At 39.7% G+C, this 144,179-nt stretch overlaps 1 protein-coding gene and 1 long non-coding RNA gene across 3 annotated transcripts in view; both read left to right on the forward strand.

Moving 5' to 3' along the window:
- The first annotated feature begins 19,313 nt into the window (after positions 1-19,313).
- Positions 19,314-84,136, forward strand: cplx1 (complexin 1). Of its 2 annotated transcripts, none has more exons than XM_084953737.1 (4): positions 19,314-19,685; positions 20,456-20,574; positions 74,229-74,404; positions 80,429-84,136. In XM_084953737.1, exons 2-4 carry the CDS (start codon positions 20,544-20,546, stop codon positions 80,621-80,623), a joined length of 402 nt encoding a protein of 133 aa, XP_084809863.1. In that variant the 5' UTR covers positions 19,314-19,685; positions 20,456-20,543; the 3' UTR covers positions 80,624-84,136. The 2 variants fall into 2 exon arrangements, with proteins under 2 accessions (XP_084809863.1, XP_084809870.1); XM_084953744.1 differs by lacking the exon at positions 19,314-19,685 and adding an exon at positions 20,043-20,226.
- A 50,929-nt stretch (positions 84,137-135,065) lies between these two features.
- Positions 135,066-144,179, forward strand: part of LOC146392815 (uncharacterized) — a 21,174-nt gene continuing 12,060 nt past the window's right edge. The window contains exon 1 of the long non-coding RNA XR_014802772.1: positions 135,066-135,293. This is a non-coding gene — a long non-coding RNA (uncharacterized LOC146392815). The remainder of the gene's footprint in view (positions 135,294-144,179) is intronic.

Below are 144,179 nucleotides of genomic sequence, written 5' to 3' on the forward strand. Positions count from 1 at the left end.
CTTCTGATTGGTAGACAACCTGCTCTAACACCTGAGCCACATCCTCTCCATAGAGCCACTGAAGTCTGCTCCAATCACTACTCTCTCCCCTCTGGGAACGCTCTCCATTATTTCAGCCAGCTCACTGCAGAGCTGGTCTTTCTCTTCTGACATCCAACCTGTGGGGTATGCAGACTGACAACATTCAACATCACATTTCATGATCCTGTCTGTCACTCTGTACACATCCACAACACTGTTCACATCCTCTTCCTTCAAGATTACCCCAACACACCTCCACAGTCTTGCCTTTGTTCTCTCCCCATTTATTTGGGGAGGATTGGACCGGCATTAGGACACGCTGGCTTGTATTCGTAGTGCTGGTTTTTGCCATTCTTTTGCTCCTGTTGAATTTTCCGAGGGGAAAAAAAGTAAGAAAGTAACATTTAACCACAAATCATGTTGGAGAAATTAACTTTGATTTGGTATTTTGTTCATTACTGCTATTCAAACCTTGCTTGCATGCTTAGTCTATACACTCTAATAGTCTATAATACTTTGGTATGGTATTTAAATAAAACCTATGGCCTTTTTACTTTTATATATAGCTTTGCCTTCTTGTATACATGTGTGAAAATGAGAAATTAACTTAATGCTTCTTTGCTCTATAAAGTCTAACAGTTCCAAAGGAGCAGACTCTGGGCCCAGGCCTCTTTTGGCAAACTAACAGAATGAGATTTATTTTCTATTTTAATCAGCTCGTGCCATTTTCTGTCATAATACAAACACAGCTCCTAGCCAGAGGGTGGTTCAGATAGAAATATTTCAAACATCACCCTATATATATATACATATATGTAAGATTATTTGCCCTGAAGACCTTTTATTGACTCTGAGCCCTTACCTGGGACCAGTCTACCTTGAGAGAAAGATTGCAGACTGAAAATACAAAAGAGGCAATGCACATCTCGTTAGGCCTGGTAATGACTCTGGATCCACCTCAGAATGTGCAGGGCATGGTTAGCTGAATAATATTTGCACTTTCTGGCTAAACCTTCTTCCATCATGACTCAGACCTGCATGGTGGGGTGCATTATTAACACTGAGAATTGATACTAAAGACACTCAGTTTACCCCTCCTCTTCAGCCTTTAAGCAAACAGGGTGTGGAAACTCCCTGCAGAAATGAATCTTTTGCGGCCTGCGATGACTAGTCATTGATATAACAAAAGAACCTATTCACAGACTCCCACAAGAGTATTAGATTTTACCCAAACTGTTGCACTTCAAGACAAAAAGCCAAGTATGCATGCTTCATACACTTTGAAAAAACATTCCCCTTTTGCCACACTTCAAGGTAAAATAAATGGCTATCACATTGCTCTCATCTCTGTGGATGTTTGAAGGTAAAATGATATAGAGGGAAATGAGGAAGAAGAGGGGAGTAAGTGTATTTTTCCCAGTGGTCCAGAGAAAGATCAATATAATCATGCAACTATGATTGTGTTACCACACTTTTCTTCTTGCAGACCTGGTATCAAAATCATTTGTGAAATATGCTCAACAGAAGTGAAAAAATACTTGTTTACTTCTAATAAAGAAGTTGGAGAAGAAGAACCAGAGAGTAGTTTGAAAAACCAGAGCTGTAGAAAACATATTTCTCTCTAAAAGCTGAGGAACATGATCACAGTGGTGTGCACAGAGTTTTGGTGGGGGTGGACTACCCATGATGCTTCTCCCACTGGGTCTCCAAGTGCCCTTTTCTAACCTCTGAAACCACACAAACAGACCAGTGGAGTTTCCATCACTCCAAAGGCATGCTGTGCAGCCAAAATTGTTTAAAATCAGCAGAAGCCCAAAACTTTTCAAAAGAAAGTAGAAAATAGTTTTTCACTGGAACTTGGAAAAAATAGTATATTGAGTCTAGACATTTAATAGTCTCATGTTAAATATACTGTTACTGTATACCACTGTTACAACTGTGGAAGAAGATTATTTCTCTTTCTTTAACAAAGGAGGAAAAAATGCTAACTAACTATTCTGTCAAGTTTTAACTGAAGTCCATTAAAAAAAATTGAACTGACCCCTAATGTGACCACATGACTAATCGACATAAACCAAACTTCATATTCCTTTTTAAAAGTTTCATAGGTCCATTGTGTGTCCATTAAATCATACAATGGCTCAAGAGCAGGACCAAAAAAATCCCCCAAATACAGGTTTTCAGTCTTTATTCTGAACAGGGAAGTGGCAGCAGTGGGAGCATGGATCGGAACACAGTTGTTATTTTCCAGGTCTGAGGAGATTCACTGGAAGAGAGAGGAGACAGAGGTTAATCCACATGGTCCAGATTTTTCCACAAAGGTATTTATGAGATAAATTGAGAGAAGGGAATGAGCGCACTGGTTTGTTCTTGGGAGGATGGCTGTCGCTGGAGGGTGAGCAGTCAGGTGAGAGGAGAGTATCCACAGGTGGCCTTGAGAAAACAGTCAGTTTACAGGAAAGAGTAGGTAATGGAGATGAGGCCTGGGTTCTTCAGCAAATGAGGGCTACCCATTTAGGAGGCAGACAATCTGGCAGAGACTGAATGCAAAAGCTGGCCCTTACATACTGTGGCGGATGAGGATGATGATGAACAGATGGTCTGGCTGTCGAGTGGGAAACTTCAGAACTCCACTCCAAAGGGAGTTCAGGCTTAGAGGACAGAAATTCAAAACAAACCAGTGCAGACTGTGACACTTGTAGCTCTTTGGGTGGAACAGGAAGGTGTTCCCAAGGCAGCCAAGAGATATAATCTCTCAAGCATATCCTGAGTATCACCCAGTGTCTCTTCTTAGTTAGGACATGTCCAGAACACCCCACTTAGGAGGGGAGGCTGATTCCCAAACCACCTCAACTTGCTCTCTTCAGTGTGGAGGAGTAACACACACCTGGTAGCCAGCCCTCTGCCCATCCAGGCTCAGGCTGTAGCTGTAGTGCTGTGGAGAACCTGGCTGACTGACCCCCAGTTGCCAAATCTGGTTACAGACACTGAGAATACACTGAGAACTAACTGAATAATCAGGTGCAACCAAAATCTGAAAGGTCAGCAAACATATAAATAGGTAAGTAGCTAGTGAGGAAAAGAAGTAAAAAGAAAGAGAGAGAGAGAGAGAGAGAGAGAGAGAGAGGTAGGAAAGAGTAGATGACAGGGGAAAGGACAGCACTTAGAAACACAGGGGATAAACAAAAGGAAAACTATGGGAACAGCCTTTACCAAGACAGTATTAGAGTGCTTAATTAACTTCATTGCTACATCCTCTTACCAAAACGATGCTTAATTAGAGTTTGGGAAGTACTGCTAAATCTCTGAAACAGTTTTTTATTATGGCCATAAGTGATTTATAAGTGGGAAAATAGTCAATCTTCCATAGTCACTGCTCAAAATGGAGCAAATTGTACTAGCAGAACCCTGAAAGCCTGGACTCGTACATAAGTGCATTCTGAGGCTGTACCCTCTGATTTTAGCTGTCAGTTTTCCTCTCTTTAGAAATACATCACATCTGCTGTCCTTTCACATGTGAATTATAGACACCATCCAGTCGCTGAACCAATTTAGGAGCATAACCACAATTCATTTCAGCAGCTCATTTTCTTTCACAGAACATTATTACCCGTGATTCATTTCCTAATCATCAAGAGCTGAAATGCTGGGACCAAACAGGAAAAAAAGATAATGATTGGAAAAAATGAGTAAATACATAAGTAGGCACGCATCTGTCTGCAAATGATTGTCTGATACTTTAATATCCCCCGTAAAATCTGAATCAGTCTAAAAATATAATATAGATATATAATAAAAAAATATATATATGCAAGCGTAAAGAATTTGATTGATGTAAAAATAATAAAGTAGACATGAGGAGAGATGGATGTGGGTGAAAAAAGAATGTAGCAGATGATGTTGAGTAATAGGAAATTTCAGTATCACTCTGCTCCTTTGCTCAAGATGATGACCTCCTCTAACAAGGTTCAGAGGAAGATAAATTTGTTAATAAAGTATAAAAATATGCCAATTTGTACCCAAAGACTAAAGCAAAACCCTGGAAAACACTGCAGGAATATATTCCAAGATATATAATAGTCTGGGGGTTGCTGCGGTTCTGACTGAAGCATGAGTGACACACAATCCAGCCCTCTGGGTGTTTTCAATTATGTCCTTATCAGTGCATGTGGCATCTCCATAGGAATAAATGCTGAGGATTTCCTGCTTGACACCAGAGCTGAGAGAAGAGAGAGAGAGATTTACTGATTAATCATCTGCACTCTGTGGTAGCTGTTAAAATATTCAGCTTTTCACTTTTTGTCAGAAAGTGAGTCTGTAGCTGGTACATGGACTTTGAAATCTAATGAAATTTCAAACATAGCTTCTTTTGCCAAAACAGAGTTTGGGGTTTGAAGCATATCAAATTGTATACTTGTATACTACTTTGTTACATGTCTTCAACTGATTCTTAATTCAAAAGTGTAATTAGCCAATCCCATGTTAGCGGTTCGATGCATGTAGGCATTTAGACATAGTGAAGACAGCCTTCTCAAGCTCAAGCAGAGCAGCAGAATGGGGATGGATGGTTGTTGGTGCCAGGCTGGTCTTACAAGTTCAGAACCAGCTGGGATTTTCCAACACAACCAACTCTAGGCTTTACAAAGAATATTCAGACAAAGAGAAAATATCCAGTGAGCAGCAGTTGAAAATGCTCTGTTTATGCTGGACATCAAAGGAGAATGGCCCAGCTGCTCTGAGTTAATTGGAAATCAAAGGTAACTCAAATAATCACTTGTTACAACAAAGGTAACAATTGCCAAAGAATTCAATTCAATTCAATTCTACTGACATGGCAAAACAACACATCAAAACAACAGTTGCCTCAAGTCACTTTATATTGTAAGGCAAAGACCCTACAATAGCTAATTATGATTATACCTTCCAACACTGAACCTTGAAGCAGCACACCAGGTGCCACTACTGTCAACTAACAACAGGCTACAATCTGCATGGGCCGACTGAAAATTGGACAAGATTGGAAAAATTGGAAAAATGTTTTCCGGTCTGACAAGCCTTTGGGCATAAACAGCGTGAAAGCATGTATCCATCCTGCCTTGTATCAATGATTCAGGCTGCTGTTGGTGGTGTAATGGTGGCAGCTATTTATTTTGATACACTTTCAGTTCTTTAACACCAACCAACCATCATTTCCATGCCACAGCCTACCTGAGCATCGTTGCTAACCATGCCCATTCCTTTATAACCACAGTGTACCCATCGTCTGGGGTGGATTGCCCTGTTTGTTGAACATGACAGTAAGTTTACTGCACTCAGATGGCCTCCACAGTAATGAGATCCCAATCCCTTTGGGATTTGGAGAGCTGAGGCAACTGTGTGACTCTACCATGTCAATATGGACCAAAATCCACGAGGAATGTTTCCAGCAACTTGCTGAATCCATGTTACAAAAACCAGAGACAATTATGAAGGCAAAAAAATAATAACGTAAATATGAGTGCATAGTTTAGTTAAAAACTGAAAACACTTGTGGGTGGATAGCATACGTACCTATATGAATGTGGTACATTTTTTTACAGCTTTTACAGACACTCAACTACAAAAGAAAGAAGAAGAAAAATTACATGTGACTGCAGAAACTCTTCCTTCTTCAGAGAGCTTCCTTCATCAACGGGCTGAAGCAGAAAAATCAAGAATTTAACAGTCCGTGACAAAATGCCAAGAAATCTTGATTGAAACCACTGGAAAGACAACCCTTTTATGTGCAATTGCGGCTCTGCACAATTATCCAAAATCTATGTTTCTTCTTGCGCAACAAAATTTTGACTAATGTTCTGTATGATATATGGATGCAATACATGCTCAGTATTGCAGGCATCTGCTATAAAGCTTTTCAGTCTACTGGATCTAATAAAAAGTCAGGAAGTCATACCTCAGTCCAGGGGCTCAAGGAGGATTTGGACAGTGGAGGAACCCTAAGATCTGATGTAGAATTGCAATGGGGACCAAAAATTACCCTCAAAATACACATTAAGGAGTTCCTTTGATATTGAGACATATAGTTCACACAGCAAGTCGAACATTTGCATTTGCATTTGCAACATTTGAAGATAAGAACTTTATTTTGATTGACATCTGCAAGCATGAATGTGTTACAGGAATGAAAATGTGTTGAATATAGGAAGCAGGATCATTAGGTAACTTTAGTTTCTGATTTTTTTAAGCGAACATTTGAGTGCTTTAACCTGTATGAGACTTCGGAAAGCACCACACAAAATATGAATCACTATGCATGAAACTGGAAGTTTCCACTCTGTTGCCACAATTGTTCTCAAAACAATCCCACAAAAAAGTCATTTGATCCCAGTGAAATGACTGGGTATGTATCAACTCACTGCAAAAGAGCTGTGAGTGTATTTGTCTCTGTGTGTGTGTACCTCCCTCTGGCTGTAGTGAGCTGTCAGAGGAAAGGTGATTGAGTACAAACTTCTACAGCGTAGATTCTAACTCAGATTTCAGTTGTTGTACTTGCTGCAGTTGACTTATACACTCCCGTGTCAGGCTGGTTTACTGCTGCAGTCCTCTTGTGCATGAGCAACAAAAACATACTCGGTGGTAAAGAAAACCAAATAATGCTGTCAGAGCAACAATAGTTTTAAAGTTTTCCATCCCCGTCTCTTTCATTTACATTCGATCAGGATATCAAAGGACCACTCGGTCGCCTAGACTGTAAATCCATTTTTTGACACTTTTTAATTTACAAGGTTTAAACCTTCATCTGCTTTTTCCTCCCCAGTCAATATCAGACTTTCATGCTGCTCAAGTAAAGAGCAGCATTAATAACATCATCCTGGATTAGTCCACTAGAATAAGGCCTTTGGGTGGTATTCAGAGGCACAGCTCAAGCATTTATTTTAGTATGACTAAAGTGCAAAACTCCACAGTAGTACTTAATTGTGAGCAATTTAATCATGCAAGTGCAGCCACTGTGAATGAATATTAATAAAACATTAATTTCTCCTGGTCTATCAACAATAAAAAGAAACAACACCACAGGGGAAAGACAGAGCAGGGAGTCTGTAAACTGAATATTGGCTTCGCTGACAGATTCCAACTCGCAGATATATGTAATTTAAGAGTTTTGACTTTGATATTTAGAAGCAGAGAAATTGAAATAAAATTTAAAAACGGAAAATTATTCAAACTATTTGACTGAAATCTCTTCCCACACTTGCATTGTGGGGAAGCCTTAAGGGAAATTAGTGTTCTTTATTAATTTCAGGGCTAATGGATCTTTGATGCACTGCCCTGATGATCTCATCTTCATAGTCCATCCATCCATCCATCCATCCATGTCTAACCAGAAAAGACTATAAAATAACCACCTTAATTTAACTACAGTCCTACAGTCCCTGTAGAAGATATAATTTCTGCATAACCACTCTACTGTGAGTAAGACTGGATGCCATTGTGGGATTATGTACAATAACAAATAGACTGTTCTCACTGTGAAAACATTTTATTGTATTTATACAAATACTTTTATTTTTAATGTCACAAGCTGTAAAACACTAACAGTAAAAACAGGCTGGATTTCTGCCATGATAACTGGAAAAACAACTAATTTTAAATCATTGCTGAAAATTAAGAAATCACAGCTTTGTGTAACACCCACTCAAAAGTAAGCTGGTAATTCATAAACTAGCTAATTATAGTGTATTTATTTATTTTAAAATAAATACACTATAATTAGCTAGTTTGTGTAACACCCACTCAAAAGTAAGCTGGTAATTCATAAACTAGCTAATTATAGTGTACAACACTGATTTGTTAATTCTGACAGACTGATAATGTGATCCCGTACTCATCACTCCAACTGATACCTGAAACAACTCACAAATAATCAAGTGTGTGCAATTTACCATAAAACACACTGATCAGCTGTATTTGGGAATTTTTTTTAATTGTGATTGTTCGAGCATGCGCAGTCACACTGTGCAGCTCGTGCTACAATAATATATAACTGCTTCATCACTCCTTTAAAGATGTAAAGATTCTTCCTTTAGTGTCAGTTATGATCTCAGCGTCAAAGGTTCCTCTGACCTTAGCAAAGTAAACATTTTAACCCAAATCTGATGTTTCGCTAATGAGCAATCAGGCGCCATCTTATCTTATAGTACAGAATGACCATATTAGAGCTCTTTGCTCTCAGAGTGCAGGCTTACTTGTTGCTCCTAGTGTATTTAAATGTAGAATGGGAGGGAGAGCCTTCAGCTTTCAGGCCCCTCTTCTGTGGAACCAGCTTCCAGTTTGGATTCAGGAGATATACACTATCTCTACTTTTAAGATTAGGATTAAAACTTTTCTTTTTGATAAAGCATATAGTTAGGGTTGGATCAGGTGAGCCTGAATCCTCCCTTAGCTTTGTTGCAAATGGTCTATAGGCTGCTGGGGGATTCCCATAATGTACTGAGTATTTCTGAGTGTTTATACACCTCTTTGAGTTTGATCATAGTTATTATTCATCTCTGTCTCTCTTCCACAGCATGTTTGTTGTCCTTCTTTCTCCTCTCAACCCCAACCAATGGCTGCCCCTCCCTGAGCCTTCTTCTGAGGGTTCTTCCTACTAAAAGGGAGGTTTTTTTTGCCACTATCACCAAGAGCTTGCTCAGAGGGAGTCGTCTGATTGTTTGGGTTTTCTTTGTATTATTGTAGGATTTTTACCTTACAGCATAAAATGTCTTGAGGCACCTGTTGTTGTGATTTAGTGCCATGTAAATAAAATCAAACAGAATCAAATTGAACTGAACTAACCTAATTAAATAACTTATAAAGCAGGTTTATTTTTCAACAGTAATTTGAAAACATTTTATGAAGGAACAGATAAATGATGTTGTTTTCCAATAAACTGTATTATTTACAGAGTATTTTGTTGTTTGATATGATATGATATAGACATAGAAAGTTATTTTTGGTGCCAATCACTGTATTTGATGAGGCTTCTCTGTTCTGGGGAGACTTGAAAGGTCACGCCCAGTGGAGTCTGTTGGATAATGGTGACCAGTGTTTCATTTGCCTCTCAGCAGAGACATACTTATGTTGAAAGTAGCTGTAGAAGGGAGTAAATGAAACTCTGTGTGAGATTAGCACTTGGAACATGTTCATCTCTCTTGTCCTTGATATCAAGCACCTTCTATTATAAAAATGATAAAACTTTACATTACTCACCGGCATCTCCTGAACAAGGCAAACCTGGTTTCATCATAATTTCCATAACAAGCCATGATGAATAGAATGACATGTCGACCTAAGATAATTTACACATTATAAAGCCGTTTTCAAATCAAACATGGTCTACTGTATGTTATCTTTATGAAGGATAATACTATATATGCAAGATTACATAAAACAACTAATAATCCTCATTTCAAAGCAGATTGCCTGATTTCTCTGCTTGTGAGTACATTTAGTGAGGACAAACAAGAAGCAAGCCGACATTACAAGTAACAAGCGTTTGCCCTCATACTCCAGTCTACAGGTCACACAACTCGTCCTCTGGGGAAATTTGTGAGCTGAGCACATATCAGCAGCCACACAGGGGAAATAATGCAATGCGTCAGTGGTGTCTTGCTGGCTTCCCATGTTGATCTGCAGGCCACCTTCCTGCTTAAACGCATAAATGAAGTTTGGCAGGTCAGTGGGTATCCTCTGGTTTCAGCCACACTTTCTGTGTGTGTGCACGTATGTGTGAGTGTGTCACTAGTAGATATACAGTGAGAGGGGAAAAGAAAGGAGGATCTAGTGTCTAAGAGTGGGCCTGAGCTGCATTAACAAGACGTCAGGGGAGTACAGCATGTGTGCAAGAGAGGAGAGTGTACATGTGAGTGTGTGTTGTGCCTTTTTGTACTCCTTGTGCACCGAGGAAAAGTGAACTTATCATGTTGTTGCTCCTTTGACAGAGTTCCCAAGGTTATTACATCAGGTTAGGTTTAAAGCACAGAGTAGAACTCGGGTCTGGAATAACAGCTAGATTTGGACTATCCGTCACTTTAATCTAATCAAAAACTCTGCAGATTTGGAAGGTATCAATGGTAAAACTCTTCTTCTCCATGGATGAAGACAGAATATTTAGTATATACTGCACAATACCTCTGACATTGAAGGGATGTCCACACAGGAAATTGCTCATCACTGGTAATGGCTGGCTGCTAGTGGACATTCAAGGCTCTGGTTGTCTAGGTAACCCTTTAATGCATTTTCCACCCTGTCACATGTCAGTCAAAGCAATCCCTTGTTTCAGTCTCTCACTTTGAAGTTGAGAAAGGTTTAATCTCAGGACCTGCTCTTTTTAAGATAAGATAAGATAAGATAACTCTTTATTGTCATTGCACAGTCATACATAGTATACAATAGTACAATGAAATTGGAAAACTGTCCTACGTCGGCACTACATATAACACAACACGACCCGATACGACACATCACAACGCAACACAAACAACACAACACAGTATAATAACTTAGTAATAAAAAAGAAGAATAAGTGTATTCGTATTGCACACTGTTATTATTGCACATTAATTGTTATTGCACCTTGTTATAAATATAAATATTATTATTGTTACTGCTTTTACCGTTGTTACCTCCCCCCCCAAAAAAAGTCCAGGGAGGTAGCCAGTCAGGTCAGCTATTTGCATTGATCAGGGCTATTGCCCTGTTGTAAAAGCTGTCCTTGAGTCTATTTGTTCGGGACCTCAGCAGCCTGAACCTCCTGCCAGATGGCAGCAGCTTAAACACCCGGTGTCCTGGGTGTGTGCAGTCCCGTAGGATGCTGCGTGCCCTCTTGAGACAGCGAGTGCTGTACAGGTCCTTCAGGGAGGGAAGAGGATGTCCAATGATTTTTTGGGCCATATTGATGACCCTCTGGAGTGCCTTTCTGTGTGCTGTGGTGCAGCTGGAGAACCACACACCGATGCAATATGTCAGCACACTTTCAATGGAGCAGCAGTAGAAGACGGTCAGCAGCTCCTTCTTCAGGTCCATTTTTCTGAGGATTCTCAGAAAGTGGAGACGCTGTTGGGCCTTCTTTAAAACCGCAGAGGTGTTAGAGCTCCATTGGAGGTCTGTGTCTATGTGCACACCCAGAAACTTGAAACTGGAGACCCTTTCCACGCACTCCCCGTTGATGCTGACAGGCTGCAGCTCAGACTTCCTCCTTCTGAAGTCAACTACCAGTTCTTTTGTCTTGGTGGTATTGAGGTCCAGGTTGTTATCTACACACCAATCTGACAGCCTCTGAACTTCAGCTCTGTACGCCGTCTCATCTCCCCCTGAGATGAGCCCCACCACGGTGGTATCATCTGCAAACTTGATGACTATGTTGTCTGGGTGGGAACTAACACAGTCATGTGTGTACAGAGTGTACAGTAGGGGACTCAGTACACAGCCTTGTGGAGAGCTGGTGTTGAGGCTGAGGGCTGAGGAAAGATGAGGCCCCACTCTAACTCTCTGTACACGGTCTGAGAGGAAGTCTCTGATCCAGCGGCAGGTGGTAGAAGGAAGTCCAATTTCCAGCAGTTTAACTATTAGTCTGTCCGGGAGTATCGTATTGAAAGCAGAGCTAAAGTCAACAAAGAGCAGCCTGGCGTAACGGCCCTGCACTTCCAGGTGAGAGATGGTGGTGTGGAGCATTGTAGCAATGGCATCTTCAGTTGATCTATTAGCTCTGTATGCGAACTGGAGCGGGTCGAGTGTGGGTGGCAGGCAGGACATGATGTGACATTGGACCAGTTTCTTGAAGCACTTCATTATAACAGGTGTTAGAGCAACTGGTCGGTAGTCGTGAGGCTGCTAATGTTAGTACGCTTTGGCAGTGGGACAATTGTGGCTGACTTTAGGCACGGCGGGATGCAGGACTGGGACAGTGAAGTGTTGAAGATCTTAGTGAAGACCCCAGCCAGCTGGTCTGCACACGCTTTTAGGACCCTTGCGGTTACCCCATCTGGTCCGGCGGCCTTCCTGGGGTTCACTGCCCTCAGTGTGCGCCTCACCTCATATTCCTGCACTATGAGGCTTGGGCTGCTGCTGCTGTCCGATGTTTTTGCTGCTGCTGCCTCTGGTCCCTTCACCTCAAAGCGTGCGAAGAAGTGGTTCAGCTCCTCCGCAAGCACCGCGTTACCCTCAGTCAACGTGGTATTTTGTGTCATCATGTCCTTGAGTTTCTACAGTTTCTAGCTGTGTTCTGTGTGGACAGATGTGAACAGTCTATTTAACTCTGCAATTTTTAAAGGTACTCATTACTTATCTTCTTTTTCCTCCCGTCCATCATCTTTTTTTTTCTTGACTGATCCTTTTAAGGATTGCCAAACTGCATCATCCACCTCCAGCACACCATATCCCTAGCATCCCCCTCTATCACACAAACCCTCTGCATGTCCTCCTTCACTACATCCATGAATCTTCTCACTGAGCTGTACCCGGTAGCTCATATTCCACATCTTTTGTCAAATATATCCACTATCCCTCCTCTGTCCAAATTCCCTCAGCCTTGCCTCTCTTTGTCTCCAAACTGCTCAGCCTGAGCTGTCCCTCTGAGGTACTTGTTTCTTATTCTGTCCATTCTGGTCACTCCCAATGAAAATCTTAAATTCCTCAGCTCGCCCTCCTGACTTTTTGGCAGCACCAGTGGCTCCAAATATAAAAACACTGGTATCATCAAATGAAAAGGGTTTTAGTCAGGGTGTAAAACTTCCAAATACTTGGGCTTTGAAAAATAATAAACCAAAAGGTACATACGCCCTAATAATCTGATTAATTACTTCAAGTAAAAAAAAAAAAAGTTAAAATACATATGCTGCAAAAAACAGCATTCTAGCAGTGACCATTTCAACGATTTATTAAAGTAGCTGTTTTCTAAAACACACATGCTTTTTCAGTTATCTTACTGCAAACAGGATAATACTTATTTGCAAAATGGACATAATGTCATAATAAATAATGTTTTAATAAAAAGGACTTAAAAATTGTGACTCAACCCCAAAACAGCATTCACTGGGGTCATAAATCCAATCAGCTATGAGGGCTTTGTTTTTGTGCACTTATATATAATCTGACTTCTTTTTGCAACGAGAGGAGTCGCCCCCTGCTGATCTATAGAAAGAATGCAGGATTTTGGCCCGAAGGCCATCTGTTATAGCCAACCAAAACACATTATCTACTCTCACTGGATACATTACTACTAGGTTTGAGCCCCAGAAGTAAAAACAAATATCGGAATGCCTTTAAAAATGTAAAAATATTAAATATTAACTTTCACATTAAAAATATAAAACTTCACATGCCTTTTGATTTGACCTTAATTTTCGTTTAATAGATTGCTCAAGGATTTACAGCTCTATAATTGATCAGTACAGTTGATCAAGTGGCTGAATAATGATCAAACAAATCCCCATCAGCTCTGTGTTAACAAATCACTTCACGTGAATTACGACTGCACTGGATGGAAGGCTCAGATGGAGGTTTATAGGTGGACACATGCTTTGACTCGAAGGCATCCTAGAGGGCAGCCTGTGTCAAGTGCAGAACTCGAATTTGATAGTTACTGTATATTTTTGGTGTCTGGGTGTATTTATTTTATTTGTATCTCTTATTCACTTTATTTGTGCAACATATTTACTGTTTCCAAAGATCTGTATGCCATTTTATGCCTTACAAACTCATTTTTACATTTGCTCTTTCACTATAAATATCAATCCAAGCTTTAGTCTTGCTGTGCTATGGTGGAAAGACATGTTCCCTAAAAACATATACAGAGAAACTGGATAAAAAAAGAAAAAAAAAACAGTAAATAGAAAATAGAGAGTCTGCATGAAACTAGCACTCAGTGCAAAATGAAAAGGAGAGTTCACTTTGAAGTTTAAGGACTTCCAGAAATCCTGTAAGGTGACGTTAGCAATACATGCAGAATCTAGCCTTGCTATTCTTCCCAGTGGCTCTTTGATGGCGTATGTCAAGAAGGAGCCAAAGGGATTAGGAAAGGTTCAGCAGTGGTGAATTATGCTCTTCCTGCAAGGAATCATTTTTTAGAAACTCTACACCTCACATCTAAGTTTAAGTTCACCTCCTGACCAAATGAGTTCAAAACTACAAAAATGTATTCATAATTTCTCTGTATATATACAACACCTGTTATAAAACTAAAAGACAAGGTTTACATACTCTTTCCTTTATGCTGAAGCCTCTCCAAGGACAGCCAAATGCATTCTATGTGATGCTTTAACCCAAGGAAAAGCTTTGGACACAATATTCCTTCCAGTTTGCTGTTATATCTTTTCACTGGCAGTGACTTCTGTGAAAATCAAGCTTCATGTATATGCAGTTAAACACATAACCTAGAAAATTGGTAGAATTTTCACCCATCTGAGTACAGTATTCGTGAAAACTGAGAAAGCCTAATTACCTGAGTTTGGCAGACTGCTCAACCTTTTGTTACTGAGAATCCTCAAATAAGCCTAATTCCAGGAAACATGTCAAGTCCCTGCAATACAGCTGAATGGTGAAGGGCCACATATTGGCATGATTTTACATTTACATTACACAATCATGCAAACCAAAGAGCAAGTTTGAATGCTGAATGGGATGCTAAATGAGGAACATCTGAAAGCATGTAAGACGTGGAAGTTTTAGTGTCAGAGCTTTGCATAAATTTGCAGAGCACATCATCTATCAAGATAAAATTTAATACTGTATTATGTTGGGAGATACGCCTAGCAGGTTAAACCTCCCTGAAAGCAAGATCCTGATAAGAAAAAATGTTATGAACTGGGAACAAAAAGGGCTCAAGTGGCATTATGGACTGAAGCAAGCTCAATATAAATCATATAACGTCTGCCAGGCTTCAAGCTTGCTCGGTAGACAGAGGTAGGGTTACATCTAACGTGTACTGAACACAATGTTAAAATTTCATATACAAATGTTCTAAATGTATAAAATGATACATGTGACTTCTTATTACAAGTTGGGGAAACAGGTGGATACAGATGGGCGACGAATTAAAGCGAATTGCACACATGCCGAAGACCTTCAGTGAGAGAATCTGTTGGGTTTTTGTATTGATATGGGGGTATGTTGTCAGCACAGTTTTGGTACAGTCACCGCCATTACATTTCTCTGAGAGAGAAATTGTGGTCACAAATAAAATACAAGAACATAATCAGGACATAATAAAGAATAATGTGCATCTCAGGATGTCTTAAAATTATTTAAACAAAACCTCAGATGAACTACAAAATACATCATATGCGCCATGTAATTATGATTTTGTAAAAAATACGACAAAATGCAGAAACATTGTTTGAAAAAATCAAATACATCCTTACTGCTTCAAAACGAAAAGCATAAATAGTAGCCAGGTGCTGTTAATCAAATACACTTGATTAACTGATCATCAGTGAGTGTGAGCACCACTATGAAAGCAGACGTTTTGCAGTTTTCTTATCGGGAGCATTCAGGTGTGTGTTAACATGATGACAGGGAGGAAAGACATCTGCAATGGGCTTAAAGAAGCAATTGCTGCCGCCTGTCAGTATGAGAAGTGTTGTAAGGCCATTTCCAAATAATCTGCAGTTCATTCTTCAGCATGAAGGATCACTGACAAGTGAGAAACATTCAGGACGGCTGCCAGTCTTCTAAGGAATAGATGTCCCTGCGAATCTATCCTAAGGTCAGACTGTGCAATGCTCAGAGAAACTGCAAAAAAACAAAGAGCTACATCTCAGTTCTACAGGCCTCGGTCAGCATGTCAAATGCTAAAGACACAGCAATCAATAAAAAAAATAGCTGAAGGTAGATTTCTCTCTTTAAACAGAGCTTAAACTAATTTTATGGGTGAAATTTAGGGTCTGACATGAGTTAAGAGAAGGAAAGGAAAAAAAAAAATTAAAATTGATTTTAAGAGAGAGAAAATATATGCTTGTGTCATCAGTGACTGACATTCATATTGTGAACAAAATGATGTGCAAATCAGTGGAGGCTCATTATTTTCCCATCAAACAGAGCAATAAGAAAAGCTGAATATAATTCAGTAGAATGAAGCTGAATGAAAGAGTCCCATTCACTACACAGGTGGATATATAGTTATAAAATCAAAGCAACAAAAACAATACAACAATGATCATTTAATCATCTTTATTCTCAAGACAAATACACCAGGCTTTATTAACTGGTGTATGTTTGCCTTCACACTAGAGTAGACCTTAAATCCGGTGAAGATCTGATTTTAGTTGCATCTATTTTTAAAAAAGCTTTGAGAGGTCAGAGCGGTGTGGTTGTGACTTTCTTCACATTAACATGATCCTTTTTTGAACCCCTGGTTTTATGTTGCAGGGTTCTTTCCAAAATCTTCCTGAAATGCACAAAGAAACAGGCTGTAAAATAGCAAAATTACTAATCAACTGATGGATGCTGAAAAACAGCTAAAGGAGAAAACAAGATAAGTCCAAGTAAAGTTCAAGAAAGGCACCCAAAATATTAGAAAACAAGGAGGTTTCAAATGAAAGAGCGGGTAAAACGCTGACCTGAAAACACACAAGAGAAACACAAACATTCAAGACACACAAAATAAAGTTTCTGGATATAAATCAGGCAAAAAATATGCAGAGCACTTCATGCAAATGGACCCAGGGAAAAAGTAAACGCTAATGAACACAAGACAGGTGATTTAAAAAAATAAAAAGAGAAATACCCAGCATTTTGAGTTTGTTTTGTATTTTTGATTCTTTCTTTGTATTATAATGATTATTTAAGCTCTATACAGCTTAGTCTTCAGTTTAGTTCTTTAGTTCAGTTCTTCTACTGTCCCTGAGTTTGGGATTTTTTTGTTCATATTGGGTTCCTTTTGTATCTTTGTCTCGTCCCTTTGTCTCCAGTGAGAATCTGTCATGTCCTCTGTTTTTATGTGGCTTTCCCCAGTCATGTCTCTGTTTGCCCCCTCTCTCTCTCGCTGTGTATATCGCTCACCCTTCCTGTGTCTAAGTCATGCCTTTGTGTTTCGTCTCCTGACCTGTTTCCTAGTGTTTCCTCCTTGTCTCCTCAGCCTGTCATGTCTTCCACTGTTTGCTGTCCCCATCCTAGTGTCAGCTCACATATACGTGTCACTTCCTATTTTATTTTGACAGTACCTCATCTCATATGTGTTATATTCAGTTTTGCTCCCCCTGTTTGTGTCTAATTTGTTCCAGCTTCGTTTCCCTGCTGTCTCCACTCTCCTAAACACCTGCATTGTGTGTCCCAGTCTCCCCTTGCTTTTCGTCAGATCGTCAGTTCTCCCTCCATGTTTCCCTGCCACGATCCAAGTTCTTAGTGTTAGTTTACTGTTAGTAAGGGTCTTATTCTTGCCTTCGTTTTGTATTTTTGTGCAGCCTTAATAAACGGCTAGCTTCTGCTAACTTGAGTCCAAGCATCTGCATTTGGGTCCCCGCTTCGAATACATGATCTGCATCTGCAGATCGTGACATAAAAGCTATGAAAATACCTAAAATCAGTGCACCTATCCAATAAAACAGCACTCTCAGGGTAGAAAATAAAAATGGTCCGATTACTTTCCTGGGTGCTCCTGCAATTTAAACCATTGGTAAATAGCAAGAGACGACTTTACAAAAAAATGTCAAAATCAAGGCTCCTGAGGCCAAGAGAGCTTGTCTACCATTTCTATGTGTAAAATTCTAATAGAACTTAGATTATTTTTCAGAAGATGAATTGCTCTCAAGATAGAATAGGCTCCACACCCCTGTGACCTGGATAAGAAGAAGAGAATGGATGGATGGAACTGCTATCAAAGTCCTTAAATTCCTTACAGCATTATAAAATCTGTAAACTATGCCTCCACATATTCTCAAAGGTCCCCCAGACCTGCAGGAGACATGCGTTTACTTTTCACTTGCTGTGAAAAGTAAACATCATCAAATCAGCATAGTCTTCTTCTTCCTCCTCCTCCTCCTCCTCCTCCTCCGTGTAGCGGTCTCCACAGCAGATAATCAGTCTCAAGGTTGCCCTGGTCATGCCATCCTCCTCTGCTGCACCAACCCTTCATCACTACATCCATAAATCTTTAAACTGGTGATTAAAGTTTCAATCAGCATTTGATTTCCAATAAAGATGAAATATAAACTTTTGTTTCCATGCAGATGAAAAAAAAGCAAAAAAGCATCAATCTTTCTATTTAGTAGACCAGATGTTGGTGAAAGTCTTTCCTGAATGAGAAATTCAATATAAAACAAACTCTACAACACTGTCATGGTCTTTGTAATTATCCCTGGTAATTTTTGCTTACCTCATTCTTTGCTGAGTGTTTTCCTTTTTCGTGTTGCGTCCCCCGTGTCTGTGTGTCTCTGCTCTTTGCATGACTTGGTCTTTCTTTCATTTTACTTCAAAGCCTAATTCTTTGTGAGGCACTCCCTTTCTTTCCCACCTGCACACTTATGCCTTATGTTGTTTATGTTCATTTAGTTTGTGTGTCCTCTCTGAGTCTCTTTCACGTCAGTTTTTACTCTTTTTGTTATCAATTTTATTGACGCTGTGCAACCGACACCTTCCTTTTTCATGCATGTCTGCGATTTATTTTCCTGCCAAGTACATCCCACACTTACACAAACTAGTGTTTATGTAATCAAAGTCAAATTAAAGGTAAGAGTAGAAAATCTCTTTGTGTGCAGGGTAGTATTACAGTGACACACACCACTCTCTTGGACATAAAGGAACTGTTTCTGTTTTGTCTTTTGTTTTTTTTTGCATATCCTTAAATACTGGAGCACCCCCACCCGCCGCGATCCACAGCATGAATGAATGTAAAACAGCAGAGGTGCCTTCCTCCCCCTTTGGTCCGTGTCCCTTACAGAGTCTGTGCACGACACTGACGCTGTTTAAAGAGAGAAGTGGATATAATTTAAAAGGAAGGAACGAACAGTTGGATACAGAGAATTCCGACATAGTGGTAGCGAGAAATCTGGAACATGATGTGATTCCCCCCCCCCCCCCCCCCCACACACACACACGGGGACACCTGAATGCAAACCAAATGTGGGTCACCTCAAACAAAACGACACCTCCAAACCAAGAAGCGAGAAATGTTGTGTCTCTTAACACCCCCAGCCTATAGCTGATATTCTGCACCACCGTTTTAAGCACACACCGAGTCCCCCTTCTCGTTTCAGAGATGGGAGGGCGGGCTGTAGGACCGAGCAGCCAGCCAGCGTCAGGGCTGAATAATTGATCTCTCTCTATCGGTCAGGGGGACGTTAGTGGGACGTTTCTCTCTCCATCCCTCCATGTGATTCATTCGCTGCTTCCCATCACAGTGTTAACGGCAGCTGCTTCACCCTCCGCAAACCGCCACCCCCTCCACTCCTCCTCCTTCTCTCTACGTGTGAGTGAGTGAGTGAGTGAGTGCATGAAGACGAAGCGGCAAGCAGGAGGAAGCACCAAGGACGTCCTTTTTTCAGCCCCGGGAGACGGAGATGCAAGGAACGAGCAGTTAGATTAGCCCGTGCTGCTGTTGCCTGCTGCAGGATAAGTTCGTTCCGGAGGGTACTGCAGCTGAAGCTCTGCTCCTCGATCCGTGCTCGGTGTGTGAGTGTGCCAGGAGAATTTCATTCAGGCGCCGGACGGAGGTAAATCGACGCTTGATGCGGCTGCTTCAACACAAGCCAACGGTTTAGGGAGCTATCCACTCGCCGTGGTGCTGAAACCAGGCTCGTAGCTACTAGGAAGTGCATGTGTGCCTCTCCTTTCACACAATCCCAGCACATGCATGCATCAAAAGGGGGTCATTTTGAACATATGTTCCAACTGCAATTTCAGCTGTAGACATGCGTACATAGCTCGATATTCCTGCTTCATTAACGTGCGAGTAGCTTTTTCTTTTTTCTAATGCTGAAGCGGGATGGCTGAGTCCACGTCCCTCCAATGAAGGATGGAAAGTTTTACCACATGATCAGGAAAAATACACAGGAGTGGTTTAGTCCGGGATTCACATGCGTGACAGCAGACCGTCCTGCCAGACTGAGGGTCTTTCACGGTGCACTTTCTCAGAAGTGCTCTGACTGCAGGCAAAGCTCAGCCGCACACGGTTTGAACGACCGTCAGCTGTCCTGGAAAATATTTTAAAGCAAAACGTTCGCAGATAAACCGCGAGCAGTAGTTTGTGAGCTGGTCAGTAGTTGTGACATGTTTGGCGCTTTTGTGTTGAACCATTGACCTCGGTGCCCTTCAGTTGGCGCATCGAAGAAATGTGTTTTACACGCAAAAGCACCTCTTGCAAACATTTCAGAAATCACCGTTTCATATTTCAGCTTAACAAATGTAGTATAAAGAGCGTCGACTGTAGTCTTAACTGAATACACGTCTCCGTGCTTAACGTGCTTGTCGTTTTAATTTGCAGATCTGGCAACAAAGGACTTCTCATCTTCCGCAACTATTGAATGTAACATCGCTCGGATAAGGAAGGCAGGGAATTAAAAGCCATCGTCATGAATTTCGTTATGAAACAAGCGCTGGGAGGTAAGTTCTTCCCTTTTTATCCGCTGTAACGACGGATGTGATGAGTGTGAGTCCGCCGATGTTTCTGCTTCTTGTAGAGGTTTAATTACTCTCCAAAGTGATTCTTTTTGTATCCAACACCCTCCTTTTCCACGCAAACATTATTGGATTGTCACATCTCAAGAATTTCTCTCTTTTTCTTTCCTGTTTTGCGCTTTGGTGTTTTTTTGCGCATTTCTTCCACATCTGTTCGTGGCTCTTTGCGCGCGTGGCGCAGTTGACCCCTGTGGCGCATACTTCAGTGAGCTCATGATTTCTAACGCGGATTAAACCAGTGCGGCCAAAGGGGCATTTTATGTTCGAAGAAGTTCAAACTTTTCACCAAGACGAGTTAAAAACGTTTTTATCGTTTTTCAGTCTTACCCATCAAAAACACAGAGATGCCTTTTGACCGGGACTCTGCAGCGACTCCTTATCACGAGATGCTGAATGCACATTTTCCACCTGAGGGAGAAAAGATAATCAAGGCACAATCTAATCTTAAATAATTTCATTCCCGCGTGCAGGCACGGGGGTGATTTTCTAATGGCTTGTGCTGCAGTGACTCCCTGAACATGTGAATACTAAAACAGAGTAATGGATTTTGAAGGAGTATGAACTTGTTATGAATGTGCAGACAGTGCAGTGGAAGGTGAAATGACGGAGATGGGTTTCACAAAGCAGCGGATGGTTCGTGATGATTCGTCGGACAGTTCAAAGAATGAAAGTGGTCCACCTTCCCCCTGAACAGCAAAGGTACCAAGAGGCTGTTTGACTTTTCAAGCACATGTAAGCTGCGTTTGCGGAGGTCGCTTTGTGATCAGAGCAGTTAATCTCTCCAACTGCGTGTCTGTTTTCGACGTTAAGCAAAAAAAAAAAAAAAAAAAAAAAAAAATCGTAAAACTCGATGACGATGTGAATTATTTTATCGAGGGAGGATCCAACATATTTTAATATGAATCACAGTAAATTTCTTTGAAACGTAATGTAGTACATAATGTATGGCGGGGAATGTATTTTCTGATTGTCTTTATTCATGAATATATAACAGAATGGTGACATTTTAGCTGGATGCTGGATTTAAAATGATGCTTCTGGTATCTGGTGTCATTTTGTGAACTTGTCATTTTGCCAGTTGGACATTTTTTTATTTAATTTTATTTTTTGTCAGTGGTTCATTAATATGATGACTATGCTACAATGGCTTCTTCTTCTTCTTCTTCTTCCATGCACTCTTTAGCCTTTACATTCCTATAGGAGACAAAAACCTGCCTACTCCACTTTTCTACAAGGAGGTCTCTCCAAATAAGTGCATTCATTATATAGAACATTAAAAACATTTGGATGGAAACTACTAATTAATCATTTACAGAGTAATCAAGTGAAACGCACAAATCTAGCTTCATTTATTTATTTTAAACATCACAATTCTTTGACGAGCAGGTATTTGTTATTAAAATGTTAAATTTGGGGATTGAATTTCATTTCTTGTTAAATGTCTTTTTAAGGCCATACAGTTTTACAGCTGGATACCCCCACATGTTTGAATTGTGATTCTTTTTTACCCCACTGTAAGACTCGGAAATCCCACCCTGGCAACCCTCCACTGCCCACCATATGGACAGCTACACATGCATGTTTTTAACAAGTTAAAAGATTTGGAGAGCTAGTCGCTGGTCAAATGCAGTGAAACTGTGAAATGCAATGCTAGTGTATTACAGTAAGACAAAGCAAGCATGCTAATATTACTTTTCCCACAGCAAAAAGATCAGCTCATTGTCTGTCTCGCAGACTTTTGTTTCATGAAGCTCTAAAAAAACAAACTAAAAGCCAGTTTGAAAATTACTGTTACTGGACCTCCTGCTTGCCACCTTTTCCCTGATTCTTCTTCCGCTATGATCTCCAGATCCTTAGCTAACATCTTCTTAGAGGTAGCTGAAGATCACAGTTGGGTTGCAGTTTGACGTAGTGCCCTAAAGGCTGTTGTAACCAATCATCCCAAGTTACATCATGCAAAAACAGGAGCAGCATAATGCTCCCTGTTACTAGTCAGGGTAGCATCAAAGCAATCTGGAAGCATTTACTGAATAATCAAGTGAAATGCAAGGTGAAATGGGTGCGTAATCTTCTTTTAAACCTTGAGTGCACAGCTTTTGTCTCCCACTTCTGGCAACGATCATCATCAGAGGCACAATGACAAGTACAGATGACATTGACTTTTAAAAAAATATACTTTAATCGCTCCTCTGAACAGCAAATTTCTTTTAATCTCAAATACCTGAAACTTTTTTGGGGATCTTCCTACTTGCTGTTGCTTCTCTCTTCAGCGATGTAAAAGCAACCATCACTGATGTAAAACACACAGCTACTTTTGTTCCAGTCTATACGATCCTAGACAAATTTGTTAAGAAATTGTTATGATTCAGGCAAAGAAAAACCCATAGAATACTTATAATTCAATGGCACTCATGATTAATATGACATCGAAAAGTCTACACATGTAAAATATTTATTATTTGTACTTACGAAGCTTCCTGTTTTGTGTTTTTGACAGGTTCCGTAGCAATGTGTTCATCATGTGTTCAAACATTTGGCTGTTAAGTTAGTGGGTGTCCTGGGAGCTGCAGGTGCCCACTGCCAGGCTGGTACAAAGCTCCCCGTCAATAAAAACGAGTCAAATCTGCTGAACCGCACATAAAAGAAACTGCACACATGAGGAAAATAAGGCAGGCTGTGCCAAGGTCTTCACCTTAAGCAGAGTATTTCTTTCCATCTCGGGGAGCAAGTTTTTTGTTTCCTTCTTAAGAAGTAATGAGTTTTTAGTGTGCAGTGGATTAGCTGTGAGCTATTATCTCACTTCTCGTTCTCTCTGCGCACTCTTAGGAGAAACTCACACTCCATCTGCTCCCATCTAGGCACCGATCTGTGCTCTGTCTGTTTCATACGCTGAAGAGAAAGGTCGCCTTGCAAGGTGTACTCATCTGCCATCCGCGACCCTTTCATCCTTTGAAATGCAAGTCATAGATTAGGAGGTCTCAAAAATGTTTTCATGTCAAGGATCCATGCAGAGAAGACTTTGAAAAAGATGTGAGAACAAATACGCTGGTTTGTGTTTGTGTGTTTACTCTGTCAATCAAAGTTTGTGTGTACTGATAGAGTAATGATGCTAACCAGTGGTAACTACATACTCCATCCTCAACCCCTCATCCTCCATTTTGGTGTATTTTGACATATAACTCTGTACAACACTGAGCTGTGAGGCAGGAGACACCCAGAGAGGCAAAAACAGTAGAAGTTATCACAAAACATCCTCACTGTTGCACCTATATCCACTTCTACCCAAGTCCCCTGCTACCATAGAGAGTATAAAAGATGTGATGTCACTCACTGGTGAGTAAAGTCCTGTTATGAAGCCTTAAGCTGTGTTTTTTCACCTTCACCATCTTGGTTGCTTGAAACTGGACACGGCAAGGGAGTGGTGGATTTGTGTCATGCTGGGGAGCGCCGGTGTGTTTGTTAAAGCGGACCCAAAAGCAGACACTGGAGGCAAGGAGCTGGTTTGCAAACAGAAGGCGAAACTATGAAACACCAAGCATAACTATGAAAAACTATGACAAAGGACTTAAATACACACATGAGGTGATCAGGGGAAGTGGAGACACATGAGGAAACAGCTGACTAGGATGAACATAATGATGCACAGGAAATGTAAACTAAAACACAATGACATGAAAACTGGACTTTCAAAAAAAACAGGAAAACATGACAAGACACAGGCATGACAGCATTAACTAGGCAGACCAGAAACATGACACATAAGACACAATAAACAACAATGGGAACTTTAACACATGGGAAGACGACCCAAAGGAGATCTACTAAACAATGAATAATAACTACAACTAAGGAACCTAGGACCTAATGCCAAAAGGATTAACTATAAACAATGAATATCAAAATACAAGAAAACACAAGGCGCTGGGTCATACGACCCAGGACTGTGACAATCTGACTGTGAATTTAAGAACACTGCACCCTGATCGGTTAAAGACTTGTGATTCAGAAGTTGTCGACTACCCTGGATGATTCTCCATTCTGACTGTTAGACTGACTAAAACTTACAAAATGAACTTCACACTTTAATCAAAATAACCTGAAACTAACATCAGAGTCCTTAAAATCATCCGGAAAATATTTACTGAGGTCAGAGAGTGAGGGAGGTGCTCCACAACACCCTAAACCAGCGGTCCCCAACCCCCGGGCCATGGACCGGTTCCGGTCCGTGAGTCATTTGGTACCGGGCCGCGAGAGTGAGACTCGGGTGTGAAATGTATGGTTTTCAGGGTTTTTATCGGTTTTTAGCGTTATTTTGTTATCGTTTTTTTTTCGTTAACTCGGTTTTCCTGGGTCTTTTCACGTGTGTTATGAATACATCTTCTTTTTTTCGGTACCGGTACTAGTTTTATTTTGTTGTATTTATCCGCGACACCTTAAAGGCCGGTCCGTGAAAATATTGTCGGGCACAAGCCGGTCCGTGGCGCAAAAAAGGTTGGGGACCACTGCCCTAAACTAGTCAGATCAGTTTCCCAAATGTGAATTTAATCATTTATTATTCATTTATTTCTTGATTATTAACTGGATGGTGAAACTTAGTATGTCAGCTAGCTCGGAGAACATGACTAAATAATCCTGCCATGCCCAGTGGCTGGGTGTTAGCTTTCTGTGGTAGCGTAACAGTTCATTCCTCTGACTAGTCAATATGCCACCTAAGTGCACCATAGTGCTACAGTGGCTCTTTCTGGTGTGGTCTATATTGAACAGATCAAGGTAGCATAATTAACTGCCTTCTGCTGTTTCTAGTCACTTTTCACAAATATATAATTTTAAACTCACCTAAGACAGCTAATCCAGCTATGAAATGATTAATAGTCATTCATGTGCTTTCTTTCATTTGGCCTCCTTAGGCTAAATTCAAGATTGTGCATATCAGTTTTTAAGTGTCAAAAATAATTGCTTTTGTTAACTTTGCAGGATTTGTTTTAAGTGTTGTTTTAAGTGTTTATATGAGGGATTTTATGCTTATTAAAATATTTTAGACTAATGCTGAGAGTAACCACAGTCAGATGTGTATAGCAGAACAAACAGTGTTTGCAAAAACCAAATTAAATCTGCTAAAATAGATTCTTAATTTGTGCTTCACAGACAATCTGGCAACTCACGTGATTTGTGACAAACACACTAAACATATGGATTTGTATTTTCACAGTGAAGGTCCAGCGTCATGCTAATTACAGAGAAACAGTAAAAAGGGTGAGGACACAATGAGTGTGACGAAGAGTTTGACTGTGTGAGTGTGTACAGTCTGTGCTCGATTGACATCACATCACCCTATCATTAGCCGTCATGTACCAGTGTGGGTGAAGCAAATTCATCATTATTATTATTAAAACATGTAATCCCGAACAAAGCTGAACCCAGAGTCAAACTTTTATCGAGCCAGAATAAAAACAGCGTGAGAAAGAAGTGAAAAAGAGAAAGAAGGTTATGAAAGTGAGACCTTCTTCCTAAGCACGCAATCCTTCTGTGTGTTTGGCTTTGTTTACATCAGGTTTAGCTCTCTAACCTTCACTTCTCCAAGGACATATTTCAAAACGGTTCCTGCTTCAAACAGTTATGTGTGGTGGAAATATGACACAAAATAAAAGGTTTCTTATACACATATTACAATGTACAACTTGTATGCAGACTAAACATTTTATTGGGATAAATACCACCCTGAACTTCCTGGATCTGTGTTTTAGAACTGCTTGATACAGCTCATTAGTGTCACATAGGGAGAAAAAAATCAGGACAAATGAGGAATTGATTTGATCTCCATTGCCGTTAAAGCAATGTGTGCATGAAGAGCTCTTATCTCAAAAACGGGAATCCATGCCAGGGGGCAGAGGGAAGGATTTATTCCAAATGACATCATCAAAAGTGCTCGTAAAGAGAAGTCAGCTCTCTCACTCTCACCTCTTTCTCGCAATAAGGCTGCAGTTCCATCTCCTTCCTCCTCCCCCCTTCTCTTCTGGCCTCCTCCTGCCCTCAGCCTTGGAAGTAAATGAGGTGTAGGAGGAGATGAAAAGTGACAAATTGATCTTTAAAACTTGGTGTTTTATCATCAGCCGCTGACGGCAGATGTTGTAAAGTCACGCTGCACTGTGGACTGGCAGAAGCTGTAATCTCTCTTTAATTGGAGTTGTTTTCTGTCCTCAGCAGCCTCTGAGTCTCTCTCTCTCTCTCGCCTTCCAGCCTGACCTCAACACAGAAATGACAATAGCAGCTGATTTCTTTTTTTTTTGAAGGAAGTTAAAATGACTGGTGCACATGCATGTGTACATAAGTGCATGTAAAATGTCTGACCTTTGTAGAAAGGCAACAGAAGTGGTGGAGAAACTCATTGCAGCAGGAAGTTTGGACCAGTCAGCCTCATATGAGAAACTATAAGCCACTGAGTTTGCAGCTATGGATGCTGTTCAAATGTGATGAGATGGATGGTTCCCCCAATCCTTTTTTATTGAAGGTGACTTTTTTCAGTTTTTCATTCACTAGCGGCTTGCTAGCTTTCAAAGCTCATCATTCTCCGATTTCTGTTTTTTTTTTTCCTTCTTTGCCATGGCATCATCTGATTAGCTGAAGTCGTGGTAAAAGGTCATAGAAAAATGATTTATACAATTTTATGATTTTTAAAATTTGTATTTATTGGAAGTTTCAAATCATACTTAAAGGTACATTTTGTAATTACCCTTTCACCACCAGGGGGCAGCGCTTTACCTCTGAGTGTGTTGATGTTGTTTGATGTGTGCTGCTGTTTCACTTTTGATATTTTTTGTTTTTGCACGGCTGCCACTGAAAGGTATTCATGTGCCTGGTTAAATTAAAGTTACGCTAACTCAGTGTACCATCTTGTGGTGCAGGGTGGTATTACGCCATCACTGACACAAACTGGAACAGAACGTTCACCTCCAAAGTAAAGGTTGTGGCTTATTTCTCCAACCAACATGCTTCAAAATGTGCAACTTTTACTTTGAAGGTAAACAGTCTCTGTTTTCTGTACTCTGTACTCAATTTCACCACTACTAGCAACCAACCAAGGTTTTGGTTGCATCACTGTATCCCTCTTTGAGACCAAACCTTTACTCCACCTCGTGTCACTACCTCTCTCACTTCCACATCACCCCCTCCACCCACCCTCCCAGATCAGCTCCCTAAGCCTTTCTTATTTTACTGCATCACTCATTTTATCCCTTCTTTGCTCTCCCATCCTTCAATTTAACTTTCCATCTATTTCTTTCCTGCCATCCTCCTTCACCGATTACAGTAAATCTGAAGGGCGAGGCAAAGAAACCTCAATCAGGCAGCCACAGGGGAAAGAAGGATATGTTTGTCTGAATATGTGTGTAGGTGTGTGTGCATGTGTGTGTTTCTTAGTGTGTTTTTTGTGCGTGGTGACAGAGGGATAGAGAGGGAGTGAGCTAGAGGGAGAGAGTGACAAAGTCTGTGACAAACAGAGAGACTAGGGTGGACCTTAGTAGTTGGCTTTAGCTGGCATTAGATGATAAGGTAGGTGTGTGTGTGTGTGTGTGTGTGTGTGTGTGTGTGTGTGTGTGTGTGTGTGTGTGTGTGTGTGTGTGTTCTGGGGGGGTTTTTTTTGGCTTTCCAAGTAAGACTGCAACAGAAATGACAAACACACAAACACGCACAAACAACATGAAACTGGCAAACAACAGATGCATGAAGACGGACACACACAACCAAGAGAAAAACATCACATTCAAAGTTAGTGACATGATAAACAAACCGAGGATCATACATACAGACACACACACACACACGCACACGCACACACACGCACGCACTCTGGGGTCATAATCAGTGGGATGCGACAGGCCTCGTGCCCCCAGCTATAAACCACAGGAGGGCAAACAGCACCACAACAATGCAGATACAGCAGCCTGCAGCTTCACATATCCACTTGGCAAACATGTAAACATTCTCTAGACAAACTTCTGTGTCAACAGATAATAACACTAGATAACACTGTTGCATATAATGCTATTATGCCATGCATTTGGGGGGAATGCCAATACCAATATACACATTCGAGGGACGTAAAAGAACGCCCACAATACTGTCAGTTTTCAGCTCCAGCTCTTCTCTGTGACACGTTTCTTATCTCATAGGTTACTTGTGATTTACCAGCAGTATGTGATTTAAAAGAGAAAATGAATTTTACGTGTACATTTTGTGTACAATTGCTGTCAAACATAGCGACTACTTCTGAATATGACTTGTGCTTTCAGTGTCCAGAGTACAAGTGCGTATGGACTGAAGGTAGTCCTCAAGAGTAGTTCAGCTGTGGTAACAAAGGTCAGAGACATGAACCAAGAGCGCACAGTATCAGGTACGGACAGGAAGAATATTCTAACATTCAGGCATCTAGTGATTTCCAAATGGGTTTCCATAAAAACTGGAAGACAAACAGACCTATCCTAATTTTCTATTTGCTTTTAACATCTGAGTCTCAGTGTTTATCAGAATTTCCGACTGATCATAGTTATGTCATATCTCATTGCATCCCTCTGATTCTCAGCGGTTTACCTAAAAGTAATGTTTGGTACTCATAAACACATCTGTATATTTGTACTGACTACTTCTACTGCGACTTCACCAGGCCTGCTGAGAAAAAGAGAAAAATGTGCAAATTATTTTATGGCCAAGCTAAACTTTTATGACTATGTGGAATATTACAGTCAGTATAAGCACTAAACATCTGACGAGTGGAGGGACACATAAGCCAATCTGACGGTTTCGTCATAAGCTCATCTGTAGTCGTCACACATAAAAAGCTTTGAACCACTGCTGAAAATAACAGCATCGCTACATTTGGTCGCTCAAATACTCACATAAAGTGCGTATGTTAAGCTAACGTGGGTGCCATGTTTGTGTGAAAATACAGTCCACATAGAGTTGTGCAAAAAAAAAAAAAGCATTAATTTGAAGTGTCATGACTAATAGTGACAGTGTTACTGTGGCTGTGCGATTACATAGGTGATAAAACATAATTATCCTAAAGGATTAATTAGGATTAGCTGGAGAACCCTGGAGCATATATGTCTGTATGAAGATATATATCAGCGGGTGACCTTACTCACCCGCTGATGCTGTTTGCTCGTTCAGACAGCGCCATGAGTTTCTGTATTGCACATAATTACTTTTGTGCTTTCAAATCACACTTTTCTTAGCACTAATGTGGATTTCCTTTCCCTCAAAGAATCCTCAAACAAACCTACATTTGTAAATTAATGGCTTTGCCGTGCCCTCTACTCCATGCTTTTACTCTTTGCTTGTCCTCATAGAGTTCTGCCTTTCGTCTTCCACCCCACTCATCCTCACGCTCTGTCCACTCTCACTAATGAGCCTTAGAGCTACAGGCATGACCTCCATCCTCTTACTGTCCTTAAACAGAGCAGCCTTTGCACTGGTAATAGAGAGTCAGTTTTAAAACTGTAAAGGCACAATTTTCTTTTTTTTAGTTATTCTTTCATTTAAACTATTGAAAAACAGCACAGGAAACTGAAGTGCGATCGTAAAGCAGCTGAAGTCCTGCCGGCATGCTCGTGTTATTGCAACAAGCTATTTTGGTCCCTCAGGCCTGTAATGAAAAAAAAAATCATCCGTTTTAAAACATAACTTATTTTATTTAGAAGAGTTGACTATTAAGCCACAAGCTTAGATAACACAACATGTAATTTCAACATGACACACTTCCTGCTGGATTTCATGTAAAACCTCCGTGCCCGAGTGTGCAGTCTCCGTGAACAATTCAGATGAGTTTCTTCACACTTAAATGGCTTTCAGCTGACTTGGCATATAAAGAATAATGTTTTATGGTGGATATTAACCAATTTTAAGTGAATTCAAAGAAATGAGGCAAGAAGGAAGGCAATGTAATGCTGATAAATTGAGCTGCGGTAATGATATCTGCCATTTTTAGACACCTCCGCTGCAGCAGTTTTTATCATGCGTGGTGCAGAGACGTTTTTTTTTAAGAGTGCACATTTCTGAATACACAATTCAGCTCCTTTGAACCACAATGTGACCAACTGCTGTATTCTGGCAGGCTTTATAAATGCATGTTTTATTTATTTATTGTTTTACATATCCCCTTGAAGATGAATTGAATAACTGGAAGAAAATGCATGGATCAGTGGATCAATCTTTACATGAGAAAAATAAATCCCAAATTGCTCATTGTGTCTGGAAACATTTTAAACTGAGTAATTCTGATATATCTTAATCAGATTCCATCAAAATTAGCTAACTTAAAAACATCAACAGTAACATGGTTCTGAACTACATTATTGTGTAATGGGATTTAAATGTAATATACTAGAAGGCGAAAAGGATACATTACCACCTTCAAATGAAATGTAATATATTTCTATCAGGATCTGACAGATGTTAGACAAAGGCTAGATGCTAACTGCATATGTGTGTACTCGGCTCTAAAGTTATACTTAAGAAACACTTTCAAAACCACCATGAAAAAGGAAGAATGTCCACACAAAAGATGATTTTTTTTCCCTCCACCTGGCTGAACTGAAAGAGCCAATTTAAAAAAATGCCTGCCTGAAGATGATTGATGTATGGATGTTTTACTTGTCATCATGGTCCAGCAAGTCACCCTGAAGGCCTTCATGTCACACTGTGTTTTTGTCTGGGCGATGATCACAGAGCAAGTGACAGGGACTAACCTGGGGGAATTTTCTGAAACTCAAGTTACAGCCCAGTGGTTTCAAAATGGTGTGCAGAGCGACACTGGTGTGCCGTGATACAAGTCCAGGCGTGGCATGGGATTTAATGACATCAGATACACAAAAAGTGAATTTATTGTGTCAGCTTTGTGTGCACTTATGTCTGTCTGTTGTGATGAGTCACTATCTCACAAGTTATGTGAGTGAAGAAGAACAATAATCGCATTCTTCTGTAGGCAAAACCACAACTAACTAACAATTCAGATGACCACTTAAAAAACATCACAAAGGCTACCAGCCAGTGTTACAGCTGCAGCTGGACCAGAAATGTAAGCAGCCCTTTCCTGTCATCTGTCAGGGGAAGTTGGCCAAAGCACTTACTCATGTGGTATGATTGTTGGCGTTTTCTCTGTTTTCTTTTTATTATTGTAGGGTCTACCTTACAATATAAAGTCCTTGAATTGAATTGAACTGAATTAAATTCTGATTTGGGCACTGGCCATTCTTTTTAACAAATCATCTATCATAGGTTTTGAAGCAAATTGAGGTGTATACACACAAGGATACTGTTATCATTTAAAAAGGAAAATTATCTTCCCTTAACCTTGAATAATTCTGAGTCTAACTGGGGCACACAAATAGTCGCGAATCAGAGAAAATGCCATATTCTCGCACTGTATTACTATCTTTAAGTGAACAAAAAACAAACATCTGAGCCAAAGCAGCTTATCGTGATACATAATAAAATCTCCACTTATTGGCAAAAAGTGTTAAAAGAGAAAAGCAGCAGTTGACTTGGTGTTTAAGTCAATACAAGTTTGTGAAAATCTGACATCAGAGGCTTTCAGTGATGCAAAGACAAAAACAAGGTTTTAGTGTGAATCAAAGCACAAGTTTCTCAGGTTACGGGAGCTACAACCTACCAGATGCTCTTTGCAAAGTGTTATATAGTTATATTCCTTATATAGTAACAACAATAGACTGACATTCAGAAATCTGTGGGGGTTTTCTGCCCTGCAACAACTTGCCGTGAGTGGGCAGCCCATCAACTGCAAAGGGAGTCCCCATGTGACCAACACGTCTGTCAATCTAAACTTTTCACTTTCAGCAGGGAAATTCCCTTAGGCTTCTATTGTGAGTGAAGACATGAAAGAAATAAGCAGAATACAGGCACAAACGCACACCTATTCTGGACACCAAAACAAACATTCTTGTTTAAATGTGGTTAAATGAGGTGAAGATGATCTACAGATCAGGAATATCAATAAGCATCACATAAGAAAAGTGTTTTTGTGCTGGTTTTCTTTAGATTTTTAGACTCATTTCCCCCACATTAATACTGTAGCAGTGTATAAGCAACTTACTGTGTGTATCTGCATGTAGATCAGTGATGTTATCACACACGTAATTAGTGAAAATCTTTCTGCTCTCTTTCTAACATGTCTCATCAGCCTCAGAAATAAAGTTCACTGATAGATGCATCCATTTAGTCTTTGTGCTCAGCTGAATATACATTTATCCTTGGTTTGATTATTGCCCTTCACCTTCTTGTTTGAAGAGGTGAGCAAATCCATGTCTCTCGCTAATTAACTGAGTGAATCCATATTTACTAAATAATGCAAATGGCATTACTAGGACTGCCATCGGCATGACAAATAAGCAAAAACACGCACAGTTTCACCATGTGGCAGTTCCGCTCAGTGAGCCGTGCAGACAAATGAGCCTTTCTGAACCTAAACATACAAACACCACAGTTCTCTTGCTTCTCGGTGCTAATTACAACTCCAAATGGATATTTTTTTGTGCGTGTGTGTGTGTGTGATCTTGGCGAGGAGTTCAGGGAATCAAAACACTCCTACCTGCCTCGCCAGAGAGCTGAGAGACACTGTTCTGTGTGAGAGCCACTGATGCTTATTACTGATTCACGCTTTGACCTAGAAAGCAGTTAATAGTGTACGCCGAGCCGGCATGGCACTTAACTATATGCTAGTGAGAGGGATGACTGGATAGCACGCATTAATGTTATGGAGCTCCTACGTGATTGAGTTTGTGCGTGCAGTGTTATACAGTATATCAGCATTATCTGGTAGGAACGGTGCCAACATCTGCAGTTGACTCACCTCTTATTTTTTATGGACAGGTTTGTGGCTCTCGAGTGCTTTCAAATGTAATGTAAAATATAACTGTATAGAAATATTAATGTTGTACTTTTGACAGCTTCTGTACATGTACATAACGGCTTCACTGCTTAATGTACAGGGTGGGCCATTTATATGGATACACCGTAATAACATGGGAATAGTTGGTGATATTAAAGTCCTGTTTGTGGCACATTAGTATATGTGAGGGGGCAAACTCCTCAAGATGGGTGGTGACCATGGTGGCCATTTAGAAGTCGGCCATCTTGGATACAACTTTTGTTTTTTTCAATAGGAAGAGGGCCATGTGACACATCAAACTTATTGGTAATGTCACAAGAAAAACAATGGTGTGCTTGGTTTCAACGTAACTTTATTCTTTCATGAGTTATTTACAAGTTTCTCTTTGTTCACTTTGTTGAGATGTTGAAGAGGTTAACACGTCGAAGAAGTTAACACGTGAGGAGAGGATCGAAATTGTGTTGCTATCTGGTGAACGCAGTAACCGGGTCATTGCAGCAGATTTCAATGCAAGACACCCTACAAGACCACCCATCTCCCATGCTACAGTCAGCAAACTGCTTGCTAAGTTTCGTTAAACTGGTTCAGTGTTGGATTTGCCAAAATGTGGACGCAAGAAACCTGTCACTAATGAAGAAACATCAGTGGCTGTCCTAGCTTCATTCAGCAAGAGCCCACAGCGTAGCACTCGCCGCATGTCACTGGAGAGTGGCATTAGTCGAACATCCCTTCGGCGGATATTAGCTACTCACAAATGGCACCCTTACAAACTCCAGCTACTGCAGCATCTCAACGAGGATGACCCAGATCGGCACACAGAATCTGCAGAATGGGCAAAACAAAAATTGGACCCTCAGTTCACGCAGAAGAGTTTGTTAAGTGATGAGGCAAACTTTTATGTGAATGGTGAAGGTAACAAACAAAACCACCGCTATTGGTCTGACACTAACCCACATTGGATGGATCCCTCTAAGACTGTTGGAACAACAAAAGTGATGGTTTGGTGTGGTATATGGGGTACAACGATAGTGGGTCCATTCTTCATCAATGGAAACCTCAAGGCCACTGGATATTTGAAATTGCTACATGATGATGTGTTTCCCTCTTTATGCACTGAAGCTGGCATGTTCCCTGAGTTTTTCCAGCAAGATGGTGCACCACCGCATTATGGGTGCCAGGTCCGAGCATTCTTAAATGAACAATTTCCTGGAAAGTGGATTGGTCGTCGTGGGCCAGTTGAATAGCCCCCAAGGTCTCCCGATCTGACCCCCTTAGACTTTTATCTTTGGGGTCATCTGAAGGCAATTGTCTATGGTGTGAAGATACGAGATGTGCAGCACCTGAAACTACGGATACGGGATGCCTGTGCTGGCATTTCTCCTGCAGCGTTGCTATCAGTGTGTGAAGAGTGGGAGAAGAGGGTTGCATTGACAATCCAACACAATGGGCAGCACATTGAACACATTTTATAAGTGGTCAGAAACTTGTAAATAACTCATGAAAGAATAAAGTTATGTTGAAACCAAGCACACCATTGTTTTTCTTGTGACATTACCAATAAGTTTGATGTGTCACATGGCCCTCTTCCTATTGAAAAAACAAAAGTTGTATCCAAGATGGCCGACTTCTAATTGGCCACCATGGTCACCACCCATCTTGAGGAGTTTGCCCCCTCACATATACTAATGTGCCACAAACAGGACTTTAATATCACCAATCATTCCCATGTTATTACGGTGTATCCATATAAATGGCCCACCATGTAGTATATGATATCGTTTTTGTTGGCTGATTGCTGACATTTCATACACTTTTGATATTATTGTCAAATATTTAGTGTAACACCACCATGGCAGGCTGGATTTGACAGAGAAGTAGTCCTGTACTTGAAAACATTATCGTATTTTCATAATTTTGGATATAAAATTCCATCTGTTCCAAAAACTGCTCCTGTTGTTCTTATATCTCAGAAATTAAAATGGTGAACAAAGATTAGTGTAGCTGAAATGTCAGTTATAAGATCAGTTGGTATTGTGCCATTTTACTCCAAACATCTTTAATTTTAACACGTGGTTTTGTGGCAAAAGTTTGAAAACTACAGTAAACATGCTTGGTAACTGCAAAACTGCAAAACATAAATAAGATAGAAAACTTTTTACCCCATCTGCAAAGTCCTTTTTTCTTTTTGCTCGAGATCATCCTTTATCTAAACCATCTCAGCCTTCCTTTTTCCGATGCACTCATTTTTAATTCATCCATCCTGGTCACTCCCATCAAAAATCTTCAATTTTTCCACCTTCAGCTTTGCCTCCTATCTTTTTGTTCCTTTAAATTTATTCAATAAATCTTAAGAAATATATTCTAAGTCAATTATAATTTCTTTAACATAATCTGCTCATTGGTTTTATGCATCACCAGTCAGCGTTCCTGACATTCAATCAGACGAAAACTAATCGTGTATGATTTCCTGGCAGCAGGATGACTTTCCCCAGCTCTGCACAGTGGTACAGTGCACGAATGTAAAAGTGAAGCTAAGGGGCTTCCTGCTGGGGCTGCTCTCACCCCAGACACACATAATGGAACGCATCTTATATACTATAATGCTTTGTCCATGCAGCTATAGAAGGCTGTAAAAGGCTTGCTGTATATCGAGGATAGACTTAAATGTAATGTTATGATGGCAAGCACCAAAAGAAATGAATTATGTCGCAGTTCCAATTTAGTTAATTCCAATCTATAGAGAGTATTGTAGGATAAAGACCATAAAATATCCAGTGTTACATACTGGCTGGCTGTAAAAATGAAAGTAAAAGTGCAATGTAAGGAAATGTGTTATTAATACATTTTTAGAGATTCAAGTTATCCAAAGCCTTAAAATTTTCCATTTTAAGTCTCGTAAGGTTAGTTGGGTTAATTTAGATTCTTTCTTTAGCGCTTTACTTGGTCCCTATGGACCCCAAAGCACTACACTACATTCAGTCATCAACCCATTCACACACTGGTGATGGCAAGCTACATTGTAGCCACAGCTGCCCTGGGGTGCACTGACAGAGGCGGGGCTGCTGGGCACTGGCACCACCAGTCCCTCTGACCACCACCAGTAGTGGGCAACGGGTGAAGTGTCTTGGCCAAGGACACAACGGCCAAGACTGTTGGAGCCTGGGCTTGAACCGGCAACCTTCCGATTACAAGACGAACTGCCAACTCTTGAGCCACGATCGTCACCTTCAGCCACGATCGCCACCTAGTGTCAGTAGTGGTTCTGTATTTGGTATTGGATCAATACCAAATTCTGCAGTATCGCACAGCAGGAAGAGGCCACGGAGACCACGGTTCATGGGAGCTTTGTTTTTCCATGTTGCCCTCACTCAATCTTTAATTTTCCTTTGCATTTTACATTTACTCAGTGTAAGCAACAAAAATGTAATTAATTAGGTTATAATGCACAGAATTACAACATTAAGCTTGACTGTCCAAAAATGGCAGAACTACTGTCTTTAAATAAGACACCAGAGTTCCTTTACAGCTAAATGATGGACCTGTATCATTGTTGCCATAACCTAGTGCTCAACATGGCTCAGACACTTTGTTCATTAAGTGTGAGTGCAATACTTGAAGCCCTGGAAATCGGAAAAGGCTGCTCTTAAATTAGCACGTAGTTTGCATCTCAGGCTTTGCACAGTGCACAGAGAGAAGAATTGGCCAGGACATCCTGTCAGAAGCCCAGCAGCATCTAGAACTTTCTGCAGGGGTCAGCAGCTGTACATTTGGCAAACACACACACACACTGGCAGGGCTGTCTGAACCAAGGGCAGAAGGAATCAGTGATGTGTTGTGGCCCGCTGTGCCACCCGTAGGATCCTGATGCAAAGAGACACCGCCTGCCACTGTGACACATGCACTCACCAAGGGGTGAGAAGTTATCAATGGCTGCTGCAGGAGTGTTAGATATTGCAGTTTGTTTTCCTTTGCACAAGTTGGGTTGTGAAGTGAATTTTCATGCATGTGGCCAAGAAGTGGCTGAGTCATTCTGTAACCTTATAAAAACCCCTGCAGATGTAGTGAAGCCAGTTCAATCCATCAAGTGGCAACGGCATTAAAACATACACTCATAAACATATGAATGTCTACCAAGAGTAACATATACACAAAAAAATAAATATGCTCATGAATAAATTTGCCTATAAATGGGAGTCATGTTACTTCCACACACACAGTACAAATATACAACACTTACAAACACAAACATGCCAAACTGGGACCGATTCATGTGTGCATATTGGCATGCATGAAGGCACTAGATGCAGAAATAAACACTCGCATGTAACAGTTTGCAGAAACATACATCACAGCCGCTCATATGCACACCACAGATGGGCTCACTCGCTACCTCGGCAGTGGTTGAATTGTGAGGACACGAGTCATCTGTTTGTCACCTACATTATGCATGGAACACTGTGCTGGCCTCCACCGTCCACTTAATGGCGATTTAACATCAAGCAACACTGCTTTAGTTTGAGTCAGGGGACTCGGGGAGATAAAGAAGCGCCTCTGCAATAACTTTGGGGAAAATTTTGAATATAAAGAGAGGAAAAAAAATGTACACAGTGTAGTTAATCAGTTCTGCCGCTAAAAGGCTCTTATTCATAGCAGGAAACTCTTCAGTGAATAGGTCCCATTCACAGCAGCCATTCTGCCCTGTCTTAGCAGGGTAAACACAGGTGTAATTTATAACATTAATTATAGTTTCATTCTGTTTACTGTGTGTTCCAGTAAGTCAGTAGATACCCTGGCCCTGGAAGCGTATCGGTTTATCTGTCCATTTATTTTATACTGTTTATCCAGTAGACATGAGCAGGCTTTCCTGTCCCGTATCTTTATCTGAAAGATACCACGAGTTCCCAAACCAGCAGCTCTACGCTCAACTAAATGTAATGGTCATATTTATTAATTACCTGCACCTGTGTTAATCCTTGCAACAACATGTCAAAATGGCTGCTTCGTGTTGTGTGATGTTGGTCAAATGGCTTTAAACACAATATCGGCGCCGTGGAGAGGAAGACCATCAGATGTTTGAATAAAGGACACCTTGTTATTGTAAAGTACAGCACAAAGACAGCCGAGTCATCCAGAACTAGTCTGAAGTATAAAATTAAAGTGTACTATTATTAACTATTTACCCAAGCTAATAGGTACTACATCTGTAACAAAGGAGATACTTTTTAAGGCTGTTGCTTAAGGATTTTGTGGCATCCCAACGCTTGGAAGTGCAGAAACTGCCAGTTTTACTTCTGGAAAAATTTCTGTTTTGTGATTGAGGATCAAGTTTTGTAAGATAAGAATAAGATTAAGATACTTTGTCATTCTGGGAAGATAAAAATTTCCTTCAGTGACTCTTTATCAAAATAATAACAATAAAAAGAAATTAAAAAAATAGGAATAAAAAGAGCTATACACAAAACAACAGGGATATATATGATAATTATGTATAAATATTGTTTTCTGTTTTAATGAGAATCTTTAAAGTGTTGATAGCTACAGGCTGCTTAAAGCTGCAGACTATGAAGGCAAGAACACAGTATCTTTTTTTTAAAATTTTGTTTTAATGGATTACAGTGTTTTAAAAAAGCTTGTGATAAGAAGACTCTTTGAATTTAATGCAAAATCTGTGGCTGATTATGTAAAGGAAACACTGTTGCCTAAAATATCTATTGTGACGTTTCCCTACTTAGATAATCACTAATTTTCCACTTGGCTCTCTGCTGCAGCACACTGTGCAGCTCTTTCCAATGAGAACAATGTGTAATTCTCTGGCGAAGGCAAAAAGCAACAGCTGACCTTCTCTACACCTTCCTGACCAGCATCCAAAATGGCCGCCCCCTTCAATATGTCATCTTGGCATGGCATTGCTCTCCGCTCCATTGCTGAGGAACATGGGATTTGTGGTGTTTCCCCTTTACGTTGCACGACGTATCCACAAACATATGGATGCACGCTCTGAGCACACACACATTTCTCATGGAAAACAAACAGGACCGTCAGTTGTATCTACTGCAGGCTGAGCTGCTGTGGGTCCATTAAACTGTTCAGCTGCATTTGTTCTGCTATATCATTAATCACAACACTTCTAACGCCTGCTGCAAACATTGCAGGTGTGCGTTTCTTAACCCTGCACACAGGCATTCATCCAGACATGTTTAGTGTTGTTGTTGTGAGCCCGAAGGATTCACACTGGTGATTTTGTCTGAGATGCAATGAAAGGTGGAGCTGAAAGCCAGCAGATCAAAGAGACACAGCAGAACACCCACTGAGACTTCCGTGAAGGTTACAAGGAGATTTTCAGCCAGGAAGCAGAACAATTATGATTCTGCTCATCTCAACTCTACCAGTGGAACAAATAGTCAATACCTAGAGGACAGCCATTATCTAAAATATGTGTTCTTTCTTTTAAAGTCAGTGAACAGCAGTTACACCATCTTTAGCTTCCATCACTTGGGTTTTATTTTCTGACTCAAATGAAATAAGGCAGGGTGTACTTAAAGGAGGGAAGTAATTTAATCCTTTAGATCACTGAAGAGAGCTTTGTAAGGTATAGTGGACTTTTGGCCTCCTCCAGCATCTCCCTCATCCATATTATATCCATACAGAGCGAAGCATACAGAGAGACATGCTTCCATATTCGATATGGATATATTCACATGAAGACCATGAGAGGATACGTGTGGTTTGATATGATGGATAGGGCAAGTTAGTCAACTCTAATCAAATTTAACTGCATCTGTACATCACTGAGTTCAACATGAATCATGAGGAATCTTTTACTTTTTTTTGGATAAACAGATTTTTTGGGCAAATATTTATTTTATAAATACTAAAACTGGACACAGATGTGCACATGCTTCAGACATTTTTGGTAAAGGTAGACCAACATAAGTCTGTCAGACTAGTGTCAGATTTGAGCACACCACAAGTCTAGCATGTCACGAAAATGTAAAAAAAACATTGAACTGTGTTCACAGAATACAAACAAGTGGAGAAAAATTCTGTCTGTATTGATACTTTTTTTTGGTCATGACAATTGTTCAGATGTTTTTAAGTGATTTTAAATGGCATGTTAGATTCTTGCTATCCAAAATAAACTAAAAACAAACAAACTCATTAGTTTATCTTAATACATCTAACTCTGAATAGGCCCACCTGGCATATAAAGCAGCCATGATCATATGCACTAGTTTAAAATACTAGTTCTAAATACCTTACGCTAAATCTTTTCCTCTATTTAATCACGGGCAGTTCTTTCCTCTGTATTTTACAGATATGACTACTGCTGGTTTTTCTTCTTAGTTAATTGGTGTTAACAGAATTCACATGGCTTCCCAGGTGTAGATTAGTCCCTGATTAGCTGGCAGGAATAAAAGCCAACAGGACTTTGGATCCAAAGGACTGCGAGCAGGAACTTTTGTTTTCATTGACAATGCTGTGAAGTCCAGTTCAAACAGAACTGAATCAGGAAGTCATGCATTAATAAAAATTCAAATTCTGCTATTTATGTCACTCTTCCAGCTTATCCCATGCATCTAGATGTTTTCTAGAAGCGTAACTATGAACATTATCTTTTTACAGTCTGTACAGGACAACCTTTACAGCCTGCTGGTTGTCGTATGCCGAGTGTCCTCAACAGTCCTTGGTCTCAAGCACTGCCAAGGTTTCTGTGGTTCGAATCCTGCTGGGACAAGCCAAGCGGAAAATGTATACACTCACGATATAGTATGGTACTGGGGATTAATAGCTTGTGGTATTTGGCCTGGTAGCAATGAACTTGCTGGAGAACGGGACATGAAGATGAGAACAGGATGATGGCGAGCGCCCAATGCTGCCCTGACTATGCTGCCAAGCTCAGGACCACGTTAGCCTCCATATATTTCGGGGAAGTTTGTACAGACAGAAGTGAAGTACAAGGAGGTAGAAGCACGTTACAGTAGAATTATATTTTTTCCACATGCTCTACTGTTGTTTAAAACAGTAGATAAGATGTTTAACTAATTTTTGTTTGTCCTGTTCTGATTTTAAGGTAAGTTCATCCAGAAAGTCAGGCAAGTGTTCATTCCCGAATGTCCTTTTATTTATTTTTATATTGATTTAAAGAAGGAAATGCTGTAAAAAAAAAAATAGCACAGCTGATTGAGTATCATGGTTTGTCTCTTACTGACCTGAAATCCTTCAGAGGGTGGAATCCCTTTTGTATTTATTACTTGAACACTGAGTCATAACATGATTCATGTATCCTCCAGCAAACTCCTGACCTCAGGTGATGATTGTGGGGAATAAACTCACCAGTCCTGAAGCTGATTAAGGATTTTCTGGTTTTCATACAGCTCTGCTTTGTGGACACCCCCACACACCTAGAGTTTGCCTTCAGCATTTACCTTCTGCAGAGTTTACAACATTTACTATGTGAACTTTTGTCAGTGTTCCCTATACAAGTCTTCCAATAGCAACTACTGCTTTGTAGCAGCAAGGAAGCAATTTGCTTCCTTGATTTACTTTTTGGACAGTTTCTTCATTAAAACAAAAATTCTGTGAAATGACACAAATCTAAGCTATTCTGCCAAATTAAAAGATAACATGATTTATTTTTCAATTTTGCTAAAGTTCAATATTTTACAGATATTGGTTAAAAAAAAATACTTGTCTGAGTAGATTTCTATGAGATCCCTTCATAAAAGAAACCAGTAAATCTGGATACTGCACTGTTTCAGTGCTGAATTTGTCTTCATGAAGCAGTTGAATTGTTTAAAGGGAGACCTGTGTGACAACAGAAACACTGCACAACAACAGATTTCAGAAAGAAACTTAGATTAGATTAGAATAGATTTTTAGCCATTTTGACCTTGTTTTTCATCAGTTCTTCCCCCTACAGTACTAAAGGCAAAGTGCTAAAGATTTTGCTTGGGATACCTTCATATTGTGAACATTTGTGAAGCTACATGCAATATGAGTGTGGAGAAAAAGCAGTTGGGTTGCTGTGAGTGGGGGCGTTAACTTCTACTGACTGCTAAAAGGTTTTATGAAGCTACCTGGATTATTCCACCTAAAGAGCAGTAGGTGGGATTCAAGAAACTGGATCAAACCATCATTGTTGGCAGAAGGGACCTGAGATTAGCTGTTTTTAACTAGTAATGGAAAATTGTGTTTAGCAGCAAGATTGAGACCATAAGTCACCTGACACTGGTCTTTCATCCAGTCATGACCAAGAGGGTGAGAGTTCCCTTCATCAACTAGGTCCCTCCTTCAGCTCTGGGCTGTCTCATTGAACTAGTTCGCTGCAGGCATAACTGTTGGCTCTCGGTGTCGGCATATATGTTCAGGACCTTTAAGCTTCCAGCCAGTGCACTTGAAGCACACTATGTATGCCTCACTGACTCTCACTGACCATTGCCCACAAGGGAAGCAGCTTTTGAGTCACGTGTCTGTGCCATGGGGATGAATAAAAAGAACAAATCTCTGCATGAGCCGGAGTAAAACTTATAGGAACTACACTCTGTATTCAACTGACTATCACTCTAATGTTCAGGTGGCTTTTCTCCTTTACTATTTCTATCCAAAAAAAGCCCTATTTTGATATATTTGCTTTTTTATCTGCATAATCTGACATATTTGGTCTTTGCGATAGTAGCATTTTCTCAGCTAAACGGTGTCCACGTTCTGTGCAGTGTTTAACTGAAGGCTAGTTTAAAGAACTGAGCAAATACATCCTCTGTAAGATGCCAAGCCACCGAGAAGAGAGAAACTCTAGGGGAAAAAAAACAGGAATAAAAAAGAAGCCAACTGCCACAATGCAGCGCTAATTAGGTTGCAGATGTGAATTGGATGGCAAGTGCCTCAATTTTGGGGACAGTTAAATGTGTCACTGGCAGGAAAAGAGAGATGCATCAAATTAGTGTGCCTCGCTTATATCCCTCCCAGCTGAATAATGAATCACTGAGGACATCGGGAAAGTATTAAGGTGCGATTTGAACATAAGCGTCACATTAACAAATACCTCCCAACAAAACTAGGACCTCAAGCCACAACAACAGATGCACTAAACTATCAGATTCTGGGTATGTGTGGTGAACATTTAAGAGATATAATGATGTGTTTAGATGGGGGAAATAATAAGGAAGTTGAAAGGCAGTTTGTTGTTTACATGATTTATTTGTGCATACCTTGATGCAAATAGTCTTAGGTGAGCCTGCCTCTCAGATTTAAGGGTCAGAAATGAGGTGAATGAAAAATTAGCTCCTGTCAGATATTTATGAGCACACTGCCTAAGGATGCAGACATGAATAGATTTCATAAGTCTCTAAAAGAGAAGTAAAGATGCACCTTTGCTGTGAAGGTCACTCTCTCTATAGGCATTCAGACTATCGCTGACTCAAAGCTACATATATTTTTAGTGTAATCGTGTCACCTTCCTGACTACTGACTGAAAAAACAAGTAATCGACAACAGCCCGAGGGCCATGCTGCTCTTTCTATTGCCACTGTGATCGTGACAGAGAATTGACAGCTTTGTTATCAGGGTAGTGCACAGTTTGCACGCCAGTGCTGGTTTTTGTCCTCCAAGACAATAGAGAAGATATCTTCTAAATCCATGTCTATAGAGCTACAAAGAGACTTGTCCCACATGCCAAACGAGCAGCATAAAAACCTCGACCTGTCAGAGCAGATAAGAAACAGGACAGCAGCTGTTCAGGAGGAAAAAAGAGTTTATGCACTCGTATGCTTCAGAGATAACAATTTCAGGCAATAAAGTGTGTCTTCTTTAAAGTAGTGCACAAGGATAGGGCTGTTATTTTAAGAAAATATTTACAACTGCTGAGATTAAAGTCATTAAAGTCAAAATGGGTGCATAAAAAAAGTATAAAAGTATAAAAAAAAAAGTATAAAGTCATACATTTGCCAGAAAAAATAGTTATAAATATATAAGAAAAGCTCAGAAATTCTCCTGAACTGAAGCTACAAATTCATCAGAAACGCATTAACTGGCTTTACGTGGCACATTTATCACACCACAGACATGAAATGCCACACAGTCACTTCAGTGTGGAGGTGCATCTGTGTGGGTTATGTAACTAGCAGCATCTTTGCATCTGCCCATTGCCTTGTAGGTGTTGTTAAACAGAACCCATCAGAGCATCCAAACAAGTTTGTTCTTTTGTCCTGCGAAAGATCCAATACACACAAATGTCTCCTCAGGGGAATTTCTGCCTTCCTGGCTTCTGAGTAGTAGGCTTTAATTTGATTGTGTCGTCTACTGCAGGCATAACAGTAAGCTTGGTGTCTGCGCTGTGATGAGGTTGATTCAACCTTTTAAACTGAAATCTTATAGTTACTTGACAAGAAACTATATGTTTATCTCTCAAATCTATCACCAGCATTCTCAGTGAACACATACTGCTTGTTATTTTGTATCCACCTCTGTTATTTTAATGTATGTACTCATGAAAACTTAAACACTGCATGTTGATTACCAGCTATTTGTAAAAAAAAAAAAAAATTGTGTGAAATGCCGGTGGTGGAAAGTGATTTTTGTGTTTTTAAAATGTATTTTTTTTTAGCTGGTCTTTAAAATGTTTTAATAATAATGAATTTATGTCACAACCTCAAATCTATATTGCATCAGTTACGTTGTTTCCGATTCACATATATTTTCGCTGTCTCACAGCTATGTCACTAATGAATGACGATCTCTGATATTTGTACCTCTAAACAGTTCGCTGAGCAGCCTGTAAATGCAGCAAACTGCCATTTTACCTCCAGAGTTACAGAAGGAAAAACAGGTTTGAGATTTCAGACCTTTGAGTTTATTTCCACGTTAAAATTTAAGATACACCGGCAGAAAACAAAGCACCGGGGAGTACAATAAAGGTTTCATTAGAGCTATTCATTTACCAGCTAATGCATACATGCCAGCAACCACAGTCCATTAGACTGAAAAATGTATGTGCGCTCACTCCCCATATAGGCTCACTCTGCATCAATCACATTAGTTTATATCTTTACTAAACTTTTACTTCATTTATCTTCAATGCAGATATCGTTAACATTTCCAGGGACATCAAAGACTCACATTAGGCAACATTTACAAAAAGGAAACAGAAGAAATCCTAACAGGAGGTTACACTTGAAGGCTGTTGTGTGTTCTTGTGCTTGTCAAGCTCAGCTCAAAGCTGAGAAAAACACAATGAGAGTCAGAAGACGTGATGAAGAGCATGCAAATGAGAGAGGGAGAGAGTGATTTGCAAAGCAGCACTGATGGCATGGTAATGTAAAGCTGCTAATTAATGAGGGTTCTAGCTGGTGTGAAAAATGAGATGATACTGAGTCACGTGACATAAGAAGTTTTGATTAATTAGTTTTCTTTTGTTTTCGCTGTCAGGGGGCAACACTTGAATAACGAGAGAAACGCCAAAGTGGCAATACGTCAAAGAAGCCTTATGTTTGAGTCGGCAGATTAAAAACAATACTGTCAGCATCAAGTTAACTAAAAAGCCACACCAAAGGGGCAAATCTCTGCTGTTGCAAAACACCAAGGGTCAGTTTTCCCTCCGCTATTTTGTAGTGTTGATAATATAAGTCATCTTGTTGATTTTGATTGGCTTATAAGAGAAGAAATAATCCTTCTCTCACAAGATTCTTAACAAAAGCACTTTGATTGGAGCAGTGCTAGAAAAAGAAAGCTGTACTTTGAAGGTCCTTTTGCACTCAGGTTACTGTAAGCTATATGCACTTACAAAAGTGAGTGCACCCCTTACATTTATGGAAATATTCTATTATATATTTTCATGGGACAACATTGAAGATATGACACTTTGATACAATGTAAAGTAGTCAGTGTACAGCTTGTATAACAGTGTAAATTTGATGTCACCTCAAAATAACTCAACATGCAGCCATCATTTGTCTAAACCACTGGCAACAAAAGTGAGTACACCCCTAAGTGAAAATGTCTGAATTGCGCCTAAAATTTCAATATTTTGTGTGGCAACCATTATTTTCCAACACTGCCTTAACTCTGTTGGGCATGGAGTTCACTAGAGGTTCACAGATTGAATCATCTTCCACTCCTCCATGATGACATCATGGAGCAGGTGGATGTTAGACACCTTGCCTTCCTCAACCTTCCATTTGAGGATGCCCCACAGATGCTCAACAGGCTTCAAGCCTGGAGACATGATTGGCCAGTCAAGTACCTTTACCCTCAGTTTATTAAGCAAGGCACTGGTCTTTTTGGAGGTGTGTTTAGGGTCATTATCATATTGGAATACTGCCCCATGGCCCATTATCTGAAGGGAGGGGATCATGCTCTGCTTCAGTATATCACAGTACATGTTGGCATTCATGGTTCCCTCAATTAACTGTAGTTCCCCAGTGCCAGCAGCACGCATGCAGCCCCAAACTGTGACACTCACATCACCATGCTTGACTGTAGGCAAGACACACTTGTCTTTGTACTCCTCACCTGGTTGCCGCCAAACATTCTTGACACTATCTGAATCAAATAAGTTCATCTTGATCTCATCAGACCACAGGTAATCCATGTCCTGAGTCTGCTTGTCTTCAGTAAACTGTTTGCAGGCTTTCTTGTGCATTATCTTTAGAGGAGGATTCTGGGAAGACAGCCATTTGATGCAGTGTGCAGGTATGGTCTGAACACTGACAATCAATCAATCAATCAAGGCTTTATTCGCCACGTGCAGGTTGCCCTGCAGTGAAATAGGACCCCCCCCCCACCCCACCACCTTACACACACAACACAGACATCACATGGGGATACAGGTCGGAGATCAGTAGCGTTACAGAAAACAAACACTGAAATATACACTACAATGGGAAAGTACAAGAGGAAAAAAAGAGACCTCTACTCATGCTGGGCTCCTGGGAGGACAGCATGAGAACAAGAAACAAAAAAACACATAAATGTCCACAGCACAACAGTATGGAACACGTGACAAGCCACAGGGTTGAGTAGGGGGTGAGGAGTAATCCGAAGCAAACACAGCAGCCATCCTGCCCAGCGCTACCATTCCAGCGCAGGCTCAGACCCGCCGTCTTCCCAGGAGGGAACAACCATCGAAGGCGTTTGGAAAGGGAGGGGGGGATGAGTGAGTGCGTATCAGTGTATGTGTGTGCGTGTCCAGAGTTCAGCTGAGACAGTGTCCTTCGCCCTGCTAGGCTAAGTAAACAGTCTTCAAGCCAATCCAGGTGGCCTTGCATGGGAAGGAACAGACTAAACACAGTCGTTATCAGGGTGTTTTTGTTCGGCTCCAGCCTTGCGACCGCAGCTGGCGCCGAAAGGGTATCCGCATGAAGTGATGGTGCTTTTTACTTTAGTGCGAACAGCTCATATGAATTTCAAAGCTGTTCTAACAGTCCGACACTGGTCTCTCAATCTCCTGTTGGAGAGCGGTGAGCTTCTCCATGATGTTATCAAACTTGCTTCTGTGATGTTGTCATTCTTGTGCTCAAAGAGCCGATTCTGAGAACTCACGACCGCAGTGAGCCTCCCCAAGATGTGATCCAATTTGCGCTCAGAGGTCTTGTTCTGAGTATTCACGGCAGCCGTAGCCTCTCCAAGATCTTATCCGTGATGACTCAATGAGCCCATTTTGAGAAACTCACGCCTCTTCCCATCATTTCAATCCCAGCGGGCAGCCTTGTGGGGGTTTGAACAGCCGGTTCCGCTTTCTTAATTCTTCGATAAGTCAGGGCCAAGGGCTCCGATCAGCAAGAACCCTGTGACCATGGTTCCGAATAGGTAGATATCTTCAGCACTCAGGCTCACCCAAGCCCAAACTTCTTGTTAAAGGGGTGTCAATTGCATTTAGGGACCAGTTGATCAAATCCATAATTCCTCTTTTAGGTTTTAGAGAACAGACTGTGAGAGAGTGTTCCAGGGAAAAGTAATACAAAAGACACGTGACTAGACAAGGACATAAGAGGCTAAGCAGCATAGCTGGACTGGCCATCGGGCATACTGGGCATTTGCCCGGTGGGCCGCTGGTGATTTTTTTGTTTTTATGGGCCGATCAATTTTTTTTTTTTTTTTTTTTTTTTTGGAAGGGTATAAATAATGAAAGGTGTTGGATTGGCCAATTGGTCATGATCGACTCTGGGCTGGACCAATTACAGCTGAGGAGGTCGGATGCACCCTCCCCCTTGTTTAGCAATCTTATAGACGAACTAATGAAAATGGAGAACAAAAAAAGGAAAGGAGGTGCAGAAAAAATTAGGGCCAAAAAGAAACAAGCTCTTCAGACAGACGCTGCCAAATGTGTAAAAATAACTGAATTGTTTGGCGGTAGCTATGGCATAGCTTCCACAGATTTAGCAACATCAGCAAATGGTGGAGGCCAGCAGGTGGATAAGGGAAAGGGGAGGCAAGAGGAGGAGAGACCCGAGGCGGCCGCCGGTCATAGTGGCAGAGGAACTGAACTTCAGGTAAGAAGTTATGACCTGCTGTCTATCTGTGTCAGATATAAACCAAGTTTAGTTGTAGTTTGTTTTCGTTGTGCTGACTTTTTACGGTCGCTTAGAATAACTGGTACTGCGTACTAGCTAGCATGACGGAGTTTATATACTGCTGGGCGGGTGCTATGAAGTTACTGATAGTAAATTTTATTTTATGCTTAAGGTTAGTTTCTCAAACTCCTCAAAATCTTAACAAATTGTGCCAATCCTTACATGTTGCACCAGGCTGATTTATCATCAAAAGTGGAGAAGTCTGTGACAGAGGAGACAGAAGAGCAGCAGAGAGAGATGGAGCAAGAGAGAGAAATAAAAGAGCAGGAGAGAGAGATGGAGATGGAGAGATGACTTTATGTCATCCATGAGGGATGCATTTGACATATGTTTCACATATTATAGCCCAACAAGTTACTTATAGCAATTTAAATACGAGCAATCAGTTTTTGGCAAATACCGGAAATCAGTTTTTGGCAGACAATCACCTTTTGGCACAACACTGGCTATTGCAGTTAATAATACAACAGCTTCTTGCCATTTTTTTGTGTTTCTTTTTATCGCTGTGTAACTGAGTTCAATTGAAAGCCTGCATGCGCTAGTACCTCTTGCCGCAAGTTCCCAGAATCCTTTGCGGTTTTACCCCTGAATGACGTCACATTTTTGGTGGGCCGGTCTCTAGTCAAAATGCCCGGGCCGATTTTTTGTTCCAGTCCAGCCCTGCTAAGCAGGGAAGCTAAGGGAGAGGAGGAGAGGAGAAAAGTGCGACCGCCTTCGTCAAGAGCAAGAGCAGAAAAAAAAACCAGGGTGACCCTCCATGCCTTCAAACTCTGCAGCAGTGTTGGCAGCACTCATACGTCTATTTTCAAAAGACAACCTCTGATTATGATGCTAAGCATGTGCACTCAATTTCTTTTGTCGACTGTGGCGAGGTTTGTTTTTCTGAGTGGAAACCTGTCCTGTTAAACTGCTCTGTGGTCTTGGCCATGCTGCAGCTCAGTTTCAGGGTATTGGCAATATTCTTATAGCCCAGGCCATCTTTATGTAGAGTAAAAATTATTTTTTACAGATCCTCAGAGAATTCTTTGCTATGATGAGCCATGTTAAACTTCCAGTGACCAGTATGAGAGAGTGTGAGAGCAATAGCACCAAATTCAACACACTTTTGCCTCATTTGCAGCTGAGACCTAACGAATCACACGACACCAGGAAGGGAAAATGTCTAATTGGGCACAATTTGGACATTTTCTTTTAGGGTGTACTCACTTTTGTTGCCAGTCGTTTAGACAAATGATGGCTGTATGTTGAGTTATTTTGAGGTGATATCAAATTTACACTGTTATACAAGCTGTACACTGACTACTTTACATTGTATCAAAGTGTCAATGTTGTCCTGATGGGTTCTGTTTAACATTTACAAAAATGTGAGGGTCGTACTCACTTTTGTGAGATACTGTACATATATTATAAATTGAGAGATTTCAGTCTCCAGTTTTATGATGTAAGTACTCACGCTCTTATTTTGACAGTGTGGTGTTCCTGCCAAGCTTCAGGCAGCTGAGTGATCTAAGTTGGTCTGACATCAGTTTACTCCACATCTGACATCTTCCAGGTCCATTTAGCCTCCTAAAACCTGATAAACACAAGCTTCTCCTCCTGGGTTGAACATGGCCAGCCACCGCCATTCAACCCTGAGGAAAAAAGGTTAATTTTCCGACTGAGCTGCTCCTGTCACTTGCATTAACATGCTAATTCATAAACTGTGTAGTGGCTCTGTGTTGGTATGTATACAACTCCAGGCAGAGAGTGTATCTCGCCCTGACTCGTGACCTTGTGTGACTCATTGTGACTCTTGGACATCGAGACTGTCAGAAGGTTTCAGTGAGCTCTGGCATGACTGGTTCTCTTGGTTTCAGCATGTTTTATTTACACACGCACACAACAACCCTCAATACAGGGCCCGGTACAGCTTTTAAGCTGGTGAGGCATGACTGTAGATGCCACGCTGGTGCATCCATCTCACCTGCAGTGGAGTCGCAAACCACTTTCTGCCACAGTAGCGTTTGCATCGTGTTTGTTATTCTATCTGTAAATATGGCAGCTTTAAAAGTTTTAAATAAATTCTGATAAAAACTTTTTAGGAGTGCAGAGCGCGGTCATGTTAACAATTCATTAAAATCTTGCTTACATCCACCGAGGTCTCCAAGGGTGTAGACAAGTGTCAGGGATGATTTGTGACAGAAGGATAGCAGCAGGACTTAAAGGGGAGGTTTACAAGATGATAAACCTGCTATGAGAGGGTGGTGCTGACAAAAAGACAGCAGGTTGAGCGGAAGAGTTTCCGTTGGGAGATACCAGGATGCACAGAATTAGAAATGACTTTGTCAGAGGACAGCTGAAGTTTATTGGTTTGGAAACAAAGAGAGGAAAGGCTGAGAGGGTTTGGACATGAGGATTGGATGAATTTATTGGACTAGTGATGTTGAATACGGGGCTGCCAGGCAGGAGGAAAAGAGGAAAACCTCAGAGGAGATTCATGGACGTAATGAAGGACATGCAGAGAGTTGATGTGACAGAGGAGGATGCTGGAAATAGGATGAGGTGAAGGCAGATGAGCCACTGTATATCTATACACAACACATTACATTGTCTTATAATCATATATATGGTTAGAAACATCAAGCAGCGATCAAGCAGCTGCTCCTTTATTCTTTCTCCTTTCAGCTCTTTTTGGCTCTCCAACATCTCCTAAAGCCTCTTTAGCAGCTAAATGTTGCACTTGCTCATGTCTATTTCCTAAATTTGCTTGCCATTTACTGGTGGGTAGTGGTGGTATTATCACTGAAAGCAGCTTGTTTGCTGGGACGGGAAACAAGAGTTAGTCTAAGAGCTGAGGCTGAACCAAAATTAGTCAAGTTGTGGGCTGCAACACAAAAACGGAGATTTAAAAGATGCCTAAATGTTTCTTTGCTGTAGGAGGCGGAAGAATTGGGTTATACTTGTCCTTCGATTTCAAAATCTGATTTCAGATTACACCTAGGATTACCAATACAAGGATACTAAAATTCAGTTTTACTTTGTGGTTAAAAAAAATCAAATGACCACCTCAAAAATTGCTGTGCTTTGTGGTTATGCAAGTGAATGTTGTTATACTTTTTTCAGATTTATATAAAAGGGTAAAGGGCACGGCTTAATGTTCAGTTCATAGGATTATATACAAATGTAGTGAAAGAAAGTAACGGGGACTACTGATGCTAATGAAGATTCCCTGCAAACAAAGATTTATGAATATTTCCTTCAGCTTCCTGTTTGCCAAATAATCTGTTGCTGCTTGAAGAATTTTGCGGCACTTTGGGTGATCTGTTTTATTGTACGTGTTTAATTCATGTTCCATGTTCTGCCGTTTGAAGCAAAGCAACACCCTGCTACAGTGATAATCATCTGTGCCACTCAAAGGATCAGCACACATGAAAACAGAGTACTGTAAGAGTTCTTGGAAATGCTTTTGCTTCTGCTTTGAGTACTTGATATAATGCACACCTGAGGGAAGTTGTTTCAGGGAGGAAAAGCTGTATGAGCTGACGCGTGACAGCCTGAACACAGATACAAGAAAGATGTGCATCAGTGATGTTGCTTTAAAATACATTTTTTATTCATGCTTTCTCTTTGGATTGTATGTTAAATACATTTATATATATAATAATGTGAGAACAAAAAACATGCACAAAATATATTATACATCAGACACAGTATCTGTCAATAATGTTCAAAGAAATGGCAAGTAGCTACTCCGTTATTTACCAGCAAAGCCTACAATGATCTAATCTATTAATGATACGACACAGAGTTTGCAGGCAAAGCAAACTGCATTGGATCATTAAGCGACAGTTAATAATATGCTAATGTGCATATACGCCGACTATATGGTGGCAGAGAGTTAAAAAAATGGTTGTATCCATTTACTAGCTTCATAAATATTACCTTCTGCTTTCTTGCATCCAAAGAGTTAGCAAGGTACAGGTAAGTTACCTGTGAACTGTAGTTGCTGCTGTGAGCTGCTGATAATCTAGTTTTGCTCTCTTTGATGAGGAAATACTAAATTTTGTCTTCCTGTTTGGAAGATTTGTGGTGACCACGCCATAGATCAACTGTTAAACACTTAGGCTAAAATGATTAATATTATAATTAAAATATCATAGCGCTCTGTAATATAAGGGAAAAAATCAAATGAAAACTCATTTGTTGATTTATTTTGTCATCGTGAACATGCAAGTCCTCCATCATTCACCAGGGGGTGATGCAGCACCCTCAGCACCCCTAATTCCTCCATCTTTGGGAGAATACTGTCTTTTTATGGTTTGTGTGCGTTCCTGTGTTGTGTGGTATTCCATGCTTATTCGAAGACATTGTAATTATCCAAAGACAGTCAAATGCATGCCCTCCATATGCACTCTCCCACTGGGACTAGGCGGGCTCACTAAAGAACATAATTACCTTTTCATGTGGGAAATCCTTTTATGTAATTTTATCAATGTTTGTAATAAAGACACCATAAACTAGCACTAATGATTTTCCCTCAGAGTTCCAGTATAGAACATCCATCTCTGTTCTGCCTGTCCTCGCTGACCTTACCTCCACAGCGTCCCATGATACATCAGCACACCGGCAGATCATTTATAGTCAAGCGGCTTTGAAATGTGTTTTGATACAGCTCTGCTCTTAGAGGTCAGAAAATTCTCAATAGACTCCCTGACTTCATCAGATTTAATTGAATTTGTTTGACATGATGAATCCAAAGCAATAGAAGTAAGAAACAAAAATATATTTATTATTAAATGCTGGTTTTTCTGCCCTTCCTCCGTTCTGAGGTCACACATCAGAGAAACAGCAGCAGGTCTGCAGCTGGAGGTGATTGTGTATCTCACAGAGGAGCACTTTTATCAGGAGTGACACTCACCAACACCACTCCCTTTACACATATAATGTACCTGAAGTGTGGTCTTTTGAAGGGCTGAGTCCACCCACTGCTCAAGTAATTGAACTAAATATATGATTGGTTGAAACCAAGCCATGAGACATGAAAAAGCCTGTTTTTCACTAAAAATCCCTTATGTTTAACTTGCTGTTTATTTAGCTAGCAAACAAGATTTTAGCATGTCAAAGCAGGAGTATACTGCATTTGTTTAGTAGAGGGGACAACCGCCTCTGTACTACAGTCAGGGGTTAAAGTGGACTTAAAGTGTGTAGCGCTGTAGCAAGGCAAGAAGAATCACTTTGAAATAAGTTGCCTAATAAAATGTTACAGGCTGGGATCAGCTGACCTGCGCTGCTGCCCTTTGTTTAGCTAACTAAATTCAACAAGATAGATGCAGATGTATCACAATCTTTTTTTTTACCTTCTTGACATGATAAAGCTAGTATAAAAGGATTCAGTGAGTGGATCTAATCAACATCATCAGCTGGAATATAAACTAATATCTGCTACCCTTGATGTACATACTTGATGTACATACATACGCAAGCTAACCGAGTCTGTCCGCACTAAATGGCGTAGTACAGTACTTTCATGCAACCTTTGAATAACACAATATCTGATTTCAAAACTGTAAAATGACTGAGGACATTACTTATATGATTTAAAACTCTAGTTTATCTAATCTCGTGAGCCGAGCAGTCCTTATCTTTGAAAATAATCTCATCTTCCTCTCCTTCTCTCTCCTCCATCTCTGTGTCACATATTTATTTATCACACAGTAGTTGTACATTTAGCTAGCAGACACATTTGTCAGCCAATGTGTCTGCTAGCTAAATGTTCATATTTCTTTTATTTGTTGAGATGTTTAAGAACTTGCATTTAAGTTACCACTAACAAAAAAGGTCATTCCATTTAGTACCATGACAAAAAAAACCCAAACAAAACATTTGCACCATGAACACATCACAGCAATAAGAAGGAAAGCAGGCAGTGAGATGATTTTCTTATTTTTCTTGTTACTGAGCAAGTGTCTCTATGCTGTCAGTGGATTCCCAGTTGTACCACCCAATGAATTAACTCATTAGTACAGCTAGTTCATCAACAGACCTCCTAAAACAAAGCCAACTGTGGTTATGTTTGAATGTAACCAAATTGTTAGAAAACTCCTCAATTGTCAGATTTGTCAGGTTTTAACATGTAAAGTATGACCCATTTCCTACTCTATATCCAAGGGGAAAACATTGATATTCTGTGCTGCTCCTCTTCCTCTGCCAGCCAAGGTCACCGATATGGATGAGTCAGCATCGCAAGCCCTGTTGTCACACTCTACTTCCTTTTTCTCCCCAGGAGAAAAAGGATGTTTCTCGACCTCTTTCTTTTTCTCTTGATTTTTTTTGGTTCCCTGGTTTCCTTTTGTCTGCTGCTCCAATCTCTCTTTGATTCTCTCCTTCTTTCACCTTCACCCTCTCCTATTACTCCATTTTCTATGACGTAGGTATTAAATTTCTTGAAAGGCAGACAGAAAAATTGAGGGTATATCAGGCCTCCGAAAGTGTGCTGACCCGAATTCTAAGTTTGATTCTTACAATTTTCTTGTCCTCTTTTTTCCCGAGAAGAACTTCAAAGAGCTGTGGGCTAGGCAGGGGACCAGTCACCCGGTGAACATCAGAGGACCTCTAGAAATACTCAAGCACCAAGCAAGCCTGAAAGCGTGCCAGAGCATGCGGCACGATTAAGATTCAGTCAAGACGAAAGGCATGATGGGATTTTTATGCTGCAGACAGTTCCACTTTTCACACCTAACTTAGTGGACGTGTCACAGCAGAGGTTGTCAAACTGAAGGTCAAGCCAGGCTTTAAGAGGGGAAAAAACGTCATTTAATGGAAGTTCTTTTCATTTATGAAAAGCCATTTGCAGCCACATGACTTTCTTAGGATTAATAGTGAAAGTGAAATAAAGTAAATATGTGCTGTGCAGAGATAACCTTTCAGCTTGTTTTTAGTTGGATCGCTGTCAGCTACACCTACTTACCGTACCGCTCTCACAGTGGGTGACAAGTAGGAGTCGTCTATTTGGAGAAAGGTGCGAGCCAAAAACATTGTTTACATATGTGTGAGCTTTTTAAGTTATCGTTGTCCTCTGTAGCATACAAATAATAAAACTTTTTCACATTATCACCTCATCTTTTTTTTTTTTTGAAAGGTGTTTTTTTTTTTAAGATCCATGGGAGAAAAATCTAAATAGAGGACACATGAGGATGAATAACAACAAAAAATGAGCTTTAAAAAATGCATGACCAACTACACAAAACCCACAGATAAACAAACTAGAAATCAAAGAAACTCAAAATACAGAAAGGAGCATGAAGAAGGGAGAAGGTGATGCGAACAAGACACAGGTGGAAACAATCAACCAGTGCAGAACATCGAGAACAAAGACAGTAACACTCGTGGGGGAAAATAACCTTCAAAGAGTGCATATCTGGGAAACATTAAGCCATAAATAGGAAAACACAGAAACTAGAAAACCATTAAGTATATGTGGACCATAAGAAATTTTAAGACTTGACCTAGCCTTCCCGTTATGTTCGGGTCAAATCTTTACAACTTAAAACACTCATAAATATTGTGTTTTACATCTGAAGGCCTTGTGATATCCTCCACACTATGCACTTGAACATATAAAAGTGACGATCACCTCTTTCACTGAATTTTGAGTGTTTTAATCGACCTTGATACACTTATTGCCATGACTGTGTGCAGGCAGGCAGGAAAAGGACCCAATATGCAGACTCACGGAGGTGGAAAGTGAACTGAAAAACAGCTTTATTGCTGAATACAAACTAAGTATGCAGGCAGGCAGATAGACAGACAGAACACACAGCTGGTTGAGGGTACGACATGACAACGAGCAGACACTAAATACAAAAGGGAAACAGGGCAAAGAGCAAACACCTTGGAGACGCAGCTGACATGAACTACAATGACGAGACGGAGGACAGAAAAAAACAGAACCTGACACACACAGACTGAAGACTACCAAAGTAAAAGAGGAAGTACACAGGCTCAAGGACATGGGCTTCACACAGGGACATGACTGACTTGAACACAGATGGAACAAATGAGACCAGAACAAAAGATCTAGAAATACAAAACCAAAACACAGACAGTAATAACCCCGCAAAGAAACAATAAACAAATCAAAACACTGGGTCACAGGCCCAGGAGCGTCACACCTATGGTGTTCCCAGCCAAAAGTGACAGCCATAGGAAATTAATGGGAATCCACTCACTTACTCACTGAATGGCCCACTGAACGACCCCCACCGAACTGAATTTGGTGGCGAAAAATATTTGTTGTGCTAATTTAAGAGCTGTTAAAACATACCGGTCAACTTCGACTGGGAACACGGGGCGGGAGGTGAACGCGACAGGAGGGCTAGTGTTATAGGTTAAGCACAAACGCTAAAAACAGCTCTATTGGGAGATGAGTGCCTGCCTACCAGCACATGTAAAGCTCACTAAATAAGAAGTTCTGTTGTTATTTGTTTATGAATTAGTATACTTAAAGACAGTAATGTATGCACACTGTCTAATCAAGTATAATGACAAGAGTATTTTGCAGGTACGATAAAAATGCAAAGCGAGAAATCAAAATGGCGAGCAGCTACAGAGCAAAAGCCGAACTGAGGCTCATAATAAAGCTACTAATGCGTTTCATGAAGTGTAAAGCAATGGTATAAATCCAAATGCATCTTCTGCAAATTCATGAGTCTGATAATTAATAAGGCCACCCTTTATAATGGGGTACAGGAAACGTTTTATTGCATAATATCACATTACATATCATTTCAGTGGAAGATTCTATGGAGCTGAAGACAAAGAGAGAGGCCATAATTATTCAACAGGCTCTGATTCACAGTATGAATCAGCTCGGCTGTATCCCATTACCAACTGTCGCTTTACTTCCAGACAGGATGATAAGTCAGAAAAATTCAGGAGTGGAAAGTCAGAGTTTCTATTACTCTCGGTGACAAGAGTTAAAATATATTTTAGCATTTGTATTCATCTCTTTCTCTGCCAGTCAGACTTGTTCATTGAGGCCAGGTTGACTTCGAAGTGTCACATTTTTTTTTACGTTGTTTTGCGCTCACCCAGTTCCCAAGTCTGAATGTATAAAATATGAAGAGCACCTGGTCTCTCTGTAGAAGTGTAATCATAGGGAACAATATCACCCCATTGGGATTTTAAAATTTAGAATTCACTCTTTGAACCTTCACTAATGAGAGACAGAGAGACTTTTTAATCTTCGAAACAGAAGCAGTAATTTGTGTATAAGGATGCAGATTGTTCAGGAATCTTGATGCTAATGTTACTGCAAATATTTAGAGGTATTTTACACTTTTAAATGTAGTTTTAAAATTTTTTGCTCCTTCATAAAACATTTGTTCCTCTTATCCGGGTCCAGATTGTAGCAGTTTAAAACGAGTTGCCCAGACCTCCCTCTACCTGGTGCCCTCCTCCAGGTTTTCTGCGGGATCACTGAGGTGTAATCGCTCCATTGTGTCCAGGTTCTGCCCCAAGACCTCCTTCCACACCTCACCCTAAGAGGTGCCCCAGAGGCATCCTGGTCAGATGCCTGAACCTCTTCAACCCAAGCTCATTTCCGCTCGCTCTACCCATGTTCTTATTCTTTCCATCACTGCTCACAGCTCATGACCATAGGTGAGAGTAGGAATATGTAAATTGACAGCACACGTAATCCCTGAGATAGCTTAATATAAGACAAAGAAGTGCAGTTCCAACAGTCCCAAATTTTCACCATATAGAAATGCTGCTGTAATAAATAAAATACATTTTTGAATATGGTTCTTTCAGCTTAAGTTTTAAGAAATAAATGTGTAAAATTACAGAAACAAATCTGGCATCACACTGACCAGACTGTCCTGTAATTATGGAATAGAAAGTTTATGTTAATTTAAAAAAAGGCCTCTTTGTGGAGGCAGATTTCTTTAGTCATTTAATTGTTTATCTGTTACTTAATTAGTGTGGTATAGTATGAATGGCCATATGGGAGTCCTTTTTCACCAGAAAAAGATGTAAAAGGTATTAAAAAAACATTTAAAAGTCCAAAAATGTATGCTTTCCTTCACATTCACAAGTGATCCGGATTGAGTCCCTGGTCTTATTTTCGACACCCAGATTTTAGGTGGTTTACGTGGACCTATTTTTTTTTTTTTTGGTGCTTGTATCAACCTAAAAAACATGTTTATAAAATTTCTCTGTTATCTAAGATTTTAATGATTGTCAGCTATATTTTAGTATTTAGTGGTAAGTCAAAAAGCTGGTTCTCAAGTCAAAATACTTAATGAGGAGAACTATTGTTAATCAGGTTAAAGCTTCTATGTGATGGAAAATGTGCTGTAATGAGACTGATCAATGCTGGCTCCCAGTCTAAATTAGTGGCTATTGACATACTGGTGTTAGGGACAACAGGGAAATCGTGTGCACTCCAAGCCTCAGGGGTCATGGCCGTTATGGTGGCACATAAAGGAGCAGCAGCAAAATTGTTCTGTCAGCAAAGTACAGTGTGCCTTTCCTCCATTAATTAGTCTATAATAGAATTATTTAAACTACAACTACCTCAAAATGACATGAGTTGAACATTGGACTGCAGACAAGCATAGTTCAGCAGATTAAATAAAATAAAGTGGCAGTTGTTGTTTTTCCACACTTGTAGCTGCAGATTTATAAATTGCAACCTCATCTGAGTCATGCAGAGCTCCACAGTCCATCTCTGTATGCACGCACTGTCTTCGCCCCTGCATGACCACCCATGCCGTGCGAGGGATTGGTATGAATTGCATTTTCATATTTCACACACTCAAAATGCTCCAAAGCTGCACAAATCCAAACCACGGGTGACGGCGTGGAGGTCGGCGCGATCTCATGTTTGAGTAATGGTGTTAGGTTATCATTGAAATCAGATTTCCCTCACGTGATCGATGAGTATACTCAGGGAGTGGCAGGGGAAGATGAGACTGGAGTGATAACGCATAGCAGGATACCATGAATCCATCTTGCTAATTCCCAAACCGAAGCTCTCCAAAGCTGTCAGGAGGCACAGAGGATTGAATTACAGCCCCTGATATTAGAGGCAGGAGGCAAAACTGGAGCTAAAAAGCTAAAAGCATATTAGAGGAGGGTGAAAGGCAAGCAAAGCCTAGGGTCTTAGGGATCAATATGCATGTGCATAATACTGACAACACATACCCGAGGAGGATCTCAGTGAGCTCGGTTCCATTGGCTTTTTCATAATTCCTGTTTCAGGAGGCAACAGCAGCTTCACGGTGCTCTCTAAGGAGCTGCAGGATTTGAAAAGATGACTTTCCAAAAAGGTCATTCCACAATTTGGGATTTAGACTCTGTTTACCTTGGCTTATGTAGATTGAATTTTTGAATATCAATTTATTAATGTCAATGCAGCAGAGAACTGACTCTTTGTGATGCCCCAATTCCTTACTAATAAAGTAAACAAGCTGGCTTATAAAAAAACTTTGACCCACTTGAAGAAGTCTGTTAAACTGTAAACATCTAGTTTTTTCTCTCTTTAATCATCTTGCTGGGATTTGAATGCTGCAGGCTTAGATTCTTAATCTCACTGGTTGGTTTAAAACGTCTAGTTGTATTTATTCCTGTATTTTAAATGATCAAGAGGATCTTTTACTTTAATGTTAGCCTTTAGATGTGATGAGCTGTTCAGGCAGATCGGGATGTCATTATGACAGTGATTGGATGATTGGTTTTTAGATGACAGATGCAGAAATGGGTTAAAGTGAAAGTCATGTTGGAAAAGGCTGTTGTCCATAACATCAAAGAGTCTGTCTGCTGAATAGCTGATGGGGAATTTTATCGCAGAGCTGACGAGGGAGTTGCATTAGCATCTTTAACCATGTGGGAAATACTAATTCTAAACGTAAATGTAGGAATGCTGGATTCTCCTAAACATAGCCCCTGGCTGCCTGGTTATCGTTGATGAATATTATAAAGCACGAGAGTTTGTTCATCTGAGCTGTAATAAGAGAAAATGAAGGAATTTGTTAATCAACCTGTTAATTAGCTCTGGTATGAATTCTGATGTGTTAGAAGTCACATCTCACATATGTAGAAAAAAAAAAAGTATAAATAGGACATGAAAATAAAGCGAATGTATTCAGGAATATGTGAGGAAGGAATAATTTACACCTACAGGTTTGTACAGCTTGTTTTTAAAACACTTTTTATGAATCAGCCCTGAAAGTGACTCATTGGTAGTTTACACTTTTACAGTTTAAGACATGAGGACATTTTAAATGTAGAAACTGCAGTAAAACCATGTTTTTAACATTAAAGTGGCTGAAATATGTAAAAATCAAATCGTAGACTCTATAGGATATTAAAATTGTGCAACGCTGATTTTAGTTTATATGGACATACAGCCACAGGTCGTCATGTTAATAAAATATTTGTCCGCAAAAAACAAATTTCTCCATTTACTATCTCAAAGCAAATCTCTTGCATGGCTCCTTGGGTTAACTTGTCTTTCATTGCTGTGTTGGAGCACGTCCTTGATAATATTCTTGTCAATAAGAGAGCTACAGAGCTGACAGTGAATCAGATGTTTGGTTCAGATACAATTTGGACAATCACCTGATCCATCTAAAAACATTTTAATACACTTGCATTTACATTATATTTGTAATTTGTGAGCTAACAGGTTGTTAGCTTCAGTGAAATGCCCTTAAAATGTGCTGAACTACCCCAGCATACTGAAAAAAACTATGTTTAGTACACTCCCATTGTTCGTTCATAGAAAAGCAATAAAAGATTTAATCAATGAACATTTCATTTAAATGTGATTGTAGAGCTGATTACCTGCTCACTTTTCCCCTGTCACATAACAGCGTCTTCACAGAGCTAATTAGCTTGCTAGTCAACATTTGTGTCTGAACTGCAGTGGAAAGCTGAAGTGAAATATGAATGGAGTGAATGTGTGGATAAGTAGTAGAGCAGTAACTAATGCTAAAATAACTTTTTTAGGCTTAAAGCTGCAGTGCTTTCTTTAATAATTCCTTAAAATGAGGACAGTAAACCAGAGGAATGTCTGAATTTTTCAGAACACGTCCTCCAGGTGAGCTCTCACACGTCACTGTGGCTTTATGTAACTAAAACGCCACCTCAGATAGTCCTATAGCAGAGTGCAGAGTGCATGTTATCTTGACGGCAAGGATCAAAAATGGATGTAAAGCCTTGCTTCATTCTCTTCCAGGTGGTCTTCAGCTTACAGCTGCTGTTTGTTTTGTGTGTGGTGCAGATGAAACAGGTGCTTTTTAATTTTCATCAAGTAAATGACTGAACATGTACAATGAACAATCCAAGACTTGAAAAGCACCAAGGATAAGAAAGACTCAGTAGACTCTACACATTTTAACACACAAAAATGTATAGATACATGCAGTCAAATGTTTCTGAGCATAAGTGCACCAAAATGAAACAGATTTGTAGAGGATACTTCTCCACAGTGTTTCTTCAGACTGATGCAAAAGGAGTTACTTCTGGGGTTATTCACCTTCTGGCTTGATGCAGCCCATAGAACTGTTTAGACAGTTCAATGGGCTGAGAAGATTTGAACTGGAAGGGGAAATGACAGGTCAGTAGAGGTAGCTCCCACTTTTCATCTACTTTTTGTAACTAAAACTTAAAATCTGACCTGAAGATGACTGTAAATTTGGCCTTCAGTGTACAAAGGCTCTTTATTTTATTTAGAAAGCCAACTTTTATACTTCATCTCTCGCTGCTTTAATGAGCTGTCTTGCTGGCTGTGTTTGGATATCTTCTTTAATGTGAGCACATGCAACGTTCAGAAACTCAGACATAGCAATAAAAGAGCCGTGGTGTAAGATTATGCCTTCAAAGCACTGTCTGATACCTTATTGATCTCTCATCCCCTGTCGACAGGTCAGAGTCTGCCATAACAGATCTGTGGTTTTTAGAGCAGGGCCCTTGAAGCAGTCAAATATGCAGTAATTTGCTGAAGAACTCTTCAGCAGTGCTATGATAGAGGTTGAAACCTTGAATTGATGACTTAACCTCCACACAGTCACACAGACTGCCCTCCCCCAGTAAATGATCCGATAGGTCATTTGTGTAAGCTGCTATTATAACCTGCACTGTAGCTATATTTAACAGGCGCTTAAACACCTGCTTGTTTTATCACATTTTTAGATTGTTTTTCAGATGGAGTTGGAAACCTACACAGTGGGGGTTTCCAATAATAGTAAGGGAAGATACCAAACACAAGTGAACAGGAAGTGAAATCAAGACCTAAAAATTGGTCCCAGCTGAAAGTTAATTTGTCTCCCAATTGAAGCAGATGTGTTTGTAAAAAGCTCCTATATGTATTTTCATGGACGCTTTCATGGTCGTATATGTTGACTGTGCAAGTTTGGGGACAGTCAATGAATAACTTTTAGAAGAAGCCAAATTTTTAATGCTTAAACAACAGATGGCATAGGAGACAATGAGGTTTTTATGATACCACACTTTTTGGAAAATTTACTATGATGGAATGTTGAAATCTTTTGAAATCACCCACAGTCACCAAAAGCTTAGTGTCAAATAATGAATTAATTTCATGTATTCAGTTCAATTCAATTTTATTTATATAGCACCAAATCACAACAAAAGTCGCCTCAAGGTGCTTTATATTGTAAGGTGGACCCAACAATAATACATACAGAGAAAAACCCAACAATCATATGACCCCCTATGAGCACCACTTTGGCAACAGTGGGAAGGAAAAACTCCCCGGCAGAACCAGGTTCAGGGAGGGGCGTCCCTGTGCTGTGACCAGTTGGGGTGAGAGAAGGAAGTTGTTGATTTAGGATGAGAAATTTCTATACATTAAATCTACATCACATGTTCATCAGCTATTCATTCTGTTGTCAGTTAACTGAAGTACTCGAATACTATCATTAAATCTTATAGTAAAAGTTGCTAAATAAAAAAAGAGTCCTGCAGTATAGTTATTTTTTAAACCGGTAAACTGCCTTTTGGTCTCTTCTTTGTCCCCTTGGACAGCAAAACAACAGCTGAAACAATGTAGGAACCAAATATCTGATCAGTGAAACTAGAATCTATTTATCTATCGAGGATATTCTAATGCCAAAATGTTTGCTGTCCATCATCCTAAAGTACTCCTACATTGTTTTCAAGTTCAGTTATGTGACTTTTGCTTAAAGGTTACTGTGCAGGTCATGGCTCAGAACACCAGCACAGTGTGTGTGTGTGTGTGTTTGTGTTTATGTGTTTCTTTCAACTTAATCTGTTTTTTGGGAAATTTCCCATTTAAAACTTTGATATTTGATCTTTATTTTCTCGCTGTTTTCTTGCTCCTCTTCTTCCAATGGGGGCAGCGTCTTTGGTGCTGCTGGTGGAGTGTCAACCTGCTGCAGTGTCCCCTCCTATGACTCATTACTGCAGTGACTCCAGAGTAATTGCTTATGAAGTTCTGCTATTGCTCTCAGTGATCTGTGGCACGCGACCAAACGTGACACCCTGAGCTGTGGGGGGGTTGGGTGAACACGCTCTAACGCTGATAGTCCTTATTGGAAGAGGCAGAAAAGGAAATCAGACCTAGATTCCATATACAAAGCCAGTTATCATAATGAGGCCTGGATGTCATGATGAAAGTGGCTCATAGAGTGGTATTACCTTGGAGATAACTGTGGCAGAAATGATTACATTTAGGGTTATTTGGGCTTTTTTTATGTAATCTTAGAAGGAAATGATCCCTGACTTGAGACTGTTGTTCAAGGCTTACTTGGATTTGCCTTTTTTCCCCCAGATAGATAAAGTTCTTATAAAATGTTTGTCTTGCATAATATGATACGATAATACAGCTGTTTTGATTTTCAATTGAACACTTTGATTTGTTTTTGTTTGTGTAACTGTGTAGGTATGTGTATCCCTGTATTAGTAATGTTTGGTTTGGGTAGAGATTGAGTTAGAGTCTTTAGGAAACTGATTTAAGTTCATGTCTCCTCAAGTTACTGATACACAACTCTGCGTGTGGTGTGTGTTTAAGAGGATGGATGGATTGCCTCATGCTTGGTGCCATCCTCAGAGGTGATGAATGTGCTCTGTCGCTGCTTGCACATCTCCAAGGCCAACCTCTGCGAGGCTGTCTTCCAATGATACTGGTTGCAAATGGGTGATAAAGCACAGGAATGATGTAGCTCAAGCCTCCTTTTCCCTTGTGCCCCAGAGATTTACTGAGGTATTCAGTGAATCTGGAAAAATGAGGCCACTTTACCCCCATCGTGCATTATCAGTTTTTACTTGCTGGAACACTGGGATGTCCACGTCATTCAGTAAATACTTTTCTAATCTAGTTCTTCAAATTGGTTTTAAATAACATTCATTCCTAAAGTAAAATTAAAGAAAAATACTCAACCAAAATCCTCTAGATTGATTGTCATCATAAATCTAATTTTGTAACCAAATGTGGCAGTAAACATTGTTTTTCCTCTGAATTTGCAGATGGTGACAATATGGCCTCATTCACACTTCTTTATTTCATGTATCTTTTTCTGTATTGCATCTCTTCAGTAAATCTGAACTCATCCATCTGGGATTTCCTGAGATGGATACAAATCAGGGCCAGTAGCACTCCACTTTAGAGGGCTGTCATACTCCCGATCCTCTCAAGCAATCACTAAAAATACCACAGGAAGTTAAAAACAACACTCTCTAGTGTCACTTTAACATCACTGGAACTGCTTGGCTGTGTGTGGCTGACAGGGAAGGAGACGATCTAATGTTTCCTGTTCAGATCAAAAAGTAATCCAAATTTTACTTTAGCATCCGTGTGTGTGAGTTTGCATGTTCTCCCTGTGGCTGTGGAGGTGTCCTGACTATAAATTGGTCACAGCTGTGAATGTTTTTCTGTCTGTCAGTACTGGGCCTGCAAAAGACTGCTGAGCTTACCTTTGTCATACTGCCTTTTAACCTATGACAGCAAGGACAGACTCAATTCCCAACACGTCATCGCATTGTTTCACTCTTCCAAAAATTATTTAACACAATGGGGCGGGGTTGGCTTCATGTTACTTTGGTTTTGAGTTTAACTTTTCTGGCACTTTGGTTACATTTACAGAGAATAATGGCTTTAATGGCTTTAAACGCATGCTTAATGACAAACACATTGCATGGCTTTTCCTTGGTTACCATAATTAGGCATTAGGTTGGTATTACACCAGTCTTTTCTCTCAGTGTCATAGCATCTGTATTGGACTACTGTGTACACTCAAAAAAATCTGGAGCTTTATGGTTTCATAGATGTGATAACTCGGAAGTCAGAATGCTCGGTGTTTCTTTTATGCCTCATTTACATAGTATTTTTATTTCTGCTAGCCATGTCCCCCATGAAGGCTACATGGTGTCTTTTATGTTATTCTTTTAAATAAAACTGATCCTTATTGGCTTGTTGTAATGATACGCTATAATGCAAAGTGTTAATGAAGAAACAATGGGATCCCTATACAAACTTGTACACTGAATCTGTTTTCTATCCACCAATATGCCATCCGTTTTTCCTTATTATTGTCGTAGCGTAATGCTTTCATTTTAGTGAGTTAAAGCTTTCAATTACCTTGGTAGAAGAAAAGTGTTATACATAAGGCCACTTAAAGGACACTCTCTTATCCATAAGAATGTACAAGGAATGAAAAGGAGATGGTTCTGTCTCTCGCTCAAGGACAGAGAAGATTTAACTTGGCGCAGTTGCACTATAAAATAATCTTTCCCTGGTCAGCCTGTCACTCATAGCAATAGAGAAGTAATCTTCTGTACTGAACGGGGGCTTTCTCCTTTTCTCCAACACTAAGTGCAGCTAGAGCTCTCCAAGGACAGCTGTGTTCCAAAAACCAAACCAGTCTCCGTGAACGAGTCAATAGTTAGGACGGGAACAGACAGCTCAGTGTGAAAAGTGACTCAGTGCTGCTTCAACAAAAGATCTTTTCAAGGTCTGACACTGATAAAACTTTGTGTAGGAGTTGAAACACAGCCACAGATCTAAAGCATCACGATGCAACCACAACTTCTATGGCACCTCTAAAAAGTTGGCAAGAAATTTTGACACTTTATAAACACCTACGCTGACGCCCCATTGGTTCCTTGACATCAGCATGACTGTTTTAATCCAGTCAAGGAAAAATGCATGTGAGGTAATTATTGAATCCAATTAAAAAATGGTCACCAATTTTGTCACATAGTTATTTTAGATTATTTAAATCTAAAATCTGGAAAAACTGGAGCATCCTTTTTAATCTATCAGTAAATGTAAAAGCTTTGTGCTTACTTTACTTTGGTTTTTGATGAGTCATGGTACATAATACCTCCTCTGATGTTCGTCATGCCCATTCATTGATCTAAATAACTCAATTTAGATTTCCAAGACATGCTTGTTAACTTAACTGGCGTGGATGTGATTGTTTCTCTCTGTGCTCGCCCTGTGATGGGCTGCTGACCTTTCCAGGATGTGCCCCACCTTTTTTTTTGCCCATCATAAATTAAAACCACATTTCACCTCTTATCAGCAATATTGTGAATTTCCTCCTCTGTAACGTTACACCATTCTGAGGTTTTAAAAATATATTTTATATATTATTTTGTCTTGCAATTTGAGGGAACGAGTCATAGCTTCTAAAAGATGTGGGATCCCACTTGTGGAAGGCACTGAAAGAGAATGCAGCCATGCATGGTGTCTTTAGTAGTTTTCCCACTGGGATTATGGACCATCCAGGTTGGGGTGGGAGGCTGATGAAGATGGTCCGACCCACTGGAGTCAAGACGGGGGGACCTGACAGTAGGCAGCTATGGGACTGCTGAGGAGTAGTGACAGATGGGAGAGCAGGAACACAGAGTCCTTGAGCTGGTCCCGCTGTTTTCCTCTCTTATGCTATCACTTTTTTCTGCAGCAGCAATCTCATTCTCACAGTGCACTAAATCATTTTTGAGAAATCTTTTGTTATTTAGGAATATGTTCACTATTCTTTTGTTCTCCCACCTAACTTCATTTATATTCAGTCATCATTCTCTGTGCTTTTCCTTTGTTACCAGTCACTGCCCTGTCTTTCTGCTTATGTCTTTTCTCCTAACTGAATACACAAAAGTTTCTTTTCTTCTCTTGATTTCTTTTTAATTGTTGTTGTTGTTTTTTTTTTTTGTTTGTTTTTTTTAGCTCTTTAACTTATCTCGGATATACTGTTTTCTTCTAAATCTTCTGCACTGCCAGTCTTTATTTCAACCTCTCTAATTTGCTTGCTCACACTTTACGTTACCATGTTTATTTGTTTTTTTTTCTTTTCCTTTTCCCTTCTTTTGACTTTGCTCCCATTTCCCTTTCTGTCCTTCAGATGTGTTGTGCTCCACAGGGGACACATCTCGTGATCTCACCGAGTCTATCAGGATGAAACACGCTACTGTAGCTCACGCACTTACTCAGAGGAAATGCTCTTGGAGCTCAAATGCACCTGGAGGACATGCACTCAATCTTACTTTAATAGCACAATGGAGACCTGTACATTTTGGTTTCATCCATGCACACATGCAGAGTACCACTGATGCTTCCACATTTTTCCAAATCTAATGCCAGCTTTTATGTAACTCTGCACAGTTTAATCCGTCCCTAGACTCAACCATCCACAACTTTCCAACTTCTTCCTTATCCCCTTTTAAATTTTCGCCCTTATTCTCACCAAGTCTTTTCTTCCTTTAAAATCAGCCCCTATGTCTCAGCTGAACTAAAAAAAAAAAAGGCCCCTAAAAGCTGTAATGAGACGACACGCATAAATACAGCTTATTGTATTTATAGAAGTGATGTGATTGTTAGCATTGATACTGTGCTTCTGGTGTATTGCAGTGACTGAAAAAAATGGTTTTAGACACTCAAGCGTTATAATTCATGAAATGGCAACACCTGTCTGTCAGGTATTGAATGAGTTCAGCCAGTCAGTCAATTGCACTGAAATTTGGTTCTGCCTTTCATGGCACCCTGAAAGAGATTTTTTATAATTAGATGTCTCAACAAGTATTGAATGGATTGCCATGAACTTTGCTACAGAGCTCAGTGGTCCTGTTGTTATATTTTCCTCCAGCAATATCAGCATTTTTATATTTGTGGCTCAGATTGAAATGTTCAGATTGGTGGCTCAATTGCAATGTCAGATTTAGGGTCTTTTTTCCCCGTGTTCAAATCTCAAGTGTTTAATCAGTCCAAAAATTTCATTATATACTGAAATTAAAAGTTTGGTTTTCCTCAGTATACGTTTTGTATGTGTTAGCATGCAGACAGACATAATTGTCTTGTTTCATGTCATGTTTCAAGTCGTTGCACCGTAGCGTGCATCATTCTGAATGAATGAAAATACATTCTGAGTTTAAGATAAAGAAGTCAACTTTTTTTAATATGTGTGGAATGTATATTATGTGTGGATTTATTCACAGTCCGAGGTAAAATATTGATATTTTTGTTTTTAAATAGTACAACAAATAGTCTTGAGACTTTGGAGGCTTTTTCTATCCCATGTTTAAGATTATTATTGTTATTGTTCATTGTTTCCTGGCTGATTGCTGACCATGTTGCAGTTTGGATCTGGTATCCTCATATAGTCTGAGATTGCTTTGATATTAGTTATTTCAACAGTGTTTTCTTACTTAACAGACATTATAAGATACCACGAAGAACCGCTCTCTTTCTCTTTGCATTAAAAAGGAGCCATGGGTATGATGAAAGGTTTATAATATGTTTTTTGGATACATTAACCGGGTTGACTTAGACGATGTGTCTTTGATCTTGAACATTACAGATCATATCTCCTTGTGCATGAGCTTGATTGGCTTGGTTAAATAATCTCTAAGGGCAGGTAATGTAGCAACCCACTAAAAACCTTTCATGGTCTTAACATAAAAAAAAAAAACAACAACAAGTGATCTTATAAATCTGTAAAAGACTGATTTTGTGGTGCATTGTGTCTTCTAATGGAGTACTCTAAACCATCATATGGTGTTTTTCTAACCATAACTGAGGCTCTTAGCTCTTCCTCTAGGGCTTTCTCACTGTACTACTTCAAGACTTCATAGCTGGCATCTTTTGATGATACCAAGGCTTTGGGGAACAATAAATGTCTCATAGTTTTACACAACAACTTTGTCACAATCAGATGAGCTAATTAGGCTTGAGCATTGAGATTAGTCATGCAGAGGTTTGGGAGAAGCGAGCGTAGAATAACAGCAACATGGGAACTGACAAAAAATCAGGAAGAAAAAGTTATATCAGCCACAGACGATATATCAGTCTGATGTTACAGCTTCTTTCTATTGAAAAATGCCTAAATATAACACAGCTAATTCATCTGGACAATTAGAAATATGTCAGTTAACTGGAAAAGAAGAATATGATTCTATTTATATGATTCTATTTATAAACCTATTTATATGAGACAATACTGATGAGTACAATTTAATCAAACAAAAATCAAACACCCTTCAAAACCTCCTTTGTATATGACTTTAATTTGGGGTAGAAATATATTTTCTGCATAGTGTGATCCAATTTTGCTAGCATAAATTTACATTTCAGTATCAGTGGAAGTGCAAATGAGATGGTGAGAATAGCTCATGATGACAGGAATGTAGGAATATATATCTAATAAAGTATAAACCCAGACAAGGTAACAGTATCTGTCGTGCTGCATTTTAATTTGTGTCTGCAGACTCTAACGTATAATAACTACTTTGAGTTTTAAAAGTTTCTCTGTTTAGCTTGGCCAAAGAAGACTGTATTAGCCCTAAGTGATTAAGGGTATCTTCTTTGTAGACTCTACTCAGCTTCTGTGACAATTGCTGCTCATACAAGATTTGGAAAATCTCCTCAAGCTACCAACAAAGTCACAGGAAAGCAAAGTTTAATTCAGCACTTCAACCTGAGGCAAGGCACAGACAAAAAGAAATAATCTCTAGGCTACACATATTCTGTGTTATACCAAACAAGTAACCTAAAACAAATCTGAATTCTTTAGAAATGAATAGAGAATGTTTTTAATTATTAAACTCCAGAGTTCCTTGGTGCCTGCAAGGAAAACATGTGATTGCACAGAAAGCAAGGGGATCATAACAGCAGATGAAAACAGCATTGTAATCCTGATAGCATGTGTCTTTTAAAAAACACGCTTTTGCAGCTTTTTTCCTAAAACATTATTTGTTAGTTTTTACCTCACGTTGAGTGTGGGGATGAGATTAATCACAGGCCAACTTTGGACTGAGGTCAAATATTCATTTGAAATTCTCTCCTTATTGTAGGCACTGTAAAGTCAATTAACTAATATTAAGAATTGGAAATAAACTATGGCATCTATAGCAAATATGAACAGCCTCACAGAGAGACTAAACTATAATGACAGCTAGCAGCTATTTCTTTCTACCCGCAGAGACAATAAAAACTGACAACAAATACAATTGTATTTGTAAGTAACCAGCCATCCTCCTCCACCTCGTCCCATCTTTAGTTTTCCTACCTGCAGGTTAGGAAGGCCACTGTTGTCATGGCATCTCCAGAGATTCTCTTCTTTCTATGATTTCATGATTTCAGTTAGCAGCAGCAGTCTTTTGTTGCAAGTTGTAGGGATACTCCCACCAGAAACTGCACTTGTAGAAAGGCTACTATGCCAAGCTCCCCAAGGCTGGAGAGCAGAACAAGAACAAGTTGCCCAAGATGGCATAGAGAGTCTGTCTGCGGTGACTTACTGAAGAGGCAGCTAAATGACACTGAGGACTATCAAAAGCAACGTGCCACCTGGTTAGCAGTGATAAAACTATCAAAATAAGACTTTACATAGACTGCCTTTAAAGGGCTCATGTTTGCTCACTGTGCAAGCAGATGTTTGACACGTATATCATAAAATCTCACAGATATCAATGATGATGCACTACATTCTCAATATGACAGCATGCCACGTGTGAGAGACATTAAAGAGTTACCGTGAAGAAACATTAATTAGCAATCACCCTGCGCTTTATGAGTAACGACTGGGGCTTGTACTAGTATGTCAAAATGGCAAGCTCAAACTACAGCCAAGAACCTTAAGGTCATCGCTGTCTCATCAATTTCACCGCCTAAACAGATGGCTCAGTCTTTGAGTGTTTCCTCCAGAGAACCAGTGAAGCTCAGCTTTACAGTCAAGCCCAGAGCGGTGGAGGAAGCAAAAGCCCTAACAGTGAAAGCAAGTACGCTGGGCCAAGGGCAGAGGGAGAACCGAGTGTATTTCAAATTTACCCATGTCCAAAGGTCCAGTTCTCATTAAAATCAATTCCCTTCTTTCAAGTTGGAAGTGAGCAGAGAGTCATGGGTTCAAGATTCGTCAGACCACTGTTAGAGTGCTGGCTTGCTTCCAGCCAGCGAGCCGGAAAGAAGAGCTAATGCCTCTGGAGTCCGCACATACAGGCTGGGCTCCATGTTAAGCCAGTGTGCAAAAGCACCTCAGGAGCAGCTCAACATGCAGACTGACAGTCAGGATTAGCCTGGGTAACTTCCTGATTTGATCTTTGGCTTTTCAAGTGATTGTCACTTTAAGGATGATAGAGGAGGGTTTTCACTTAAACCAACATTCTTGTTGCTCTGAGTGTGAATAAGACTGTGGGACACTCATCCTGAAGGACACTAAAAGGGTCCTGAACTGGTTAGCTGAATTGCTTAGCATTGAAATGACCCTGGGCACCATTTCAAGCATAAAGCATCAATACCTGTGAGTGTTATGTTTTCCTGGATGGATTTGTATCTTAGGCCAGTACTCATACCTTTTAAAACACAATAAAATGGAAAACAAACAAAATATTTCCTCTCAGGGGCAAAGATCTGTGTGGAAGATATTTTTATTTGATTAATTTCCAGCGCAGTATCTGGCTTACTTTGAGCTCTGACAGCTTTGACAGTGTGGAGCCGGCATGTTTAATGCATTTTTTTTCCAAAGCCAATGTTTTAATATTCTTTCTTCCTATAAAAAGTTCACGGTTGCCGTGTGTGATTAATGTTCAGACCCTTACATCCCGTGTATTTCTACAAAGGCAGGCGTGTTCCTTGGCTGAAGCTTGATGTAAATTACAGAATGATTCCAAGAAGCGCTGGGGTGGAAATAAACACACTGGCCATATAGTGACGTATGAGGAATGTCAATTGACGCCTGCAGCACACACACCAGATAATCCATTAACACACACATACACAAAAGAAGTGGTCCAGATAGAGCAGTATGTCAGTGCCTGCTGCAGCTTTGCTAGCACCAGCAGGACTTTCGATAATCCAGCCTTCATCAAGAGAGCACCTCATTAAAAAGACTTTCTGGCATCTCTCTCTCTCTATTCTTTTTTACACTTCCCGAAATTCAGGATCAGGTGTTTCATTAATGCCACGTAAACATCGCTGACAAACATTCACATTTAAGATACAGATCAGTGATAGAATGTTTAATTTCCAAGATAAGCAGCATTTAAATTGAACAGATAAGACACACATTGGTTAAACCTTCAGCAGCCAGCTGTGAAGCACAGAAGATATGATCTTTTTACCACATTCTCCATCCTCAGTTTTTACATATTTAATAAGTTCAGACGTCAGTAGCAGAATGAGCCCCTGTGTCTGATTGTTATTGTCCCTTCAACAGCTCCCCATGCCCTTTGTTCTCTGGTCTTAACCCATGGTCCAAGTGGGCGCTTGTATCTAAATTCCTCTTGGAGATAGTAAAGGGCCAAAATGAGCAGCACAAAGGCAATCAAGAGAATTGCTAATAATTTATTACAGTGTCTTTTATCTCAGCTCTCTTCGTGCTGCTCACCTCTTGTTCTCTCTATTGTCAGACCCTTTTGTCTTCGGTTCAGTCGAGTGCTGCTCTTTCACTGGCCTGAGAGAGGATTTAAATACAAAGCCGTATCTATTGAATTATCCAGATTTCAGATGTACTGCTGGGCACATCAAATGTTGAAAACCAGCCCAATAGCTGTGATCTATTATGTGCAATCACTATGAACTGCCAGTGTCACTCCATAAAAGAAATGATTGAATTTCTTTTATTCCACAATTTTTTTCTGTCTATTACCAACAACAGGGGCCACCAAAGACATGGGCAAGATGCTTGGTGGAGAGGAGGAGAAGGATCCTGATGCTCAGAAAAAAGAAGAGGAAAGGCAAGAAGCGCTGAGGCAACAGGAAGAGGAGAGGAAGGCCAAATATGCAAGAATGGAGGCAGAGAGAGAAAACATCCGACAGGGCATCAGGGATAAGGTAAACTTCAATACTAATAGAGCCTCACGAGTTAATCATGGTCGAAGAGCTCTCATTGTTCTTAAACTGTTATCCAGTCCACAGACTAAACAAACTGCTGTTCAGCTGTTATACATGCTTACAAACAGGTCTGTTTAGTAGAAATATGCAATGTAAACTTGGGCAGCATGGTTACAGCCTCACAGCAAGAAGGTCGTGAGGTCGTGAGTTCGGCTCCGCCACCTGTCCGGGGCCTTTCTGTGAGGAGATTGTGTCATTTCTCCGGGTACTCCCCAGCTTTCTCTCCCAGTCCAAACACATGCAAGTAGTAGGGTTAGGTTAACTGGTGATTCTAAATTGACGTTAGCTGTGAATGTGAGTGTGAACGCTTGCCCGTTTGTCTGTATTAGCCCTGTGACAGACTGGCCTGTCGAGGGCATACCCGCCTCTTGCCCTAGACAGAATAGGCTCCAGCCTCCGACTGACCCTAAATTGGACAAGGAGAGAATAGAAACAGTGTAAAAAAACAAATATAACTTCTGTAAAACAAAGTGGGATTGGCTTTAGTCGTAGAGAGATGCTGCTTTTGCTTCTCGTATAGTTCTGCTAACATGTCTATAAACCAAGCAGCAAACTCAACATCCCAAAAACTGCATTCCCTCAGGCTTCCTTAAAAACTTGCACTTTTTGCATGTGTTTGATGACAGTTGGAGTCACTGATCTGGACCTTTCTGCTCATTTTATGCTGCTTGAGCTTTTGTAATGAAATTATTTGAGAAATATTTGTTTTTGTGATGAGGTACAGACTGTCCAGAAGTTTGTGCTTCAGTTTTGGTTTTACTAGTTTGTTAACTAAAGTCGTCAGTGATATATGTGTCTGTGTTCAGCCCACACAGGGCCATGAATCCAGGCTGCAAACCAGTCTAGGTGATATTGGCTAATAACTCAACAGTTACCCTTTCTGATCCAAAAACTGCAACATCTGACTCAAAAAACAAAACAAAGAAAAAAACATAGTGATAAACATACTGAGGCTTCAAACTGCAGGGTCAGAACCAGAGGGTGAAGTCATGGTGGTTACATCCATCTTTTATACACTGGCTGCAACAAATTCAATCGGCTCTAAAAAAAACCATCTCTTGCATTTTGGTGACTGTTGTTCGAGACCGATTAGCTTCAGGCCCGTCATAAACAGCTCAGCTTCACTCATGGTCACAAAGCAGTGCAGCGAGACCATTGCACAAATATAATCAACAGCATCAGCCTCTCTGGCATGGCTCCATAAGGATTCAACAAGTACTATAAATCAAGCTTTATACTGCAAATTGCACTTTCAAATGAATTAGCTAATGGAGAATGGAGGTTTAAAAAACTGGACTATATATTAGTCCTTCTGTTTTGATTTAAAACTCTGCACTCTTAATTTTTTTTAAATTACTGGATATAGGTCCTTAAACATATTCCCTTCTGGAGTTCATTTTCAAAGTTCAATGGAAATTCGTGACTTAGTGGCCCTTTTTATGTCACCAAGATAATTCTGGCTTTGATAATGTCTAAATTAATATTTGATTAAGCTGTAATAAGATATGATGATCAAAGTGTCTGCAGCTTGCCGGGAAGGGTTACCCTTGACACTGCTAATAATGCATTAGATATTTGACTTGAATGCCCTGAGAGAGACTGAAACTTTTCTAGCTCTTGTGTAGCTCTTATAAAACTATGTTTGGAGTTTGGGGATCAACTCTAAACTCTGCTGAGCCCCAGCACTTTTCCTTCTCGCTCTCTCAAAAAAGAGCAATATGACAGCATATCTTTGGGAAGCGTTTGATTATAGCAAGGTGAGAGGGGCTGACTAAGCATGGCTGTTCGTTTCAACTGATGCAAGTCTTTGTTACTGTGGAACAAGTCTAAAAAAGAAAGAGAGACCGAGTGGAAACAGAGGGAGTTATAGAAGAGAGCTACATCAACCAATTACACCAATGTTTGTTTTATTTCTGTCGGAAATTCAGAAGAAATATTTCTTAGGTACTGAAGTAAGATACACCCCTCCAGCCAGTCAAAAAATATATAGTTTCTCGATCTTGCTGAAGTTAAACTTTTCTTCATAGTCACATCTTTAAAATAGTCATTGTTGAAGATATGTATATGAGGATTCCCACATTTTCCAACTGCAGCAGCTGGAGTGTTAATATATTTTTGGTATTGAAAGATTTGTGACAGTTTATGAATTATTACTGGTATATAAAATGTTGTCAGTAAAGCAGTCGACACCGTAAGAGATATCTATGCTCATATGTACTACTGAGGACACAGGAAAGCATCAGTGCTGAGAGATTACATCATTCTTTAAAATGGCAACAACATCCACCAACCACTCAACCTCTGACAGTCCGTTTGCAGCCTGGAGGGGCTGAGTGAGTCAAACGTTTGCTAGGGACTGCAGTTTGTGTCCTATATGGAAGTTTCATGTTTTTGTTTTGCTTTATTTTCACTTGGGTTTTCTTTTTTCTTTTTGTTTTTAAGACACCTCTTAGTTTAAGACACCTAAAGCATTTGGTTAGGTTTTGGAAATGATGTTAACTTAACATTAACATTGCATATTACCCAGTGTATGTATGCAAGGGATTGTTTACAAGCAAATACACCTGATGAGCTGTGAGTTTGACCCACCTAAAGATACACAAACATTGTCCTTTAGCATTGATGTCGTTCCTCACCATTTGATGGTTAAGGCTGAGATGTGACAAAACATCAGTATTTGATGCTGTTTCTGAAAATCAGTGGATTTAACTGAACTGAGGAGGAAATGAAAACCTACAATTCAACAGTTCTGAAGGATTCTTCTGTTGGCCTGATCTGAGCCAGTCTAGCCTAAAATAATATATTGTAATAAAACACAATTTAGTATGCGGTATAATTGAAAAATAATGTCTAAAATCATTGTTGGCTAATCCAAATCAGCCATAAATGTGACTTATAGTCTGTCGCTGTGTTAGTGCTGTGATAGACTGTTGGCCTGTCCAGGGTCGACTCCCACTCTTTCCTTATGATACCTGATTTAGGCCTAAAATTGTCAAAATGTAATAAAGTCCTGGAACATCTTGTAGGTAGCCAGTATTTTTAGACAAAGACATTCTGAGGATAGAGACCAGATCATGTTAGATATAATCTCTGCCATGACTGGCTCCAGAATAACTGCTTCAAGTAAAATAATGAGAAACCAGAAATAACAAGTGCTTTGTCAGTGTGTCCAACTCTGTTGATTCAGCTCTTTGATACATATTTATTTCCAAGATTGTCTTTTCATTTTTTAAACTGTAATCAAGTCTTTGAGGCTCAAACCTCAAAGAGAAAAAAACATAAGATCTTGACAAAAGAGTGGTTTAGTCATGAAGGCAAAAAACAAAAAATATTTAAAGCAACAGTTTTTTTCAGCTGTTGTTCCCTCAAACAGTCGTACAGCTTCACTCCACAGACATACCCACATATGCCCTGTGTTCCTCTCTGCAGTGGAAATGGACACTGCGACTCCTCCTTTAAGATATTTATTGCCACAGAATCACATTAGTGTGTGCCTGGCAAAGCAGTCAAGAGGTCATGGAGGAGTGCAGCTCATTTTCCCCTTCCCTGCCTCAAGATCAACTATCACTCGGCCCGCTGACCTCCCCGTGCACTGCAACCTTTTCCTTGCAGTCCTCCTGTATTGATTTTTCTCAATCTATGACCACAAATGCACAAAATACACCAAACTGGACACAGATCCTCAGGTTTAATGCAGAAATTGAGGTCAGGATCCTAGTTTCCGTATGGCAACAAATTCAATCTATCCATCTATTCTGAATTCATAAAAGCTTCAGGTTCAATTGTGGTGCTTGAACTAACGTGTTGAAATAACGATGAATTATTTCAGCCTGTCTGGACTTGTTTGGTTAGTTATGGGCATATCACTCATAAAATACAAAATCACTTCCATACTATCTTCCATGCAGTTGTTCACAGACATTACAGTATGGCTGTGTCAGTGGACTTACTAGTGGAATGCATTTCCCAGCTGATGTCTTTAATGTTTTAACAAGCTTGTTGTTCTCCAAACATACTCTTGATTTAGTAGTAGTCTTAAAAATGGGCTTTTTAAAAGCAAACCTTGTCCAGGACACCTGCCAAGTGCCTCTGCCTCTGTAATTGCTATATAAAATATCCAGGAAGGTTAAATTAGAGCTAGCAGCAGTTCAAGTCTCCATATACACCCACAAAAACATAACCAAAAATAAAACAAGAACCTGAACTTCTTTCTGCATCTAATTGCAGAAATCAGTTGCAACAGGACCTAAAGGTTGCTGTATACATCGTGTTTAGCCTAATTTGCGTGTAGCCTCAAGCTAAACCATGCAAATAAAGAAATCTGTTACTTTATAAGAATACTTATTGCTTTCCAATTAACCAGTCACCACCTCCTGGAATTGCTTGAAATATTCATGTCTTTATGTTCCTATATTTAAAAGAAACTTATATTTTAAAGTGAATCCTAGTTTTCTCTGCAAGCCTCGTGACCAGCATTAAAGCAAAAAACAAAACAAACAAAAAAACAATTAACTAGCTTAAGGCCCTGTGTCTACAAATATAATAAATACATTTTTGGACAGACACTAATTGACAGAAGGAATAGACTTTATAAAGGGTTGAGTTTAAAAAGAGGCAAATATACTGCTTAATGAAATGTAACAATGAAATTTATTACTCATTCATATTTCTATCCCTAAGTTCTTGACAAAATTAGTTGATCATAATTGGTGAAGAATTTTGGCCTTAACTATGCAGGTTGGTTGGTGAATATTTAATACAAATTTAATAAAACTGCATATTCTAATCCCTTGTCATCAGATACAGCTTTGCTGTCAGATCTTGCTGTCATAGCAGCGATAGATACAAGGTGTCTTTTGAACCCTCCATACTAATATCAGATGCTGAGTGATTTTAGAGCTCCTTCATCTGGTAACAAAGAACAGCACAAATTAGGTAAATAGGAGTTTGAGGGGGTTGTGGTAGGGAAAGGCTTAAGTTTGTCAGTCAGGACACTGTTCTGTTTAGAAATTTTGGTCATTGCTTTGTTATGTTTAGGCAACACAACTCAACAACAAAGGACACTTTGTGTATCTTGTGAGACTCAAGCGGGTTTGACACATAGTGGAAGTATGTGAATGAGAATGGGGTGTTGTTTCATGCATGAAGCATAGCCCAGGTGCAGGCTGTGTAAAGATGCCCCTGAGACAATCCAGCACATAACAGCAGGGTGCAAGATGCTAGCTGGCAGGGCATACGTGGAACGCCGTAACCAAGTGGCCGGTATAGCATACAGAAACATCTGTGCCAAGTATGGCCTGGAAGTCCCGAGGTCAAAATGGGAGACGCCCCTAATGGTGGTGGAGAATGACCGAGCAAGGAATCTGTAGGACTTCCAAATACAGACAGACAAAATGGTGGTAGACAAACAGAAAAAGACGGCCGTAGCGATAGATGTAACGGTTCCAAATGACAGCAACATCAGGAAGAAGGAACACGAGAAACTCGAGAAAATCCAAGGGCTCAGAGAACAGCTGGAGAAGATGTGGAGGGTGAAGGTAACAGTGGACCCAGTGGTAATCGGAGCACTAGGTGCAGTGGCTCCCAAGTTAGGCGAGTGGCTCCAGCACATCCCGGGAACAATATCGGGAGATCTCTGTCCAGAAGAGCGCAGTCCTAGGAACAGCTAAGATACTGCGCAAGACTCTCAAGCTCCCAGGCCTCTGGTAGAGGATCCAAGCTTGAAGGATAGACTTTATTCAACTGAAAGAACCATTTTCATCATTGTAACAAAACTGACTACATGAACTTAAAGGAATTATGCTAAAATTCAATTTTTTGTCAACTCATCCATCTAGCCTACCTGTACAGATTTGGTGGTTTTATGGTAACATCCTGCAGGCTTCTGTCTTGATTGCAACCTCTACAGGGTGTTCATTTTCTAACTATTTTTTGTTTTTACCTGTTTTCCCTTTTACCGTGCAGTATGGCATCAAGAAGAAGGAGGAGAAGGAAGCCGAGGCAGCAGCTGCTATGGAGCAGGCCTCCGAGGGCAGCCTCACCCGCCCGAAAAAAGCAGTTCCTGCTGGCTGCGGCGATGAGGAGGAAGAAGAGAGCATCGTGGATACGGTCATGAAATTCATCCCTGCACCACTCATGGATATGTTCAATAAAAAGTAACAGCGTTCTGGCAGAAAAATGGTTAACTTCTTACAATGTCCATCTAATCAATGCTGTACCACCCTGCCCCACCTCCAGCTGCAGCCACACCTTTCTTCACCTCCCTCCCACCCAGTCAACTCAACTTCTAAGTGTCCTGGAATTACACAACATGCTGTGATTTTGCCCTTAAGTTAAACTTTCTGATCTCACAGTGATTCATACTTTTTAATATCTCTGACAGAGATCTTTCTTGATAACCTGTGATTATTATCGTGTTTTAAAAAGTATGCAACACCTACACAGATCGAATGTCTTTACTTAAGGCAAACTGATGCCATGTTTTCAAAATGCCCAGCACTTAGAATACGACCAGATATCACCCATCATCCACCCTTTTTGTTTGTAAATAGCCTCGGTTATATAAAAAGAGTACTATATATCAGTGAAATATGACATATAACAAGATAACTAAGAGTATAAGCCATATTTTTAACTTGTAAGAAATGATCCAAATCATATCAAATTTAATTGAATCGTCCTGTTATGTTCTTGCTAATATTTGATACATACAGTGTATATATACTTGCATTTTTATTGGTTCTCCTTGGTTAGGATCAGTCCCACAAACTGTCCCATATGTTCTCACTGTTTTAATGTAAACGTGTAGTACGAACACTGGCAAAGCCAATACAACTGTAAACTCAAAAGTGAAGGAATTCAGTTGAAATGAAACTTTTTTTTTTGCTTTGTTTTGTTTACTTTTTTATGCATGCAGTAAAGTTGTGAAGTACATATATGGATACCATTTCCTTTGTTATGATGAAGCAAAATACACTGAAAATTTGAGGCAATAACTGGTTTTCCATTTTTATTTAGTTAACGTCTCATCCACCACCGTGTACAGTAAGCGATAATTGACTTTGTGTCTAAAATGTTCTTCCATGGAGAGAAATTATAAATGTTCTCCATAAAGTTTGTCTTAAAAAGAGTAAGATGAAATCCTTAAATTCTATAAAGTCACTGGCTATACATGTTTGAGGCTTAAAAAAAACAAAGTTCTTTTCCTTCTGTGGTGTTGCGCACTCAGCTTTTTGTAATAGGAAATGTAAACGTTTGGCCAGGCTTGTTAATTTTGAATCGTGCTAACACTTTCATCATTTTACTTTTTAAAAAGACACTTCCCAAACACAACTATGTTGTGAATACACTATATGTGAACAGACAGTGACAATAGTGCAATATATTGTTCAAAATGAAGTTGTCTCGTGTCCGTTGGTTTAACTGATGGGAGTCGAGTCCCAAATCAGCAATAACAGACAATCTTCATTGTTGTGTGTTTGAAGTTAATCCCTAATGTTAGTCGATGTTAAAGACGCGAGGGTGGCTACTTACTGTAGCGAGACTTAAGCCTTCATTGGTCAGAGGTATTTACTTAAAACAAGGAAGAGAGAAAGTGGGATGATTCGTTTAATGTTGTGAGAAGTGTTCATCCACGTGACATACGGCATCCAGGGTTTGTGTTCAGAGTTACAAACTGCAGGTTTTTACAAGCAGACATTAACAAATCAAAGTCATCCTTGGCATCTTGAAAAAATAACATTTACCTGCTGTTTATAGTTTACAGTTTACTCTGCCTTGCAGGTAACTGTAATAGCACAAATTTAAAAACAAATGAGGACGGAATAAATATATCCTCCTGATGCCTTTTCTTTAAATTTCTCCATCATTCCCAGTGTCTTGTTAAACATTCCAGATATTTCAGACATTCCACCAGACTCGAGCTGGTAACACGCAAACTTAGATTTACACTACACCTCAGTAAATGCCTTTTCAGCCTACAAGTACATCACAATGAATAACTTAAATTTGATGCTGTAACCGCAAAATTTATCTAGACTGAATCTGATTAATGGCACTAAACTGTTGCTGCGGAGAGGTTATATTAGCTGCCATTTAGGAAAAGTCCCGCATGAAGTCTAGGGGAAATCATAAATGTGCTTTTTGCAGTGATCGGTTAAATTTTGTTGGAAAATACTTGTGCACAGTAGCCATAGGTTGGTGTTAAATTAGGGTTTTCAAAACCAGCTGTTTCGCCACATTATGACTGTTTTTATTAAGCTAGCTAACCATGAAATGACACTAATTCTGATCTTGTGTATTTCTGTGGCGTAGAGAAAGGGAAATTTAGCTTCTCTCTGTGTTTTGTGAGCTCTGTAATCATGGTGAATATATACATATATACCCTGAATATGTTAAAACAAAATCAAATGGCACAGTGTGGTAAGATCATCTGTAGAGCACATTTATTGAACTTCCTGTGATTTTATTGTACCTGTAAACTGCCTTTGCCAGCCTCTGTTCCTACAGCGTGTTAGCAGCTAGCTAGAAGCCAGTAGATGTTTCATGCACTCAAATCCATCATCACAGCAGTTATTCAGTCAAACCAAAGAATAGTGCTGGTAGTATTAGACCTAGTCAAGGGGTGTCATTCCCATTTAGTTCCTGCATATCTGATTTATTTTAAAATTCTCAGGTATTCTAGTAATGTTTTTCATAGACGTTAAACATATTTAGCCTTCACTTAGAGTCTCATTGGGTTCTCGGCTAAAGAATTTTATATTTTCATTGCTAGCGGATTAGCAAGCCTATAGCTACGGTCTTTCTTTATGAGTGAAATATCTCTTTTTTTGGCCCAGATAATAATCTAGAAAGCTACAATTACTGCCCCTGCAAAGCACGACAACACCTTAGCAAACGTTGTTAGCGCGTGCATTCCTTCAGGCTATGAGTGAGTGTGCTCTGAAATCAGATCAAGCTTTGCTTCTCATCCACTGACATCATCATGGACTCATTCATCATCATCATCATCATCATCTTGTAAATGTCGGTTGATTGCGCTCCAAATGGCTTTTTGATCACTGCCTAAACAAACTGCCCAAGTCATGCGTAATCAATATCCTGTTGTCCAGTAGACTGTGTCAGACACCCAGTCAGTCATTTGTGCCGCTCATACAGCCATTGATAGAATTTAAAAAGCTGCCTGAAAAACATGGCACAAAAAAGGAAAAAAAAAATCTTTTGATGTGACTTGAATGTAACTGTCTGACGTTTCTCTCTTCTTGCATCTGTCTCTCTCTTTTCTGTACTTGTTGAGAAGATATTTAGTCTGGTGCAGTATGTTTTTCTTTCTTGTCTGTAGCCGGTCCTGTCCTCTGGTGGTTGATATTTTGAGAGAAAAAAAAAAAAAAACATGTTCATTTAGTGTATTCTTTTGTACTGCAAAATCTTCTCACCCTCCTCCTCTCTCTCTCTCTCTTTCTCTGTAGCTCCCTATTTGTTGACCAACATGTATGCATGCTTATGGTGTGCGATGTAGGCAAGGTTGTTGATATAATCGTTCCGTGTCCTCTCTGTGTTTCAAAGCACCACCTGTTAGCCTCACTGCATGCCATTTTAGACTAATATTTCGGTCTGTAACTTTCCTGCAAAAATGGAATCACCGCACACTGAGAATAAAGTGATTTCATATGATTTTTCATCGTCTTGTGTTTCTGCATTCAAACAGTACAGCAGCAAGTCTTTGGCTACCTGTGTGTACAAGAGAAAAAAAGAAAACAATATATGGAAGAAGTGGTAGAGTCATGTAGTGTGTTTCTGGGAGGCGGGATCATCCCCGCTTTGTGACTCTGAGACGTGGCCTGCCGTCATGGATCATGTCCCATTGCATGGCATTCGTTGAGGAAGTATGTGCAAAGACCTTTAATGTATTTCACATGTTACTGTTTGTGTCAGTCAAACCTGTTTTTCATCTCAACATGACTGTTGTGCATTTTTTACTTTTTTTTTTTCTCAGAAGGAATTTCAACATCTATTCAATAAAAGCGAAAAGGGCTGTAAACAGAATGCAGTTTGTCGTTCAAATCGTGATTGGAGGCAGACCTGACTTGTGATCGTGTCACAGTGAGTACATAGACATCAAAGAGATGCAAATGGAATCTCTCTCATAGCAAACTGGTTGCCATAAGTGCGTCTGTGATAATGGGTTTACGGGTAACGGCAGACCTTTAACATCAAACAAATCTACTGAAAAGATAATAAAGGAATGCCGAGGAGGGATTAGGGATGGCGCCCGACTTTTGCGCTGGTTTTAATTTGGGAACAGAAAGCAGGCAGAAAGTAAAACCAAATTATTCAATTAATGTGTTTTGACATTTCTGAGTTTACTCCTTATCTCACTATTTTGCATTTCTAATGTTGCTTGCCCACAAGGTTGCAAGCATCACATTTTAGCATTTACTGTTCAAGGCTTGTCATTTATGTACCTCCCACTCATGCATCAGCAAGTTCCACTTGGTAAAGGTATGCTGACATTCTTCATTCTTCTCTGCAGTGCTGCCGTGCGTTTTCAGAAATACACAGCTTTTTTACAAGAATAACAAACACGTTAATGTATCCATAAATATAGTATTTTCACTTGTGTGATAAATCAGGCAATTTGGATGCATTCTGTTGCACTTCAGAAACCACATGTGGTTTCCAGTGCACATGGGGAAAAATCTTTCTTACTGTCTGTTCCAACAGATGCTGAGCAATTTATGCTCTGCCGGCTCTTCACGCATAGATACTCCCATCACTTGACAGGTTGTTATTATTAGTATTTAAAATGGCATTAACAGCAATATATTAAGATTAACAACTAAATACAACCTTCATATTTTTGAATAAAAATTGGACTAAATGTCTTTTCTGAAGTTACCTGGAGTCATTCACAACACCAAATGAAGCAAAGATGTGTTCAATGCATTTCCTCAAGCTTAACTCAGAGAAACAAGGCTTATGTCAGTTGTGTTTGTACATAAGCCCATATATTCTTCTATTTTCACCAGAGTCGAGGCTGCGAAATTACTACTACGCTAACTGAGATCACTGTTAAAGAAAAGACGGGACAGATTTTCTCTTTCACTTACGTACATATACGTACAAACATACGTTTTAAAAAGTTTTAAAAATAAATTAAAACACACCCCAAACCACCAACATCTGTCTCTGTGTGTGCCACTATATTCTCACAGTCATTTCCCCAGTGGATTTTCATAACAGCTCTGGACTCTGTTTAAATCTTGATTGTAGTTGCCTCCTACGATTTCAACCTCCTCACACTTTTGAGCACACAGAAGGGTCTTGGTTCCCCCTCTGCAATAAAAGTCCACAAGTCTCCCTGCAGGAAATGGAGGTATAAATCAATTCCATTAGCATTCATGCACTGAGGCAGCTTTTTCAAACCCAGCAGCCTTTGTGCTCTCTGAGCAGCACTTAGGCAGCAGGAGAGCCACGGCTCTATTGGTATCCTATAGACATGCAACAGTCGATGTCAATTAACTGCTCTCTACTGGGCACTGACTCCTGGCTTTACACCATTCACACTGAAACTGGAATCAGTGTTTTTTTCTCTTTTATAAAAAACGTAATGGGAACATGGACAGAACTGCTGTCGCACTGTTGTGATATAATATATAACTCTATTAACAAGAAATCTAAATGACAATAATAGACAGATAACCTGAGTGATAACCTGAGGCTATCCAAACCTACTTGTCTATATGTGAAAAAGTAAATGTCCAACTAAAGCTAGCATGACTTGATGCTTTTTGTGGTTAACAACAGTTAATTCATGATCTAACAATCCAGGTTTGATAGCTTTTTTCATAATCCCACAATACTGAATGAAGCAAATGAAAAATACACAGCCATACTGCATTTAGTTCTTTACGTAATGTTTATTTACCGTGTAGATGCTAAACCAAATTCTCCCTCCCCTCACCACCAGCTGGTCACGGCTGATGGCCGCCCCTCCCTGAATCTGGTTCTGTCGGACGTTTCTTCTGGTAAAAGGGAGTTTTCCTTCACACTGTTGTCGAGTGCGTGCTGACAGGCGGTGCCCGGTTTCTGGGGTTTTCTCAGTATTATTGTAGGGTCTTTACAAGTATTTTAAGGCACCTGCTGTGGTAATTTGGCGCTTAAAAATAAAATTAAATAAAGTTGAACTGAATTCAGTTTGATTCAGCTGAAATAATTTCATGGAGTGTGACTCTCCAATCTCTGTGGACATAAATCAGAGCTCCAACATTAAAGTGGATTTGTTGTCATTTTACATTTATCAGACCATTAAAAAGTCATCAACAGTTGTTACAGCTCTTGCCGATCACATGTGAGAATAATAACTCTTCAAGATGGATCCTCAGGTCTTCACTGAATGGAAGGAGCGTTATACATGCAGTATGTGCATGTTTGCTGAAAAACTCTGTTGGCTATTGTGAATGGACAGGTCATTTTCCTGGACTGTTTACCAAGAGACTTACCAAGAGTGTTTTCAGACTTTAGTTCGTGAGGTTTTGCTTTAAGTTATTGTTTCGTTAGGTTACAGCAACAGAACTACTTCAGGTTTCTTCTGAAAAGATCTAAGTTTGGTTATATTTACCAGAGAAGAAGCTTTTTAATAACAAGGTGAGGCAACATGTGACACTGACAATATCAGTGCATATTTTATGTGCTCTTACTGACCTGCTATTCTGCGTGACGGGGATGCTGGAGGGAATCGTTTTCTGAATCAGATGCCAAAACACATCTGACAGATGAAATGAATAGGTTTTTATTGCATAATTACACAATCTGTACAGGTACAGTCAGTTGTAATAAGCATATTGGAACAAATCATGCTGGGAATACATGAAGAGCTATCCTAAATTGCAACTTACAGGCTTAAAGGATCAGCAGCTGAAGTCCTTGTATGATATCCCAAAGGCCATCAGCTCAGAGATCCTGTAGTCGATGCTTTTGGCAGCAACAAAAATACCAGCAGAATGTTCACCGTTCTTAATTCTCTGGCTCATTCCATAATTTCAAGCCCACAATCATTTGATCAACAGCAAGTTGGTGAACCCGTTCCACACACTGACACCTTACTTTTAAAGAAGCTCTATCTCTTGTAAGTTTAAGTTTATTCTTATAGGTCTGCGAACAACAACAGTACACATGTGTGTGCTTGTGTAGTTTTACAGTGAAACATACAGTAAGACCAACAGTGTGCGTTCAGTGTGGTCATATTTCTACAGAGCAAAACCAAAACACAAAAACAGGCAATCACTCTGAAAAAGGTTTGTGTGTTTTCTCATTCAACTAAATCCAAAATGGACACACTGCTCCAAACAGATAAGCCTGCTGACTCCTCTGATTAGCATATGGTGATTATGTATATGCAAATTAACTCTTGGGAAGTAAATGTGATTCAAGTCTGTGAAAACACCTCACTCTCCATTTTCAGCCCTGTATCCACTGGACTCAGATAGGCATCAGCAGCATCCTGGGGACCCTGTGATTGACAAGTCCACTGACATAAGATTGCAGCAGCCGGCAAAGCTCAGGTGAAGCTATAATAGGTCCATTTAATGAAAAAGTAGCTCAGAGACCTTCCCCACACATATCAGCAACAGACAAGGGAGCTGCGTTTTTTTATCCACCTTGGTGACAAGAGGTCGGCCGTATTATAAGGCGTTTAATTTAAGCAGAGGACTCCCAGGGAACAATCTTCCATTTCACTGTGTTAAAAGGAGCAGACAAATGGGCAGAAAAGGATTTAAAAAGTTCAGTTAAACAGCACTGCTGACCTCAATTAACGAGCATTTCTCCTCCGAGTATGAAGTGCTACATAGCTGACATGCGATGATGTGCAGTCTTTGTCACTGTTCCTCGAAACCTTATACGAGTTGACCTGCATTATATATAAAACTTCCTCCATCTAAAAACAGAAGATGGAGACTGGGAATATGAATACTGCATGAACCCCCCAATCAGGATTTGAAGGAGGTAAACAGGATGTTTTCCTCCTTCTATAAATACCACAGCGCTTCAGTAACGTCTCCTTCCAGGAATCTGTCAGTCGGAAGTGCTGCTTCTTCTGTCTCCCAAAAGAAAAATAAAATACATCAACCAGCATTCACACTGGGATAGCAGCTGTGCTATAGATTCAGCTGATGTGGCTCAGGATTCTCAAACTTTTCTTTTTAGAGCTAAATAAATGTGGTACTACCTGACATAGTTTTTTATTAGTGTCACTGCCCTTCATGTATTCAGGTAAGATTATTCTCTTCTTTCTTAACCTGTAATTTTTTCCGTCAGTTGTCTAGAGTGTGTAACTGTTTCGCCCTGCCCTTTTTTCTACAATAGAGACACTGTGATGACAGTCCTGCAGGCTTTGACCTTGAATAGGCTGAATATAAAAGATGGACATACTGCAGCCAGCATGACGTGAATCATTGGTTTGAGAAGTACTATTATGAAGCCTCTCTTGTTTTTTTTGTATTTTGGCAACCTCCATGATGATTTTTTTGGATCTATAAGTGAACATGTGTATAAACTCAGTAACATCCAAATTGATTCCTAGACTTTTCTCACTAAACCCAGAGTGCAGACTTCCTCAATGATCTGTACAAAAGCACGCAGCAAGTTATTTATTTTTTAAATTATTAATCCTTTATTTCTCCAGGTAAAAATGGTATCTCCTGAGACCTGGCATCATGGCAGCAAAAGTCAAAAGGCTTTAGAAATGGTTGAGAAGATGTTTTTTTTTACCTTGACGATCGTGGCTCAAGAGTTGGCACTTCATCTTGTAATCGGAAGGTTGCTGGTTTGAGCCCCGGCTCAGACAGTCTCGATCGTTGTGTCCTTGGGCAAGACACTTTACCCGTTGCCTACTGGTGGTGGTCAGAGGGCCCGGTGGCGCCAGTGTCTGGCAGCCTCGCCTCTGTCAGTGTGCCCCAGAGCGGCTGTGGCTACAATGTAGCTTGCCATCACCAGTGTGTGATTGGGTGGATGACTGAATGTGTAAAGCGCTATACAAATACAGGCCATTTACCATTTGATTATTTTTTCACCCCGATAATAAAAATGTAAGCAGCTGAGTTGTCAACTTTTTCCAACCTGTTCTTATTTTTCTAAGGTTAAGATGTCCTTAGACACTAATACATGTATGTTTTGTCACGTGTGTCTCACGTCCTTCACATTTTACTCTGTTATTACAGCTAAAAGTCGGAACTGAAAGAGTTGGGTTTATGTGATCTGGAGATGGTTTCTGATGAGCAGACTGGGAGGACTGCTGTTTCTAATTAAAACTGGAACTATGTTACACTGATTGAGCATGCAAATTATGGCCCATTGCCTCAGAGACATCAACAGTCATTAGAGACTGACTGACGCCGCTTTTTAAAACACATTAGGAAAAATCATCTGTGCGGATTTCATTCATTGATTGCATTAACTTCATTTTAGGCATCTTCACTTGCCTTCTCCTTTTACATTTTTATGCTGTTTCTAGTGGACAAGGGAGATCATAAATTTTCCCTTTTAAACTTAAAAAGATTTCATGCATTGTTCTCTTGGTGCCTGTTAAAAAATATGTGACACACTTTGTCACCAAAATTATTTCTTAGTTATTGATCCCACACAGTACATTACATGTTATGGTCATAAAAAAGGCCTCCTTGTATCTCACAACATCAGAGTCTTGGTCTAGCTTCCTCAGTGTACTCTTACTTACTTTCAAACGTGATGCATGAACTATAACAGTACATTTAGCCGAGCTCAATCTGAAGCCTTACTTCCCAGAAAGTGCTCTTTTGGAATAAGCTCTGCTGAGCTGCAAAATTGAACTGCCAGTCGTCTATGGAAATTTGATAACAGAGGGTAATGCTCTGAGCCTGATGTCTGAATTCTCACTCTGAAGTAGCTGTGGCAGAGAGCGCTGTAAGGTAAATCACTCTCTATATGGCTATCAGTGGGTTGACAATGTAGTAAAGGTGGAAAAAACAAAAAGAGGAAATCAGACTAGGAGGTAAAGATTGCACAGGTCCCCAGTCAAAAACTGTAAATAATAAAATAAAATAATAAAATACTAATAAGATATTATTAGTATTTTATTTGTTGAACCATCTGGAACTTCTCAGTCCAAGTTCCCCCTTGTTGCATCTTTGAATCCACCCACATTTCCTCTTATCCAAGCCTTAGCTGGCACTGTGATCCATCCAGAAAACCAATTACATATAGCAGACGGCCTAATTGACTCAAATTTAATTTAAGTCGTTCATTTGTTCCACTGTCAAGAGATGGGCTGCGATTTATGCAGAAGAGACGCTGTGTTGCTTTGAACAAATGGGCAGCTTTGAAATTGAAATGCTGGCTTTTGTATAAGAGGAACCAGTGGGCAGCTTATGATCTTCAATCTGAAGCCAGTGACTTAAAGAGCAGGTCGTTTAATTTGAGATCCCTGTCAGTGCAGTGTGTTTTAGGAGATTTATGTGCTTAAAATGCAGATTCCCAATTACGTTAAGCAGCAGAGCTCTGCTTTATACTGTTAATCCAAAATTTAACACTGAAATACAACATTTCATTTTAATGCTCTGTGACTGGAAGTTACCTTTGTTTAAAGAAACGCTGCCTCAGTGAAGACAATGTTTCACCTTGCTGATGGCTAGTTTAGGCCTGTTGGATCCAGGTGCAGATGGCGTCAGCTACTGCCTTCAAATACTGATTGTGGCGCCACGCATCTCTTTACTTTACCAAGGCTTTGAGGTATCAGCTCAAAACATGCTCAAGGAAACAACCTGCCTGGTACACTGGGTGTGCTAGGTGCAAGAACCCAACAATGCAAGTTAGAAGGGTTTGGCAGAACATCATACATAGACTGGATCAGAAATCTGAGTGTTGTTGGTTCCCAGGTCCAGTTCCCTGTCTAGTTAATCTTCCATGCCGATGCCTGTAAGATTTCTGACCTGATTTTTCTCATGGGCTCCTCTTTTGAAGTCTTTAAAATCAGATGTCAGATTATAAACTAGAACAGTCATCTTGCAATCACTTAAAATTTCCCATTTAGAGATGAAAATAGATCACCCATATTTTTATTTTTTATTGTGGCACATTCCTTATCTCTGTATCCATATGGATGTTCAGCTTCAGCAAGAATAAACTGAAAATGTAGAAAAGACGGTTGTGTTGATATTAGGGATAGGTGGATTTTCTGACCTAGAAATCATAGAGCTGATAAAATGGTGACAATGTGAGTCTGTTAACAGATCTACAACACACAGCATCTAAAGTCATACTAATGTTAATGATTGTTGGGAACAAATAAATCCAAACAAAATGATTTTCTTCAATCAAAATAAGTTAGAAAAGCGACATGCATTTTCATTAAACACATTCGACTTGCATCCAGTAATATTAGAAGTTCCAGATAAGACTGCTCATTAAGCCAGGCACAGCATGCGATTGCTTGAGTGCACCTAAAACACATGCAATTTTCTCTGCGGAGAATTCAACAGTAGAGATTCCCGCAGCTTTAATTGGAACTAAAAATAGAAACAGACCGTGAAGGACACCAGTTGAGCACAGTACCAAATTATTTAGTGAACCTCCATGTCTATAGTATGACGTAGGACTACTGAGAACAAACATGATCTACTTGCATGTCATTATAATTGGAAAAAAGAAGAGCATGGGTCACTCGAACACTTCGGTCCCCACAATTATTTGGGAGCATCAGCTAGCCCGCATACTTCAACTCCAGGTAATAAATAGTGTTTTTAACCATTCCCTATCCAGTAATGTGAATGGCTAGTTCTTTTAATACCTGCAATATTTCAACAAGAAATGGTCAGATTTTTAGAGCACCAAAGCGTCAAATTGGGAATTTCATCTTCTACAATCACTTTGAATAAGTTTTACCTTTCTTCACAAGTTTTAGGAGCTTCCCTCATTTCAAGTTTTATGTTTTCTTGCATTATTTAGAATTTCCTTGCATCACTTCTCTTTGATCTGTAGAAAATGGCAGCACATGTAGGTGTACCATCAACAGTGGGTGCTCAGGAGCGATCAGCTAGATGGGTAACTGCAGGAGCTAATTCACTCAGCTTTCTTATTCGTTGCTGCTGCGGTGGATTAAGACAGGATTTAGGATTCATCTGTGATTATGACCTCATGTTCTTTTTAAGGTAAATCAGATAACAGCACCACAGGCCTGTGTTTCTGAGCAAGGCTTTCTCTGCCAATGTTAACATTTGGAGCAGAAGAAGTAGTTGTTTGTACTCAATATCTGCAGTGGTTACTTAAACTTTTAAAGGACTGAACTAACATGATATTTCTATGGTGAAGACTTGCACATGATTTTGTTTTAAAGAAATACTGGATTTATAATAGGGGTGGGCGGTATAAACGGTATACAGTAGAAACGATATACCGCTCTGTCGCGATAGCGCATGTTGATGGCGTCATCAAGCTGCGCCTGTTTTGGCCGAAAGCATCGCAGCAGCTGCAAACAACATCATCTGCAAACAACATCATCTGCAAATTATGCCGGGCGACAGTAATAGCAAAGAGTCTAAGCACTTTTGGAATATGGGGAAAGCCAAAAACTGCGCTTCCTTACGGAGCCCCGCAGGGGACATGGGAGAAAAAAAAATTAAGATGGACTTTTGCGAGATCTCGCTAAACTAACTCGGGATCTCGCAAAAGTTGAATTCCAACAATGGCGGCAGCTACTTAGTTGTAATATTACTCTTTCTGGGTCACAAAATACACTTTTAAGATATTTTGAGGTGTGAATGTAGTTGTGTAAACGTCAGATACCTGCTCGGTTTACAAGACATCACATATTTGCAAAACTGCTCCGACGTTTTCAGAGATCTGACACCCACTATCTCGAAGCTAACGGGAGGTCGAGACCTACTACAGCCGGGAGGAACACCGCTTTCCCGGCACATCGTGCCTCGACCTCCCGGTCGGCTTCGAGCTGGCAGCCTCCGAGAGATCTCGCAAAAGTCCGTCTTAATTTTTTTTTTCTCCCATGTCCCCTGCGGGGCGCCGTACTTCCTCCACTTCCTTCCCAAAGATTTCTTACCTTTTTTTGACAATATTTGCTGTTTGTGTGACACACTACTAAAAATATAAAAAGCATACAGTACTGTACTTGTTTGAGACGTAACATTGTAACAACAAAAGTATAGATAATCTGCCCCCCTCCCAAAATGGTTTGTTCCAGCTCTCCCCTGCTCTGGCTCTAGCGCTCTTGCTGTCAGAGCGATGGTGGCTGAGACGCAGAGGAGTGGAGGTGTAAGTGCCTGGCTTAAAACAGGACATATTAGCTGCATTTAACCTTCAGTTACTCTTTATATAGTTAGGTAGGAGTCAGACCATGTTTCTTTTTACCTGAAAAGCATTACACCCAGGTAACCAGCAGTGTTGAAAATGTGTTTTCCGACAATGTTTTCTACCCTACAATCCGTCCTGCTCTGTAGTAAGATCAGCGACATTTGACCATCCTGTTGCTCCCATTGAAATATATACAGCCTATTTAAAATCTAAAACTTAAAATTGTCCGTAGCCTACTGTTGTTACCACTGTCCTGTTTGAAATGGATACTAACTAGCTAACTGACTGAATGCCCATTAATCTTATAACTCCTGGTGTGTGTGTGTGTGTGTGTGTGTGTGTGTGTGTGTGTGTGTGTGTGTGTGTGTGTGTGTGTACAGAGAGACAGCCAGGTTCATAATGGATATAAGGAAGTTTTTTCAAAAAAAGGAGCCACATTCAGGTAAAAGTGTAAAATCAAATGATCCGTCAATCAAGAATAATGATGGATCAGTGTTTCAATGTTTATACATTTTATTAAATGTTCATGTGGTTTGGTTATTTGCCTTTTGGTTGAAAGTACACTGAGAGAGGACTTTTTGTTAGTGATCTTAATGTAATTTTTTCCATATTAATGTAATTTTTCATCTAATTGAATAGAATGTATTTGTGTATGACTGTCAGTCCAAAGAGGGAGAGAGGAAAGAGGGGAACGTGAGGAGGAAGTGCAAGGTCAGGAAGAACCAGGTAAGAAAACAGACAGGGAACAGTGACAGGCAAAACAGAATCTGTTAAACTGACAAAGAGAAAAAACCTGATTTTACTCACACAATCTGGAAGTTGTGTTCTCCCTATATTAAAGCTGCTATACAGAATCTGCAAAACAAACTGGGTTGAAACATTTTTGACCCTCTTTAACAACATTCCAACATAACATTATAATTGATTGGGGAGATTAAAATTAATGATATTTTTTTATGTGGTTCAGCCACAACTCTACTAAAACCTCAGCCAGTAATAGGTAGGCTAACTTTTGGACCGTCCAGTTGTCTGTATGACTGCCGCAGTATGTACATCACATTTGCACACTATCAGAAAGTGCCAAACAGCCCTGGTGGAGTGAGGAGCTGTAAAGAGAAGCAGAGTGCTCTGTTTATATTCTAAAAATGTTTTAAGCTTGTTTCAAAGATTCTGTACAGCAGCTTTAAATGTTTTCCAAAAGCACACATACACACACACACACACACACACACACTTAATTTATCAGTGTTTCTCAAACTTTTTACAGTGTGTACCACCTGATAAAAATGTCAAGCTCTCCTAAGTACCACTATGAAAGCATGAAACTCATAAATCGTACAACACAAAATTAGTATTATTAAATTAGTAAAATTAGTATCTGCAGTAAAGATTTTTTCATACATTGTATACATTCTACCACAGGCAAAGTTGCCTCCATTTTTATAGTTTTTATTAATATTTTGTAATAATTTATTTGTAATAATTTATTCTGTTTTGGGAGTGTTTTTTTATGTATCTGTATTATATTATACATACACATTAAAAGTGCACTCCAAAAAATGCACTCAGTTTACTTTTCACTATGAGCATCATTCATTATTCTCCCGCAGTAATTAAGGTTAGGAAATGTATTTTTTCTATTCCAATCCATTCTTCTTTTGCAGCATTTAAATAACCTTGACCAGATTTGTTGGTTTTGTTACAGACTTTTCAAAAACGTGTTTTGCTTTTCTTTCACAAATGTGGGGATTAAATTGTGTTAAAATGTACAAAACAGTGATGTCATGTTTTGTGACGAGGACCCAGGCACAGAGAGACTTGATGAATTTAAGAATCTTATATTAATAAAGAAATTTGCAGACTTGCACAGAGATGGTAAAATTATGATGACTGATAACAGAGACGAAGACAACAGACGATGAGGACAGGGAGGAACAGGGGTTTAAATGCACCAAAGTGACGGTCAGAGAGAACTCGGGACAACATTTAGGGATGCAGGGACTGACAGAGACAGGTTTATCTTGCCTGGCTGGGCAGCTCTCTGGGTGCTCAGCACCCCCAAAGCTCTGATCCTAGAATCGCCCCTGAGTATATTAATGACGTGGATGGATTATCTCAGTTGTTCTCCTGACTGAAGTTTGGTCCGTTTATAGCATCCTACCATGCAATTGCATTTGTTCTGACCACCAGAAACCCTCACGTTAACTTTTATCAAGTGGAAAAAGGTTAGCGTTCATCCTTCAGCTTCACTGTGCTAATGTTATGCTAACGTAGCTGTTTTGCTAGCGATCATGTAGGACATCATTATATACCAACTAGTCCAATTTCAGTAACCCTACAAAAGTCACTGCTGTTTAATCTTCATTTATGTTGGAAGTGATAGCAGAGCTGTACGTTTAAATTTTTTCAGAAATCTCTCAGTCAGAACATGCTATATCATGTTTAGGTGTAAACTAGCGAGCTGACTTCTAACTCCGTTGAATTTAATAAATTCTTTTTTCATGGATGTCTGGATGTTAAACTTAATAGTTACACCTGATAAAGCAGCAATGCTGATCATTTTATTAAAGATGAAAGAATTGTTCGTTTGACTTTGGGACCTGAAGCTGACGGAGTTTGGACCCAGATTACTCTGCAAGGCTCCTGATTACGGTAGCCGTAATGCTCCGACAATCCATCAAGCCGTGCGGCTTCATAGCTTACCAAAGTCGCACTAAAACATTTTTTGACAGATTTCTGCGCACCGTGTACCACATATAAGGACAGTAAGCACAACCAGAATTCATACATAAGCCACACTGTCAATTTTTGAGAAAATTAAAGGATTTTAAGTGTGCCTTATAGTGTGTAAAATCCATTATACAGAAGAAAAGAATATATCGCAATATATATCGTTACCACAAATGCTTCAACTTATACTGTGATATGGATTTAGGCCATATCGCCCAGCCCTAATTTATAATAAAGATCAAATAACATGTACAGTCAATAGAGTTTTTGAGACATAGCTCTCACACTGCTTGTATTTATTAGTGACCAGGGAGATACTTATTTGAATCCTTTTTTAAAAAACATTAGTAGAAAGGTACACATTTTACGATCACATTAATACCTATACAGATCAAATATAAATCAGATAAATAGTGAAATGGAGAAAAACACCGACTAGGCCGTTTTAGACTGTGTGTTTCGAAGGGCATGATGGATGCTGAATAATTTGTGGCTGGCTGGAGCATAGCATGGTTTCAAGGTTTAATTTCCTCTTTTCACAACATGAGCCAGTAAAAGCAGAAATGTTCTTGGTGCAAAGTTTCTCCTGTTGTTTACTTTAATTGTGGCTACTACTGTGGTCTTAACGTTTCCCTTCTGTCACCTCAAAGAAAGATGGCAAAGTGACCCCAGGAAAACAATCAGAGCAGAGAAACAAAGAGTCTCCATATCAGACAGACTCCACATTTCCCCTGAACAAAAGGAAATGCTGACTTTTATAATAGCCACAGCAACCAGGCTTTATTTCCCCAGGTGTCATGGTGATTTGTCTCTCTTGTACAGAAGCTATGTAAAATAAAAGATGCCCAGTAATGTATGACTCTTTAGTTGTGGCCTTTTAATTGGATTTCTTTGAGAGATCAGATTAACCTCAAGGGCCCTCTGCCTCTGATTGTAGCCTGACACCCAGTTTCCCCCTGCCTCGCTGTGAGGCTGTTTAATTCACTTTGTGTTGGTAAGGGCTGCCATTTATCATGTCAGGACTTGCTTTTGATTGATTGTCAGTGTTTTTGTAAACAAGATCTGCTGAGGGGTCCCAGGGGATTTGTCCTAGGATAATTTATCTCTTCCTGCAATAGATATTCATGCAAAAATTACAATTTATGATTCAAAACACTGCTGTAAAACATGAAGGAAGATATGCAGTTGTGTTTTATAAAGAGTCACATCACTGAATAAAATCTGGTGATTATTTGCAAAGAATTTTCCAGGTCCAGCAGACTTTGCAGCTTCAATTAGAAATAAAGACAAGTGTGGCACTTTTCAAAGAATCATGTGCCCTCTTAGATATTTAATTAGACCAGTCATTTAAATTTCATTTCGTACTTGCTTAACATCATTATCTTCACATGACCTATTCTTAGGCCTTATAAATATTCAGTTCATTCATAATGATCTTGATTATAACCAAGTGTTTAACAATTATGTGTAATTAAATGCAGGAAGGGTTGCAAAATCCTCTCTCTTATTCATAATGTAGTTACTGTATCCTATCAGACTCAAGAAGGGAGAGTTACAATGTAAAATGTACAGAAAATTGTACTGATGAAAGTATTCCTGTAGCTGTTAATGACAATGGGAGCTACTGATCTTCCCAATGGAGGATTTATATTTCCATTTTCAAGACAATCTTAAGGACTTTTTATTCATGTTGTTCTAAATATTGTGGTGAAATTTGATTGTTGATACTAGAAATAGTGGTAGGCAAAAATAACATTTTACAATCTCTAAAAAAAATTAATCTGTTGATGAGTTGAATTAACAGGTGATAGTTTGTATTTTTTAATTGGTTTTTTAATAAGGCTCATGAGGATCTGTTTAATAAAAGTCTTACTCTAGCTGCTGAACTGCGAGAGGTCATGTTTGATTAAATAAATGTTTCTGTGTGTAAACAGTTCAGCAGAAAACACAGTCCCTGCTTCACCCCTGCTTTGGATCCATACACTGTGTTTCTTGGTGGCCTACAGCAAAAAGAGCAGTGTTCTCGTTTCTGTGGGGACCAGTGGAGTGAACAGACCCTGAAACATTGATGTGGAAGGCACACATGTACTCGTTCCCTGGCACTACACAGAGTCCCAGTCACCTCCAGGAAACACTTATATAGTAGAATCTTCTAAATAACTCAAACCACTTTCTTCACTGTCCTGTTATAGTAAAAAGGGAAGACATATGTTAGGGAATAAAATTAGAGCAGCAGCTCATTTAGCAAAGCAGTTTTGCTTGATATTTCAGAAACTAATGACAAACTGTCATCCTGTGGTGTGCTATAGTTAGCCATTAATTCAGGAATAACAAGATTTATCACCAAGGATCCCCAGTGAGGGCACTGAACCACTCCAAGTCCAGCTGTGACAACACTGTGATGGTATACTGGGAAAATCTTATTAATTTTCTCTCACAGAACCCTGACGATGTGTGACATCTGACAAATATTTTCGCTTTTAACTTGCAGATGAAGAGTGGAGAATTTTTATTCTGTAAGAGGGAGAAAACTCACATGTTGATCCAAGTGACGACAAGTCTGTGTTACATGTCAGGTTAAGTTTCATTTTTACTGATATAAAAGCTACTTGTGGACGCGCCTTTGTCACAAGAAGTCATGACAGCAGGTAGCTCTGCATGTCTGGCAGAGTTTGGCAGTTTTTAATTTTCACACCAGATCCCCTCGCGATGCAGCCACACAATGGCATTAGTTCTTAGATATGAATCTTGCATAACAAAGTCTGCCCTTATAACCTCACCATTGTTGAACTTTGGAAGTAAGTAAGGTTTATGTCACGATCTGAGGAGACAGACCGTGCGGTCGTGTGTGTGGTGGGCCCAGGTGCGAACACAAGAGAGTAGACCGGAGTAAACTTAAACTGAAAGCGAGCCTTTATTATGGCTGATGACAGGTCTCACTCAAAGCAGAAACACCGTGACTAAACTGAACTTAACTAAACTGGGAAACAGATACTGATAAACTAAGAAGACTCAGAGGACTATGATGATGACTGTAAAGACTGGCCGTGAGGACATGGAGGGTGGGAACACAGACGATGCGACACAGACTGCATGAAACACAGAGACTAAATACACATGAGGGATGATCAGGGGAAGTGGCCACACATGGGAGCACAGCTGACACACATGAACCTAAAGACAGGACAAGAGAAGTGAAACTAAATACACTGACATAGAATACAGACTTTCAAAGTAAAACAGGAAACATTGAGATTAGACATGACATGAACTAAACATAACCACGCAGACATGACGCATGACAGGTAGACGCACGAACCAGGGAGACTGAGTACAGGGAGATGACATAAACAACTAAGAAACAAAGGGCTAAACAGCACCCTAGAAATTAACTAGACGAACTAAGCTAAAGCATAAATGAATACAAAAGATACATAAAACTCAAAACTGGGTCACACGACAAAACAATTCAAAAACGTTGATTAAAAGAAGGCCTGTTTAAACAAAAAAGTTTTTTAACTGCTTTTTAAAGGATTCCACAGAGTCAACCAAACGTAGTTGTGGTGGTAGACTGTTCCACAGCCGTGGTGCCAAAGACTGAAAGGCTTTCTCCCCTTTCGTCTTCGCCATTTAGTGCTCTATATGTTGAAACAAGAATTTGAAAACGAATTCTAAAATCTATTGGGAGCCAATGTAAAGAATATAAAATGGGAGCAATGTGCGCACGCTTACTAGAACGTGTTAGTAGCCTGGCCGCTGCATTTTGTATCGTTTGGAGGCGAGAAAGAGATGATTTGCCCGAGCTGGTAAACAGGGCATTACAATAATCTAAACGTGATGACACAAATGCATGAACAATTTTTTCTAATTCAGCTCATACCACTGTGTGCAGTAGTGATATGTATGAGTGAAAGGGGATATTTTTAATATCCAGATATGTGATTTGAGTTTTCTTGTGCCTTTGTTGCCTAAGCCACAGGCTGGACTCTCTGACTTGAAACCAGATCTCAAGTAGGAGAGTGTCACGGCCAGGCGGATCAGCTGCACGCTGATCAGCTCTCTCTCTCTCTGTCTCTCTCTCTCTCTCGCCGGGGCGGAACTCACTGTGGGTTCACGCCCTCGGCCCATGCCCTCGACAGATGAGACACCTGGGTCTCATTAAGACGATCAGCATTTAAACCAGGAGGCGACTGCTGTTCATCGCTGGATCGTTGTCTACCACGCGTTAGTGAAGTCTCAACTGTTTCCTTCCTGGGCCACATCATTGATCATGGTAACCTCAAAACTGATCCCGCAAAAGTTCAAGCCGTTGTTGACTGGCCGACCCCTTCTAACCGTAAACAGCTCCAAAGCTTTCTGGGGTTCGCAAACTTTTATCGTCGCTTTATTCGCGACTACAGTAAACTCGCCCTGCCTCTGACCCGTCCAACTTACCCAAGGTTCCCTTCTGCTGGGATGAGCTGGCTCAACAAGCATTTGCCCATCTGAAGGACCGCTTTGCCTCGGCGCCCATTCTCGTCCAACCCGACCTCAACCTGCAGTTCATTGTGGAGGTGGACGCCTCGGACGCTGGAGTGGGGGCGGTGCTTTCCCAGCAGCAAGGTGGTAAGCTTCATCCCTGTGCCTACTTTTCACGCCGTCTCACCTCTGCAGAGAACAACTATGATGTGGGAGATCGAGAGCTACTAGCCATCAAGCTAGCGCTGGAGGAGTGGTGCCATTGGCTGGAGGGCGCTGTTCAACCGTTTGTGGTATGGACCGACCACAAGAATCTGGAGTACATTCGATCGGCAAAACGCCTCAACGCCAGGCAAGCCAGGTGGGCCCTGTTTTTTACTAGATTCCAGTTTACTATCACTTACAGACCCGGTTCCCGTAACGTCAAGCCAGACGCCCTCTCACGCCAATTCACCGCCTCCGAAGACGCAGCTCGGGACTCTCCCATTCTACCGCCCACCTGTGTAATTGGGGTCCTGACCTGGGAGATCGAGTCAGCCATTAGAGAGGCCCAACAGACTGAACCAGACCCTGGAACGGGACCTCCAGGATTGCTCTTCTTCAGTAAGGTCACGAGTATTACATTGGGCTGATACAGCCAGATTCACCTGCCACCCAGGGGTCCACCGCACTATTTCCCTGCTTCGACATTTCGCCTGGTAGCCATCCCTCGCCAAAGATGTCCGCAAATATATCTCTGCATGCCCGACCTGCGCTCAAAACAAGAGCGGCCATTATTAATTAAGCATGCACTCAGCACCCTAAGAATTATTATGGTAGTTAAACACAGTGATAGTTGTATCTCACATTATATCACTTCAAACAGAGGTGATCCAGTAATGCTGCACTAATGAATTAGACTAACTATTCACTTTAGCTAAAGTTATTAAGTTAGCTAAAGAGTTGGGATGCTGTGTAAGACATAAATAAAGCTAAAATACAAAGGTTTGGACACCGTTTTGCATGTTTCCCTACTGTAGTCTCTGCAAGCATACAGAGGGGGTACTCTGAAAGGGTACAAGATGACAACTTTGGAATTCTACTAGAAACAGTCGATTATATTTGTTTGTCAAAGCTGAATTCAGGGCAAACTACGCTAAATTAGCGTTTTTAGCTAACAGCTACAATAAGCATAAAAGTTACTGTACGGCTATCATTTGTTAACATGACGCTTGTTCTTATACATGTAATACATTTATTACCAACCTGAGAGTTTATCCGCTGGTCATTCGACATGACGAATGACTTCTGAAGTCTTAATTCAGCTCAAGATCCTGTAGATTCCCGTCAGTAACACTTTCGGACCGCTAGTAAAACTTAGTTCTATTAATCTGAGCTTGAACCGGAACTGGATGTAAGTTCCAAAAAACTGAATTTTGGAACTGAAATTGAATTGTAGAACTGAAACTGAAATTATTCGAGAGCTGAATTTTTAAAGGATAAAATGCAGTTTCAAAGCAAATCAATTCATTTTCAAAATATAAAATTCAATTTCAATTTAGTGATGATCATTTTCAAACCATAAATTCAATTTCAAATTTAACTTATTCAAATTCAGTTTCTGATGGCACAGATTTCTGCCCATAGGCCATCAACCACCCTTGGGCCTCCTCCGACCTCTGCCGACTCCGAGGCGTCCCTGGTCACACATCGCTATTGACTTCATCACCGGCCTGCCCGTCTCGTCAGGTAACTCTGTCATTCTCAACATTGTGGACCGTTTCTCCAAAGCTGCTCATTTTGTCGCTCTCCCTAAGCTTCCCACTGCCCTAGAGACTGCCCAACTACTAACTAACCATGTTTTTCGCCTCCATGGAATCCCTTCGGATATTGTGTCAGACCGAGGACCGCAGTTTACATCACGTGTCTGGAAGGAGTTCTGCAGTGCCCTCGGAGCTCAGGTCAGTCTTTCCTCCGGTTTCCACCCACAGACCAATGGCCAAACGGAGCGTACCAACCAGGAGCTCGAGGCGGCTCTCCGGTGCCTGGTATCCACTAACCAGTCAACCTGGAGCGAGCAACTGTCGAGGATTGAATATGCTCATAACAGCCTTACCTCTTCTGCCACCGGTGTGTCCCCTTTCGAGGCGTCTCTGGGCTACCAACCGCCACTCTTCCCAGCCGTCGAAGGTGAGCACTTTGTCTCCTCTGTTCAACAGCATCTCCGGAGGTGTCGGCGCGCCTGGAGAGAGAGAGTTAATTATAACAACTGCCCACCCATCAACAGTTCATAACCCCTTGCACTTCATTCATTTAAAAACCTTTTAAAAAGACGTCCTAATATCATAGCTTACACTGATAGTACACCATATTAATTTTGTATTTTTTTAACTTTACATTACAAATTGATTTGTGGCATTATAAATCTGTTACACGCCATTCTCTTTGTGTTTTGAATGATATTATAAGGGCAGAACAGCCATAAGGATGTTAGCGGCTGCGGAACAGGTAAGGATATTAGGATAATTAGGATAACCCTGTATTATTCTTTTTAAATATAAAAAAAACCCACACATGCGAGAAAAGTAAAAACAAACCACAATAATCCTCTTCTTTTTCTAAATTACAAGAGCAAGGAAATTATAATTAAAGCATATTTCTGTCTTACGCTACAACAGTCACAGACTGGGGGGAGTTTCCTTGGAGATGACTACCTTCCAGTTTGTGATCATTGCTGGTTTTTACTTGATCTGGATTTTTTCTCCCCTGATCTGCCGTCTGAACTGAAAATTACTGCCAGACCAGATTTTTGCTGGCTTTTGTGATCTGAGATCAAAACACAGACTGGACTTGGCATCAAAGCCACAATTGTAGAGCTGAAAGGAAGCTGGTTAATATCCAGTGCTATCAAACTGCACAGAATTACCGTGGGGAAGCAGAAGAGGGGTTTCACAACATGTTGACCTACATACACTTAAGCTACCACACAAGAGATGGCAAATAAATTATTCACGAAGTCACTGAAGTGGTTGAAAGGACATATATGTTGTTGTCTGTCAACAAAAAAATCTATACACTGTATTATAAAATCCAAGTACCTCATGACCCTGTATTATCCACTATGTCAATATGCAGTAGGTGTGGAAAAGATTAGAAAATTCTAAATGATGGATTGGTGCAGTGCAGCTTGTGAGTCCCTCACTGACCAACGCCCACTGGTCCTCTCTTATCGATCGGCCCCTTTCAACAGCCTGTATAGCCTATGATAGCTTTTAACGCTGTTCACTGTGCTTTTACCACCTTAAGTGTGCGACATTGTTTTTGCATTACAGTGTAAATGAGATTGTTTTAAATTAGTCACATTTGTGAAGATTTTGCTCATACAAAAGGCTGCATGGTCACAAGTATGTTTTCCTCAAGGTCACTGATAAGAGTACTGCAAGATGAACTCAAGATGTACAGGTGGGTTTGTGTGTCAGCAGCACTGAGAGGTAGAGGATAATACAAATGAAAACAACAGTTCATAAAGGTTATGAAAGAACGTAGCATTGTCTTGCCAGATATATTGCACTTTAACTGCTTTAAACTGTGTTGTATCCCTGTTTTATTTTTCTTCCTGTAGGCATGTACCATGTTCCAGTTCTGCTTTTCCTTCACGCTGTGCCTTATTGAATTGCCACCCCAGCCACATGGTCCAATCAGGGTGCCCCAGCTCACTATCTCACCTACCTAAAGAAGCAGCTAAGCTGTTAGCTATGGTGGCTGTGATTTTATTTTAGCACCTTGTTGCTGCTCTCTATTTTTAATTAGAGGTCTGTACCTTGTTTTACATTTGCTGCAGTGGTATTCTTTTTTTGTGAGTCATTAACGTAGCACACTTGTAGGTGTGGGCTGAAATCCTTGACTCCCACCTTTTATGTGCTGGTTTGCTTTACAGACTGAAAGGTTCTTTCTTGTACCTGTGAAGAGCCTCTCTGGCCAAGCCTCAAGCCTAGATTACACCTTCCACCATACCATGGATCCTGAAGGTTTGTCTAATTAGACACATTTTGGTTGTAGGAGTGCTGCCTTAAGTGCTTTTGGTTTGTCACTGTAGTTTAGGTAAGTTACCTTGTTTGTTGGTTGTTGTTAAATCACAGATAAAGCAGACGGAACCTGCAAAGAACTCAAAGTCAGTTAAAAGAAATAAATGTTTTATTTATTTAATTATTTTTTCTAAAACTTTGTTTGCATATAATACTTGTGAATAATTTAGTAATTGTGAATGGTTTGTGTGTTGGGAAGCAATTTTCTAGGGTTTTCTTAAAAGTCTTATTTCATTGTATTTACTACTAGGTAGTACTTGGCCTGCACCACTACACTAGCTCGAGTGTCTGCCCCCCTTCCTTCTTGCACATCATGGTATGTTCCTAGTCTGTCTTTGCATATCACTGGCTACATGGTGTGCTTATGAAAATGAAGTCCTGCCCTGGCTTACGTGGTTTTCCAGCAGGGCAGAAAATGGCTGTTTGCTAAAACGAATTGGCACTTAGAGCTAGCTTGTTCACAAACAACACATCACTAATTTGGTCTGGAGTTTGGACTCGTTTGTTGACTGATGTTTTGGTTCCTGTCTCAGTTTCCTCATTCCAAGTATACTGTGAGTCTGTGTGAGTCTGTCTTGAGTTTTACTGTCACCCTGCGATGTTATTGATTGTTTACACCTGTGTCTCATTTCCCAGATGTTTTCACTTCCCTGATCAGCCATATGTTTATAAATTGTCCTGTCTTCCCCTCATCCTTTGTTACAGAGCCTGTTATGGTTGTCTTTTGTTGGTTTCCCCATTTGTGGTCATCTGTAATAGCCAATCTTTCTTTAGTCTCATGAATGAAATTCATCTTTTTCACATTTTGTAGTTTTGTTGTGGACTCTGTTCTTCCAGTCTAACAAATGCCAAGTTTGCCTCCAGGCTTCTGCATTTGGGTCCAAACTTTGCACTTATACGCTATGTTATGGCAGTTTGTTTTAGATAAACGCATCTGTCCACTCACTGCAGTGGGCCAAAATCTGAAAAATGAATGCATACTTATGAGGCTGAAAACCCTTGAAAACATTAGTAGGGTTTCTTTTGATCAAGATTCACTTGGATTGCCATCCTTATATCATTTTGAACAGCAGTGGCAATTTATAAGAATTAGTAATGATGCAGATAAGAGGGAAAGTTCAGATCTAAGTCTCATTCTTTTCTGCTTGCTTCACCCATGACAACCCATAATACCTAAAAATGAAGAGCTGACTCTTCACTTAGAGACATCTTTTGATTACACTGATGATATTGAATTTTCAATTATTTATTTGAATTATAACAGCATAATGAAGAGGAGGACAATTAATGATAAGGACCACCTTTAGCTCAGAATATCAATTTGCTTGAATGCATAATTAAATCAATTCCCTATAGAGCATGCTCACTCTATACAGAGGCACGAAGATATGATTGAAGGGAAAATGGGAAATGAATGTAGCAAGACTCTGAAAATGCATGTTGTCACCTCAGAAGGGTCCCCAGTGGCGCTGTGTAATATTTTGTCGTCTTTAATGAAAGTCACCGCTTGCCGATGAAATTGCAGAAATGGGACAAAGTCATAGACTTTGTGAGTGATGAGTCATATATGCTAAGACTGGAGAGAATTTATTTAATTGAAGGAAATATTCAGTGAGGTCACAGTTCACAGCTGGGTTTTTTGTGTTTTGTTTTTTAGTTGCAGATGTGTATTTGACTGTGTCAAACAGGATTTTGCTATAGGATAACTGGACAAACTTCAGTCAGATATAGTCAGATATTTTCATATTTCAATTTTTCCTTCAAATTAAGACATTTTGTGTGTGCAGTCACCTAGAAATCTTCTAATGTCTGGCCAATTTCATTTTCCAATTTTTGTTTTTATTTTACGAAACCAGCCTAGATGCTGGTTAAAAATTAAATAAAAATACTTTTGTCATCATTATATAGTTATACACTAAAATTCCTTGATTCTTTGAAAATGATTATTTGGAATAACATACTGCGTCATAAAGGTTTCTCATACTGACTGCAGTATCAAACATGTTCTGTTCTAAATGTTGAGGAATAATAATTATGCCAGCTACCCTAATAACAAGCAACTACTACTGCTACTACCACTTCTAGCGGGTTCTCTCAACATAAAATAAAAACATATTTAGATACTGAGGACTTTTGATGATGTCCTACCTAAAGGGAGAAGATGTTGGAAATTTATTTTGAGACTGTCCTTGTCATAAAATCACTGATGTTTCTTTAGATACTTTTAGTCCAGTTTCATTAATGTCACATGATAAAGGGAACTACATTTTCTTTCAAAAAGAATATGTACACAAGATCTGATTTAAATGGAGACATACGATGAGACAGAGTGAGGAGGTGGAGGAGCCAGGAAAGTAACAGAAAGAAAACATGCCAGCTGACTGCATCATGAGCATGTAAGATGGTTCATAGCATAACGTGTAACATCTTGACTTCAATAATGAAGCAGTCTGTCTTTTCATAAATTAAATGTCCTTTCATCATCATGTTTTTGTATTTTTTTTTTATTTATTTTTTTTTTAATTGAGATTTTTCTTTGGACACAGTAGACTACATAACTTTTTTTTTTTTTCATGTGAGATCCATTCAACCAGTGCTTAATCCCCTATTCCTTTCATGCATAGCGAGAAAGATCATTTGAAAAATAGCATTCAATTAACAATTAAATTCTTTGTCGAAGGGCATCCTGATGGTAGCTATTCACTGAAAAATTCTCTTTTAATTTCGACATGTCACTAGAATTTTGTTACAAGAGCCTAAAATCTCAAGGCTGTTGCTCAAAAAAAAAAAAAAAGAAAAGAGAAACTATATCAAAAAACACTGTATGGAAAAGCATATGTGTGCCCTAAATCAGTCAGTTACCAGAACATTAATGCAGTGAACATTAATGCAGTCATCAGAGGGACAAAGAAACTCAATAGTGAATATTTAAAAGCTGTGTGCAGGTGCTCTGTGGTCCAGCTCGGGGTTTGATTGGCAGGATTATTACTCAGGTGTGTGAGTCAGTGATACATGAAGGACAGCAAAGCCTCAGTCTTACCCTCCTTTGATGTGCACAGCAAAAGGCTCATTAACTTCAGTCACATACTGCCAAAGCTGTGATGATTAGCATCATGCTATTATCCACACCTGAGGCCCAGATGGCTAAAAAGTGTCAAACTTTCTCGCTTCCAACTCTTGACTTCCTCATCAGCATTCTCAAAGCTTGCCGGTGTTCTCTCTTCCCCCGCCACTTCCTAACAGACAACCCTGGAAGGTCACCCAAGAAGTTCATGTTCATCATCTGTTGATGTGATAAAGGTTAATAAAAAAAATAAAAATGTGCTACTACGAAGGCATTCAGGTCGAGCTGGATCTCTTGGGGCTTCTGTTTTGTATTCCATTAAGGCACTTTAATTTTCTTTGGAATGACATTCAACTTTGTGTTTTCACTTTCAAACTACCAATTAGTTGAGCCATATTTGATGTAGGGAGCACGGAGGTATCTCGAAGACTAATTTATGTGCGACAGATTTGCTCTATCAGCTGACATTACTGGTTATGGATGACAACTCCAGTTAATTGAATATTTGGATGTGACAGTCAGGAAAAGAGCATGCGCGGTAAAAATGACACTGCATTTCAGACCAGACCAGAGTCTGTGTATCCTTCTTTCGCTCACTGGCATCCTCATTGGGTATACCTGTTTAACTGTTTGTTAACACATAATGAACCAATCACATTGCAGCAACCCATTTTGGCATGTAGACATGGTCATGAACTAACAGAGCATCAAAATGGGGAAGAAAGGCATGGTTGTTTGTACCAGACAGGCAGGTGTGAGTGTTTCAGAAACTGGTGACCTACTGTGATTTTCTGCACAAAATACACATTGAGCTTAATTGTTTTTGTGGAAATGCATTGTTGATGTCAGAGGTTAGAGAAGAATGCCCAGACTGCTGCGTGCTGACAAAAAGGGTAGCAGTACTGCAAAGACTATGACTTTGAATCTTGATTGTCAAGTCATCCATTTCCATCCCTTAAAGAGATGGGTCACATAGGGATGAGTCATGCACAGAAAAATGAGTTCAGTGTAGTCTAATGGCCTTCATAGTCACCAGATCTCAATCCAATGGATTCTCATGGATGTGCAACCAAAAAATCTGCAGCAACTGTTTGATGCTATTGTTTCAATGTGAACCAAAATTTCTCAGGAGCGTTTTTGTTGTTTCACCTTTCTGAATTGATTCTATGAAGATGCATTTCACATGGGTTCTTCCAACCCAGGACTATCAACCTGTAATTGATGAATTGGCCAGTGAAGCTGTATCAAAAAAGATTTGCATCTGCCTAAGCTGTTGTGAAAATAGACTCTACAAATAAAGTGCATCTGGAAAGTATTCACTGCTTCACTTGTTCAAAGACAAATTTAATGCCCCAATGAGCACAGTGGCCTAAATTTTGGAACCACCAGGACTGTTCCGAGATCTGGGCGCCCAGACAATCTCAGCAATTGCATTAGAGTGGGCCTTAGTCAGGGTGGTGACCAAAAACTCGATGATCATTCTGTCAGAGCTTCAGGATTGCTCTACGAAGAGATGAACCTCCCAGAAGGACAACCATTTGTTTCTTTTCTTCAGACTAGAGAATTTAGACGATCGAACTCTTTAGCCTTAATGCCAGTTGTCATGTCTGGAGGAAACCAGGCACCTGGCCAATAACATCCATACAGTGAAACATGGTGGTGACGTTTTTCAGCAGCAAACCTGGGAGACTAGTCGGTGTCAAGGAAAAGTTGAATGCAGCAACATATAGAGACATCCTTGATGATAACCTGCTCCAGAGTGATTTGGATGTCAGACTGCAGTTAAGGTTCATCTTCCTATAGAACAGCGACCCTAAGCACAGGCCAAGATAACAAAGGAGCAACTTTGGGAGCAAACTCTTAATGTCCTTAAATGGCTTAGACAGAGCCCATAGTTTGAACCCAATTGAACATCTCTGGCTGTGCATCAACACTCTCCATCCAACCTGATTGAGGTAGAGAAGTTCTGCAAAGGGAGAATCTGCTCAAAATAGGGTTTGATGGCTTCCGAGCATGGACAGCTCTCTTTAACTCACACCACAGATTTTCAATAATATTCAGGTCTGGGGACTGAGATGGTCATTCCAGAGCGTTGTACTTGTTCCTCTGCATGAATGCCTTAGTGGATTTTGAGCAGTGTTTCGGGCCGTTGTCTTGTTGAAAGATCCAGCCCCGGCGCAGCTTCAGCTTTGTCACTGATTCCTGGACACTGGTCTCCAGAATCTGCTGATACTGAGTGGAATCCATGTGTCCCTCAACTTTGACAAGATTCCCAGTCCCTGCACTGGCCACACAGCCCCACAGCATGATGGATCCACCACCATATTTTACTGTAGGTAGCAGGTGTTCTTCTTGGAATGCTGTGTTCTTTTTCCTCCATGCATAAAGCCCCTTGTTATGTCCAAATAATTCAATTTCAGTTTCATCAGTCCACAGCACCTTATGAAGCTGGCTTGTCCAAATGTGCTTTAGCAAACCTCAAGCGGCTTTGTTTGTGCTGTGGGTGGAAAAAAGGCTTCCTCTGCATCACTCTCGCATACAGCATCTCCTTGTGTAAAGTGTGCCGAATGGTTGAACGATGCACAGTGACTGCTGCAAGATGCTGTTGTAGGTCTTTGGTGCTGGTCTGTGGGTTGACTCTGACTGTTCTCACCATTCGTCACTTCTGTCTATCTGAGATTTTTCTTGGTCTGCCACTTCGAGCCTTAACTTGAACTGAGCCTGTGGTCTTCCATTTTCTCAATATGTTCCTAACTGTGGAAACAGACAGCTTAAATCTCTTAAACAGATTTCTGTATCCTTCCCCAAAACCATGATGGTGAACAATCTTTGTCTTCAGGTCATTTGAGAGTTGTTTTGAGACCCCCATGTTGCTATTCTTCAGAGGAGGGAAACTTACAATTGACCCCCTTACATACTCTCTTCTCATTATTGGATTCACCTGTGTATGTAGGTCAGGGGTCACTGAGCTTACCAAGCCAATTTGAGTTCCAATAATTAGTTCTACAGGTTTTGGAATCAATAAAATGACAACAGTGCCCAAATTTATGCACCTGCCTGATTTTGTTTAAACAATTATTGCACACTTTCTGTAAATCCAATAAACTTCATTTCACTTCTCAAATATCACTGTGTGTGTGTCTCCTATCTGATATATTTAACTGACATTTTTTTATTGTAACAACCAACGATTTATACAGGAAAATAATGACTATTAACAAGGTTGCCCAAACGTTTGCATCCCACTGTATTCAAAAAGACTTGAAGCTGTAATTACTGTTAAACTGTTTTGTTTTTTTTTTTTTCTTGAGAAATTTTAGTGTCCATTACAGTAACTGCACATTATGGCGCAAGTTAATATCAGCAGTCCCCTAATAATTCTGTAACATAGCCCAGACAAGTAAGAGTCTCATTTTATTATATTTTTTTCATTACCTGTGATGTGAAAATATCAGATTTCCACACACATCAATAACGAGTATGCCATTGAAAAAAATTCCAGTCCATCACCGAGCATCTCTCTTGCTGGGCTGCAAAAAGCACTGTTAACCGAAGAGTAAACCTCTCATGAGAACAGCGAGGGAGGTTCTGACAGCATCCTGGCTTCACTAACATTCAGCACCAGAGCTGCGAGCACTGAAGCACAAACAGGGAAGCGTCACAGTTTTGTGCACTGACGCCCTGCACTGCATTTCTATCCCCCCTTACTCTTCAAGTTACACTTTGTTTTACATCTAGGTTCTTTAAAGTCAGTTTGTCAAACTTCACAGCTGCCGTGCTGTGCTCCTGTATTAAGTGGTAAGCCATTATCTCAAATCTGCAGATTGTTCTAATGCCATGTTTCAACACTGTACAGGAAGTTGTGTCTCTACTGTTTATAAATTCAAACAGCCATATTTCCTCCATTAATGATGGAGTTACTCAAAGTATTGCATAACATTAATTTGTGCAGTACATAATTACTCACAGGATAAAGTATAGTTATTACACTACTTGTTTTATTACCTTTGCATTACTCACCTAGCATGACCTAAAATGCATTGTGACATAGTTAACAGTTAAACTGTAGTGCTCTGTTGAAAGCTAAATGTTAATATTAATGTAAACTTTACTTAAATTAGTAAAAGGTAAGTTAAGCTGAGCCGTTATAGTCAGGATCTTCAAGCATGGCAGCTTTCTGTTTTTGTTTCTATTCATAGTTCTTATGGTGTCATTAAAGCATGGCTCCCTAGCCGTGGCGTCTTGTTTGCTCATCAATAAAATTATTTCTTGAACTTTGAAGATCTGGACCATCATTCATCTCAAATAGTTACATATAGTGTATATTTTTACCCACCAGTGGTGTAAAATAATCATGAATAAAGCAGTTATAATGGCTATTTAGGAGGATCTACATTTAGCAAATACAGGCATGTTTCTCCTAGTTATATCAATGCTAAATGTCCAAATAAAGAAAAAAGATTTTTAAAAATATGATTTTAACTTCTCTCCTTTTAATTAAGCTTTCATACCAAATGATGACTATTTGGGCAATCACATGTTTCTGTATTTAATTTAATGCTTCGCAAGTTTTAATAGTCTAATATAAAGATGCAATGATGGCGCTGGAACACTAGACTTTGGATCAATACTCTGGTGCCAGCGGAAAACTTAATGGGGGTCTCAAACTGAGGCCAGAATTTCATTTTACATCTCAGAGACTTTTCTCATGAATTTTTGCAAATACACTCATACATCAACTTTATTTTAGTTGTTTTTTTGTTTTGTTTTTCTTAATTAGAGTTAGTGTCTCTGGTGAGGGACACAGACAACAAATCAAAATTCCGACATTTCTATTCCACCTTAAATTCAACACTAACTGTGCCTGGCATGGTACACGCTGCTGTCAGCTTGAGCTCTGAGCTTCATGGGTAATGTGAGTGTGTGGCTCCAGGAAAGCTGGAGCTGGAAAGCTGCTGAGTTAGGTGGTCTTCACTCACCAAGACATTTTAGAAACTCTTTGTGCCTTCACTGTTTCCTGAATCCCCACTTGTCATCGCCTCAAAGATAAGCTGGACGTTTTAGTTTTTTTCTCTATTCTTTTGGACATTTTGGTCATCCCATCAAACTATGATACAAAAGAAGGAAAGGAGGCATCTCTGCCTCAGGGCACAGAAGTATAAAAATGTAATGAGGTGTGAAAACAGATAAATTAAAATTAGCTCTCCTGGGTCTCCTCCTGATCAGCCTGCCTCAAACTTTCCCAAAGTAATGCATGAACTCATGGGCTTTCAAAGAGCCTAAGTTTTTCTGGAAGACTAGTCCAACACTGCTGTCCTCCAAATAATGCTCAAAAGTGGATTTGAACCGGGAGTTACAGCACATCAGTAGTCACAGTGCCTGTCAACAGCCATCACAAAGCCCGGGGGGAAGGGCAATACCTGAGTAAGAAGAGCTGAGCTATTTCGAGCCTTAATTTACACACACTGGCATGTTTATTACTATAATATATTATTATTATTATTAAAGTCTCCAAAAAAAAGTTTCAAAATGTCAGCTGTAATGTGTGGAGTTGTTTGGGTTTTTTTCCTGTATTGACTAATTATTGTGGAAAGTATAAATAACAGTGATGTAGTGCTCATTAAAATGTGTTCAGGTTGTAGCTCCGGAGGTAGAGCAGATCAGCCACTAATCAGAAGGTTGGTGGTTCTGTCCCTGGCTGCTCCAGTCTGTATGCCAAATATCCTCCGCCAAGATAATAACCCCAAGTTTCTCTCCGATGCATCCATAGGAGTGTGATGCCTGTGAATGTTAAAAAGCATTTTAACATAGAAAAAAGTGCTTGTATGCTTGTGAATCAGATATGTTGGAAAAAAGTGCTTTGACTGTTCGGAGTAGAAAAGTGCTGCGTAAGATCCAGTCCATTAACCAGTTTACATAATGATGATGATGATCCGTTTTCCAATATTTCCAATAATTACCAGCCCCCTGAAAAGCTGACATTTTTATTGAGCCATAGCACAAACAACAATGATGTTCTTTAACTTTAACGAACCAAAGAACAGCATCCCCCACAGTAACGGTGGTGGTGGGAGTATTATACTGTGGGGACTTCAGTAAGTCTGGAACTGGAAATCTTGTCAAGATGGGAAGAATCATGAAGAAAAGACGTGAAGATTTTGAAAGAAAACTTCAAGCAGTGAGCAGCAAAACTGGGTCTAGGTGATTACATTGTCTTCCAAAACAACAATGATGCCAAAAATATGTTGCTCCTGGTGAAGAACTACCTCCAAAGGTCCAAAGTGAACATTACTGACTGGCACGCACAAAGCCCTGAATTGAATCCTCTGAAAATCTGTGGGCTGAACTAAAGACCAAGGTCCATATTAGAAGACCATCAAATCTCAGAATCAGAAAGACTTTATTTATCCCCAAGGGGCAATTAAGATACAACAGAGCAGCATGACGTTGGAGATAAGGACAGGGCATAAACAGGCCTGAAGAGCCTGAGACATTCCAAAAGAAAACTAGGCTGCAATTTCTAAGGAGATGTACATGACACTATTACTATCAGGGGAGCTAATATTTATGCACACAGAACACGTTTTTTCACAATAACCAAAAAATACCAGGGTCAAAGTAAAAAATAAAAATAAAAAATGTAAGCTTTGAAAATAAAAATCAAGGATGTTTAAACAGTTTGGAAAAGCTCTTAAAAATCCCAGAGGCTCTGTGTTGTAAAAAATGGGGAAAACCCTTTCAGAATGTGAAGAACTTTGTTTTTCAATTTAAAATGACTCATGAAGATTTAAATGGGGAAAATATGTATTTGACTAGATATCGTTTACCAGGTCAGGGCCTGCTACACATGAGATCTAAAGGCATGCAATTTGTCAGGTCTCATTTCTTCAAATGTGCTGTCAGCTACAGCTTGTGGAGGAATAATCATATCTCCTTAAGATGGCAAGCTGGCTCGTATCCTTGTGTGATAGGCTCATAGTGAGTTGATGTATTGGTTCTCTTCAGTTGCAGCTTGCGTCTATGTTTGTATCAATGACGCTGCTGGAATTGCTGTCTGTTTTATTGCTCTCTGACAGATGTGCTTGTAGTTGTGTTTGTATCTGCTGGCTGCTGTGGGAAAAGAAGATGAAGAAACATAGCACGTAGTTACAGAAGGTAACAACAGTACAAGATTATTCACTTCCTGTGGATGAAACTTTATCACACGAGCTGGTTAATTGGATTTTTCTGTTTGTACTATAAACTCTTCAGTAGACAGGAAGATAATAATCAAACCTATGAGATGTTTAGAAGCATAAGAAAAGACTCACAAATTGCTAATTTTCCCCTTGTGTCTATAAATCTTTTTTTTTTTTTTAAAGGTGACCTTTTTCCAGGTAAATTTAGCATCAACCCAGGAACATCTGGGAGAAGGTAATGTTACATACTAACACAGTTTATCTGTCCAGGGAAAACTGCACTAAACATCTGAGATATGTGCTCCACTGCTTCAGGTCATCAGCTTTTTTTATACCTTTGCCTGCATGCTTGGCCCTGGAGGCAAAGGCTACCTAACCTTTCCAGCATGGGACTCACATGGGATTTGTAGTCTGTTGCCCTGAGGCCTAGATACAAAGATAAGAAAATTATACTTTTTCTTGACTAGGGATGCCTTGGAACACATTTTTCTTGCTTCCAGTGCATTAAATTTGTATCCTGTTTTACATCTATATGCTTATTTAGTGTAATCACAGCCTGAAGAAGAAACACCATCCACAGGGATATTTTGTTGTTTTATTGCAGTGGATAGCTCAGCATGTTCTGTTTTTGGGAGAAGGATATGACAAGAGTCACCTACAGCTATAAGGAATGTAAAAATATTTCATTGTAGTTAGTCCTAATTGTATCTTGCTGTTGTCCCTTTTGTGATCTGTGTCTCATAACAACAAACGCGTGTCATGATTGCGAGTTTTTGATTTTCCCATGTTTGGTGAATGAAGCGCCTCTGTGTTGTGGGTCAGTGCAATCACAGATGACTGATGAATGAGCTGCTTTAAAAACAGTACCTGATTCTCTTGGAGATGAGGCACTGGTGTGGTTAACCTTCCAAAATGTCTTCATCTGGATGTGGAAGTTTACTCCCTTCTTGAATATTGTTCTAACATATTTTATTCTGTGAGAGCTTTTGTCATTTTCTTGCTCCAGACTCCAGGCTACATGAAAACTATTGAATTGTCCTCATGCCTTTGTCCTTATCCAACCAATTTAGCATTGTTACTACTGTGTGCTGTGAAAGCATTGTCTTGGGGCAAACACCCTAGTGAATTGATTTATTGGCCTCTGCTTCTCAATTCTCGTCCAGCTGTCAGGAGGAGTGAAGCAGAAATTACACCCAGTGATGGAAATTAGCTTTTATTTATCTTGCTCTCTCCCCCAGAAGTTATCTTCACCAAGCAGGGGCCAAGCAGGGGCTGTAGGAGGCTCAGCCTGAGTGAATGACTTGTTAAAGCCATCAGCAACACTTTGCAAGAACTATCTTAGATGAATTGGTAATTAGACTTAAGTAAAGAGTGTTCCTATACTGTGTCATATCCATGACATACAATGCTGTGCATAATTACTAAAAGCAAACAATGAATTAAGAACCTCTCCAAAAATAAAAGAAATTAAGACGGTATACATTTAACAGCATGTGTGCAGTAGCCACAGCCATCTCGTCTGGGATTCATGTAGGCAAAGCAGCAGTCGATCCTGGAAATCTGAGTTGGAGTAGGGCATGAGTATGGTTAAGGAACAAATAAAAAGGTACCTCAGAGGGGATATCGGTCCTATTTTCATCTGTTTTAAGCTCCCAGACCCAAGATTAAGTTTTCACAGGTGGTTAGGTCTGCTGTGAGCTTCTGACTGGAATCAAAAATAGGGTCTTCTAAAGATTAAGCATAACCCTTAACACTAAGCGTCACATTGACACAGTAAGATACATCAATTTCTATGGCCTAATCTGTCAGCAGGGGTCTACAATATCCAACTCAGTCTACCTTTGGAAAATCAAGACAGTCAGTCACACCACCAGTCTGCACTAAAGGCTCTCACTTAATGCCCCAGCTTCAAGCAAAGACAGTCTAGGTTCCACCTCTCACACACCCATTTAAAGCTATTACAAATCTCAAAGCATTCTCTAATTATAGATTGTGTTGTACTCCAAATGTATTTAGAATACAATAGAAACAGTGGAGGATCTATTACCACTGGCCTGTGAAAATAAGACAGAAACAAGAGCAACTCAAAAAGGAAAAAATTCTCATTTTTGGAATGGAAGATTCAACCTGCTAAAATTTACAGAAACATTTATTTCACCGCACAACAAGAATCTTGAAAACCAATTTTGATCCAATTTTATTTATTTATTTTTTCCTGGAGATGTTTTTATAAAAACAAAGTAAAAACAGAGAGGTATGCTTTCCTTTCAAACTTTAATTACATGTTGAAGTGATTCATTGAATATTTTTTATTATTCATAGAATATATAAATATGTTTTCAAACCTAAGGGCAAATAAATGATTTGCTGCTACATTTGTGAATTTCTGCAGTTTCAAAGATGAAACTGCGAGGCTAAACACTTAGCTGTTACAATGAGTAGGAGAAGCTCCATATGCAAATTTATACAGTGAACAAGTGACTGGGGAGGGACCGTGTTTATCAGTTTCTCACATCTACTTCCCAAGGCAATATGTGGCGTGCCGGTGGCTTGTAGAAACATAATTACAGCCCTGATGCATGTGCTTAAATGCTCCTCCTCCTCCAACTTCACAAGTTCAGCCTTACAGGACTGCAACTATTTTGAACAGAGCCAATCATACTGGTGCAACATTCATCTCCAATAGTTTTTTTTTTTCTCCCTGAAATGGAATTAACAGCTTTACGCAATTCACTCCCCCTATTGCTCATGCATACACATGAAGCACGTGCCACGGTCATTCACCAACTAAACCAACAGTGCTCACTTTTCACTGCCTTTGTTGAAAGAACTGTGCATAAACATAACTTTTTTATGATCATGATGATTAAAATAATGATGTTATGGTCTCAGGGTTCTGTGGCGTGTTTGAGTTTGGATTCTTGTTTCAGCATGATGATTAAGGCTACTCTTTTATTTTGGTCTACTTTATCAAGTCTTGATTGACACTGTCTTTGAGAATGTCATCAGGGATTTCTACAGGAATAGTCACTTAGCTCCTGACCAACTTAAAGGTAGCATAAAAAGGGTTGTAATTGGAACCACTACGGTTTGAATTCTTGGATGAACTGATACGTGCAGAAGCTGTGAGTCACTCACCCGAGAGAGTAAAGCTCTGGATGCTCACTAAAAGAGATGAGAAAACCAAACCTTTGTTCTGTCTCTTGTTTGTTTGAAAGCTAGTCATTTTTTTCATGTCAGTGGGATTCCCAGTCTTGCAATTTATGACATTAAGATTCAAAGTGCTCTTTCAAGCAATTGCCATTTCAAAAGCATGTTTGCCAGACAAACTGGCAATCTAAACATGGATCTTACAAATGACAGAACAATATACTGATGGCAGTGCCGTTGTTAAATACGTTGGTCGTCATATAAAATAAATCTCCTGTGACACTCCTGATGCCTGGCACAGCATTCTGCTCATCACTCTTACTCTGCAAATTTAAACGGTGTGTTTGGGTTTCGACCGCTGTGTGATTGGCACAGTAAAAAAAGACAAATACACTCATTTACATTAGCATTCAGCTGATAAATGATTCAGTGCATGTACGTTCAGCCTTCCTGCTTAGCAAAAAAACACTATCGGTGTAATGAAATGCAAAACGTGGTGCCATATGGGGACCTAATGCCATGTAAATACAAAAGAACTGACGCAAATAGGTTTGTCCAAGTAAAGAAGATACTTTGCATGCATGCTTTTGAAGTAGAGAACTGTGACGCTTTGAATAAATGGCCTGAAGGTGCACCTATAATAAATCCACCATACATAGTAAACAGGTAAAATCTTTAAACTAAGTAATCAGAAAAATGTGAGCCAGAGGCTACAGATGGGATAGCAGAGGCAGGATACAAGTGTTCACCCTAATAATTCTACCACCAAGCTTCTAGGATAGCATTACATTTGTGCACAGAGATGCTTTTGTCTCAGCCATAATAGGTGAATATGTTGCATTTGAGGTTTGAGAGAGCATGCAATAATATTTTCTATGCTTGGGCCCTTTTTTTAGAGTCAGCACACCTGGTAGGGAACTCTCTCTGATGACGCCACAAACCTTTGAAGTCCGATGTTTGATGCGACAGTAGCCCAAAGCTTAAAGAACCACAACAAGAAGTCCACTGTGCTTACCCTGAGAGCTGTATCATGGGAGACTCCATTCTGTCAGTCTAGTAAAAGACACAGACACCACAGTAATTGGGGCAAAAATAGGTTTCCCGGTATGTGCTTTACAGCTCGCTTCTCATTTCCCCATGCTGAAAAAAAAAAAACCTCACTGCAGAGGCAACCAAAATAATCCAATCAAGTCTTTTCCATGGATTTAATTTGCTGTTAATTGCCTTGCTTGCACTTAGAGGTCACTCGCCACATTGCAGAGCTGGTCAAGGTGGCTGTCGCCTACATCTCTATAATAGCCACAATTCCCTACAGGATTACCAGTGGCGGTACGGTCAGATTCTATGCACTGCTGAAGCCATTACCCTCAGTCAACCAACCGATCCCTGCAGCATGTCAAATGTTATTATTGCGCTATGCTGCAGCCATTTAGCAGCACTTGTGTGTGCTATTGGTGTTTGAGCACGCATCTATGTTTGCTGACTGCTGCCAAACCGTAACCTTTTTCTTTTTTTTGACCTATTTTAGCCTAACAAGAGAAAGATCCATGGCTCAAGACAAATCCCCTTTGGAAGGCCATCAGGGCAAAAAAAGCACTGCCAAATCAAACATGTGGAGCTATCCACTGTGGAGACGCCTTGCAAACAAGGCAAAGTAGCTTATTTAAACTTCTGACAAGCAAAGAGCTGAGACAGTTTTACATAAGCTTTTACTTTTAAGGTCTTCTGTTTGGATGCATTTAGCGGTGAAGCGATGAAAGCATTTTTAAATTTCACAATTAAAGGTTAATCAGCAGCAACAGCACTGATAGTTCCCCCTCCTAAAGAGTTGTTCCTTTTTCTTCATCATTCAACCACCTCCCTGTTTTTTCCTCAGTGTGTATGTTTTGTTTGAAGCCACAGCTGCTTTTATAGATTCTCCTCAGCAGGGGGATGGAAAAAGTGGGGCAACAAGAAGTAGAAATTGTACTGAATGGGGTGCGCTGTCTGTGCTGTATGCAGATGAAAGTAACAGCTCAGGAGGAATATATTCATGAAGAAGTCTTGAATGAAAAACCCCTAAAAAGAAACAAGAGTGCAGAGAGAGAGCTTCAGAGCAGCAGATGGTGTACCTCCGTGTATTTACATATGAAGACCGCATTCATTCCGAGACGTATTATGTTGTAAAATAGCTGAAATCCTACCTTGAACTCTCTGGTCTGTATTAAATGAGTGTTACAACATCTTATTATGTATTGATTTCTACATTTACCAAGCTTGAGTTTTTACTTTAACCAAAGTGTGCTATTGGATTCAGCCTGTTTTAAATGTTCATATCAAATAAGATACAAACCCTGACATTGGCTGAAAATCACTGAAATTTAAGCTTTTTTTTTCTCTAGTGGGAAACCTTCACATGGAATTAAGTCTATAAATTATTTCAGTTCATCTTTTTGGATAATTTCAGGAAGGATTGTGTAGCAGACCTTTTTGTTTTCTCTAATTTTTTTGTCTAAATGTTTAAAAATGTGGGTCAGACCAGGTTTGGGAGGATGAGCATGTATGTATATTTTTGTGCTTCATGTCAAGTAGAGGAGAAGGCTCCAAAGTGTAGTGATTTACACATCTGCCAAATTTGAAGAGGGAGAATTGCCAACCCTCCCAAATCAAACATGCAGAGCAACCTCCTGTGGTGATGCCTTATGAAAAAAGGAGCCATCAAAAGTTACTTTATCATAGCAGAGGAGATCAGCAGCAGGCGTGAACATCCCGTTTTCATAGTTTACGTTTCCACAGCGCCTACATGCACTTTCTCCTGCAGGAAAGAGCATTCAGTGTTGTTTTACACAACAAACAAGCAGCTAGCAAAGCTCAGGTCTTCCTACAAATGGCTAAATGGGTAAAGGCTCTATCAACCCTGCTCAAAATAGCAACTGTGTGTGTGTGTGTGTGTGTGTGTGTGTGTGTGTGTGTGTGTGTGTGTGTGTGTGTGTGTGTGTGTGTGTGTGTGTGTGTGTGTGTGTGTGTGTGAGATATTGAAATATGCTTCCACTGCCTCGTGTGATATATTCAGAAAAAAAAAATTGGACTAAAAGTATTTTATTTTCCAGTACGTACCTAAAAGCTGCTCCACTGGTAGCCGAGGACCATGAAGCATAGACCCAGACACATTATGTTCTTGCCAAACAGTGTTCTGCCTTTTGGCCACCTCCATGCTGAGAGTGTTCTTCTCCGCAGAGCTGCCTGCTTCTGCCCACAACATGTAAGTGGGACAACAACCACGCTGCTAGATGATGCTGTTTTAATTTGGTGAAGATGTAAATATAGAGTTACAGAAACAAAACTGTTACACTTTTATCTGGGTATACAGGGAGTGCAGAATTATTAGGCAAATGAGTATTTTGTCCACATCATCCTCTTCATGCATGTTGTCTTACTCCAAGCTGTATAGGCTCGAAAGCCTACTACCAATTAAGCATATTAGGTGATGTGCATCTCTGTAATGAGAAGGGGTGTGGTCTAATGACATCAACACCCTATATCAGGTGTGCATAATTATCAGGCAACTTCCTTTCCTTTGGCAAAATGGGTCAAAAGAAGGACTTGACAGGCTCAGAAAAGTCAAAGATAGTGAGATATCTTGCAGAGGGATGCAGCAGTCTCAAAATTGCAAAGCTTCTGAAGCGTGATCATCGAACAATCAAGCGTTTTATTCAAAATAGTCAACAGGGTCACAAGAAGCGTGTGGAAAAACCAAGGCGCAAAATAACTGCCCATGAACTGAGAAAAGTCAAGCGTGCAGCTGCCAAGATGCCACTTGCCACCAGTTTGGCCATATTTCAGAGCTGCAACATCACTGGAGTGCCCAAAAGCACAAGGTGTGCAATACTCAGAGACATGGCCAAGGTAAGAAAGGCTGAAAGACGACCACCACTGAACAAGACACACAAGCTGAAACGTCAAGACTGGGCCAAGAAATATCTCAAGACTGATTTTTCTAAGGTTTTATGGACTGATGAAATGAGAGTGAGTCTTGATGGGCCAGATGGATGGGCCCGTGGCTGGATTGCTAAAGGGCAGAGAGCTCCAGTCCGACTCAGACGCCAGCAAGGTGGAGGTGGAGTACTGGTTTGGGCTGGTATCATCAAAGATGAGCTTGTGGGGCCTTTTCGGGTTGAGGATGGAGTCAAGCTCAACTCCCAGTCCTACTGCCAGTTTCTGGAAGACACCTTCATCAAGCAGTGGTACAGGAAGAAGTCTGCATCCTTCAAGAAAAACATGATTTTCATGCAGGACAATGCTCCATCACACGCGTCCAAGTACTCCACAGCGTGGCTGGCAAGAAAGGGTATAAAAGAAGAAAAACTAATGACATGGCCTCCTTGTTCACCTGATCTGGACCCCATTGAGAACCTGTGGTCCATCATCAAATGTGAGATTTACAAGGAGGGAAAACAGTACACCTCTCTGAACAGTGTCTGGGAGGCTGTGGTTGCTGCTGCACGCAATGTTGATGGTGAACAGAGCAAAACACTGACAGAATCCATGGATGGCAGGCTTTTGAGTGTCCTTGCAAAGAAAGGTGGCTATATTGGTCGCTGATTTGTTTTTGTTTTGTTTTTGAATGTCAGAAATGTATATTTGTGAATGTGGAGATGTTATATTGGTTTCACTGGTAAAAATAAATCATTGAAATGGGTACATATTTGTTTTTTGTTAAGTTGCCTAATAATTATGCACAGTAATAGTCACCTGCACACACAGATATCCCCCTAAAATAGCTAAAACTAAAAACAAACTAAAAACTACTTCCAGAAACATTCAGCTTTGATATTAATGAGTTTTTTGGGTTCATTGAGAACATGGTTGTTGTTCAATAATAAGATTATTCCTCAAAAATACAACTTGCCTAATAATTCTGCACTCCCTGTAATTAAGGCACATCAAATTATTTTAAATTCCAAATCACTAAATCAGGATTGTAAAGAAAGAGCTTTTTTTTTTTTTTCATGATCCTGAAACACCTACAGCACCTTAGTTGCTAGTCTTATTTCTTTAAGGTAAAGGAGGGGATAACTCTTCCTAATGAATGAATAAGAAATGTAGGGAATATGTCTCAAGAAACTATTTGAAACACTGTGTGATGCTTATAATACAAATGCTCACAAATCAATAGGCATCGCTGTCTGTTATTTGATGGAAATAACAGCAGATATTAATTATTAGGTAGGAAACTGCTGATGGATGAGTGACGACAAAAATAATGAGAACAAAACGGCTCATTTTCAAAGACAAAAGACCGAGAAAAATTAGACTTTGTACCAACACTGAACACACATACACAAACCACAACTTAAACAAGGCCTGACTAGCATTGTATAGGTCACTCTGGCAAAAACACCTCCAGCACAGCAGAGGCGTGGTTAGCCGGCAGGGTAATAGGACCCCCGGGGTGTCCTCTGGTGCCTGGCAGAGTCTGTACACTCAGGGATGTGATGATTTTGGAGGCTGCGTAACGTCTTGGGCCATTTGTCATGTTCTTTGAATGTTGTACATTGCAGAATAAACTAGCTAATCCTCTTGGCAGAGGTTGTCCCTATGTGAGGTCTGTTTGGATGAGTGGTACACATCAATCTAATACCCAGATAGATCACAGTATCCAGTGTGTTCCAGCAGAAACTTGCATCGGAATGAAGTAATCAGTGCTATTGACGTCACCCATCTGTGGTTTTATTGGTTGGTGTATTCAAATCAAAATATCCACCTGCTTTTATTTTGCACATATTGCAGTATTTCCCCACAGTCACACAAAAACGTAATTCTCAGAGGGGGAGTTGGTTCTAAGACCACGACAAGGGATCATCTGCAACCCCACAAATTTCCCAGGGGGCTTCAGCTGAATCGAAGACATGATTGATTGACTGTTTATGGTCATGAATTCACTGAGGAACAGAACTGGTATGCATGTTTGTGCTATTTATTTATGGATTTTTTCCCACTGTGACACTGGGGATATGTTTATGATGTTACCTGAACCACTGAAGCGTGAGCTGCATTACAATGATGACTTAAAGTTTTAAATTTACTACTAAATCTTTAAAAAATGTTAAGATGCTGTTTTCTGGGTAACATTTTTAAGAAATTGGTTTAAGATAATAAAGTCTTGTTTCATCGTAAATTGACTGAAAAAAAAAATTCTGCAATTTTTTTTCAGGCTGCTTAATGAGTTCCTTGAGAGCGTCCACGTGTGCATCGCAGTCCACTGTTTTTAGTGTAACAAAGCCATATAGCTATGAAAGATCACAGAGGAAGAGTGATGATACCAGGATGAGTTTGTGACGGCAGGTTTTTCACCTTTCCTCTGTGTGGCAATTATTAACAGGTACAAACACATTTATCTTCAGAAAGGGAAAAACTGAAACACTTTTTTCTCCCAGGATATTGACCTCCTTGGCCTCAAGGAAATATCTCAGAGTCAGTTCAGTTTTTCATTATTAGTAAGAGTGCTTTAAGAGTTTGCCTGACTTTCTTTCCACACCACTTGGGATCTTTTTCTTCCAGCAGGTGGGGAATTTTTGAACTAATCTAACATTTCCCAAGTTCACATTTTAAGAAAATAGGCCCAATTAGAGGGCCCCTATGAATAATTTATTAGAAGTTTTCTGCTTGTGTTTGTAATGCTTAAGTTTCAAGTAATATATCTAATTGATGGGTATTTTAACCTGTCTTTTCATGTATCCCAGATGTCAGTTCTCCAGCCATTTTCTCAGCGCTTGGGGTCTCTAAGATGGGAGACAGGGAGAAAACATCAAAGACCACAAGCCAGGCTGCCTTTGGGGCTTTCCCAAAGAAAAGGCCCACCATCTTCAAGGAGAGAGCAGGAAGAGGGAGATGAAAGAAGTGCCGGGGTGTGTGGAGCCATTTCAACTTTTGACTTTGTAGCCAGGAGGGAGGGACATTACCTGAGAGGAGGAAGTGTTGTCACAGTGTTTTAAGTGTTTTGGTTTAGCAGAGCACACATGTGTGCAGGTAAAAATAAGCAACCACCTACAGAAAAAGTACCTTAATGATGGGACGTGCCATGAACTGCTTAAGCAAAGTATCATCAGCTGTGAAGCAGCAAATCAAAAACTGAGTAAGTGCTCTGCTTCCTTTTGAACAACAGGGAGAGAGTCAATGTTGACACAGAGATTAGTGCAAAATTTGACATTCCTCAGCAGGAAACAAAGGAGCTGATTCTGAAATATTCATGTCAGATAGAAAGGTACATGTGGGAAGAATTGCCCCAGATATGATTTATCACACATTTTAGTAGATATTTTAGACGCTGCCCTAAAAACACTGATGACTGATGATCACTGTCATATCCAAATGTCAAATTTCAACATTTCATAAACCCATGTGATGTATTACTCAAAATGTATGTTAAAGTAGCTTGACATACTTACAGCAGGAATCGGTTATGCCTCAGAGGCCAAAGACGTGATGAATTGTTCAAAATAAATAAAGGTGAGAGACAATGAGCGCTGCTATATGAGTGTGCATTTGTTGAGGTATGAAGCTTTACTCCAGGTAATAATTAAGTGGAGTTTTTTTTTTTTTTTTTTTTATCAACAATAACGCATTTTTATTATTTTGAGTACAGGCTCAACCATCATGTCTGAGAGAACGGGGTGAGAAAAAATTTCTCATTCATTTCACTTCCTGCGTTTTAAAGAGAAATGTTTTTGTCTCTGGGAGATTTTCAGTTTGACTCTAATTTGAAGACCTCTGTCGCCTGAGACAAATTAAACAAGTGCTACTCCAAAACTGTTCCAAAGCTTCTGCAACATTTAGCCTGGATATTTCTAATGAAGCCTGTGCCACTGGTTGCTTTATTGATCCGTTCGGTGCACCTAGACTGCTCAATATTAACGATAACAGTGCAGCGTTTGAGTTATTTCACAGCCTCACTCAAATGGAACATTTAAAGAACTTGCACTGTTCCAACTCGTGGGTGATTTCAGGAAAACTGAAGGACTTCTAACAAGTGCACTTCTCTCCAAGGTAACCTCTTACTCACTCGCTGTAGATAAAAGATTCTGTCAGCAGTGTTGAATACGGCTCGCTCATTCTCTGAAAATTCTCGTCTCCAAAGCCTCACATGCTCTTCAAGTGGCTTTTTGGGAACGTGTAAATGGATTTGTCTTGATGTATGCTCAATCATCCAGGCAAGGAAATCCTAAAAATTTAATTCTGCTCATCTGGACGTATAGTTTTCAGTGGAAGAAACGTTTTGTCACTCATCCAAGTGACTTCTTCAGTCTCAGTCTGATGAGTTTTTGGATTCATTAAACTAAAGAGGAGAAGCAGTATTGTGCAACAGAACCTGGGCTACATTTATAACACACATCTTCAGGTTTAAATGCAGACTGTCTCAAATCATGACTGAAGCAAGCCCTAATTTATGTCCTATTTTAGACTGAAATCTTGTTGTGTGACAGTTAAGAGACTTTTTTTTTTCCTTGCACTATTTTTCTGTTCTCTTTTCTGACTTTTTTACCCAAGAGTTTAGTGGTGACAACAGAATGGGAAGTAAAATACTAGATATGATAAGGTGTCAGGGTTGGTTGAAGTAGGACCCAAACGCAGGACTTTCTGGATGAAGACGGTGTGTTTATTTACAACGAAAAAAACATAAAACAGTGCCAACAGTGTGTGAGTCCTCCGTGCACCCATTTCCAATCCCCATGCAGTGATTCTCCTCCTTGATTCGTTGTAAGTGTTGTGTCCTCCTCAGTGCCTGTGTACATCAGTGTTCTGCTCCCTCCACATGTTTCCACAGTCCTCTATAACACTGCCACGCAGTCTGCCGCTCCACTACTCTCTTTAGTAGGGCTTCCTTGATTAGGCTGATCAGCAACAGGTGAGTGATTACTCCCAGGTGTGGAATGCTCAAAGGTGAGACGACTCTCCATACCTGGTGTGGCAGCAAAACTCACACACCACAGCACACACACACTCAAACGTGTACACAGGGAAACGAGAGACCAGGAGCAGATCAAACCCACAAACAACAATAAACAATCAGATAGTCTAATAAGACTTATCATATTCAGTACTCCCAAAAATAACACATAAGCCCTGGGTCCACCCAGGCCCATGACAAGGAGCATTATGCTTCAGTCACACAAACTGCAAAATTCACTTCACAGGCAGTCATTTCTGTGCCTGTTGCAAATTATTTAAAGCAAAAAACATGTCATATTTTAAGTAAAAGCTTAAAAAGTTGATGAGCTTTAAACTGACAAAATTTCTCTTAATTGAAGGAGTACGTGTTTATGTGGCCTAGTAAATTTATTCGAGCTGAGAAATATTTGCTTGTTTGACTCTGCTGTCTGACAGTGCTTGAATTAAAATTGTGCTTTGATCAAATAACACTACATCCTGAAAACTTGAGTGTAATTACCCTAAATAACAGACTTTTAGTGACATGAGACAGACAAATATTTGATCTTTGAGGGTCTGTGTTAAGTTCCAAGTCAGCTGCATTGGAGATTCCCAGTTGTGTGTATTGATGTGAGCAGTAATTGAAGATCAGAACAAAATAAATTAATAAGCTGGGGTCTCACGTTCTCTCCACACGTACAGTTGGTGCCAATCACTGTTCTCAGAGGGACAGGTACTTACAATTCGTTCATGTGGAGCTCTGTTTTGCTGCTTTCTATAAGACTTCCTTCAACTCTAACATGCTGGTAGGGGGAGTTAAGATGTAAATGGTAACTGGCCTGTATTCTCTCTGCCCCCATGGCCGTCTGTGTCTCAATTTTAGTTCACAACTTAGACACTCTCATTCATTACATTCTCAAGACACATACATATAGGGTCTTAGGGGTGGACACACTGAACGACATCCAGAGGGGGATCTATTCATTCAGCCTCACCTCTGGAGCCGGTGCGCGCTTGTCAATTTTAAATTGCATGTGGACATTGAGGGTTCTGGACAGGGACCATCTGCATGTCTCTCTGCTGTGTGTCTTCATGTTGGGTGTGTATGTGTGCATGAGGGTGGGAATGCATGCTTGTGACTGTGTGTGCCTGTTTGTCTATGTGTGAGGTCAAGTGTAAGACTCCCCACTGGGTGGATGCTCTGTTGTGTGCTGGCTCACTCCCAGGAGCTGCTTGGCGGGGCCTCAGATCCCTGCTGGGGTCTAAGGTGCTCTTGGGTCTTGGGTCTTTGGATGACTGTGGTTCGGGTCTCCTCCATGCCTGCTTCAGGTCCTGGGAGGCGGGGCTGTGGCTCCCCACACCCACTATGAGACACTACATGGAGATACCTTATGAACATAAGCACACTCACACACACACACCCACACAGAGGTGTACACAAGTGATCACATAGGTGTACACACAGGTACCCACAGACACACACTATCTTGGGGTGCTACTGCCTGTAAAAATATCTTGTATTATCAATACTGTGTGATTTTTATTACCATTGTTATTGTTATTTATGCATATGTTTGCGATTGCTGTGCTGTTCTAATAAAATATATCACTATCTAGTGGACTATTATAGCGAATAATGTTTTTATCTTGCAATATAAAGAGCCTTGAGGCAACTGCTGTTGTGATTTGGTGTTTCATAAAAAAAATTAATTTAAACTGAATAGAAGTGAACGGAAACTTGTTGAAAATGCTCAGCAGAATGTCTGCAAGGATGCGGGCCCTGTGCCAAAAATTAAGACAAGGGAATGAAAAATAAATGAATGAATAAAAAATGCAGAGAGAAAGGCTGTTTTATAGGAAAGTATTGTTGTTAGCTTAGATTTGTTTTACGACTGACTGTGATTTAGTGACTCATCTAACAATTTTGATTAGTTTATTGAAGCCCTTTGTTTGGTCCTTTGACTTGCCAGTTTTGCTCTTCCTTTTAAACTTAAGCTTAACACTGATCGATTTGGTGTAAGTCATGCTTTTCCACTAGACTACCAGGGTATAGATTAACCTATAACCAATCACCTGCTTTTCATTAAATTGGCTTTATTCTTGAATTAAACATTGCAGTAAGATGCTTAATTTGGGGGTAAGGTGGTGTTTTCTCCTTTTGTGCAAAGGTCTGCCAATATTGAGTTCAAAGATGTTGGCTCCAACCTGATGACCACACCATACATAAGGAACCAGCTCCCAACCAGCAACACAAGTGGTTTTCTGCAACTTCTGCTGTGAGCTTTGTGCTCAAACTTAAAGCAGGCATTGGCCTTTTTATTTAGGTAAGGTAAGCCTTCGTGTTTTAGTTGGGTTTATCTTGTTTGGGACTTGTGGACTGATTTGTTATTCTGGCCCTAACTTACCCCATCACTAATTTAATCTCCTATGTTTGTAAAAGTGTTGATTAATAAATAAAACCTTTATTCATCATTAGTTAGCTGTTCATGAGGCTGCTCTGGGAAAATGGATGCTTTTCATTTTGCATCTCAGCCCCCTTAAACCGGGCATAATAAACCTACTGAAAATATTTTAGAGACAAAGCTGTACCAGCCACAGCAGATCTACCTACTAATCACAGTACCTTTTAGACCCTTAAAAAAAAGAAGCTCACATAAAGCAGTTATTTTCCCGTGCCACACGTAGTCCTTTCTGTGTGAGGCCCAATGCTGCCAAATCACACGCGTGACGGACATCTGCACCACGTTTATGTAAATAACTCCTTTTGTTCTGCTGCAGGACATGCTACAGCCAGAAAATACACAAAGCCTGGCATTTCTGCTTTGTCTATGACATTTACAAAGGGACAGCTAAAGACTGAGGCTGTGTAACCCATCGGAGACTCCAAAGACCGCGTGCCGATTGAACCGTCATTGTGCCACAGTAAACCCCATTTTACTTTTTTTTTTTCCTGTTTGATTTCCACCACCTCACTTTGCTGCCACATTTTCTGTCGACCAGCTCATGGACAGGCGATGTGATGCGCAGCCAATGACGGGAGGTGATACCACAGCCATGATGCACCTGTGCTGCTTATAACAGGATGAAAACCCATGGATGTCACCAGCTTTTATGGTTCATTCCCTGCAAATGTGGGTTCACTCTTGGGGGGGAGAAACACGGGTATCTTTCTTTTATTCAAAATGACTGCTGGCATGAAATATAAGGCCTATAAACAATCTCTGACATTTATATTTTTTTTTACTTTGAATTGCTGATTAAAACAAGAAGCTGTTTTTTGTTCAGCTTCATTGCCTCCAGTTGTTTTGACAGAAATGTGTGTGCTTGGAAATGGTCTTCAAAACAATATTTTTGTTATCATTTGTCAGGTATGCAGACACAGGAAATTTGCTTGTCTGTACAGTGAGAGGAAGGACTTTATTGGACTCCTGGCAGCCATTGTGTAGTCTTCCAGTACATTTCCTCCATTAAAGCTGCAAATTTGGCTCCAAGTTGTAACATCAAACGTTACAAAAACCTCCATCAGAGGAAAGTACAACAGCAGTTATTCCCTGTTGTAAGCAGAAAAGCATAACTAGAACCATGAATACATTTGCATAACATTTTTAAATAAATGTTGCACTAAACAATCTCTGACCTTTTTCAGCCCTATAACTAAAACCAATTACTGCAGTTATTTTGTGAAAAGAAAATCAGTCAGTGCATTGTGTTTATTTCCAGGTGTTCTTTTGTTTAGTAGAGGAAATGTTTTTAAGAAGAGAGCTGTGGAGAGAGAGCTTTAATTGGCTAACTGCAGGTCACCGAACAAACCCTTCCAACCTACAAAGCAGCACAAAATCCATGATCATCTTCATCAGTATGTTTAGATGTTTTTTTTTTTCTTTTAATGATTTGAAAGTCCAAGCTTAAGCATCTCCCAGTGCTCACAGATGGGAATTTACTTATTTTGGTTTTCTTCATGAGTGAGGTGAGAGTGGAGCAGTCACAATCTAGTGACCAAAAGAATATACAGAAGATACAAGCAATAGGAATGAAGGTTTTTTGTAGGTTGTCTGAGCTTCTCCCAAATGAACGAGCTCCTTCTTGAGCCCAGAGTAGAGCTGCTACTCCTCCACATTGAAAGAAGGCAGTAAAGGTGGTTTAAGCGTCTAACCGGGATGCCTCCGTTTGGGGCATGTCCTACTGGGAGGAGGCTGGAGAGGTTACATCTCTTGGCTGGTCTGAGAATTCCTCAGTGTCCCACTGGGGGAGTTGGAGGAAGTGGCCGGCAGAGGGAGGTCTGGTCATGTCTAAATGAAGACCAAGATGTGAGGTTGATATGGAAAATTCCTAGGCTCATTGATGCCACTAAAGCATCTTTTTTACTCCAAGCATTCACGTTTACATGCAAATGAGGCCATAACATTGGCCTGTTATTAAAGGTGCTTCCAGATTAGTTAAGACTGATGTGTACTATGTGGAATCATCCAAGCACTACCAATACACACGTGTTCTGGTTTTGGTATGGCTACTTTTCCACTTTTAACACCGGACCACATCTTTGTATGCCTGAGCTGGATCCAGCTCTGTCTTCATCAAACTGACTCTGGCGTAGCAAGTGTCATTAAATTCAAAATTCAATGTGATCTGCCAGACTTGGTTAGTTTTGAATAAAAGTGCTTTAACTAACTTACGTCCAGGTCTCAATTTTGTGACTTTGTACACTCTAAAAAGTAATTCATCAGGCCTTTTACCACCACTTGATTAAATCCATGGCTGCAACATAAAAATTCTAATTTATTGATTAAGATAGACCTTCTAAGTTGCAAACTTTATTTTTTTGGGTTGTGTTGAATTAATTTTATATGTAATTTGAAATTAAATCCCAATGTTAGTGGGTTCAAAATAAAATTCAAGTTGTAATTACTTAAAGAAATTTAATAGATAACTTATTTTTTTCCACTGTAACTTCTGATTTCAAATTCCCTCCCCTACCCACTTAACTAGCCCGGGCAAATTCACACATGTTGTGTTGCATGGTGCAAGCTTTTGTAAAAGACATTTCAAGGTAAGTAACATTTCATTTACAAATAACAGTTCTACCAAAGCAAAGCATTTGTGCTAGTCACCTGTAGTGGATTTGTGTACGATGTGATGCTCATACAGATAAGGAAATACGTTGCACTACCACATGTAGCTAATGCTAGCCATTCTAAACTTTAGCACAGGAGAGGATAAGACTTATAAAGTTTCATTGGACAAAAGTCTTCAGCTAGAGAGTGCTGCTGTGGCTAGGAAAAGCATGGTTAAAGTTTTGCTACACAGTGCAATCTAATTTCGATCATAGGCTGATTTTGTTTTTCTTTTTACCAAAATTAGAAGCCTTTAAACTGTGAATAGTTTTGTCAGAGGGATAACCTAGGGTTCTTTTTTCCGTCTGGCTCACCTATTTTATGTCTTTATAAAACTTGCATGACCTATACGTAATATTACATTGTAAATGATTTTGGTTAGTATTGTGATACAGCTTAAAGTAAGTATTGTTCTTGATCTTAAGAGCTGTAGCTATCTTTGTTATTTGTGTTGTTGTTTTTTTAAAATCAGACTGTGTGAAATATTGTTAATGTCATTCCAGTAGCATTATTCTGGCATAGGCTATGTGTATCTACTTAACATTAAGACTTTATGTAAGCAGTTAGTATAGTGTGATAATCTAGGGTCATTAGTGCTTTGTTAAGTTGGGACACATTTTTTACAAAATGGGCTGGGAGTGAACAATGTGTAAATTCAAAACCTCTGCAAAAACAGGGTTGCTAAAACATCAGAGATTACACCACGGTTATTGTGGGGAAGTCTCCCTTGTCTTCACCAAGATTGTTTTTGTTCCCTCAAAACTTGGGGTAGCCTTAGATCACATCTATCCTCTTTAAATAATGTATTAGAGCATTCATTAATGCAGTATAGCTAATAGTCTGCAAGGTTTAATTCTTCTGTTTGTGTGGTCTACAGATAAAGGAGGAGTTCAAGAGAATAACCACTGTAAGCCTTGAATGGCTGTATGGCCTGTATGTGTAACATTGATCTTAAAGGTGTTTGCTGCATTGTGTAATAGAAAGATGCAAGATCTTGTAAAGTTTGGTAGGCATTGAAAGTTAACATTTACTGAACACTTGCATGGAAGTATTACTGTAACAAAATGTTTTCTAAGTAGATTTTTTACCAATTGAACACATTTGTTTCTGTGGTGTTAAATACATAAAGGCATATTCTATAACTTGGCTGTGATGGTATAAATCTAAATTTCTGGTTTATTTTCACTTTTTAAATACAAAGTGTTGAAATGCCTACAGTTAAAAAATAAAAAAGTTATTTGATAAAAAAAAATGTTGAATGAATTCCTTTCTTAAAAGCTATTACAATAAAAAAAAATAAGAGAAAGCTAAAATGATGATAATAATGATGAAAATCAGCAACTTAATATTTTAAATAATGAACTTTAAAAAATTGTTTTTGTAATTGCTGTAATTAATTACATAACACTTAAAAATCATTTTAAATAATGTGGAAAAAGTAATTGGAGGAACATAATTTTTATGAGTAAACAACTTAAAAATATGTTTTTAAGCTACCAAATATTACGCATAAGATGTGTAGTAAACCGGAAGCCTTTTGTATTTTAATCAATTATAGTACCACTGGATGTGTATTAGCTCCTCTGGGTCAGTAATAATGATCTGAATCACCACACCATATGCAGACTAAGTCCACCAATGTGGTTTTGTAAATTTGTACTGGCTGACAGCTGCTTCGGGGCTTAGAAAACTTCAATGGAAGCAGAAATGAAACCCAGCAGCAGTTCAGTGCCTCTTGTCTTATAGAAAATGACAGATACTATCAACTTGAAGCGTCACACAGAGTGTGTTTTCATCAGCATAGGCAAACCTGAGTGGGCGTGTGGCAAGCCTATTGTCGAACACTTACATCAGTGACTTTGAATGAATACGCCTGCCAAAAAAAGTATTTAACTGTCTTTACTTAGCAGGGGTTTTACTCACCCTTTGTTCCATTAAAAATGCATTTAACTGGGAAAACATGAAACAGTGCGGCTCAAGAAAAACATCTTTCAGGTCATTTCAGAGCCAGACTAAATAATTCGTAAGAATTCTGAGGCAACAGGGCAGCCAGCTTTGTCGTCTTTTAAATCTTGGCTTTCCATTCACAGTAAAACTTTGCTCATACTGTCAAAAAATGGCCTGCAACAAATTTAAAAATGTATTAATATATAATAACTGTTCAGACTGTTCTGTCAGAAGAGGTTTAATACAAGTCCTGCTCCAGAAACTTAGTACATTTGTATTTTCTTTTCAATGTGAAATTTTTAATATTTTGATAATAAGTTGAATGGTTACATACTAACAGTGTTGGGGAGTAACGGAATACATGTACGGCCGTTACGTATTTAAAATACAAAATATGAGTAACTGTATTCCGTTACAGTTACCGTTTAAAAAGGTGGTATTTAGAATACAGTTACTTTGTTGAAATAAATGGATTACACTGCGGTACTTTCCTGTTTCATACTGTGCGGGACAGGATTGTTTGGGTTTTGTTTGACAGCTATGTTCCGTTGTTCCAGGCGGCAGCGTTACGGTTGCCATGGTTACAGGGCGACGCTCTCTCTGTGTGTTTCCTGGGTGAGAGAGCGCCTTTTTGTTGTTGTTGTGCTAAGCTAACAGGCAGAATGCTACAGGCATAGCTCTAAAGAATGTAACCTCATGGGCAGTGTAGTCCGTGTTGCAGGGAGAATGGACTACCATACACGTTATGTGTCTGTGAGCGTGAGGAGGGAGAAAAAGGGGAGTGGAAAAGTACGAGCTATCACCGAGCAGAAACGGGAGCTGGAAGCATGTAAATATAATAATAACCACTGCAGCCAAGAAGAGTGCCTGACGAGCCCAGCTGTAAGTAAGCTATTAAGAGTCGACTGTACACTGTGTTCGTGTTTTCCTCCGAAAACAATAAGTTCAGTTGGAGCAGCCTTTCAATGCCTCTCTCTGTCTCTCGCAAGAAAAGTTGACCCACACAACAAAGTAAAGCTATTTTTCGGCTACGAGCTGACACCGACCCCGCCGTATTAGTCAGAGGTCCCTTTACTACGGTTCGGAGCCGCGGACCTTCAGTAATAGTAATAAATCACACAGCAATAGTACATTCACGTAGTTGTAAAAAGCATGATAATATATTAAGTAATCCAAAGTATTCAGAATACGTTACTGTCATTGAGTAACGTAACGGAATACGTTACAGAATACATTTTGGGGCATGTATTCTGTAATCTGTAATGGAATACATTTTAAAAGTAACTTTCCCAACACTGCATACTAATTGAGAGCAAAAATGAACTTTCACTTTAAAATTTTCAGGGAGATGCCGGAAAGCTTCCTTTGTGCCAAGATAACACCCCAGCACCACCATCCCAAACTGTTGGTACATAACCCTACCATGTGAATGTGGCAACAGCTCTGTTCAACTCTACTGAACGTCAGCAGGTTGTCTTGACCATGTGTACATGCTAGAATGCATTGAGTTACTGCCATGTGATTGGCTGATTAGGTATTTGTACTTGTTTTGAATAATCCTGAAACAGTTTTATATGGTAACAAATATAATTTCTGGCCGGACCATGTACGGAGACTATATTAACTGAAGCAGAATATGTGAATGTATCTGGGTGGATGGCACATAAACAGAGCCCAGGATTTACAGGGATGTCATTAAGTTTAGGCATCAACGGCACACTAGTTACAGTGAGAAGGAAAAAAGGAAGTGAGGAAGGAAAAGAAAGTTAACAGAAAAATAAATAAGTTACAGTTTGTTTTTAGTACACTTACACCTCATTTCTGTTTATTTTATTTCGCTTGATGCATGGATTTTGTTTCTGGATGGTGTAGCTGTTATTCACGTCCACTCACCTGTACTGTAAGTCTTCTATTCTTTAATAGATCATGGATATGCACAGTGGTAGTATCACTCAGGTGCCTGTAAGGACTTTGTAGGTACTTTGTTCCTTCTTACTTGGCTTACCTTACTTGTTTTCTCTGGAATTCTCTGGAGTCTCTGCCTTCCAATTCTTAACCCTCGTTACGGTCCATTTCCTGGACCATTTGGATACTTGTTTTGCCCCTTTGGTCATGTGGAATCAATTCCTTATGGGGCCATTTTTCCTAGTGAGTTTGTTTTATTAAGAATATATTACATTTTGGAGTCCTGCATCAGAGTCAACACTTGTACCTTATCATGATTTGGCTTCACCCAGCAGTAGTTCTATAGTCACCATGAATACATTTATAGACTAACATAATATTTTCAATTTAAGCCATGAGTGTAGTCCAATCAAATTCACACATTTACTAATTTTGGGGGGATGTTTTAATACAGATTATACAAAAATCATAAGCACAATGTTCATTATGTTGAGCAAAATGAAACAGCAATTCAAATTAAGCGAACAATCACTATGTTACAACAGTTATTATGCTCAAGATTGGCTGTGTGCCACTGATGGCAGGGTATTTTCAGATGTCCTGTGGATCATTGATGAGCTCATATGACTCATAGATGAGCATCAAAACAATAGTTTGCTGATGAAGTGTTCAGAAACTGAGAATCCCTTCTAGTTACACAACAAAAGCCCAAAACCTATAAAAAGAAGTGTGTCCTCTGTCCTCTGCCTACCCCCATTTTGCTTTGTTATTTTGTGTTTTCCCCCTCCAGTGCTGGTAAGTAGGCCATGTTAATTTAAAAATACAATCTCTGAATAATAATGGTTACAGAATCAATGATCCCATCTTCCACCACACCCACAGCAAGTAGCCTACAGTGATGGCTATACATAGCTCATAATGAGAGCAGATCGGGATCTGATTTGGAATAACTGTGCTTTTGTTGTTCCCTTAAAATGTAAGTCTTTTCCTTTGGACCTGCAGTTGTGGATTAGATTACTTACACTGTACACGTTAGGCTGTAATCTGGTGTTACTGCTGTGTGTTCTACACAAAGATGTGTTCACCTCTCTGAGTAGAATCTGTTGTCAAGGGGCACAATCATCTTCTCAGGAAAACCTTCTGGTTTCCACTTGAAATCTGCTCAATACTCATATTTGCAAATTAAACAATAAGTTCCCAGAATCAAATGCAGTTCAATAGCCAGGCAAACTCATATTTTCATATACCTTCTTTCTTGAGACTTATGCTGACAGGTGAAAATTTATCAAAGGAAACTGCCTCTTAAAACCTTTCTTAGCTAGCGCAACAAAGCTATCACACATTAGCATCTAACTTTACGGCAACATCGGAACAAATTACTGCACATCCATAAATTAACAATGTGAAAGTAAATGTAGGTCACCTAACTGAAGTCAGAACCAAAACCAACAAAAAAAAAACCCAACTCACATCTATTGCTTTGCAGAGTGTGAGGCGATTCCATGTAATTCACTAGCTTGTTTACTGCTGGGGGTTCCCAGTCCCTTAATGCACAGGGTATCTCTCGCAGTTCATCAAAATAAAAAACGAGAAGAACACATAATCTAGTGTAAACAGTGGTTCCAGTAACATTTGCTGTTGCAAAGGTTGTATAAAATCTAGTTGCCGCTAAAGGGCTGTTTTTTTATTTAAAAATCTCACTGATGTAAAATGTCAATTTCAACCCAATTCCATTGATCCATAAGCGTCAAGCTATATAAATAAATATATAAATTGTTAATGTATAATGCCCATCACATCATTAATATTAAGATCTAAAGATCGTGCACATTTCTGAATTTACCTGAGCATATCAGTGACACACTAAGACCCAGGCTACAGTTAGCAGATCTGTTGGCTACAAGCACATAAAAGCACAGGTTGTTCCAGGTTACAGCCACATCTGGAAGGGAAGAGATTCCCCATCCCTGTGGGAAATATGCGTAGACACTCAGGCAGCCACTGATAAACATCAAAGCAAAGCCTCCCTTTAATGATTCATGCTTGTTCTGTGTGCTGTGGATCAGCACCAGCGGGACCTTCAGTGTGTCCCAAATCCCTGCAACACAAAACAATTTTGTAACATTTGGCTAAGCATCAATGCAGACAAATCTGGATGCAAATACCACATTTATAATGGTTAAAAATTCAAAAGAGGATCAGAAATTAGTATTATTTGGAGTTCTGAGTGATTTGAATGGGGGGATTTATACAAATGGCAAGTTTAAATCGTTCTGAAGTGTTACCAGGGTGCAGCACTTCTTTCTCAGAGAGCCAGAAGAAGTGCATGATTGCATTAGCATATTACATCTGGGCTTTCTGTGGGAAACTGAGGTCTCAAGGCGAGCAGATGTCTGTTTGTTTCTAAATAAAGCAACTTGCCAATGAACTCATTCTGCAAGGTGCAGGAAAAAAACTCAGAATACATGCCTGTTTGTTCTTTTTCACTTCAAAACCACACAAAGCCGGTGCCATTTCAAAGAAGCTCTGTTAAATGAGGTTCTTGCATCACCACAGCTCTGCGGGACTGAACTTCAAGCTGAATTCATCTCTTTTGTTCTAACTTGTTCTAACATTTGCCTGGAAATATATAGGAAGTTTGCTGCTCAATATTTCTCAAGTTCCCATTGTAAGGCGATTTAAGTCGAGAGTAAAACATACAGAAGACGACACGCTGTCTAAGCCTTTTGCACTGGGAATATCTCACCAAGCAGCTTCTGAAAAGTAACTGCAAATATTTTGGAAAGTCTCTTCCAACTGTGTTATATTTTATTAAAATCTGATGACACAACGTGTTTATTTTACCATTTGTCACTCCTATTATTTATACAATCGCCAGTAATACTTTCTAATTACAGAGACTGCCAAAGCCTTATAACATTGAATGCACAACAGTAAATTGTTTTACCTTTTACTCACTTTCACTTTCTGTGCATGTTCTTTTTGTGTCATTTTCAGTTTCAAAACATCTTTCTAAAGTTGCTCTTCTAGATACCATGAGGTTAAAAGTACATCATCCATTGTGGTCATAAACTCCACGCAAAAACTATCAGATGTTAAACACTCTATTTATATTGTGCCAATTCACAACAAAAGTACCCTCAAGATGTTTTATTTACTCTAATATAAAGATATTACAATAGAGAATCCCCAACAATCAGGAGATCCCTTTAAAATAAAACAAAACACTTGGCCAAAGTAGGAAGAAAGAAATTTTTAAAAAGTTTTATTTGTTTGTGTGGAAAAAAATGGACTCACAAAAGTACCAAACCCTTCTGCTGTGCTGTGGTGAATGTTGCCTTGTGTTCATTGTTTTCTGGTAAAAGTGACCTTAAAAGTTACCTGGCAGGCAGCCGGTGCAGCAGTCTGCAGCGTTGTGACAGTTCTTTGTCATTTTAATTGACTGTGAATAAGAGATAAGGTCCTAATTGAATTTGGCTGATCAGCACAGACTGCTGTTCAAACACAACCTTGACACTAAACAAGATGCATGAAGGTAACATCAGATATTTCTTCTTCGTTTTATAATTGCTCATTCTGTCAAAACACATCCAGTCCTGTAATTATGAGATTATGATGATGGTTTTAACATTGTTATTGATGTTATTGATGCTATATACATGATTTTCCTTCAAAGATATACCAAGCAGTTTATACATTCTTAACTAATTTCCACGACTATAGAGGTTTTAGGGTCATAGACACAAACCATAATAAATACATAAATACCCATAAAGCAAATAATTACAGTGTGGAGAAAAATGAGTCACGAGTCATGAATTCAAGCTGTCAAGTAGCTTGCTTAATCTTTTTGCATCCTGAATATTTATGAATCTGTCAAGTTCAACACCAAGATAAAGAATACCACTTCCTTGGAGATTTAAAAGCTGTTTAGCACATAGATGAATACTGAACCACTTTAAATGCTGACAGCAAAGGTTCTAACCATTTTTCTTTGAAACAGCCAATTTAATTATTTTTCCTGTGACAGACAGACCTCCTTAACCTCCATCTAGCTTTACTTCATCTGTTAAGGTACAACCAGCTTACATCTTTTTGTTCTCGTAAGGTTTGACCTAACTGCCAACAGAACGCCATAGAAACAACACTGGTACCTTAAAAAATAACTGTATCATAACAAATTTCAAAAGGGGTCTCAATTCAACTTCAGCCAAACTTCTTTAAAGTCACATTTTTACCCAAAACAAGCTATATTGTTAGTTTTTGTCCCCAAATCTAACCAAATAACCAATATAAACTTCTTATTGAGGCACTGGTTGAAATAAATACATGGGTGTGCAAGGCCTCAAATTGAAGATAGAACCCATTAGAAGCACCAATAATATGGACCATTTCTCTCTTTGTGGGATGCAGCAGCTTGCAAAATCGAAAGACAGTGTTAGAATGTCGTTAAATACCCATGTGTGCTAGCTGTAGTAAATCACTCTCTGGAGCTAGAATTAAGCATTTCTGTTATTCTTTTATCGTGTCAGTACATTGTGTTCTCTTTTATTTTATCTGATTCAATTAAATGTCACTCAAAAGTCTTCTAATGGACTCCCCGAGCTCTTCTTTTCTTTTTCCTTTAGTTTTCCTGCTGAATAGTCCAAGAGAAGAGAGTTTTTCGTACTTTAAGAAACCAAGAGAAAATCATTAACATATTATCACTAAAACAAACTGCATGTATCACAGATGATATTTCCATAGGTGTATGTAGTCAAAACTCAAATGTAAAAAAAAATAAAGTGGAAGAATCTTGTAGGTGCTCCAGTGCCAGAGGCCTAGAATTTTGTACTTTGACGTCCTTTGTGACTTTCTAGAATGCCTGGATAGAAATAAGTGCTGTTAATGCGACAGTCACACTAGGACAAAAAGTGGCTGGAGACTGCGGCATAACCAAAACTGTTTCCACCGCGTGCACCGTGAACAATCATTGCTTTTGAAACCGACAGGGACCAGGTCGTCGTGTTCAAAGCAACTTTGGTACGACAATAGTGTTGGAACAGCAATGAGATGGAGTCGTCTGCTTTCAGTTGTCAGTTTGCATTTGAATGGGGTCATGTTGGCATTTACATACAATGTGTTTGTAATAATACAGCAAGATCTGTTGCCATTCAGATCAGATAGTTGCTGCCTGATGACGATTTGACTTCAAAATGAGAGACACATGGCAACCTTGGTTTTATACAGGAATAGAACCAGAATACAACCGGCTGGCAACCAGTTGAGTCCCTAATCACTGCAGACTGAGTCATGCTGATTGCAGTGTCTGTCTGCATTCATTAATTAGACAGCAGTTATTTGCAAATCTTTACTTCTCTGTCTGAGAGGTGACTGCAGTCAGGTTCAATCTAACTGCAATTATTTGGAGACAAGTTACCTTCCACCAGGTGACCTCCTGACTGAAAGTGGTCGGTCAGGTAATTGAGCAACCACTGTTTTTCCTAGTTGCAAGGAGACTGCCGTCCTATTGTTATTCTAGTTTGACTAAACCATAAGCTTTCGATTTAAATTTGGAAGTTAGCCGCCACAACAAGCAAAGCAACTCAAGTTATTTTGGGCCTTACAGGGATTGCTATGCAACTGAATAAAGCAGGTGCAACTATAGAGGCTGGATACAAGTAGAAATAACTGAGAAATTGCATTTTGGTATTTTTAGTAATCACGTTAGCCTGCACATCTCTGTCTGAAAAGCCAAATTAACCAAAAATCTAGTGATCATTAAAAATGTATTTAAAAAATGAATCTTGTTCGTAAAAGTCTAAACATTTTGTATGTCTACTTATGCGAGAATAGTAAACCAAAACAGTAATAAATGATACAAGTTTTCTTTAACTATCAGAAGATTCACTTAATTAACATTCTACTAGAAGGTTTTCATGTCTCCTAGCAACAGTAGTTCAGATAAAACTGTCTGTACATACCACACCCCGCCACCACCTCCTACACTATACAAACACACACACACTGAAGCATCCTGCAAAGGACTGAAGTGTCATCTCAGTGATGAGCTGCAGTCGAAGTGGTGTCACTCTGTCACGTCAGTATTTCCTTCGTGACAAAGAAAAATACTGCGGCATTTTCCTCCTCGAGATAAACAAAAACATTTGGGAGGGCCGCCTGAGTGATGACTGATGTCTGTGAGTGACCAGGGATACAAAGAGAGGCCGGACAAAAAGATCTCTACGATCTGCTTCAGTTAAAAGGATATTTATCTGTGCATGGAGCCAGTACCTGCAGTTTAAGTGTTGTATAAAGCGCATTAATAAAAAAGCAGTAGCTCATATTTTCATTTTACTGTAAAGTATCAAGCATGTCTGATCAGGTTACTAAACTACAACAAACCGAATTTTCTAAATCGATGTTTCCAGTTGTGAAAGGGGCAGAGAGTTCAGATAAAGATTTATGTGATCAATCTATGCAATCATCATGTTTTTTAAAGGTCACTGCACAGATCTGGCTGTTATTCACAGCTCAACAATTGGAGTGGTGTGGATGAAACCTGCAAGCATGATCTAAATACACAATAGTTCTCAGCAGACATTTTAATTTGGTACAAGTAGCACACAATGATAATGATGTATTTCAGCTAACTGTCAGTCCTGGTCTTTTAAATACTGCTGCTGTGTCTGTACCTTACTGGGTTATGGCAATATCTCTCCTGATATATGTATGTTTGTTTGTGAATGATTGGCATCATATTTAAACACAGCAGTGATTCATCAACGTGCAGTCTACACAATATTGAAGAGGAATATTTTAACCCAAACCAAAATCTTTGCAGGATTTGATAGTTTAGGTTCCCAACATAAGTAAAATAACAGGTAATCAAGTGAAAACACGGTCTCTCTCGCAACTTAAGGAGGTTAAACACAGTTAAAGTGTAGCATTGATGTCCGATCAGAGACACTGACATATCAATAAAAATAAGTGATCTGGAGGAGTCCAACAAAGTGGCATCCTTCTATTTCTAACCCTTTATATCAGTATAGATGTCCTGCCGGCTCAAAAATGACAAGAATCAAGTCACATTTTTCAGTTATTCTTGACAAAGGGTATAATGTGGAATGTAAAAGTCTTATGGCATGTGCTTTGATGTCTTACATTTGCTGGTATTTTATGTAAACTCCACTGCATTATTGTTACTGTGTTGCTTTTCACACTATGTTGGTGGCAATCAAATTTAAAATTAAATAAATTAAATGAAAATAAAAACTGCACTTCATTACACAATGATTAATGTCCAGGCATATTAATTAGTCACTACCCCTTACCTAATGAGTAACAATGTGTCGGGATCTGTTCACGGGACCCGGAGCCCGTTACTAGCTGCTACTTAATAACAAAGTCAACCTGTCACAAGGGTTCTGGACTTCACCCATGGGTGGCTGTTGGCTGTGTGAAGCCAGTGAGCAGGGCCGTTCATCTTATCCTGTGCAGTGCCTGGAGGCCAGTGTGGGCAGCTGGAGCCCAGATCATTGTTTCTGAATTATAACCACTAATTATGCAGCTCCACCACATGATGGGAGCGCTATCAAATGGGCTTAATTGACATTCATGATCTTGGATGGACACGTTGCACCATAGTGAGAGCTTAGTGTGTCTGTACCTGGTGCCAAATGAAACTGCACTTCCTTACGCGCTTATAATTACCACAAAAATCCTATTTACTTATATAACTGCTAATATAAATTGTAAAACTGTACAAAAGAATCTGGCACTTTGTATAAACAGATATTTAATGGAAGACTGACGATTCATCTGTGACCTTGGAAACAGCATGAACATGGTTCAGTTATTTGGTTAATTGTTTCTAAATCAGTA

Source organism: Perissodus microlepis, chromosome 2, assembly GCF_051167445.1.
Source record: "Perissodus microlepis isolate ML-2025 ecotype Zambia chromosome 2, ASM5116744v1, whole genome shotgun sequence".
Taxonomy (NCBI): domain Eukaryota; kingdom Metazoa; phylum Chordata; class Actinopteri; order Cichliformes; family Cichlidae; genus Perissodus; species Perissodus microlepis.

Coding starts and splice junctions, on each gene's coding strand:
- cplx1 (XM_084953737.1), top strand. CDS start 20,544: ATGAATTTCGTTATGAAACAAGCGCTGGGAG. Junction 20,575..74,228: donor TATGAAACAAGCGCTGGGAG/GTAAGTTCTTCC, acceptor TACCAACAACAG/GGGCCACCAAAGACATGGGC. Junction 74,405..80,428: donor GACAGGGCATCAGGGATAAG/GTAAACTTCAAT, acceptor TTTACCGTGCAG/TATGGCATCAAGAAGAAGGA.